At 41.4% G+C, this 127,579-nt stretch overlaps 11 protein-coding genes across 14 annotated transcripts; 9 read left to right on the forward strand and 2 right to left on the reverse strand.

Annotated features, from left to right (window-relative positions):
- The first annotated feature begins 2,056 nt into the window (after positions 1 to 2,056).
- Positions 2,057 to 17,527, forward strand: LOC139662107 (apolipoprotein B-100-like). Its single transcript, XM_071540704.1, has 27 exons — positions 2,057 to 2,111; positions 2,742 to 2,854; positions 2,993 to 3,138; positions 3,281 to 3,428; positions 3,618 to 3,770; positions 4,317 to 4,441; positions 4,560 to 4,645; positions 4,756 to 5,203; positions 5,309 to 5,423; positions 5,513 to 5,659; positions 5,745 to 5,956; positions 6,096 to 6,291; positions 6,405 to 6,584; positions 6,670 to 6,873; positions 7,023 to 7,190; positions 7,320 to 7,525; positions 7,619 to 7,801; positions 7,918 to 8,053; positions 8,166 to 8,365; positions 8,454 to 8,626; positions 8,774 to 8,931; positions 9,024 to 9,133; positions 9,221 to 9,594; positions 9,784 to 15,813; positions 15,915 to 16,026; positions 16,213 to 16,429; positions 16,526 to 17,527. Exons 1-27 carry the CDS (start codon positions 2,057 to 2,059, stop codon positions 17,525 to 17,527), a joined length of 11,397 nt encoding a protein of 3,798 aa, XP_071396805.1.
- Positions 17,528 to 24,977: 7,450 nt separating this feature from the next.
- On the forward strand, positions 24,978 to 41,245 carry LOC139662095 (apolipoprotein B-100-like). Its single transcript, XM_071540688.1, has 26 exons — positions 24,978 to 25,032; positions 25,625 to 25,669; positions 26,089 to 26,201; positions 26,302 to 26,447; positions 26,835 to 26,982; positions 27,616 to 27,768; positions 27,995 to 28,119; positions 28,346 to 28,431; positions 28,545 to 28,995; positions 29,108 to 29,225; positions 29,342 to 29,488; positions 29,629 to 29,840; positions 29,997 to 30,216; positions 30,587 to 30,760; positions 30,887 to 31,090; positions 31,212 to 31,379; positions 31,605 to 31,810; positions 32,568 to 32,738; positions 33,222 to 33,352; positions 33,486 to 33,687; positions 33,866 to 34,038; positions 34,153 to 34,328; positions 34,457 to 34,572; positions 34,797 to 35,167; positions 35,278 to 39,983; positions 40,127 to 41,245. Exons 1-26 carry the CDS (start codon positions 24,978 to 24,980, stop codon positions 41,243 to 41,245), a joined length of 9,936 nt encoding a protein of 3,311 aa, XP_071396789.1.
- Positions 41,246 to 42,675: 1,430 nt separating this feature from the next.
- Positions 42,676 to 47,667, reverse strand: LOC139662097 (rho-related GTP-binding protein RhoB). Of its 3 annotated transcripts, none has more exons than XM_071540691.1 (2): positions 47,656 to 47,667; positions 42,676 to 45,406 (listed from the first exon to the last, which is right to left on the reverse strand). In XM_071540691.1, exons 1-2 carry the CDS (start codon positions 47,665 to 47,667, stop codon positions 44,834 to 44,836), a joined length of 585 nt encoding a protein of 194 aa, XP_071396792.1. In that variant the 3' UTR covers positions 42,676 to 44,833. The 3 variants fall into 3 exon arrangements, with proteins under 3 accessions (XP_071396792.1, XP_071396793.1, XP_071396791.1); XM_071540692.1 differs by lacking the exon at positions 47,656 to 47,667 and having other exon boundaries at positions 42,676 to 45,235; positions 45,296 to 45,588; XM_071540690.1 differs by lacking the exon at positions 47,656 to 47,667 and having other exon boundaries at positions 42,676 to 45,585.
- pum2 (pumilio RNA-binding family member 2) lies at positions 46,068 to 68,159 on the forward strand. Its single transcript, XM_071540689.1, has 23 exons — positions 46,068 to 46,141; positions 48,061 to 48,424; positions 51,909 to 51,977; positions 53,068 to 53,173; positions 53,432 to 53,619; positions 53,722 to 53,894; positions 55,156 to 55,492; positions 55,592 to 55,685; positions 55,859 to 55,966; positions 56,134 to 56,279; positions 56,633 to 56,753; positions 58,219 to 58,359; positions 59,135 to 59,440; positions 59,947 to 60,174; positions 60,711 to 60,978; positions 61,294 to 61,423; positions 61,574 to 61,708; positions 61,834 to 61,971; positions 62,187 to 62,312; positions 62,627 to 62,698; positions 63,727 to 63,848; positions 64,459 to 64,651; positions 65,656 to 68,159. Exons 1-23 carry the CDS (start codon positions 46,128 to 46,130, stop codon positions 65,785 to 65,787), a joined length of 3,711 nt encoding a protein of 1,236 aa, XP_071396790.1. The 5' UTR covers positions 46,068 to 46,127; the 3' UTR covers positions 65,788 to 68,159.
- Positions 68,160 to 69,130: 971 nt separating this feature from the next.
- Positions 69,131 to 72,904, forward strand: LOC139662113 (syndecan-4-like). The gene is made up of 5 exons (XM_071540710.1): positions 69,131 to 69,266; positions 71,580 to 71,664; positions 71,793 to 71,914; positions 72,022 to 72,127; positions 72,216 to 72,904. Exons 1-5 carry the CDS (start codon positions 69,204 to 69,206, stop codon positions 72,359 to 72,361), a joined length of 522 nt encoding a protein of 173 aa, XP_071396811.1. The 5' UTR covers positions 69,131 to 69,203; the 3' UTR covers positions 72,362 to 72,904.
- A 286-nt stretch (positions 72,905 to 73,190) lies between these two features.
- laptm4a (lysosomal protein transmembrane 4 alpha) lies at positions 73,191 to 81,061 on the forward strand. The gene is made up of 7 exons (XM_071540695.1): positions 73,191 to 73,395; positions 75,228 to 75,348; positions 77,069 to 77,145; positions 78,025 to 78,147; positions 78,989 to 79,084; positions 79,399 to 79,497; positions 80,132 to 81,061. The coding sequence occupies exons 1-7, from the start codon at positions 73,267 to 73,269 to the stop codon at positions 80,204 to 80,206; spliced, it is 720 nt and encodes a 239-aa protein (XP_071396796.1). The 5' UTR covers positions 73,191 to 73,266; the 3' UTR covers positions 80,207 to 81,061.
- A 754-nt stretch (positions 81,062 to 81,815) lies between these two features.
- matn3a (matrilin 3a) lies at positions 81,816 to 87,107 on the forward strand. 2 transcript variants are annotated; one of them, XM_071540711.1, is made up of 5 exons: positions 81,816 to 81,975; positions 84,029 to 84,604; positions 85,989 to 86,114; positions 86,703 to 86,801; positions 87,052 to 87,107. In XM_071540711.1, exons 1-5 carry the CDS (start codon positions 81,816 to 81,818, stop codon positions 87,105 to 87,107), a joined length of 1,017 nt encoding a protein of 338 aa, XP_071396812.1. The 2 variants fall into 2 exon arrangements, with proteins under 2 accessions (XP_071396812.1, XP_071396813.1); XM_071540712.1 differs by lacking the exon at positions 85,989 to 86,114.
- Positions 87,108 to 91,992: 4,885 nt separating this feature from the next.
- Positions 91,993 to 93,969, forward strand: ttc32 (tetratricopeptide repeat domain 32). The gene is made up of 3 exons (XM_071540708.1): positions 91,993 to 92,138; positions 92,291 to 92,457; positions 92,900 to 93,969. Exons 1-3 carry the CDS (start codon positions 92,023 to 92,025, stop codon positions 93,025 to 93,027), a joined length of 411 nt encoding a protein of 136 aa, XP_071396809.1. The 5' UTR covers positions 91,993 to 92,022; the 3' UTR covers positions 93,028 to 93,969.
- Positions 93,970 to 94,422: 453 nt separating this feature from the next.
- On the forward strand, positions 94,423 to 100,095 carry zpax1 (zona pellucida protein AX 1). The gene is made up of 20 exons (XM_071540696.1): positions 94,423 to 94,498; positions 94,585 to 94,680; positions 94,763 to 94,887; positions 95,439 to 95,582; positions 95,659 to 95,742; positions 95,892 to 96,056; positions 96,140 to 96,236; positions 96,329 to 96,546; positions 96,629 to 96,785; positions 96,861 to 97,069; positions 97,197 to 97,314; positions 97,743 to 97,942; positions 98,029 to 98,143; positions 98,223 to 98,392; positions 98,469 to 98,560; positions 98,697 to 98,827; positions 98,946 to 99,135; positions 99,388 to 99,529; positions 99,644 to 99,758; positions 100,010 to 100,095. Exons 1-20 carry the CDS (start codon positions 94,423 to 94,425, stop codon positions 100,093 to 100,095), a joined length of 2,730 nt encoding a protein of 909 aa, XP_071396797.1.
- A 3,511-nt stretch (positions 100,096 to 103,606) lies between these two features.
- LOC139662106 (uncharacterized) lies at positions 103,607 to 111,398 on the reverse strand. Its single transcript, XM_071540703.1, has 21 exons — positions 111,358 to 111,398; positions 110,663 to 110,724; positions 110,475 to 110,561; positions 110,251 to 110,372; positions 110,000 to 110,143; positions 109,736 to 109,840; positions 109,475 to 109,645; positions 108,866 to 108,968; positions 108,547 to 108,767; positions 108,321 to 108,477; positions 108,036 to 108,244; positions 107,823 to 107,937; positions 107,310 to 107,509; positions 107,066 to 107,180; positions 106,803 to 106,972; positions 106,630 to 106,718; positions 106,257 to 106,387; positions 105,620 to 105,809; positions 105,262 to 105,403; positions 105,006 to 105,102; positions 103,607 to 103,686 (listed from the first exon to the last, which is right to left on the reverse strand). The coding sequence occupies exons 1-21, from the start codon at positions 111,396 to 111,398 to the stop codon at positions 103,607 to 103,609; spliced, it is 2,751 nt and encodes a 916-aa protein (XP_071396804.1).
- A 3,005-nt stretch (positions 111,399 to 114,403) lies between these two features.
- LOC139662111 (delayed-rectifier potassium channel regulatory subunit KCNS3-like) lies at positions 114,404 to 116,095 on the forward strand. Its single transcript, XM_071540707.1, has one exon. The coding sequence runs from the start codon at positions 114,404 to 114,406 to the stop codon at positions 115,904 to 115,906; it is 1,503 nt and encodes a 500-aa protein (XP_071396808.1). The 3' UTR covers positions 115,907 to 116,095.
- Positions 116,096 to 127,579: the final 11,484 nt, after the last annotated feature.

A 127,579-nucleotide genomic window follows, 5' to 3' on the forward strand; every position in this document is an offset into this window, starting at 1 on the left:
GATCTCTTAATTGTCTCTGAATGGCATTTTACAACAAACCCGCATACAGTAGATCACTCTCTGCTTTCATTGCCATCTAGTGGTGTAAACTGAGACATGCATCTCAAACTAGAAACTCTGAAAGAATGTGAACAAATGTCAAAGTTTCATATTCACTGTCACTAGAAGGCAGTCAAAAGAACACTAGTAACTCTAATCCAAGCTTAGGTTTTATCTGCCATGCCATTTATCTGACATTTGCCCTCTAAACCCATAAAATATCCTGAATAACTCACACTTGTTCAGAAGTTTACTATATGTGCTTATAACAAAACAAACACCTAGTCCACTTAGTTTTGATAGTGACAGCTTCCAGGTTAGTCAGAAATTGATGATTTTCCCGGGGGAGTTGAATCAGTCAGACGTCAGGGATTTGAATCCTATCTGCTGGTGAAAGTTGCAGCTTATCATGGGTATTTAAAGTCTGCTTTGCCAAACCCCGCCCAGCAAAAACTTATCAGGGGTTAATTTGTCACTGGCTATGATGTGATGACACCTAGACCTATCTTGAGAGTAAAGATAGTATGTGAATCCCATTGAAAGCATAATCGTTATACTGTACAGTATGTTCAGCAAATATAAACTTACAAAGGTCCATTGTGCACTTACCATGATTGCACTTCCCCAATACCTAGAACTGATAGCAACTCACATGATTATGAAATTATGTGTTACTGAAGAAGATAGAATTGTAAAAGTGGTAATGCATGGTAAGTTCAAAAGGCTTTTCTTCGATAGGAATGGGACCTTGGTTGATAAGTAACCAATAGATTATATAGCCTACAGTTCAGTCAAAAACTCAATTTGTCCATTTTGGTCGAAAAAAAACATTTGAAGTTCTTCATTCAATATCTCTTAAATATATGGGATCCAGGCCATTTTGTGCTAGCAATCGTTTTGTAAGAGCAGGACTCACTTTTTGTAGATGGTTGACAAAATTTTGGAACATTTATTTCTCAAACTGATTTTGGATTGCCTTTGGTGTGCATTTTCATCCAACGAAGATAGCAAGCAAAATCACACATACATAAAGGGCAGAGACTATAGTCCAATAGTCCTCTGAGTAGATGGTTGATAACAACCTATACAAGTTCAATGTAATTACACCTTATCAATGCCCAGAGGCAGAAGCCCCACAGTTTCTGGATTGCATCTTTGAATAATTATTGTGATTGATTGATTTTGCAAGATGGTTCTGAACTTTATCACACACCAGGTAAAATGGGGACTCTGTGGATTTTGGGAATCTAACTGTTTTGATGGAGTCTTGTTAATTTAATCAGTTTTTAAAGTTTTTGCAAGAAAATAATGTAGTTGTCGGTAGAGTCCCATGGACGCAGAGTTTCCACCTAGTCCCCATCACTGGGTTTTGGTCTTTGTTTTATACCATCAGCATTCAAAATACATTCACCATTGAACTGATTCATTGTAGCAGGCATAAAATTATGGAAAAAAAACAAAAAACAAAAAAATTTCTCTCCTCCCCTGTAATTCATCTTGTGTGCCAAAATCCAAATCAGATTGGTGCAATATTAGACAGTGATTAAAAAAAAAAGCAGGTCACTCAGAGCCTAAAGATAGAGAGCTTCTTTTTTTTTAAATTAGTCGCTGAAAGAGTATGCTCAAGCTAATAACCTTTTAAACTGGCATGATATTGGTGAGCACCGTCTTATGTCTGAATTGTTCTGCTATATCAAAAATAAAGCACCTGTACTTATTTCTTTCTGCACTTTCTGCATTTCCCTTCTGCACAACGCCATTTGAATGTGTGTATGTATTTCAACCCAAAAAGACTGATTCTGCAAGTTGGCAATGGAAAGCTTTATGAAACTAGTTGCCTTTGTCCCTCCACACATACGTATGGAGTGGACTTTGGAACTGGGACAGTACTGTCTGTAATTCCCACCTTCCCTTCATATTGAACACCTTGGGTATAAAAGGCCTGTGCTGGGGTTCAGACCTCAGTCTCGTCCGAGTACTCACCAAGCCCATAGGAGAGAGCTGCAGTGAACCCATCATGGGGGACTCAAAGCTCTGCCTTTTGCTGCTCCTGAGCACAGTTGCCTTGACTTGTAAGTACCCTTCTAACTCTTTCTTACAGTATTTGATTTGGGTTTTCATGCTTATATTAGTAATACTTGAACCAACCAATTTTCTAGAGATGAGGTCCAGAATGAGATTGATTTTAAGTAGCGTTTTAATACACTTTATCATCAACATCAAAATTTTTGTGGTTTTTAATAGAATTACAGATTATGTTTGAACACTTTGAACTGAAATCTCTTTTGGCATAACAGTTTGCTTGTGGCAGCAAACAAATTCTGAGTGAAGCTGTTTCACTCATTTAATTGGCTTATGTTTACTTTTCAGATGCCCATGGATCATGCCTGCGTAAGTTACACTATTTTGAAATATTGATGAAAAATGTATAACAAAAATGGAATTTATGTGCCAGTTATGCAACAATTGTTTAAGCAACTGACTGAGCAACTCATTTTTTTCTCAATTTTTGCACTAACAAAAACATAACTGCACACATTTGTGCATATGCACACTATATGATTTCTTATCTGTTTGTAGTTTTTTAACCATGGTTAAATAACTCTAGTATTGCACTTTGAACATATTTAACATTGGCGCATTTTCTCATAGTACTGAGAGTGTGCTGAACTCGTATTTGAAATGATTATCTTCTCTAACAGTGAATCACAGGTACAAAGCCTTCCACAAGTATGAATACCTGTATGAAGCCGAGTCCCTGAATTCCATCAATGGTGCTTCACATCTCAGGAATGGACCTAAGGCCTCTTGCAAGGTAGATTCCAATCTACTTTGACAGCTGTATTTCAGATCATTTCACTATTATTCTCCATTGTACAGCATCCATTTAATGAGCATGTGTTTGTTTCAATGCCATATCCAGCAGGGAAAAGCTAAAATTATCTTTTAACAGGTTGAAATTGAAGTACCTCAGACTTGCAGTTTCATCATCCGCACCACTGGCTGTAGCCTGAGTGAGGTGGTCGACATGGATGCAGATGGCAACCCTGTGGTCAGACCTGCACCCAGCTCTGATGCCTTTGCTGCTGAAATGGAGATGTAAGTAACACTGTGTGAATAATTTTTTTAATTAGCTTAACAATTTTCTAGTTAAAAAGAGATTCCCACTCATATAAACACATTATGAACTAAAACACATTTGATGTATGACTTCATAATAAAAGTCTCGCATTTTGTTTAGGTATCCTCTTAAGGTTGTGGTTGAGGGTGTGTACGATGTGAAACTGTACCCCGAGGGGGGGGAGACAGCATCTATCCTGAACATCAAAAGGGGTATAATCTCTGCTCTGGCCGTGCCTCTGCTGGAAGAAAACAAGAACAAGAACATGGTAAGTCACCCACACATTATAGCCAAAAACATACACTTTATTTGTTAGAGCTGTAAGCCTGTATATTTTCAAATTAAACACAGCACTGCGTCAAGCAATAGTTGTTTCCTCAAATAGAATGAAGACAAAGACAACACTTTTCAACATTATCAGTAATAATATCCAAATCTCTTTTCACACCCCTTTCAGCCCACCATCCACGGCATGTGCAAGACCCAATACTCTGTCAATGCTAGAGAGGACATTGCTACCGACATCAGCCTGACCAGGGATCTGTCCAGGTGCGACAAATTTGTCCCCATGAGAGACCACACCAGCCCCTTGGCCCTTATCTCTGGCATGGTAAGACATCCAAGTGCTATAGTTGGTCAAAACATCAAAATATCAAGACATGTTATCGTGACATTTTCATAAAAAATGTATTCACACTTTGCTACTCTTCATTGCTGATTGAGAAAACACAGTAATGATTCAACCTATACCCTGTTCATGACAGCTTTTACATTTGCTACATTTGTCACTCTAAATACCCGGTGTCAGGTAGTCTTTCCAGGGAAAAATCCTCAGTCGCACAGAAAGTGATGTGTTTTCTGTTACAATGAGCAGCTTATTTGGAATAAGTAGAGGATAAGAAATGGGTAATTAGCATGAGCAGTGATAGCTACCATGGCTAAACAGACAAATAAAGAGTGCTACCAACAGAAACACAAACTTCATCAACAGAAAATCCAAGGAAAAAAACATCACAGTGATTTCTGGGAAGTGCAGTCAGTGCAATGACAGCAATGACCGCTTATCACCAAAAATGTTGCCAAAAAAACAACAAGAATCTTGTGGATTACCACTTCCATTTCAAATAATCCAGAAAAATCTTCTGTCCTTTTTCAGCACTACCCTCTTGCCCAGCTGGTCAGGAGCTCTCAAACCTGCAACTACCAGTTTGACAATGCAAACAAGCACATGACCTCTGGGTCCTGCACTGAGAACCACATCCTGGTGCCCTTCTCTCACAAGTAAGTCAAACCTCATACTGCTCTCTAAAATTATACCTTGTTCCACTGAGTGCTTGTACTGATATGTCTTGCCCAGGAGTTCTGTAGTTTTTCTCAACCCTGTATTGTCTGCCCATAGGGGAGAATATGGAATTACCAATGTTGGCAAGCAAGAACTGACTCTGCTGGGAGTTTCTGCTCACAATGATAGAGTATTTGACTACAGTAAGCACCTCCTTTCATTTATCTTTTTATTTATGGTTTAATTTTTTTTTTTCAAATTGTTGCTGAAAGCTACGATTGCCTCATTCCAACTGTGCTTTTGTGTATCATAGGTGAGGCCGATGTCAAGGGTCTGCACATGGAGGCTGCTGAGGACAAAAGTGTTATCCAGGATAAGGATGCTGGTCTGGCTCTCCTGACAGAACTGGCCACTCTGCCCGAGACTGAGGGCGAAAGGAGGGCCCACCTCTTCCACAAGCTTGTTATGATGGTCCGTGGGATGAAGACTCAGACCTTGAGCAGTGTCATTCCCGAGGCCCTTGAAGTGTCCCGTGCCCTGACCTTCCAGGTTCTGGCCCAGTGTGGTACCCCTGAGTGCAGCAGCGCCATCATGCAGATCCTCAGGACCTTCGACAGCTCCTCACTTGAGGTTGATGCCACTGTGTTCGCTATGGGACTGGTGTCCAACCCCTCTCCCCTTCTGATTAATGACATGCTGGAAATGGCTCAGTACAAGCCAAGCAAGACCATCATGTATGCCCTGAGCAATGTTGTCAAGAAGTGAGTGAAGATATGTTATTAAAATACTGTGTGTTGAATAAATACCACATCAGAAATTTTACCATAGCCCTAATTTTCAATTGTATTGCTTTTTTTCCTTAATAGATTCTACAAAGCTGAAGACAAACTTACCCCTGAAATCTACGCTGTTGCTCGGTTCATGGGCTCCCAGCTGGGTGACTGCACTGGTGACAGTGACCATACTTTCATGACTCTGAGAGTGAGTGACCATCTCCATTCCTTCATGTCTTAATTTATTGAAAGACGGTAAATGAAAGATCAAAAGAATTAACTGGTCTCTCATTTTAGGTTATTGGAAACATGGGTGCAGCCATGGGAGCTGCCGGTCCTGCTCTGAGGGCCGCTGTGATCCAGTGTGTGAACCAGCCTGCTGCTTCCCTGGCTGTCCAGCAGGCTGCCATCCAGGTCTACAGGCTGACTCCAGTCCCTGAGGAGGCAAGTCAACTGTTTAACAGAATATTTTAAATATTATTTCTATGTTAATTTCATTCTTCATGAGGGATATATTTTTTGGTCACAGGACAGAGAGGTTCTAATGCAGGTCCTTCTGGACAGCGCTAGCCCCCTGCAGAAGCGTGTTGCTGCATATCTGGTACTGATGAAGGACCCTCAGCCAAGTGAACTGGCCCAGCTGGCTGCTGCCCTGCCCAGTGAGCAGGACCAACAGGCCAAGAGCTTTGTCATCTCCCACATTACCAACATCTTGTCCTCAACTGACCCCGAGACCCAAGAGTAAGTGAAACATCTTAATGACATTTGCTGCATTAGCTAATAAGATAAATGATAAGAAGACGTCTTTTTATTCATTTTATTTTATGCTCACCATCACTGGTTTAATCATAACCTCTTTGTCTGTCTTTCTTTCCTACAGGCTGAGGCAGAAGATTCTTGAAGCCCTGCAGGGTAATGAGATTGGAACCATCATGGACCCCATCAAGTTCTCTCGCAACTACAAGATGGGCTCCGTGGAGGGCAACATGATCTTTGAGGGTACCAGCTACCTGCCCAAGGAGGTCATGCTTGAAATGACCCTGAAGGCATTCGGCTATGACATTGACATGATGGAGGTACGTGAAAAAAAATAACTTTCTTTAAAGATGTAATAATGATGTTTTTGTTTAGTTGTCAAAAGTGATCTGTCTGCAGTTTACAATAAAAACAAGAATTCTTACATTTCCAGATTGGCATGGAGGGCAAAGGACTTGAGCCAACTGTTGAGGCCTTGTTTGGAGAGAACGGATTCTTCCCTGACACCGTCCTGAAGACCATGTATTTTGTCTCTGACAAGATGCCACATGAGGTCAATGAGGTCCTGAGGAACATGCTGCCTGCTCTCAGGAATGATAGAGGGAAAAGACAGGTAACCCAAAATTCACACTTTGACTTATCAAAATGCAAAATATGATCCTAATAATCATGATATCGTCTCAATCCCATGTCCTCAGACCACCCAGAACATCATGAGAGAAATTGGACGCAACCTCAACAAACTGGTGAGGGAACTGAAGGCCCAGGAGGCCCCTGAGGCCATGGTTTATTTGAGGCTGCTGGGAAATGAGCTGGGATACCTCAAGACCCGTGACATGGAGGAGATGGCCTACTCTGCTGCCATGATGGCTGACAACATGATGAAGATGCTCCCTATGGATGTATGTTCAAGTTACAAAGTGTCAAAGAATCATTCACAAAGTTGTTCACTGTCACCTGCTTTATCCATGTTTGCTAGTTTTCACTGAATGTTCTGTTTATCTATTGTATTATTGAACACTTGTAATATGTGTTACTATATTTCCAACAGCTGATGAAGGGTATGATGACTAAGGCTGACAACACAATCTTTGCCCACTACATCTTCATGGACAATGAATTCTTCCTGCCCACTGCCACCGGTGTGCCTCTGAGGATTGCCCTGTCTGGTACCTTCACCCCTGGGATCAAGGGTGGATTTAAGATTGCTCGAGACATGGTAAACCTTCATTTTTGAAATGATTTACATAAGTATGTTTAGCATTCAGATATACTGTAAGTTTACCATCTGGTACAGTATCTCTGTTGGGTTTACAGCTCAGTTCCCTCCCCCTATGTTTCTGCACAGAGCGAGGTTACCTTCATGCCCTCTGCTGGCATTGAGTTTGTGACTCAGGTTGGCTCCCACATCCCTGAATACATTAAGTCTGGACTGGAAATGCACACCAGCCTTTTCCACGAGAGTGGGCTGAGTGCCAAGGTCTCCATGGGAAGCGACAATGTCAAGCTGACCATCCCTGCTCCCAGGAACCCTACTAAACTCATCAGCATCACGTAAGCCTGAGTAGAACTTTTATGCAAATATTTGAGGGGCTGTTATACCTGTGATTGCAACATTCTTGATTTCTACGTTCATTTCAAATATAGAAACACCCTGGTGGCAGTGACTGGAGCTGAGGTAAAGACTATCCCCCCTATGGTGAACGACAAGGTTGATGTTAGTGAGTGCACTCCCTTCTTCGCTGGAATGAAGTACTGCACTGCCCTGCAGTACACCGATGCTTTCTCTTATGACACGACTCCCTACTTCCCCTTCACTGGAGACAGCAAGTAAGCGAGACCCTCTAATCCACAAACAAATATTAATGTTTTAAAGTAAATGAATTAAGATTGATTGATTCATTCATTCATTCATTCATTCATTTAATTCCTATTTACCTTAATAGGATTGCTGTGGAACTCCATCCTACTGGTGAAGTCACTGAATACACTGCCACCATTACCTATGAGCTCCTCAAGGAGGGAGATGGGGGCCGGCAGAAGGTTGACTCTGTGAAGATGATTCTGAGGGCAGAAGGTAATGTATGATTTGGTGAAATCTTATCCTCATCATCACCGGATCCATTTAGTGAAAGACTCAAGTTTAGTGGAGTCTTTCAATTTTACTGTTTTTTGGCTAACACCAGGTGCGGAGCCCACTGAAGCCAGAGCAGTCATGAAGTACAACAGGAGGAAGCATGTCATCACTACTGACATCCAGATCCCTGACTATGATGTGGAGGCTGGATTCAGACTGGGTGTTGTTAGCAACACCAAGGGCAAAGGAACTCACTCCATCTACCTTGACCTTGTAAACAAGAACATCCCTCAGCTCTCCCTGGTTGGCCGTGCCAAGTAAGAAATCAGTCATATCCTTATCAAATAACATAAATATCATCCTCATCATTAAAAATATGCTGACTCATTGGTCTATTTTTCAAAGTCTGAAGGCCATGAAGGAAGCTATGCTGCAAGTCCAACTTCTTGTCCCTATGATCAATGCTGATGCTACAGTCACAGCCAACCTGAAGCGTGATGAGGAATTGGAATTAGAGCTTGAGAGTGACATCAAGCTCCTGGGGGCCACCTCTGACCAGAAAATCACAATGAAATATGGTATTATGTTTTTCCAGTTACTCAATTTTTTCAGAACCTCACATAATCACTTCATAATCACTTAGAATTGCTTACTAGGTAGATGGGTGCATGTTTTTGCTTAGATTAACTTTTCAGGGTTCTATTCATCATTCTTTATTTTTATAGATGACAGCAAGATTGAGGTTGAGGTCAAGTCTGATATGAACTCTGAGATCCTCCTTCCATATTCTGACCTGGTTGACAAGTATGGCAATGATCTTCTTGACATGCGGGTGGGGGAGACTGACATGAAGGTCCGTCACATTCTCGTCAAGTCTGTGGAGGTATGAAACTTGGATTTCACAAATATCTTGACCAACAGAATTTTAGTTTCAAATATGAAGTCAGCATAAAACAAGTACTATTTGTTTCTCAGGCAATAAATAACTACATGGAGAAGTACACCACTGATATCCCTTACATTCAGAACTTCAGAGTGCCTGATATGCCTGAGATTTCTCTGCCAGAGAAACTGTTCCTGAATGGGTAAGATTAAAAAAACTCAAGGGTCATCATTTAATTATGTGCAAATTATTCCAAAAATTTATTTTCTCTTTTTCCATTTTTAAACAGTGAGGCAAAGGTAGTCTACCACTTCAACAACGAGCACTTCACCATTGCTATCCCTCTCCCTCTTGGAGGAAAGTCAACAGAGGAGCTAAACTTCCCACCTGCCTTAACCACACCCCACGTGTCTATGCCCCAGTTTGGACTGGAGATCGTCTCCATGGAGATTCCCATCCCAGAGCTTTTTATCCCTGAGAGCCTTTCTGTGTCTGTGCCACTCTTTGACAAAGCTGAGTTTTCAACTGTGGTGAAGAGCAACCTCTATGACTTGGAGGCCTCAATGGCTGCCGGCAAAGATGTTGTGGCGACACCAAGCTACTCAGCTATGTTTGATGTGAAAGGAACCTCCTCATTCGATATCCTCTCAATAAAGATGGAAGGTATTTAATAGTGAATATCAATAATGAATTCAGAATTTGTTGCATGATAGTTGCATGATAATTGCTGTTGTTTTTAATAATTGTGTATATCGCATAGCAGCAAATTTTGTTTTTTTTTTCTGTGTGCATTGTCTATGCAATTATGAATTATCATCAATTATCTTTTTCTTCCCTTTCTTCTTTTTTTAGGCTCTGGAATGTTGGCCAACACTGATTCTATCAAAGCCCAATTGAAAAGCTCTTTGGTACATAAATTCATTGAAGCCAGTATTACTGTCATTGAGGATGCCACTTTCACAGACAAATTCAATTTGAAATCAAGCAGCAAGATTGAAGCCACAAGTCCCTTCGGTCTCAATATTGCCCTAGAACACACTGGCATGGCTGGCATCAACACTGAAGAAATCTCTGCTGATAGCAACCTTGAGGGAACAGTCAAGGCTGGACCCATCTATGGCAACACAATTTCCACCCAATCTTTTATCATCTTCCCATTCAGGCCAGAGGCAAAGATTGATTCTATTCTGAAGATTGACTCTACAGTCGTTCAGGCCGAGAACACAATTGCAGCAACCTTTGCCAATGGTGAACTCTCTGTTGTGTCCAACACCAATGCTTTCGAAGACATCCTGACCCACACTGCTGAGCTTTCCTTCAAAGACCAGAAGCTGTCACTGAAATGTGATACGAATGCGTTTGCTCTTGGCATGAAGATCCGCAATCAGGCAGAGGCCTCTGCCGGTGCAGGTGAAGTCATCATGAGGATGGAGACCAACGCAGAACAATCTGAAAACCGTATCTACTGTCTGCTTTCTGCCTCCCTTGATGTCAATGGTCTGGCTGCGAGCAGTGATGCCACTGTGAAGCTCCTCGAGAATGAGGCTATTCACAAGGCTACTCTGACAATGAACAAGGACGGTTTGGCTACAAGTGGAACAACCACCCTCCAGAGCCCCCTGACCCTGGAAAACACCTTCAGTGCTGGACTTGATGCCTCAAAGGCTACTCTGTCCATCAACAACAAGGCTGCAATGTATGACATCAAGGTTGATAATGCCAACACCCTGGCCATGACTCTCTCTAGCTTTGACTTCAACTCAAAGACTGAAGCCAGTGTAAGTGAGCATGCCTCTTATACTCATGACATCACCATCGACCTGAAGCCCTACACTGCTTCTGCAAATGTCAATAACAACCTGAAAGTGCTGGCCACCAACTTCATTAATGAAGCTCAGCTGAAGGCAGAGCTCTACAAGATGGACCTGACTGGAAGCCTGAAAGCCATCTGTGGTGAGGAAGAGATCAAGCACACTTATGAGGTAAATTATGCTGACCTGACTGCCAATGCTAAGTGCAGCACCACTGGAAAACTGTTTGGAACTCACATGAGCCACAACACTGAGCTTGAAGTTGTTGGTCTTGCTGCCAGGATCACCAATGATGCCCGCTTCAACTCTCAGCCAATGCGCTTTGACCACACTATCCGTGCCAGCATCATTCCCTTTGACTTCAACCTTGATGCCATCTTTAATGCCGATGGTGACCTGATCATGTACGGAAAGCAGAGTGCCCAGCTCTATGGCAAGTTCCTCCTTAGGGCACAGCCCCTGGCATTTGCAACCTCGCATGAATACAGAGCCTCAGTGAGCCAGCAGATGGATAATGGTTTCTCCCTGGAGACCACTATTGACAACAAGATGGACACACTCCTTACTCCTCAGGAACAGAAAGCCACACTGATAATGAAATCGAAGGTGAACAACCATGCCCTGAACCAGGAAGTTAATGCCTACCACAATGCAGATAGGCTTGGAGTGGAGATGTCTAACACACTCCTTACTAGCCTTTTCAACACACCTTCTAGTGAAAACCAGGAGTTTGCTATCTCTGGCTTCCTGAAATATGATAAGAGCACAGAGAGCCACATGATTCAGTTGCCTTTCATTGAGAATTTCCCAGCTCTCCTGGAAGACATCAAGATCATTGTTGTGAGCATGGCAGAGGCACTGCAGAACTACATCAGCAATGAAGACATAATGGCTAAGTTAGAGGCTCTTCCTCAGCTTGTGAGTGACTTTGTTGCCCAACTGAACATTGAAGGCAAAGCAGTTCAGTTGAAGCAGTACCTGATTGCTTTCTTCCAGGAATATGCTATTTCCACTCAAGACTTGGAGGTTTCTCTGTTGAACCTAAAGGCTGCTGTTGAGAAACTCCTCACTGAAATTGCATCCCGTGTGGAGATCATTGTTTCTGCTACCAAGGAAATAATTGCAAGTGGTACCTTGTCTGAGAATGTAATCAAGAGAGTCAGCCAGGAGCTGAATGTTTTCCTCGAAGAGTACGACATCAAAGCTATTACCGTTGCTGTGATTGATGCCATTGAAAAGGTAATTAAGCAGATTGACCTGCAGAAACTAACTCAGACTAGCCTTTCCTTCCTTCAGGATATTGAAAATGCGTTTGGTGTCAAGGCAAAGTTGGAGACTGTTGTGAGCAAGCTGAAGGAGTTCATTGAGAGCTTTGACCTTACCAAGTTTGCTGAAGAACTGAAGAGCTACATTTCATCCCTCAACCTGGAAGCACATATTGAGGAGCTGATGGCACAGATTCCAACAAACCTCTTTGGCTCAACAGTTGAAACTCTCAAAGAGCTCATCGCCCGTTTTGACATCCTTGAAAAGTTCAACACATTCCATAGTAAAATGAGGGAGTTGATTGTCAAGTTTGAGCTTGATAAGAAGGTTGAGGCAATCTTGGAAAAGGTTGTGGAGCTGATCAAGCAGTTCAAAATTGATGAAACTATCCAGGTTATAGCTGACAACCTGAAGGCCACAGACATCTGTGCTAAAGTTATGCAAGTCATGGAAGAAGCCATCAACTATTTGAAGGCCACTGAAATGAAGCATGTGATTGAGCAACTGAATTTTTATCTTGACACCATTGTGCAAAAGCTCAAGTCTTTCAATTACAATGCTTTTGCCAATGAGGTAAACCAGTTGATTTCTGCTTATATTACTCATGTGAATGAGCTGATCAGGGCACTTGAACTACCCCAGAAACTTGAGGCAACAAGAGATTTTGTCAACTTTGTCTTATCCTCTGTTAGGGGCTTAATGGAGCAACTGAGGGAAATTAAGATTGCAGAAATGATCAAATCTATTAAGGATGCCATTGACCAGGCTGTGCTTAATGACCTTAAGGTGATCTCTATGCACCTGAAGCAAAAGATCAGTGAAATGGATGTCAAATCTGAGATAACCACTGTCCTGCACCTGATGAGTGAATACCATGCCAAGGCTATGAATATTGTCACTGATGTGTTCACTAAAGTGATTGAGATCATTCATAAGATGGCTGCTGAACAAAAGATTGTCAGCGAGGTTAAGCAAATTATTGAGGGGCTCATCACTGAACTGAAGAAAGCTGAGCTGAACATACCATCCTTCACTTTCCCTCTCACTGACCTTGTTGTGCCCTCCATGAAGCTCAGCATGGACAAACTTCATGAATTTAAACCCCCAACACAGCTGGACATCCCTGAGTTTACCATCTTGGGCTTCCACACTGTGCAAGCCACCATCATCTCTATTGATGACATTAAGCAGAGAATCATTGAGCTTATTGATTTCATTGTCAACTTTGAGATCAAGATGCTTGATGTAAATGCTTTGTTTGGAGACCTGACCATGAACTACCTTCCTGCTCTGCCAGAGATTTCCCTCCCTGAGATCACCCTTCCCGAGATCTCTTTCCCTGCTCTCCCTCATGTCCCAGCAGAGAAACTTGTTGAGACTCTCCAGATTCCTGAGATCAAGCTGCCAGTCATCCCTAGTGAGTTCATGATTCCAGGATTTGGCAAACTGTATGGTGAGATCAAAGTCAACTCCCCTATTTACACTATCAGAAATGCTGCTGAGGTGCAGAGCTCTCTTGATGGAGACAATACTCGTCAGCTGACAGCTTTCGTGACTTCCCAGGGAACATCTCTCAACTTCGAGATCCTCAATTTCAACCTGGATTCCACCGCTCGCATTGCTATCCCCAAGATGCATCGTGTGATTGCTGCCGAGAGCCTTAAGTTCACTCACGCTGCTCTTGCACTGGACCACCATGCTTCTGTGACCTTTTATGATCTCTCTGCCCAGGCCTCAGCCAAAACCACAGTGAAGGCCACCACTGCACCATACAATGCTGAGCTTGTGAATGAAGCCTTCTTAGCCACTAAGGGTGGTTTGTCTGCCACTATTGACACCACCTACAATCATGTGCTCAACTTCCCCATGATTGGCCTCACCAGTGAGACATCTCTCATCCAAAAAGCTGTGGCCCGCCAGGAAGGTACCACCATCACACTGACTGTTGGAAATGAGGGCACTACCAAGTTCAACTCTCATGACAGCACCCACAAGAGTGACCTACATTTCACCATCAACCCCAGTACAGCCAAGTTGACCTTCACTAGTGATACAGACACAGTCCTTCTGAAGATGAAACACACCCTCAGTGCTGAGTCTGTCATTCTCAGCTATTTCAGGTTTGATGCCCGTTCTGAATCAGAGGGCCCAGCAATCAAAAACAGCCTTGTAGTGGTATCTGGAAATGCCAACCTTCATGATATAAAGATTGAGCTGAAGGCAACCCATGACACAGATCTGGTTGGTACTGTCAGTGGAGTCCTGTCCAATGTAATCAATGTTGTTGTCTGTCCCACTGAGGTTGTGTTCAACTTCCAGAACAAGGGAAACACTAAGGTCAGTTTCCATGATGCTCTTACTGGAAAGGTGGATCTGCAGAATGATTACTCAGCGATCTTCAAGCCTGACATACAGCAGATCAACACTGTGGCTCTGGCCCGTCTCAATCAGTACAAACTGTTCTGTAACTTCACTATTGAAAACAACGAGAGGGAGGCTGGCATCTTTGCTGCTATAGATGGGGAGGCAAATCTTGACTTCCTGACTAGCCCCATCAGCATTCCTGAGATTGATCTGCCTTTTGTTGACTTCCGCACCCCAGCCATCAGTGATCTGAACTTATATGAACATACCGGGCTAAAGCATATCTTGACTACCACCGAGCAGACTATTGATGTAGATGCTAAGATTGTGTACCAGAAGAGCCAGATGACCCCCCTTGTTAATTTGATGGGTCTAATCCAGATTCCCTCAGCGGGTAACCTGATTACAGATCTGTCCTTCAAGTCTGCCATCATCAATCTGAATGTCAATGCTGGACTGCATGCTGAGGATGATCTTGTGTTCCGTCTGGGAGCAATCACAGCCTCTGTGTTTGAGAGCCTGAAAGCCAAACTCGATGGAACCACCAGTCTGACCACCAAGAGAGGAATCAAGTTGGCCAACTCCTTGTCCCTGGAAAATTGTCACATTGAAGGCACTCATGACAGCACCATCAGTGTGAGCACTGAGACTTTTGAAACCGCTGTCTCTGTGGCTACTGTTGCAAAGATTGCCCTGCCTGTACTCAACCTGGAAGCAAACCAGAATCTGGTTGCGGACACCAAGACCAAAGCAAATGCTGTGTCCACCTTGAAGCTAAAGGGTGATTTCAACATGCCCGAACTCAAGGCTGCCGGAAAGGCAGAGGCAGACCACAGCCTGAAGCTGGAGGGAACCTTTGAGTATGTTTCCATGGAGTCAACCACTAAGGCAAACATTGATGGCACAGTGCTTGAACACTATCTAGCTTTGGGAGTCCTGGACAATGAGGCTAATCTGTACCTGAATGGTGATGGCCTACGCTCCACATCCAAGGTAATTGCTGATGCCAAACTTACCCATGGTGCGACCAAAATCATTGGCATGGATGTGAATGAGAACCTGGCTGTTGAAGCCTCCCTGAGCCGTGTGTATGCAGTGCTGAAGTTTACTAGCAACAACGAGGCAAATGTGTTCACTTTCAACACCAAGGGAGAGCATGTTGCCCAGGCAACCATTGACCTTGCACCAACCTCTTCCTTGACTGCTGATATTGAGATTGATATGTCTCAGCCAAGTAGCCTGGGTGACCTTACCATCTTTGAGAAGACTGTTGTTGAAGTGACAGCCCCCAAGCAGAAAATCTCTGCCAATGCCAAGATTGTCACCCCAGTGTACATCACAAATCTGGCAGCTGAAGTGGAGGGTGATGCTCCAGTCTTCAAAGTCACCTTCAAATCCTCTGCTACCTCTGCCATTGCCTTCTTGGATTATGACCTGGACTGTGAGTTACCATATTTTCTTGTCAAGACAGTTTTACATTTTCAATGAGCAGTATAAATTGCTATTTTGAATTATTTACCTAAAAGCAATTTACTTCAACAGCTGCCATCACCACAAGCTTTGAGAATGCTGGCTTAAGCCTGACTGGCAAGGCTTTGTTGACCCATAGTGACCTGACCATGGACATTCAGCATACTTTTTCCCATGCTATGAGGTAACATTTGCAGTAATTTTTTCTCATTCACTCAGAATTTTAAATTGGCAATTTGACTATGTTGATTGCACATGAACACATTGATTTTTGTCCTTTTCCTATTCCAGGAAGGGAAATGTTCCATAATTATTCCTCATAAAATAGCTGTTTTTTGTATTGGTAGAATTACCTTCTTCTTTACTACAGAAAAGTGACAATTCCTGTTTGTCTATTCAGCGCTCCCCGTCTCACACTGAACATGGACATCACCAGCCCTGCTTTCACTGATGTGAACTTCCGTTATGCTGCCCGCAAAGATGGGATCAGTGCCTCCATCTCCATCCCATCCACTGGCTTCCTGGGTCTTCAGTTCCATGGCAGGGTTCCATCTCAGATGAATGTCAGGCTTTATGGTCGTTATGCTGTGAGTATCTCATATTGATATTTTGGTGCACAATTAATAATAGGTTATAATGATCAAATAGTTTTGGTCTCATTTTGTGTGTTTTTTACTAAACAGTTTGCCCCTGAGAAAGATGTTGACATCTTCACCATCAGAGCTTCTGCCAAGGATGGTGATAAAATGAATCTGAATGTTGTCTTCAACATGGAGACCCCTGACATCATGATCAGTGGACTACAGGAAAGGCTTCCTGCCATCACCTCTTCTCTGACCAGCTTTGCTGAGAAGTATCAGCTCTTCAGACATGCAGCGGAGCTGAAAAGTGCTACGATCAACTATATTGAGGAGGCCTACAACACCGTCAACAACCATGCCCCACATCTAAGCCAGCTCTCCATCCTCTTCAGGAACACAATTGTCCAGTACCAGAAGACTGTCCAGGTCTTCCTAGATGCTGCCATCAAGGTCCTGAGGGAGACCCAGTTCAAACTGCCTGGCTCTGATGAGATGACCACTGTCCCTGAGGTCCTCAAGAAGCTGACCAGCAGCATTGCTGCTATGCTAGAGAGGGTCATCCAGAGAATAGTTGTTAATGTTGAGTATGCTTTCAATGTCATGATTGACATGATCAGTAACATTCAGGTCACTATGCCCATTGGTGATGTCATGACTGGGGCCCAGATAATCGACCAGATTAAAAACACAGTGAAGACCATGCTTAACCATATTGTGGATCTTGTGATGCACCTGGAGAGCCTAGACATGATCCTGGAGAAGCTGGGTGAGTCCCTGAAGGCCATCGTTAACAAAGCTCAGGACTTTGTTGACAACACGCTTAAGTCTGACATCCTTGATGCCATTGCTATCTACATCAATGCTTTTTATGGCAACCTTGTAAGCCTGATGAAAACTATCACAGAGTATGCCAACACAGTTATGGACATGAAGTATGTGAATGGCGCCATTGATTACATTCTGGAGGTGGTCAGATCTGTGGTGAACCACTTCAACCACACAATATCTGATTTTCTGCAGCGGGATCCTGCTGACTTCAAGGCTTACGTGAAATCTGAGGGTAGAAGGCTTGAGATTAATCTTCCATTCTACCTCCACCAGTAAGGGCTAAAGGGCTGAAACTGGACTCTATGAAACACCACCATCTAAGAATAAAGTAGGGTGTTAAGCGATATTTAAAAAAAAAAAAAATGTTGGATGAACATGCATCAGTGGTGTTGAGTATAACAACCTGTATCGACCGAAGTGCTGAAACAGTCCCACTTTTCTACCTCTCTGCATGATATTAGTGTGAAATAAAGTCTATTTACTGAATTGCTTTGTCTATGAATCCTTTATTTTCTCCCAAAAGTTTTCAATAATAATTTATTAGACTATCGGAAGTTGCACGTGGGCAGCCGATTTTATCCAACTTGGGTATCTACAAGACCATGCCAATGCATGAATACTTTCTACAGTTAAACAGGTGCAAAGTTATACTTGATTAAACTTATACTGCATACTTATATACTATCATATCCCATTTTGTCAGTCACAAATGATTATGCAAACTTTCTCAATGGAATGCTTATATCAAGAAAACATTTTGCACAAGGATAGGCCTAATAAACATGCGATTGAACATGTGCAGTGTTTTGATATCTAGTCATAGCCTACCTGCCCTTTGTTCAATAGATGGCAGTACCTCCCACATACACTGTTGTTATGTTGAACAAGCAAAGGCCCTGCATCCAATTGAGCAGTAGGTACCTGCTTAGGGCCCTAAGCAATATTCTCCTCCATATTCAGTTTGGTTCCGATCTCTAGGATCTAATTTCAGTCACTGCCAAGGGACCTGCAATATAGGTGTTCCTAAAGTGTACATGGCTTCTTACCTTCACAGGAAATGAAAAGAAAAAAAATGCAATACGTCATAGCACCTGGGAACTATGGAAGCTGATGAGAGCTAAAAGCGCTCAGTCCTTTTTGTCTTTGCCAAAACCTCTTTGTTGCCATGGCAGCTAGCAGTCAGCCTATTTTCACTCTAAACTGTTTGGATGTTTTAATTCTGCTCTGCGCTATTGATGATCGATTGTTCTTTACACTTTTGTTTTTTAACATGTTTCAGCATGTTAAGTATGTTCAAGTGTGTTGTGGCACAGTGTTAAATACATTTAACCTGATTTTTAATTCATTTCGATTTTTTTCTTTTGTTTGATGTCATTGTTTCTTCACTAGCAAATAATAATAATAAAATTTAGAGAAACACAGATGCTATGACTGTGGCTATATATTTAGTTTATTAAAATGTTATAATAGCATCAAGTCTACTAAGGACACCAATGTAACATTTGCTGCAGCTGACTTTACTGATAATTCTGTCTAAAGAAAGTGTTGTTCACCCTGATCACATGTGAGGTGAAGCCAAACACCAGCGCAGATTTTATTGTGCCTGAAATTTTGTGACCACTTTGCAGGGAATCCAGAGTTGGTCAAATTCGCTCGGACATCAGGGGATATGACCCCAGTCCGTCAGTGATTCTACTTAGCACAGTGTTTTCTATGCTGCAGGGATAGACACAGTTTTTAGTTCCATCATGGGATCTGAAACCAGATTAATAGATTGAGCTAACACATTGAGCTACTTGTCCTATGACTCCATTTCCTTTGTAATGGCTATTTTGATTTATTTAAATTTCCTTGTCATTTTATGCACCTTCTTATATCATTTTCCATCATGTTGCGTTTTGTTGTCATTTATATTCTGTTATCTGTTGTGTCCTGGCTTGTCATCTTGATGTTTTTGTTTATTTCTTTTGTTTTAAGGTGAGATATTTTTTCTGTGACCCTTTGGATGTTTGTTTTTTTTGTTTTTATCTCACCTACATTTTCACAGTTCAATTCTTTCTTTATCATAGTTATTTAATCACTGTTTTAGAACTTCACTTCTTTGTTTATCACTCTGCAGCTAATCCCAATGCTTACCGCTACCTGCCAGCCAACCAACCAGTCAATTTTCGAGGCAATTGTATAATGGGCTATAGAAATGTGATATCCCATATATGTAGGAAATACTCTTATTAGTAAATTGGTAATACTTCATTGTTTATTGACATTTTAGGGTTTGGGTTCCGATTGCCCCTACCTCAAATAAACAGCAAAAACTACAAAACTATTATGTTGATACTAATGAAGTGATCCACCTTATTTCAGGATATTATAATCTGTTTCTAAATCATTCTTGCAACAAGTGATCCTGTGATGGAAACAAGTGAAATTATCTTACCCCATTGGCAGATTTTTCTTTTTACTAGTCTTACTTCTTACTGTCTTGCACCTATCACAAGTATCAGTGCTGACTTTGAACATTGCAAAGGTTTTTGTACAGACTAAAGGTTTTAGTAAATCTGGGCCTCAGTGAATATTATACTTTATTCTTACATGATAGTCACATCAGTGACATGCATTGTAGCACCTTATGAAACTATTACAACTGGTATTACCTGTTATTAGTTCCAGATTGGTTCCAGAAAGTATAACCTCTTGTGGTTTTTGCACTGTGTATTGATACAGCAATAACACCTGAGAGGGATTTTTTTTACTATGATTATATAACGGTGATGCAACAGATATGAGGTGAAATCAAATACCATTGGCATCTTGGGTGTTGTTGCACTATGATAACATGGTCATAATGACTATAATAGACACATGAGGTGCTTATATTATGCTTATGATGTTACATGGTGCCTACGTTAAGCAGGCCTGCTGGTCATGGAGTTTCTGGAATATCATATTTTGAGAGGTGTATTTAAGAAAGTCGGGAATTTGATGAATTCTCTGGTGAAGTCAGGAAATATAAGAGGGATTTTACAAACATTGCATTAGATGATATTCAGGAAAGGATTTAATTAGGATTTCATCTTTTTTATATATATGTTACCATGTATCACTTAACCCGATTCTTAATCCAAACATAACATAACTCAACAGAGAAAGCCAAAACAATGGTACAAAACCTACAAAATGCATTCACAACAAGTTATGGGAAATAAATTGAAATAGCCCTGATCCAGATAATCATAATGATATCATTGGCCGTGTGAGAGTGGTGAGTGGGAGAGTTGTTGGTTAATTTTGTGAAAAACAAACGCCTGTAAGCCTGTTAATGTTTACTCTTTTTTTAATTCAGTCTGTAATTTGGTCATGGAAATTTGAAAAGGGGTCATGGAGAAGTCATGAAAAAGTTTTGGAATTTCATCAGTGAAAAGGTGTGGGAATCCTGTAGGCAGGTCATTGGTACTGATCAACAATCTCATCAACCGTCACAGATATCTTATGGTAATTTTGTGCTAGATGGCAGTAAAGATCTTACTTGACTGCCCCTTTAAAGGGATAGTTCACCCAAAAATTAAAATTCATTATCTAGTCCTCATGCCAGTACAAAATTGGGTGAGTGTTTTTTCTTCATACAACTTACCAGGAGTTCTCCAGGCTCACTGCCGGAGATGCTTTCTTCCAGACAATTGCAGTAAATGGAGGCCATTTACTGCAATTGTTCTCCTGGTAAGTTGTATGAAGAAAAAACACTCATCCTCATCCTGGCATGAGGATGAGTAGATAATTAGAATTAAAATTTTTGGGTGAACTGTCCCTTTAAGTTTCCTGCCCTGGTCTCAACCTACAGATCTATCAGATGCTTCCTTGGACACTTATGTAGCTCAACCAACCATGTTCGAAAACAGGACACTGCATACTAACTGTTCTCACTGTCACCCTGAAGCCAGTCGTCGAACAACTTCTGTATACCTTACTCAAAAGTCTGTCTCATATCTCCAGTTTGTACCAAGTGCAGCGGCTAGGACTCTTACTGCAGCAACAAGATCACCCCAATGTTAGAACTGCTCTTAACTTTTTCTGATCCCTTTTAAAACAAGGATGGTCTAGCACCAAACTACACCACAGACCTCAAGCAGATTCCTAATGACTGTTCCCAAGTCTAGATTAAAAACAAGACACAATCTAGGCTTTGCCATCAGCTCTTAGACTTTGGAACGACCTGCATGTGGAGCTTAGGCAGGCTAAATCACTTTCTTCTTTTAAAGCACCTCACTTTTATAGACTTGCATTTATGTAATGTACTTTTATTAATTAGCTTACTTTGCTTATATTGTTTTTTGCTTTTACTGTTTTTACTGATTTTTTTTTTTTTTACTCCTATACTCCTGTTATGTTATTACCTGTGATCCAGAAATGTATACTTATCCATAAAAATCTTTCCCTGTTCATTCTCCATAAACCTGCTCCAAATTAAGATCAATGTAATCCAGCGCACACCGGGATTGTTCAAATTGACTTTTTTAGTTTAATTCATATAAAATATTGGGGCGAACAACGCGTTTCGCATTGTGGCTTCTTCAGGTTCGCTCTTCAGGTTCTGCTCCAAATTAATTTCAGCTATAAGCTTCAGACGAGTTCAGCTGGTTGACATCCACACTGGCAGCAGAAACCACAGGAAACTTTCTGAAGATACTGATTATTGTTCATCTTAGTTGTATGATCACATTTTGTTTATAATGCCACCTCGTGTCTCCTGTTGAACCATATTGATTTGGTGAGCTCTCATTTTTTTTCACAACACAAAGCAATCTGGCCAATCAAGCGATCCCCATGCTTGAAACAGAGCAGATGGTCTTGTCAGCTGCACAGAACGACCTTTGACCTGAGATGATAAGTCCGTGGGCCAGAGAGACAAATTAACCCCACAGGGCTTATTTGGGGTGGCAAAAATTAATTCAGATTTCCATTATAATACATATTTCTGTTTCATGTTGTGATATGATAGAATGCAAAGCAACTAGTCAAAGATTTAATAAGATGGTGCAAAATTTCTTGTTCATACCAACCAGATTACCTGTTCTATGGTTGTGCAAAACTTGAATTGGATTATTTACACGATTGCAACAATATTCATTTTTTAATATAAGTTGTTATTTTAACTGTGAAAATATTTATTGTGTTCATTGACTACAGTGATCTCTCTAATATGCTGTTTTTACTGCAAAATGTATTACATTTAGATTTTTTTTTTTTTCAAGATTGATTTCATTTGATTAAAATCTGGTCATGTGTTATTCAAAAGAAACTTGTATTTGTGGCCCTTTGCTCCAGGCCCAGTGACATATTTTCTATATAGTAATGTTGCTCAGTCCTCTCTTGTTACTCTTATGCAACTGTCTTCATGCTTCAACTGTCATGCTGTGTTCTTCTGCCTGATTAACTTATCTTCTCACTCTAGAACACAGATTACATTGACAGAGTTCACTTCTGCTGTAATCCTGATCAAAGAGTTTTCCATAGACTTTTCTTAGGAGGTGAAAGGTTAGCCAACAGTGTTCACATTGTGACTGTTTTCTCAGCTTCAGTAGACTTCAGGTCTAGAAGCTTCTGTATGAATGCTCACCCTGTATTATGGTACAAAGGATTATAACTTCAAATCTTGGGGGGAATATGCTTAAGGGGTATTAATTAATTTACAATTACTATACAGTAAATGTAACGCTATGGGTCAGTTTCACAGACATTTGAGTTCATGCCAAGAGTACTGTACTGTAGGCCTTAATCTGGAGCTAAATTATATCCTTTAATTGGCTTTCATGAAGTGTCAGAAGAAAGTTTCTTCAGAAGACGTACAATGACATAAATGTACTTTGTTCTGTTTCAGTGGAGTTAAATAAAGCCATGGACAATATTGGACACAATGTAAAAAAAAAAAAAAGATATAGAAGTCCTTAAAGATGAAGTACTTTTTAAAAATCATTTTATATAAGACAGTTTTTGCCTTAAAATGTCCTTATTTAAGTTATTCCTGATGCATATTCAATTTAATTAAATTGTTAGGGATATTTTTTTTTGTTTTAGTATGCCTATGACTGTTTCTAATTTGATAAACATCGAACAGCAATGTGGGACAGCATCTAGATCTGCTGATGTTGCTAAGAGACAGTAGTCAGTAGGTCCTTGTTGAACTGCACATGTCTGTGATGCCTGTGAAACCTTTATAGGCCAGCTATGAGCCCATCCTATAGGGAAAAATGTATTTTGTGATAAAGTATTATCTTGTGTGTGCAATATGCTATTGTGTGTGCACAATATATAAAATGTGCTTGCGCTGCATAAACAGTAATAAGTTAATATATAGGGCCATGGCCTTCTCTGAGATGTGATGTAGGAAAATTGTTGAGCAATACAAATCCTTTATAAAGTCTATAATAACCCTCGAGTCTCCATATTGGCAACGATATAGATCATTAACTATCAGCGTCCTTGTCAATTGTTTCTTACTAACAATTGTTAGTATTCAGAACAAGTGTTGTCAAAGTTTTTTTACCTTAACTAAAACTTTAGGTATCAAAAGCCTGATTCAGCTAAATATATCTTTTTTCAACAAATATTGGGATAATTTAACTAAATAACGATGAATGAGATTATGAATATATTTTATTGTTCTTTATGCCAAACCTATTCATTTTGTCACTGATAGTCATGATGTTTTCCAAGACTGTAAGCAATGACTTTTGTCATCTCAGTGCATGCTGTTGCTGAAAGATTTAGAGCTGTTGCCTGTATCATGACTGTCACAGAGAAACACTTCAACTTGTTACATTGTTTGCCAAGATACTCATAGCTGGCAGACATGTAACTAGCACTAAGCTAGTTTTTATTTGTTTCATAACAGGTGACTCAGGTTTTCTTTCTGCTTCCATATGATTCATATTGATCAACAGATATGGGGCAAAGGATTACTTAAGTATCAGTAAGAGGATTTCACATAATTATGGATCTTTAAAGGACTCTGTACTGTAACCTTTTAACTGGGTTTAATAAATAATTGTACATATTTCTCTTGTCTGGATAAGACAAAACTACAACAATCACATGACTTGAAGACAATATAGCCACAAAACTAAATCTTTGAGCCAGACCTAGATCAAAATTAGTAAAAAGTAAAATATACCCCAGTACTTTGCTGGCACAATTGAATTAGTTCATTTGTATACTGCCTGTTTAGCACGTCAGGCAGGCTCAGGCAAGCAATCAAAGCCAGTGATTCAGGACATATCAGTTATTAGTTATATGACCTATATCTGATTTCAGAATGTGTTGTTGAGATAAAAGCATCCATGTTATTATTTCATGGTAAACATTAATACATTTATTCCTGTGAAATGCAATTAAAAAAACTCCTCACATTCGTGTCAGGTTTCAAAAACACAACTGCAAGGCTCAATAAAGAGTTCAAACAAGAAGTCATTTAACGCAATCAGACAATCCCATCCCACCCAGTGCTGACAGACAAGTCTTTGCAGGGTATGTGAAATGGTTTTACCTTTGGCCTGCCACAAGGACTGCTCAGACTTTGGAACCAGGGCAACACATTTGCAACTCCCAGTGATCGCATACAGCAAGGTTGGAGAACTATAAAAGCCAAAAGGCAGGAGCACAAAAACTAGTCTTCACTGAAAGAGGGGGACTCTCCTATCCTAAAGGCTTCCAGAGCTTCTCCAAACCCACCATGGGGAGTACCAAGCTCTGCCTTCTGCTGCTGCTGGGCACCTACACGTTAGCCCGTAAGTACTGATAGAGACAAGCTGTTTATTTAATATTACCTAATAGAAGTTATATAGTGTAATCATCTAAGAGTTTCTTTCTGAAATGATAAATCTGTTTGGGGAAAAGAATGTTACCTGATATTTATTGTTCAGAATTTAAAAGACAGATGATTACATCTAAAATGATGCTATTTTGTATGTAACAGACTAATAATTAGAATAATATTAAATAGTGAGCTTTATCATTAGTCATTGTAGCTGTCATATTATTTGTCATATTTCTAATATGTGGGATCTCCTGTTTTGGAATGAAGATCTACAGTTGTTGACAAACACCAACTAACTAAACAAAATATGTTTCTGTCCATAGAACAGTACTTAGACAGTTCTCAGTTATATTATTGCTAGTATCATATTACTGATGAGCAAAACTCACAACACCTTATCTGAGCACAGAGATACACAGTTAGTCATGGTTGAATTATTCATGTTAATAACTATGATTGTATTTCATATAATATGTATTTGAATGATGCTCTTAGCAAAGACATTTAGATGAGGTTGTGGCTTTTTCAAATATGTGGCATTCTGCTTTTCCCATCCTTTACAGAGCAAGATGTGGGGAGTGCTGAGGAACAATCCCCAATGTGTTTTTGTAAGCTACAGCTTTATTGTAAACATTGTGATCTGTATAATTACTCTTTATAGCATTTAGGCGTGATTTAGCTTGAGAAACTGAAATCACAACAAAAGAATAATGAATATGAATATAAGATTATGCATTGGACAAGTGATTGAAAAGATTGATTTTTTTTTTCAAACTAACAGTAAAATCCATTGCCCAATTTACTTACTCAGAACTTCATTAGGAACTCGAAACCGCCCTTTGCACCCTTACTGATGAGCTCACCAGTCGGCCATTATGCTCCCTTAGTCATCGCAATCCATTCCCTGTATTTAAAGCTATATAGAGTGTGTGGTTTCTTATAGCCGTGAAGAAAGATTGTACAGTGTCAAACACTTACTGATCAAATGTTACAACACTCTAACTGATATTTCAAACTCTTTTTTTAGTGGCCAAACGGTTCAAGAACTTCAGGCGGTTTGTGTACGACTATGAAGCTGAGACCTTTAACGGAGTGAACGGAGCTTCCGATCTCAAGAGTGGTCCCAAAGTCTCCTGCAGGGTACGTCTCACAGCCCCGAGTGCTACTGCCAACACAAGTGTCCTGACCCTGAACAGAACAAGGGCAGTTCTAAGAAAACTCCTTTTCCTCTGTTGTACAGGTTGAAATCGATGTGCCCCAGACCTGTAGCTTCATCCTCCGCACCACAGAGTGCTCTCTGACTGAGATCTATGATGTGGATTCAGAGGGGAACCTCGCGTCTCGTCCTGCTGCCGGGGCTCAGGCTTTCAAAGTTGCTATGGCAAAGTAGGTCATTTTTGTCATTCTCCCAACTAAGATTCAGTAATCTTTTGTATTAGTTAGACCTAAAATTGAGGCCTACAGGATCAGAAAAGTTTAAAGTCACTAAAATGTTTTTATACAGTACATATATATATATATTTATTTAGCCAGACATTAAGAGAAACAAATTCCACTTTAGATCATGATCTTGCAAAAGGCAAAAAAATCTGTTGAGGGGGCAAGGTGTTGGAATTCAAAATTAAATAAAATAAAATAAACTCACAACAAGGAGGCAAAACTAGGACACATTTCATAGAAACAGATAGGGCAACAAACCACAGAACAACTGATGGTACAAGAGGAGAGGACAAGCTTAATGGCAGGTTGTAAATGATCTGTCCTCCCCAACAGGAACCCCTTGAAGATCGTGGTTGAAGGACAGACCGGCGTCAAACTCTTCCCTGAGGAGGACGAACCTACCAACATCCTGAACATCAAGAGAGGAATCGTCTCTGCCCTTATTGTGCCTGTAATGGAAGAGGACAGGAATAATGAAATGGTAAGAACTGCTCCACTGGTAGTTCATTTCCTTATTGATGTGTTGTCAACATGTACAGCAGCTATCAATCAATTCAGTCACCGAGGAGAGCTTGATTCTGTTTGTGGTGCAAAAACATACAAAGATAAACAAGTTGTGCAATGAATAGATAAGCTGCCCCGATCGCAGGTGATAACTACCACCCTGTAACATCATGTTCTCAGAATGCCAATCCTCAGTTGCAGGTCAAAGTCCTAGATAAGTTTATCTTGGTAATGGCATCACCTGCTCTCATAACGGGGGTAAACTCTCTAGCTCGATAAGTAATCTGATTCATGTTGATTTTTATTTGACAGAAAGCACGTTTAACAGATATGTTGTTGCAAGTTTTAGCGTTTGTTTTAACCTATTTAAGAAGCAGGCGGGTGGTGTTTACTGTATCAGATGTTTACTGCATCAGAACAACAGTAGTTGTCAAGTTTAGTAAAAATTCAAATACTCTCCTACAATTTCTAACTTTTCTAGTCCTATGTGACAGACCCCATCCATCTGGCACTGAAGTAGGGCAAACCAAACCACAATTTAACAAAGGTCTGATGTTTAAGAATGTATTTTTTCCTATCTCTCACTATCGATACCTCTCACCATTTTCAGGCCACCGTGCACGGAGTCTGTGCCACTGACTTCACTGTCAACTCCAGGGAGGACATCGCCACTGATGTGACTGTTACCCGGGATCTTTCCAAATGTGACAGCTTCAGCGCCCAGAGGGAACACACCAGCCCCCTGGCCCTCATCTCTGGCATGGTAAGAGCTGACTTCCACTTCTGAGCAACTTTTTTCGATATGCTGAGGACGACATTCTCTGTGGTTTGGGGAACTGGAAACCGAAAGCGTAAAGGTCAAAATGCTTTTACGACTTTGCTATTTTACTGCTATTTTACTACTTAACCACTGTCGTCAATTGATATATATGAATGGTAAAAGTTCTTTGTAATCTAACAAAACATGGATGTTGTCTCCCTGCCATCAGCACTACCCTCTGTCCAAGATGATCAGCAGCACCCAGACCTGCAACTACAGGTTTGACAACCAGAGGAAGCACATGACCACCGGAACCTGCACAGAGAAACACATCTTCCTGCCTTTATCTCGCCAGTAAGTTTGGACAGGACAAAGCAGCAATACAATAATAAAGGAGCACCTCATTCATCCAAATCTTTACACACTTCATTTCAGGATTTTGAACATTACATTCTCCTATATTTGCAAGCAGTTTTGACAAATGAGGATATTCTGTATTGAAAATAAAATTATTAAGTGTAATTCTTGCCTAATATTAGTCATGTGCTGACATTTTCTCTTCTTCTGTCATTGAAAACAGGAATGAGTATGGAATTTCTACTCTGGTGAAGCAGACTGTGACCTTTAGGGAGAGCAGCAAGATCAACGACAGAGTCTTTGACAACAGTGAGTGTTTACGTTTTAGAGTATATTGTAATATATGAAAATGTGCTCAGTATGTCAAATGTGTCAAAATAGCCTGCGTTGTCTTACTGGTTCTTTGTTGTGATTCTCTAAAGATGAGGCCAACCTCAAGTTCTTGCCCATGGAGGCTGCTGACGACAAGTCCCCCATCCAGACCAAGGACGCTGCCATTGCCACAATGAGTGAGCTGAGCACCCTGGCACAGACCACTCAGGGCCAGGAGCGTGCCAGCCTCTTCCAGAAGCTGGTGTCCGAGCTCCGCGGCCTGAAGGCTGACATCCTGAGACCCGCTGCCCTTGAGATGATGGACATGTCCAGCGCCCTGACCTCGCAAGCTCTGGCTCAGTGCGGCACCCCGGAATGCAGCAGCGCCATGCTGAGCATCCTCAGGACCTTCGACACCGCCGCCCTTGAGGTTGATGCCGCCATCTACGCCCTGGCACTGCTGCCTAACCCCTCCCGCCTCTTGGTCAAGGACATGCTGGCAATGGCTCAGTACAAGCAGAGCAAACCCATCATGTATGCCCTGAGCAACGTGGTCAGGAAGTAAGTGAAATTATGAGCTCAGCTTTCAAGAAAGTCTTACTCATTTCTGTGACAGTGAATGCTGGATTCTGTTGTACATTTTCTAATCACAAGTGTCTACCTTGGTTGCTAGGCTATACCAGGCTGAGGGCAGAGTGACCCCTGAGATCACCGCTGTGTCTGAGTTCATGGCTTCCATTCTGGGCGCAGACTGCGCTGGGGAGAAGGAGCTGACCTTCCTGGCCCTGAGGGTGGGTGACCAGTTGTCAAATCAGCTCTGATGCATCCATTATAATATCACATTTTATGGCTATTACTAGTTCTCTGTTTTCTCTGACTTCATGTTCTATTCCATCCAAAATTGCAGGTTGTTGGTAACATGGGAGATGCAATGGAGGCTGCAGATCCTGCTGTAAAGTCCACCCTGTTGAAGTGCATGAGACAGCCTACCACCACACTGTCTGTCCAGCTGGCTGCCATCCAGGCCTTCAGACGCATGACTGTAACTGATGAGGTAGATAACTTGCAGTTGCCCCTCAACAGAAACGCAGTACAAATAAGTCACTTACATGTACTGATTTTACAGATCAGGTTTTTACACAACCTCCGTCATCCCAGCATACAATGACAGTTCCTTTTTGTTTTCCTCTCCAGGTTCGCTCTAACCTCCAGAGGGTCAGTCAGTACAACAAGGGTGCCGTGCAGAAGCGCCTGGCAGCCTACCTGATACTGATGAGGAATCCCGAGGCCAGTGACATTGAGATAGTGAAGAAGTTGCTTAAACAGGAGCAGAACATGCAGGTCAAGGCCTTTGTGACCTCCCACATCCACAACATCATCTCTTCCACAGATGCAGAGACCCAGAAGTAAGAATGGAGCGCCTTTACATTGAGAGTGCCTAAAGACAAATAGAAACTTCTTCTTGCTTGCTTTGTATGGTGCCTCATTTCATCGAACCAACATTGCTGATTTAACAACCCGACTATTTGGATTTAGCTTCTAATTTTCATTTTCCTCCTCAGGCTGGGTAAGAAGATAATGGATGTCCTGCAGAACACTGACGTCGCCACTCACACTGACTATACCACAATGTCCCGCAACTACAAGCTGGGAATGGCACATGAAAGCATGCAGGCCAACGTTCAGGGCAACATCGTCTTTGACCCCACCAGCCAACTGCCCAGAGAGGTCTTGCTGGAAACCACCCTGAAAGCCTTTGGCTACAACATGGATATGTGGGAGGTATGTAAAACAACATTTGTTATAGTAATTGGTTATTATTGCTATGATTCCATCAGAACTGTGCTGGGTCAAATAGTAGTTACAAATAATATTTAAGTGTTGGCTTGGGGTACCAGATGAGTGGGGTTTTCCACCTCTAGAACATTTGGATAATAAAAGTATACTTATTGACTTGAGGTGCTTTCCTGTTATTGTGTAAACTTTCTGGCACATATTGTTTTATCCTATTTGGCAAAACACTCCCATCTGCCACTGAAGTAGCACAAAACTAAACATAAATAGCTTTTGCAAACACTATTTGGCCCAGGCCCAGATTGTATCACAGTAAACCCACACTATTCCTGAATCTAATTGTTTTATTGGCCTGTAGGTTGGTATGGAAGGAAAGGGCTTTGAGCCAACCATCGAGGCTCTGTTTGGAAAGAATGGGTTCTTCCCAGACACTGTGTCCAAGGCTCTGTACTGGGCCGGAGATAAGATGCCAACCAAGATCAATGAAGTTCTGGAGAAATGGACTGCTCCCCTGAGAACAGAAGGACAGAAGGTATAACTTGTGTATTGTACTTATTAATTCACCTATTTTTTTTCTGTTACACACTCTATGTTTGTGTAATTTTATCAATTTGTGCTGATACCACCACCACTGAACTCAAATGAACTCTTTCCTAAGGTGCCTGAAAACCTTGTGAGGGAAATTGTTCGCAACTTCAATAAGCTGGCAAAGGATCTACAGAGTCAGGAGTCCCCAGAGGCCATGGCCTACCTTAGGATCATGGGAGCTGAGCTTGGCTACATCAAGCCCAGCGATCTGAAGTTCATCATTGACAACGCAAAAATGTATGCAGAGATTTTGCTGATGATTATTCCTACCCAGGTACTGCCCTTCGCTCACTTCACCCACTCCACATAACACCTGCCCAGCAAATTATAAATCCTTTTCTTTCCCAGAGTGAGAGAACATTCAATTTAACCATGGCATTCATTCTTTTCATTAGGCCATGATGAAACTGATGTCCAGCACTGACAATGAGATCTTCGCCCATTACATCTTCATGGACAACAAATTTACCTTGCCAACAGCATCTGGCTTCCCTCTGAAGTTTGCTCTGTCTGGCATCTTTGCTCCTGGTGCAAAGGGAGGCATTCGCATGACACCAAACATGGTAAATATCCAACAATCCGAAAAATTATGATTGTGATGTTTTGAATGATTATGTTGTTGCTGTTTTTATGGTTTACATCTTTAAAGTGTGTTGATTTTTTTTCAAAACACCATTATAATGTATTATTATCAGTAGTAGTAATAGTTTTGTGTTGCATATTTTCTAAATGATTGTCATGACTCTGCAACCTATTTTGTTTCATTTGATCTATTTATTTCTTTACAGAAGGAGGTGTCCTTCATGCCCTCTGTGGGAGTTGAGTTTGTGACTCAGATGGGAGTCCATGTCCCTGAATTTGTCGTCTCCACTGTTGAGATGCACACCAACATGTACCACGAGAGCGCTCTCAATGCCAAGGTCACCATGGACCAGGACCAGGTCCAGCTATCCATCCCCGCCCCACAGGGCACTACCAAGCTCTTCAGAGTCAGGTACTAAATAACAGCAGCAGAGCATAAACTGCATGGATATATATTATATATAATATAGGGAATTGATATGTACATTATTTGACCTGCTAAATTTTGAATGTTTACTTTTTTTGTTAAAGAGCTTGACTTGTAGATGGCAAAGGTTTGGCTTAGATTTTCTTTTACTTTGTTAACCTGTTTGTAAGTCAGGCTTATTTTTTAATAGCTCAGCCAATATATTTCAGAAAGAAAATAATTTCTTCAATCCAATAAATCACTGTTAAAAAAGCCATTAATGGGGTGACAGTGTTTCAACAGGGGCGTGTAACGTGCTTGGTCGTGTCTTAGCTTACATTAGCTTTAGGTTGCTCCAAGATAGCATGACAGAGCCAGACGACGTCAGTATTGGGATTTCACCCATGTACCACTTTATTCACCTATACTTGTCAACCATACAATGCCTGGTCTCTACAGCACTATAATCTCTCAACATACATGTAGATTGATATAGTTTAACACGTACCAAACCATTACTGAAGAGACAAGCTACTCGTCGGGAGACAGACTGGGAGTAGTACTCAACCTGTTGCTGTAACTCAGTCTCAGAAACACAAGGAGCGCCACCCAGTGACTTAATCTGTTACTGCAACCAAATAATGTTCCAAAAGCATAGTAGGCATATTTGCGACTGTTACAGGCGCCATATTGCATTCACAAATGAGATTTTAAATACTGAAATATATTGAAAACTGATTTTGCTGTTCTCTCTTTGAAATAGCAATAAAGTGCTGATTGTGGGCGGTGGCCATGCTGCCGTGATCCCAGAGAATCATGGTTCTTCGAGCTGCAGCCCTCTCTTCCCTGGAGTCAAGTACTGCACCAAAACACGCTCCGCTAGTGCTGGCGATAACACTGCTGCTCCTTACTTCCCCCTCAATGGAGAGGCTATGTAAGTTATAGACTGCATGTGTATATTTGGTCAATGTACTATTATTGATGACATGACTACCATTCTTAAAATGACAAGGAAATGGCATTTTAATGGTGTCTTGCTGCTGTAATTTGAAATGTTTCCAGTTGAAACAGGATGTTGGGGCGGGACATAACACAGGGAGGGACAGTTCAAAAGTGGGCGGGTTGAGTCACAACAAACATCGGGACCACAACCATGATGTCTAAAGAAAAGGAAACGGGGTTGGGAAACACCCCAAAATGCACCGCCATGCCATGTTGCTACTTTCACTTTGAAAGTTATGAAGTTGCTAGTTTTATATGTTGGGAGGAGGGGTATTGTTCAAAAATCTGTGACCGTATTATTGGCTGTTAACTTTTTTGGCATTTATGGTTAAATAGGTATACATTCGGATAGGAGAATTAGCTAACAAGGTGAAAAAGTCATCAAAGTCTTTCAACTTTGTTCTTTATACCCTAGGTTTGCTGTAGACATCCTGCCCACTAAAGGGGTCACTGAGTATACTGCCACCATCGCCTACAAGCTCCTCAGCGAGGGCAAGGACGGCCGCCAGAAGGTTGATTCTCTGAAGATGACCTTAAGAGCTGAGGGTAAGAGCATCATCTTTGGAAAAAAAAAATATATCCACTAAGCCATTTCTGCAAGTTATATCCTTCTTGTTAATTTTGTATGGTTAAATACATAAGCTTTTAAGTCATACTTCTTCTCACTCTGTGGTTTTAGGTGCTGAGTCAACTGAGGCCACAGCCACCATGAAATACTACAGGAACAGGAATGTCTTCACCACCCAAATTCAGATCCCTGACTTTGATGTGGAGGCCGGAATCAGGGTGGGCATCACCGACAGCAGTGCCAAAGGCAAATCTATTACCCTCGAGATCTCCAACAAGAACATCCCTCAACTGTCTCTGATCGGCCGTGCCAAGTGAGTAAACCTAGTCTGTTGCCTCTATGAAACCTTTGTTCAAACACTGTCAAGTTAATAAATTGTATGACTAATATAAAACAATGTAACACTTCCCTTGTCTACATAAAATAGGCTTTATGCAGACTTTTTGAAATGAACAAAGTGTTTGACTACATCATGGTTTTGCTCATCACAGGCTTCAGGCCATGACTGATGGCATGCTGCAGGTTCAGCTGGTAGTCCCCTCACTCAAGACTGATGCTTCCGTCACGGCTACCATGAGCAATGCTGAGGGACTCACCATGGAGATCAAGAGTGATGTCAAGCTCCCAGAGACCTCCTCCATTCAGGCAGTCATCTTCAAATATGGTACGCCAGTGCAACATTTCTTTTTATGGAATTCAGAGACTAATGTTTGCAGGGATTTGTCCACATGCCGTTTCATGAATGTTGACAGGTAAAATTGTATGTTTTGTATTTCAGGTGAGGAACAGGCTGAGATTCAGCTGATGTCCAACATGAATTCTGATACCAAGATCCTCGTGCCTTACACTGAAGCCTTCCAGGCCTGGCTCAGTCAATTTGCAGAGGATGTCATGGACCAGAGGGTGGTCAACACTGACATGAAACTGCGTCACATCTTCACCAAGGCTCTTGAGGTGAACAAATATCATCATTATAAGCATTTTAGCAGACCCCTAAATTCTTCAACAAAACATCAACTCTTCTAGACCACTTACGTAATTTCTAGACAAAACCATGAAACATTTGATGTTTTTTGAAACAGGCCAGCAATATCTGGATGGACAAGATCACAACTGATGTTCCCTATGTTCACACTCTGAGGAACAGTATGGCAGAGGTGGCAATGCCCTCCATGCCTGACAACCTGTTCATGAACCTGTAAGTAAAGCTCACAATCAACAAGTTGTTCTGCTTCTTAAACTAGGAATGGAAAAGGGAGTACCCTTTTCCATGTACAGATATCATGAAAAATACACAGCTGCATTTCTATGAAATCATAAAATAAGCACAGCTCTCACTTTTTTTTTATTGCACATTGAGGGTTACTTTACAATTTAATATCTATGGATCTAACAAATGCTCTATTTTCATCCTTTCACCAGTGAAAGCACATTCAGATACCAGTTCAGCAAGGACCGTATGACCATCAGTATCCCTCTGCCTCTTGGAGGCAAGTCATCTGAGGAGCTGAGGATACCTCCCATGCTCACCACCCCACACATGTCTATGCCTCAGATGGGCCTGGAGCTTACCCCCAGGGAGATCCAGGTGCCCACCTTCACCATCCCCTCTGAATATGATCTCACCGTGCCACTCATGGGTATGGTGGAAGTGTCTGCTAAGGTCAACAGCAACTATTACAACTGGGAGGGAATGGCCTCTGCTGGCAACAGCACAGAGTCTCCTAGCTACCTGGCCAAGTTCAAAGTCGTGGCTGACAGTCCCATGGAGCTTCTCTCTTTCACATCTGAGGGTAACTTGATCTTTCTTAGTAGCTTTATTTGTCATGAATTTGTTCTTTAACAGAATGTAAATAAAATTATTCATATTTTACTGATTTCCCTTACCTGCCTTGTTTTAAAGGAGCTGCAGAGATTAGTGACACACCAGAGGAAACTCTGAAGTTCACCATTGATGGTTCCCTGAAGCACAAGCTCATGGACACAAGCTTTGGTGTTTTGGAAACCATTGCTATCTCAGACAAACTATTGTCAACTGGAAGCTACAAGATCCAGGCCTTCAGCCCTCTGGGTCTGCAGTCATCTCTGGATATCACCTCCCAGTGCTCCCTAGCCTCAGACATGCTCACTGGAGATGCCAACATGGACGCAAGTCTGTCTGTTGGATCCATGCCTGCCAGCACCACCTATTCCCAGTCTTTTACTGTTGAGCCCATGAAGAAAGAAGCAAGAATCGAGTCCACACTGAGGGTGAACTCTGCAATCCTGAGGGTTGTGAACAAGGCCAAGGCAACATATGCAAATGAGCAACTTCTGATTGAGTCTAACACCAACATGAACAATGACCCTATCAAGCACACCACCAAATTTAGCATTGGCTACAAAGACGCAGAGCTTACAATCCATTCTGACTCTGTGACCAAGGCTGATGAGAGGATGCTTCGTAGTCAGGTAGACATCACTGCCTCTACAGCACAGACCAGCATCAGGATAGAGAATCAGGCTGATGATACAGAGAATCGTGCTTACTCTTTGCTCTCTGGGTCCATGAACCCCTCTGGCATGGAGATCAATGCTGATGCCTCCATTAACATCTTTGCAAGCCGTGCCTCTCACAAGGCAACCCTGACCCTGAACATGAACGGCCTGACCAGCAGCTGTACCACAACTGCACAGAGCAGCCCAATGACCTTTGAGAATGTTTTCCATGGTGGAGTTGACACCACTGGTGCCACTATGTCTATCACCACTAAGGGAGCCATTAAGGAGAACACAGCTGAGCTCAATGTTGAGGGGAAGATTAGAAGCTCAGAGGTCTATCTCAACAGCATGTTCAAGGGCAACCTCTTTGATGCCAGCACCAGGAATAGGGTGAACCTCAGAGTGAATGAAGATGGCTTGACTTTCTCCAACAACCTGGTTGGATCTCTTAACGAGATGAAGACTGATAGCACACACTCCCTAATGCTTACTCTCAGATCCCTTGCCCTCCGCTCCAAGACTGACAATGTCCTTAATAATAAGAACTCATACAAGCATGACATCACACTTGACATGGAACTTTTCACTGCCTCAGTCATTGTGAAAAATGACCTGAAGATCATGGCTGTCAACTTTGTGAATGAAGCCCAGTTCAAGGCAGAGCCCTACAACATGGAGCTGACTGGGACAATGACAGGAGTCTTGTCAGAGGAAGAGCTCAAGCACACCTATGAAATCAAATTTGTTGACATGATCCTCTCTGCGAAGTGTAACACCAATGGTAAACTCCTGGGATCTCACATGACACATACCACTGACATCGAGGTTGCTGGTCTCAGCATGAAGTTCAACAATGTTGCTAACTTCAACTCACCATCTCTTCGTCTGGACAGCACTGTCAAGACTGTTGCTGAACCCTTCACTCTGACCATTGATGCCATTTTCAACTCAAATGGTGCAATGTATCTGTATGGACAACAGAGTGGTGAACTGTACAGCAAATTCCTTCTGAAGGCAGAGCCAATGGTTTTCATGCAGTCATTTGAGTACAGAGCCTCAACCACTCATGAACTGGAAAATGGAGCCTCCATCAAGACCAATATGGACAACAAGTTCAACAGTCTGATGAGTCTTGAAGAGCAGAGTGTCACAATGAAGATGGAATCCAAACTAAACAACCACGCTCTTGATCAGGAAATGACTGCCTACAACAATGCAGAGAGAATGGGAATGGAACTCAAGGGAGCTGTCTCCACCACCCTCTTCAACAAAGCCAGTGAGAACCACGACTACTCCATCTCTGGATTTGTCAAATATGACAAGAACAGTGACAGCCACTTCATCCAGATCCCATTCACTGAGCATCTCCCTGCAGTCATTGAAGAGGTGAAGACTACCATCATGAGGCTGATGGACCACAGCATTGAGATGCTGAAGAATATTGATACCAACTATGAAATCAGTGCCAAGGTTCATGAGAAAGTATCAGAACTGAAAGAGGTCATTGATACATTTGACTTCAAGCTGTTTGTCCAAGACCTGAAAAACTTTATCAGCTCAATGGAAAATCACTTCACCAACCTTATAGCCAAGTTCCCCTCTGAGGAAATCATTAATGTGCTGAAATCAGTCAAGGACACTGTCATGGCATGGATTAAGAAACACAACATTGCCAACAAGATCAATGCAATTTATGCCAAAATAGAAGAAATCCTGTCCAACTATGAGGTTGAAAAGATTATTGAGACTATCATGGATGAGGCTGTTAAAATTATGAAGCAGTACCAGGTCAGGGAAAAGATTCAGTCTGCATTTGCTGCTCTCAAGTCAATTGACATCCAGCCTCTGCTGAACAGAATCATGGTACCTGTGAAAGAGTTTGTGAATCAACTGTATGGCTTTGACTTCAAGCAACTGATTGATGACATGAGTGTCTATTTCATTAGAATGGTACAGAAAATCAAATCATTTGATTATGACACATTCACCATGGAGTTGAAAGAGAAGGTCGCAGAAATGAGCAAGATTCCCTGTTTTGGAAAACTCTATGGAGAGTTCAGAGTTATCTCACCTGACTACAGCCTCAGGACGACAGCTGAGCTGCAGAACACCACAACTGCACCAGTCACACCAGAGTTCACAATGAACCTCAACTCACAGGCCACATCTACTTTTGACGCCCTTGCCTACACTCTGGATGCCAGCGCTCATTTTGCTGTGCCCAAGATGAGTCGTCTGTCTGTCTCTGAGAACATCAAGGCTGTGCACACAGCTTTTACACTTGACCACCAGGGTACAATGACTTTCTATGGACTGTCAGCTCAGGCTTCTGCTAAAACTACTGCCAAGGCCACAACTGAGATCTACGAAGCAGAGCTTGTCAATGATGCATTCTTTGCCATGGAAAATGGAGTTTCTGCCACTGCAGAGACTGCCTATAAACATGAAGTCAACATGCCATCCTTCGACATCTTCAGTGAAGCATCCATCAACCAAAAGGCTGTTGTCCTGTTTGAAGATGGCACTGCTCGTCTGACCATCAATAATCTGGGCAACGGAAAATATGCAATTCAGGACTACTCGGACGAGGCAACTCACAAGAGTGACATGGAGGTTGTCATGGATCTCCACACTGTCAAAGTGACTTTCTCTGGAGCCACAAGCTGCAGCCACTTCAAAATGAATCAAACTGTTGATGCTGAAATCTGCATTTTCAGCCATGTTATTATTGATGCCAAGGCTGAGACAAAAACACCCTTCATGAGGAACAGCGTTGCAGAGCTCAAAGTCCAGGCTAAGGTTGAAGACCTGAAGATTGATTTCACTGCCTCTCATAATGCAGAGCTGGTTGGACAAGTTGAGGGAACACTCTCAAACTCAGTCCTTGCTTTGGTCACACCAAATGAGTTTATGTTTGATGCCAAGAACAAGGGAAACGCCAAGGCTGCCCTTCCATTCAAGCTGTCTGGAAAGGTGGATCTCCAGAATGACATTGCTCTTACCCTGAACTCTGAGGTACAGCAAGCTAGCTGGACTGGTCTGGCTAGATTCAACCAGTACAAATACTCCCATTACTTCACCATGGATAATGGTGAGAGGGAAATTCACATCTTTGCCCAGATTAATGGAGAAGCCAATCTTGATGTGCTGAAAGAGCCTATCACCATTCCTGAAATGACTGTGCCATTCTTTGGTGTGACAATACCAAAACTGGAAGGCTACTCTCTGTGGGAAGATGCTCGCCTGAGCAAGTTCCTAACCACCACTCAGCAGACCTTTGACATGGATGCCAAGCTGAAGTACATGAAGAACCCTGATATGATCACCATTGACATTGATATGGAACCAATCATTAATGTCATAAATACAAATGTCAGGATTGTGCACAAGAACATGCTTGTTGGCAAGGATAAGGCTGTTGCCATCCTCACTACATCTTATGACAAAGCAAAGGCAGAGTATGAAAAATACAGCATTGAGATGCCCAAAACCGTTACTGTGCCTGCATACAAAGTTCCAGTGATGAATGTTGAAGTGTCTTCCTTCACCATCCCCCTGCCTGACTTCAGTCTCATCACAATGCCTGCTCTGCATGTTCCATCTGCCCTTAGGAAGCTGACTTTTCCAAAAATCACTCTGCCCAAAATGCAGAAGAGCATCATGATCCCTGTCATGGGTGATCTGACCTACGAGTTCTCCATGAAAACAGCTATGATCACACTCAAAACTGACGCTAGTATCATCAACCAGGGTGACATCATCATCAGACTTGATGCTTCCTCATCCTCTGAGTTTGAGGTTCTGACCGGTAAGATTGAGGGCACCACCACCATGAACAGAGTCAATGGAATGAAAATGGCCTCTGTCCTGTCTGTAAAACATATGATGGTAGAGGGAAGCCATGACAGCACCATCAGCATCAGTAACGGCATTGTGGATACTTCCATCACCAATTCAGCAAAGGTCAATCTGCCTGTCCTGATGATGGAAATCAACCAGGAGATATTTGGAAATCCACAGGAAGGCCTCATTCTTTCTGTTTCCTCTCCATCTGTGGGACTCCTTGGACTTCAGGTGCAGACTAATCGCCCAGCCCAAGTGAAAGGAAGACTCTATGGTCGATACCCGGTAAGAGACAGAGTCTATACTTAATTTATTTGCTTACTATATTAGTGATGTTTGTGATTTCAATTAAGCTGATGATGTCCATATCAATGCTGCTATGATTATTTACTTATTTATATATTGTTCCTTTTTTTACTTTTCCACAGTCTGAGCCCACAAAAGATGTTGATATCTTGGCTGTGAAGATGTCTGTGGTGAACTTTGATAAGCTGAGCCTTCAGACAACCTGGAATATGGAGATGCCCTACGTGATGATGCTGAGAACGAAGAAGATGGTTCCTGCAGTCAAGAAAATGGTGTCTACTCCCATTGTCGTGACATACATGGGAATGAGTAAACTTGCTGAAACTCTTGAGGGTTCCTTTGAACAGGCGACAGAGCAGGGTCAAATCATGTTCAAGAGGGCTGCTGACAACTTGGCAACATTAAACCTTCCTGAAATTACCACAAGAGTCACAGACAACACCATTATGATCCTCAAAGAGTACCAAAAGAACATTGAAATTCTTCTTGATGCTGCTATTAAATTCCTGAGAGAGACCAAGTTCCAGATCCCCGGATATGAAGAGAAGCTGTCTGGACTTGAAGTGTACCAGAAATTTAGTGCCTTTGTTGCCGATGTATCTGAGGAGGCTATCCAGAAGATTCCAGAGTTCTTTGCTTCCAAGTTTGAAGCAATGCTTGATCATTTCAAAGCCATTAAATTCACTCTCCCTGGCTCTAGCTACATTGTCAGCGGACAAGAAATTCTAGATGATTTGTTGGTAGCACTGAAGAAAATCCAGGGCCAAGTGATTGTCATTGTGAAGAAACTGGGAGATATCCAGCTGGAAGACATCATTGAGAAGTTGTCTGAATTCATGCATTTTACCATTGACAAAAGTGAGAAACTTCTCCAGACCCTAAAATCTCAGAATGTAGAGAAGCTCTCCACTTGGGTAAATGATGTATACACTGACGCCATGAACTCCCGTGTCCTGAATGATATTGGCAATCAGGTTAGAGATGCTCGCAGAATTGTTGTGGCGTACATAAATGTTGTGAGAGACAAGCTCCAGGCAATGTTTGCTGATATGTCTCTTGAGCAGCTTCATGCTGACATCCAGTCCTGGATTGACTCCTTGGTCAAATACCTGAATGCTTTCCACAACAATGTCATTGAGCTCCTTAAGGAGAAAAGCAAAAATGTTGAGCCTTTTGTGAGAGTAAGTGACAGACAGATGGATGTTGATATTCCTTTTCCATTCATTGCCAACTTCAACTAAATGACTGTATAGTCAACCAGGATATGCTGTCCAAGAACACGTTTGGAAAGACTGTTGTTGTACCTGTCGTGTAACCAGCAAGACAATAATAAGCCTAAATTATTCTTTAACAACATACAAAAATGTATGCCAACAGAAGACAAGCCTGTACCCATGATGCTTGTCTCCCTACATTATTTTTTAAATTACTAATTTTGTTTATTTCACAGTAGACTGCAATTTGTTCTGATCCTACTGTGCTCCCCTTGTGTCTTGTACTATTTAAAAAACAATATGAAGACTTCAATAAAGACAATTTGTACTGCATACAACATCTCTGTGCATTGTCTATATGGAATTTAAAGCAAATGTTCAAAAACTTAACAGCTGACGTCTTGGCAGGTTAATAGAAGTTGACTGCAAATGAAGGTAGTTTTTTTATATGCCGTTATTACACACTGGTAATAGAAATAATTTAATATTCCTTCAGACGGTTTTATGGGGTATAAATTGGTGTTTTCCTGGCATGAAGCATTACAGCTTGAGTCAAAGAGGCTTCCACAAAGCTCAAAAGGATATTTTTGCCAATTTATTCATTAGAAACTATCCATTGAATGAAGTGACAATGTGGTATAATTTTATACATCCAGTGTACCCACCCACTTAGTAATATGGTATCCTCCGGTCTAAATATAGAAGAAACACATAGCTTCTGTGACACACATACTCCCTTATCCCAAATGAGAATAAGTATGGATATTGAATCATTGTAGTTTTGACAGTTATTGTTAACAATGATAAAAAGCCAAGCCCTAAAAAACTATTCGCCCTTTGGAATCCAATTAGTTAACCATTGCATGCAATAAAAGTGCAAGTGAATTAATTAACAGAGATTGTCACTCAATTGGATGATTGAAGTTCATATGAGTTCTTTGTCAATTAATATACAACTTCATTTTCAAGAGTATTTTTAAACTAATGGCAACTGTAACAGAGTACATTGACTATTCCTCTTAGGTGTGAAAAAAGGTTAAAGAATGGAAGAGTAGAGATGGAGACATACATTGATTCATTTATTGACTGTTCCAGAACAAACTATTTATTGGCTGTTCCCTTACATTCTGTATTGTTTTTCCACTTGTTCTTTCCATTTGTTTCTATTTAAGAAGTCAAACCTAGAATGTGTGGTGTTATTACATTAATGTGGTCATAATTTAATATGCAAAGATACATTTTTAGACATGTTTCACTAATTTTCAGTATTGTTGTGTAGGTGAGGTTTTTTTTTACTCACTCCACAATGCCATCTATTGTTTTATCGTCTGCTATTGAGAAGAAACAAAATGAAAATTACATTCAAATTGAAAAAAGTGTGACTCAACCTTGTAAAATGTTATATTGTCCTCTGTAAAAATGGAGTCGCTCTAAACAAAGTCCAAGGCATTCTACTGTTGACAGAAAATCTAAAAGCCTTTATTTAGGACATAGCAAGATTAAAAGAGAAAAATTATATTATCTGATACGATAATCAAACATTAGAAATTAGAGGGGGCGGTGGGGGAGCCTGGGGTGGAACATTAACCTGTCTAGTACAATGCATTCCTGTCCTGTAAGTCAGCAAAAAGCCCAGCAACAGAGAAAAAAGGAAGAATGTGACTTTTACACCATCGTAACTCTGGCTGGATTTACACAGGCATGAAAGATCCTGTGGTTGTTTAATCAACCATAGAGCTACAGCTATAGTTATTAAAACATTAGATGTTTCACAAAAAGACAAAATTCAAGTATTTGTTACTGAAACTTCACCCTTAACAGAATAACCTTAACACCCTTATACATTGTGAATCCACCATGGTTTTTACATTGTAAAAAGGATCCCCAGTTGCCTTGCAATTCTCCACAATTGATGTTCATAGCTGTCATTTGAACAAGCACTCCCACCACTATAAGAGAACAGTTACGCAACACTTCGGTATGGACACACAGCGAACCTGAGCTGAACTCATTCAACATGTGTGAAATATTAAGTGAAATAAGTTGATCTCTGTTGCTTATGTTCACATTAACGTATTAGTAACTTGACAATATGCAATTACTTCCATCAAAATTTTGAATGGCCTTTAGATGACTTTAGGGTGTGTGTATGATTGGCTCATAAAGCTGTGGTGTAGCCCACTGAGTTCTTCACTTGTCTTTTCATGAATCCTTTCACAACTTGTTTCACTGAGCAATACTGAATCACTCACATACTAATCCTTCTCTTGACAATATCGCCCACATAACTGTACATGGAGCTGTAGCTAAATTAAAAAAAACTCAACCAAGTCTTCCCAGTCTTTCGACAGCCAGGACATTTCGCTACAGGATGGGCTAGAATTGTCATCACTTTACAGATTGCAGAAACCTGGTGCATTCAGTGCCTCAAGTGTTTTTGTTCAGGTGAGCTGTGATGAAAAGCAGTCCTCTTGTCCTCATGCTTGCTCAGCTCATGCTGCCTTGTTTTTTCAGGCTTCTGAGCTTATTTCCTCCTATTGTGCTGTAACACTTGTTCTAGGACACTTTGTCCCTATATAACCTCCCTCTTTTCCCAAAACCAAGCCTTTCACTCTGGTCACCACCAAGCATGAAAATTGGGTTAGAAGCATAATGTTACTCAGCAACCTATAAACACTCATTTCTCGTCATTTAATATTGTACTACATATAACTGTAATATTATATATCCCTGACAATTTGTAAACCTCAATTGGACAGGATGGTTATCCCTTTTCAACACTGGTAGATGTATAGTCTCTTGGACCTGTGTTAGAACTCAGCCTGTTACATAACATTAACAACCAATATCCAGGCATTTACTACTGTGGAATCAAAAAAGTATCTAAAACACTCCTTTTGGACATGGTCACAATTTACAAACTTGAGTCATATGGGCTCACATAGGCCATGAATGTAAGTTAGGTCTTTATTCAAAAAGCATAAAACAGCAGAAGCATAATACACCATGGATGTTGTTGCTTTGACTCTGCCATACTTTGTGAGTATTAGGTTGGGTGCTAATGTGTCCAGCTGCAGAGCAATTCCCCAAACTTGTAATAGCCATTTTACAATACAAAGTGGACATAAATAACGAGTGCAAATTTGACTGCCAACAATCAGCTTGGCAGAAATGTGTGAGGCAGTATGCAGACACTTCAAAGCAAATAAAATAAAAAAGACAACACTGTTGTGCAATTGAAACCTTGGCTCGAAAGCTGGCCTTTAGCCTCAGTTCATCACCATGAAGCCATGACCACGTTAGGGGAGACAGCGTCCACTGAAGTTAGGTGGTGGCTTGTTGTCTGTCCTTTTTGCCCCTGCCCCAGTCATACAACTAGGATCATGTGGCCTATGGAGGACATGCTGTCACCAGTACATTTAGACACCCGGATACCAGCTGATTATCAGGTGTTTTAGAGCAAACTTCTTTTCAGTCATTAGTTTTGGTTCAACCAAGGTCATCTGATTGCAGGAAGAATCCAAACTACGGTCACTGCCCATGCATGTTCAGACACCAGGTCCCAGCGGGGAAAACCTCTCGGCTGCACGTCGGAGCTCTCCGGACAGCGTCCATTCACGACAGGACACAGCAGTTGGCACAGTTACTAGTTGGTTTTTGTCGTTTTTGTAAGGCTGCCCGTGTTGCAGTCTCGAACACTTCCCATATCCCATCCTTGGTTTTAGCGGAGCACTCCAAATAGTCATATGCGCCAATGCGCATGGCCATGGCTCGCCCGTCCTCCGTCTTCACCGGCTCCTGTTTCAGTCTGGACAGCTCGTTCTTGATGTTCTCGTCGTTGCGCAAGTCTTTTTTGTTGGCGACTAAAATAATGGGTACGTTCGGACAAAAGTGTTTGACTTCTGGTACCCACTTTTCGGGGATGTTTTCGAGGGAGTCGGGGCTGTCCACGGAGAAGCACATCAGAATGACGTCGGTGTCCGGATAGGACAGGGGCCGCAGCCGGTCGTAGTCCTCCTGGCCCGCCGTGTCCCACAGAGCCAGCTGGACCTGCTTGGTGTCCACCTCTATGTCCGCCACATAGGTCTCAAACACAGTTGGCACATACACCTCGGGAAACTCGTCTTTGCTGAACACGATCAGCAGGCATGTTTTCCCACACGCGCCGTCCCCCACCACGACAAGTTTCTTCCGTATATCTGCCATTTGTTGCTTCTTCTCTGCCTATTGTTGAAATGTAACATCCGAAATGAAAATGTATCCAGTTCCGTTGCTTTTATAGCCTGCGAGGAAAAGAGACTGGGCTGAGTTTTTCCCGTAGCCAGAGCCCGTCTCCCAACTACAGATCCTTTACCAGTAACAACGGCGCTTTCTTTATAAAGCGCAGGAGTGCTTTCCTAAATATAGCAATCCAATCGGAAATAGGGAGGTGAGATCACAGTTTGTAAAGGAAGAGGTGATTGGATCTCATGGTTTTCCCTGATGTAGAGGAGGGTCATGTACCACTAGGACCCACCCGACCCAGGATCAGCTAAAATCCACCAAGTATAACTGCATGATGGGCACTGGTCTAGGCTATGCTACATTTTTTGTAATTCCCCTTTAAAATGACTCGTATTATGAGCGCAGTTGCTATTGAAACATTGTTCCAAACGTCAAACAAAACAAACAAAAAAAGCTACACGCCTTTGCCGCTCTAGTCATTGAGTTCATTGTCTTGGCCACGATATGTAATTAGTATCTAGGCTAATAAAGATTCATTCAAACAGCCTAGATGCCGATTTAATTCTACAGCAGCAGTAGCAGCATGGCTTTTGGACGGGCTCTTCGTGAAACGTGTTAATTTACAACATCCTTGGTAAACCGTACAGCAAATTAAATAAATGCTGACATAGACTTACACTTTTACATGGTATACAAAAGGTACGTTGAAATATCAAATTTTGGTTGACATTGTTCTACGCAGGTCTACGTAGTTTACGCTATATACAGGGAGGGGGCACTAGCGTAGGCAAACTCTTAGCTTTGACTACACGTTCAAGCCTTGCTAAATCACCGCTCTCCACGGAAACAAAACAATATAGATTTTGGCTTGACGGTGTGCAACAAGCATAGACCCTCTCTCGACACGACAACGCGTGAGTATCTCTATTTATTTGACCAAATCGAATATAACCGCTATGCACAGCGACTGTTTTAAACGTGATTGCCGTGGTGTGTGAGTATTTCCCCTTTTGTTTAGCGGTTTAGGCCCCTCTGTTTGGAACTTGAAGGGGGGCCATGTTGTTTAGCCAGTGAGTGTTTGGCTGATATTTTAGCTCACACAACACCAAGTTAGCAACTAGCGTTTGCTAACCCTAACGTTAGCTGTTTTAGTTTATTTGGCTTGTTAGATATAAGCGAGGCGGTATTACGAGCCACGAAAACAAGCGCCTGTCTTTCCCACCTAACAACAGAGCTAATCAATTTACTATAGCGTTAACTCAATGGTCACTCTAGTAGATTAGGTATATCTAACGTTAACGTAGCTGTCTAATAATAAACAGAACAACAGGCCTGCTGCCGTTAGCTGGTTAGCCAAGAGGTAAGGCTAATGCTATCACTCTAGGTAACCAACGTTAGCTAACGCTAAACATGTCCGATTTGAGCTAGCGTGAAGAGCAATATGAATTAACCTAAGAGTATACTAGGTAATGGAGATAGGACCGACTAACAAACAATCGTCTGAAGTCAATGTTAAATGTTCAGTTAAAGGTAGGAGTCTGCTGATTAGCTAAATGCGGACCTGCTGGCTAGGTTAGCTAACGCGTCAATGTTGGCTAGCAAGCTTGCTAAAAGGCTAGCCAACAGGGCACGTCGGTTTGCTGGAACAGTCAGCAACGTAAATGTTCACCTAATTTTACAAAGACAACTACAGTTCCCAATTACCCCTTTTCGTTGGGTAGTTGACGTCAAGTACCTCACTAATGTTACATGTTAATCCTCCGTAACGTTACATCAATGTTAGCGTTGTTAGCTTATTACATTACATGATCACCAGCTAACACTAGGCAACCGATAGCGTTAGCACACTCGGTATCATTACAAGCCATCAACATCATTGTCAGCCACTTGTTTTGTCTTCTTGCTTTGCTCAGTCGCAGATCACTAGGTCTGCGATTGCCAAAATTATTCTTCCCAATTAACCCCAACATCATTGAGCTAGCAATGAAATGTTGGACATTCGGGGAAACATCAATTACAATTCAACGAACATAAAAGAACCACGATACGGAGTTACTGTCCCGGGGATTAGTCATATCCCAGCGAGGACATTTACATCAATGAGTAGTTTTCTAGCCTCCTGGTTGCAGCCTTCCCTGCCAGTGACTTCGTAAGCTATCTTCGTTTGTTTATATAAGGCTAATAGAGCAGTCAGCGACGAAGGCCACATGTACCACAGCTTTCATTAGTTTCAAGTCAATCAGGATACAATAATGTTTTCGTGAGTAATCATCTGTGGGTCCTAGATCGGCGTCAGGCGGCATTGAGGAAAAAAGTAACTTAAACCAGGTAGTCGTAAGTGCTTTTGTCACACTACCATCCTGGTAGACAATCAGGCACTTGTAATCAGCCAAAGTCAATTATCTATGTTATGATGATGCACCATACTGGTGGAAATTTACATAGGGAATATAGGAAAATAGGAATATGTGCCCTAATGTGATTGCATTTTCTTCTGTCATCAGGTCTAAATACTCAAATATATTTTAGGCTTTATAGTAGGTTACTCTAAATGCCACCTTCTATAATTTATTGTGCAAATCTAATCATTTTCCACTCGCTACCATATTCTTATTTAGGCTTTCCCGTGGAATGAGCGTTCCATGCAGCATCCTAGGTATGAATGACGTGGCCTGGCAGGAGACAAGAGGTGGGATGCTGCATGCAAATGGTGCTCCTGAGACTGGGGGTGTCAGAGTTCATGGCGGAGGGCCCCTAGCCACAGTCGGGGGAGGTGGACAGGGTCCTGGAGGGCCACATCTACAGGGCATGGACAGAGGTGCTAACCCTACCCCAGGTACCCCGCAGCCTCCGCTGAGTGGCCGATCCCAGGATGACGCCACGGTTGGATACTTCTTTCAGAGGCAGCCTGGGGAGCAGCTCGGAGGTTGTGCGCCCAGCAAGCATCGCTGGCCAACTGGAGATGGCAATCATGTTGATCAGGTACAAGTGTTCTGTCAAAGCCCTAACAACGGAGGCCAGTCATTGCAGGGTAACTCAATTTGGTGCAGGCTACATGGAGAGATTGCCAATGCATTTTTATGCATGCCTTTTGTCCAATGGGGTTTTGGGTTTCATAAGAATTTTCTAAACCCATAGAGGAGCATGTAATCCTTCAACTGAAGTTAAAATGTGAAAAACACCAAGATTAGAGTTACAAGGTTTTCACGTGACAACAGCGATGGGTGGAACACAATGTAAGTGTAGAATGGAAGAACACAATTGTGCTGTTTTGTTTTGCACAATGTCAGTAGAATAGTACTCATGCCTTTCAGAATTGGACACTCCTTCCCTTTGCCCTCTTCCCATTAGTGGAATAACCACGAAAGCTCCAAGTAGAGGTTAGATTAATTTACATTGGAAAAGTGGTGAATTTGGATGTGAAATTGTCTTTCAGTCATATCATGTGTTTCACACAGAGCTTTTTCCTTATTATCGACTTAACAACTTAATGTGTGTAATTAATGTGCATTAATAGACCATATCCAAATAGTAAAAGGCATCCTGGTTCAGTTTTTCTTTCAAATTTATACTCATCCTCTGTTACCACGATATTCAGGTATGAATTGACACTCCAGGAGGCAGAGCGTAGGCACCAAATGGGACCATGGTCAAAGCACTGTCAATTTCTGTCGAGATACTCAGAGCATCGCCCTCTTGAAGCATTCAGAATGCTGACAAAGAGCTGAACTAGAGTGTTTCAATATTCACAATGCTAAAGCAGTTTTAAGCTCACCAGCAAAGCTTGCTAACAAGTTAGCCACCACCGCAAACAGTGAAAATTTCTTTCCTCTGAGCACAACTTGCCCCAACCTTTTTGCTCACGCACTAGCCATTAGGTTTAGTAACATAAAAGTGGAGCTGAGTGGTTAATTAAGGAACTGTCATGCTTGGTGTACATGACCCATTGGCATTTTAGTAGCCTTCACATATCTGACTGACTGCTGTATTTGTTTATGTTGTTGTTTTGTAGTAGTGGGCACAGGGGGTATTTTGGTTTGGGGTCTGGCTTCAAATCCTGGTGCTGCCCCATTTCCAATTGCAAAGCTGCTTGTAGCTCACAAACACTTCTTTGATGTGTATATTATGCCATCACTTGTTTTTAACATTGGTTTTAAAATTTTCAGAGGGTGCGGTAAGAATAGAGGGTTCTTTTTGTATTTTCTTTTTTTCTAATGGGATGACCACTGCATAATAAATGTAGACGAAACACTGGGCTGAGCTTGCTATGAAGATACCACCAACACCACAACAGTGAATGTACCTGACTGTCTCTCAGACCAGTTTCTTCTAGCTTTTTGTTTGTATCAACGTTTGATTGCATTGCAACTAAACAAATTAATATCTTGTGACGGCCACTATTACATAAGCAATTACGAGCCGTACACATTTAAAAAAAAAAAAAAAAAAAAAAAAAAAACCTTTGATAGAAAAGGCTTGGATACAAATTGTGGGAACTACCAAAATGATAGCTTCTTTCCGGTGGTGTACACTAGCCAAAGACCATAACTATCTGCAGCTAAAAAAAATTCATTGTGCAATGTTAGCTAGTAGGTTAACTAGCAAGCTAAGCGGTAAATGCTTTTGGGAGTTCAAATGAGTGCTTGTCACTGAAATGTTAGCTTTGTATGGAAATTTCCCCGCTATGTATTTGGAACATTCCAGACTAGGAAGTTGTGCCTTATTGTATCGAACAGATGCTGGGAAGTGTAATGCCCTAAACGTAAATATGCTTAATCATAAGTTTTAGCGATTGAATTCAATTGAAATTGGGCCAATGAGTAAATATCACTTTGGCCTATTACATATTTCAGATTGGGAACCGTACGGTTCATAGTTTGCTTGTATCAAGTAATCTACAATGTACGGAATAGACGGGAGTCAACCAGAGCCGGGCGAGGATGACGTTGACTTCGTCTCCCTATTTAATCTCATTTTCCATGTTCCATTGTTCATATCTGTCATATGAATGGAAATTCGTTGCAGTGCAGTTAGTTTTATAACGGACATGGGATATGTAAATTTTTATGTTCTCAGTAGCATTCAGGGTAATCATGAGACTATTGGGGGGGGAATGGAGAACAGTCAATATTGAGTTGAACTAACGAGCCCCGTTCAAAGGAGCGTTTCTTTTTAACAAATCTTCAGATTGGATTTAAAAATGTTCACATTTCCTGGTTTGGGGCCAACCTTCTAATCATTCGCGTGGCGATACACCTGGCACCATTGTGATTTGCTCAATCCATTGATTGCAACAAGGTCCTTCCTCAGTTCCTTAGTTGGGTCCCCCTGCCCCACGCATGTCTGAGACCTTTGTTCAACCAGGCTGCATGTATACAGTGGGATTAGGTGTGGGGTTATCACTCAGCCTGATGAAAAGAGACGCTGTCTTGGGAAGTGTGTTTGAAGAGGTGGCGAGGGCAGGGAGCTTTTGTAGTTATAGGCATTAGTCATCCCAAAGGAGTGGGATGGCTGATACCTGATACCAGCCGATGAACATGGAACAGGTTATGGGACATTGCTTATTTACACTAGTCTCTTAAGAAAGTGAACATAATCCAGCATAATAGTATCATTGACTTTGTGTAATTTCAGTGAGTGTTTTTAGATGTTATGTTTATATTTTATGTGGTCTAAATTAGTTGCAGCTGTGCAACTGTACACTGCAAATAAGTAATATAATATAAAGGGAGAATACCATGCAAAAGTTAGAATAAGTATGAACATCTTTGTCTCATAGCTAAATGTCAGAGCAGCAAGATTCTAATCTGTTATGTTTTTGTGACCTTTTCACATCCATATGAAGTTTAGCATTATTAGTCACAAACCAGAAAAGGCACAGTTACTCCTACAAAATCATTCTGGATACTGTAACTGTCATATCTCTATGTTGGTAAAATTTATTCTTGACAGAGCTGTACTTCACTGATAGGATATCTTATCAGGAATAAGAGTAACACATTTCAAAACTGAATTTGGTGTGTTGTACTCCATTCAAGGTCTATGTTACTTGACAAACTAAGGTAAAACTGTTTTTTGAGATGCTGATCCTAGATTTGGTTAATGTGTTGTTGCTAACAGAACAATGTTGCTTTAATAATTGTGAACATATCCTGAAAGCATCAACTTAAATGCATAGATTCTGTTTGAATGTGGATAACCTTTTTGTATAAAGTGGTTGCACTGTGCTATATTACTAAGCAGTTCCACGATGAATGCCTCTGTGTAGTAAAAACACTTTGGTAGCATATTAGTAGAGCGTGTGAAGAGCAGGGCCAGTGTAATGTGCACTGTCTCCACATTATGGCCTTGCACTCAGTGCTTTTAGCTTTCTGCTTACGGTCTTGTGATTTTACTTAGATAGTGTTAAACCAAAATCAGCATGTGAAATGGTGTAGCTCAAACCTTTTCCTCCCTTTTGTCTCAGGTCCGTGCTGTGGATGAAATGAACTATGACTTTCAAGCTCTTGCTTTGGAGTCCAGGGGCATGGGAGAGGTAAGGTGTTGGTCCTTGCATCATAACCAGGTGTCTGTGTACTATGTGGATGCAAAATGCAAGGGCAGTAAAACTCTTGCATGCATACATTACAGTAAATGTGGGGAAATGGTGAATGTGCATTTATTTGTAAATGTGCACATATACTGTAGAGTTTGTAAATGTACTAATTTCCCATGGTAACGTATACAAGACAGCGCCCATTTTTTAAATGCCACCCACGGACAACATAGTTCTGGATTGTTGTTGGTTGAAGAAATACAAATCTTTTCAGGATTTTTACAGTTTTCCTACCTTCATTCCCACCTGACAGTTGCAGCCAGACCTTTTCCCATACTAGCACAGAGCTAAACCAAAATGACATGCAGTGAGGAGAACGGTTTGGCTAACCAAGACTACACTGCAGTTTAGAACCTCATAAACAAACCTCAAGCTTACAAACCAACCACTGTATACCAAGTTTTCAATAAGCCATGGCTGTTTATGGCAGCGTATTTCAAAGGGCCAACCACTTCTCTCCCTAGCTATATCCAGGGGTCCCACACTCCTGGAAAACCTGGAAAAAGTCATGGAATTTTAAAGTGGTATTTTTCAGGCCTGGAGAAGTTGATAAAAGGGAGAAAAGTTTGAAATTTGATATGTGAAGTTAATAATGTTTTTTTTCATGAACACTGTCAAATGTCACAAAGCTGTGGCTAGAGGTCTGACTGTTTTTTGTTGACAGGTAAAATAATATTATAATCCTTTATTTTAAAGTGAAAAACAAACAAATGCTTAAAGCTAGTGTAGTTGATGGTTACCTTTTTTGTAATTCAGTCATTAAAATTTTGTCATGGAAATTTGAAAAGGGGTCATAGAAAAGTTTTGGTATTTCATTAGTGAAAATGTGTGGGATCCCTGTATATCCATTTGAAAATAATCTGAATGAAGCATAATTGATCATTTTTGCGCTATCTGATGTGGTAGAGTCAAACTTTGATATGTAGGCTTTTACACATTATTTAATGTTAACATTTGCATGTTAGTGATGTTATTGTTTATACAAAATGAAGTCATCTTAGATGCTTAGAAAAATGTCTTTTCCTTACAGCTTCTGCCAGCAAAAAAGCTCTGGGATTCTGATGAGTTGGCCAAGGATGGAAGGAAAGGGATGCTTCTTGGGGAGGAGTGGAGGGACAACGCATGGGGAACATCTCGTGAGTGGCTCCTCATTTGTTTGCGTCTTCATTTAGCTTGTTTTTCTTCAAGATACTAAATTCATTGTGAGGTCTGAATGTTGGGAATTGGGTTCTGTCAGTACATCATTCATCAGCGCAATTATGTGATCAGAGTTAGCACTATGCCTTTCCCACTGTTTTATAGTCTCGTCTTTTATCTAGCTGGGTTTTGCATATCTGTATATACACAAACTGGACTATTACAACATTTATCCTCTCAAACTGTTTTCCATTCAGATCATTCAGTATCCCAGCCAATCATGGTGCAGCGGCGACCCGGCCAGAGTTTCCACGGGAACGGCGATGCCAACTCGGTGCTCTCACCTCGCTCAGAAGGCGGAGGCCTGGGGGTGAGCATGGTGGAGTACGTCCTGAGCTCCTCACCTGGTGACAAGATGGATGGCCGCTACAGGAATGGTGGCTACGTAAGTCAAGCTTCTCTCTCTTGAAATCACAGAATCGCGTGCTACGTTCCCACATTCACAGCGGTGGCACATAGTCTTACTTTATCTTTTCTGTGATTACAGGGTGGAGGAGACGCTGACCCAGACGGGAGAGAGAAGAGCGAGGGCCAAGAGAAGGCATCCCCCTTTGAGGAGGACAAGAACCCAGAGATGAAGGTGGGAGAGGAGAGCGACGCTTCTAAAGCCAATGGAAGAGGCCTGCTCAATGGCATGGACAGAGACTGCAAAGACTTCAAGTAAGTTTTTCTTTTTAGTTTCCTCACGCTGACATTGACTGAGGTCCACGAGTATTTGGACAGCAACACATTGTTTGTTTTTTTGGCTCAATGCTCTTAGTACTTTGGATGTGAAATAATATAGTGACTGTGAGATTTAAGTGGATGAAGCTGTAATTTGAGGGTTATTTAATATCATGAATCATCCACAGTCCTCATTTTTCATGTTCCTCCCATTTTAGAATGACCGTAGCTATTTGAACGGATTATGATAACGATGTCCCCATGATGTTATGGCAGATTTTAGCATTGCTTTGCATTCTTTGTATTAAAAAAAATGGTGTTGAAGAAATACGTATGTTTGAATAGTCGGTGAACACTAGGCAGTCAATATTCTAATCGCACTGAATTATTCATCAAAATGCCCTCAGGTGCAGGACTACAGTGCTGTGGCGGACACAAATGATGCCCTCTCTGTGCCATGGATGCATTGTCATTGTCACAATACTGTGGCACAGCCTGGCATCACTGATTAGTGTTTTCCACCCACATTAACCTGGAAATGTACCGATTTGTCATAGGAAATATGCTTATTTACAAGTAGTTGTTTGTAGTATGCAGTCTAAATTTCTTTATGCAGAGTGACTTCTAGAAGTGTTTTCAATGGGGAAATTAGTCATGATTAATCATTCTTGTCTATCTTAAATATGTGTAGCAGGATTATGGCAATTTGAGGCTGACTAAAATTTGAGGTATTGAACCATTTAGCCAGCCACATGCTCCGTACTGTCAGAGTAATTTAGAGCCAAGTGGAATCGCAGCTGAATCTTCCCCTTGATATATACTGAGCTGCAAAGAGTCTGGCAATACGATGCAGTCTGGTCATTTATGTGAGTTGCAGACGTCTATAGGTCATTGTACAGGAAAAACTTTGAAATTATTACTTTATGACTGGATGAGGCAAAAATGCCTTTTGGGCACCCTGAATAGGACTGTAGTTCTTGAACTGTTTGTCAGGCTGAACTTGGAAGGCATTTACAGCCCAATTGGACAGTCTGCACTTGACTCTTTTATAGTTATTATTTAATTTAAATTAAGAGCATGGGCCAAAACATTAAACATGGTGTCAGTATCTAAATGTTAGTAGTGAAGTGAATTTAGACGCATCGTGTAAAGCTTTATCTGAATAGGGTCTCGGCTCGTGCCAGGCCCTGTATCTGACTGATGAAGTTCTGTGCTAAACGTGATCACTGATGTTTTGATAACTTCTTCGCTCATCCAGCCCAACCCCCGGAAGTCGCCAAGCTTCCCCCACCGAGGCTGTGGAGAGGATGGGTCCCAGTCAGACCGGTTTGGAGATGATGGGCCAGCACCAACACCAGCACCAGCACCAGCACCAGCACCAGCACCAGCTCCACCCCCACGCCCTCCAGCAGCAGAACCCAGCCCAGAACAAGGCCCCGACTGAGGACTTCCAGAACCAGGAGGCCCAGAACATGGGGGGTATGGAGCAGCAAGCCGGCGTGGAGTCCCTCCAGTTTGACTACGCTGGGAACCAGATTCAGGTGGACTCCTCTGGGACCCCAATGGGATTGTTCGACTACAACTCCCAGCAGCAGGTCCGTTGAACTACAAACATTATCTAATAAGAGATTTAATGAGGTGTGACTATGCCTAACTCAATTTTGCCTAACTATTTTTTTTGTTGTTTTTACCAGTTGTTCCAGAGATCCAATCACCTGACTGTTCAACAGTTGACTGCGGCTCAGCAACAGCAGTATGCCCTGGCTGCAGCCCAGCAGCAGCATCTTGGTAAGCCAGCCTGTTTGTCTGTGTTTGCTAGGTGTGTAGATGTCTTGTAATATAGTTAAACTGCTTTGTGGGGCTCAAGTTAGGTCGCATGCTATGTGAATTTACTGTTGCATAGCCATTTCAATGCGATTTCATATGGAAATATTAATTACATTGTTCCTCATATTACCCAGCTGGCCTAGCTCCTGCATTTGTGCCAAACCCTTACATCATTAACGCTGCCCCCCCTGGAGCCGATCCCTACACTGCCGCCGGGCTGGCAGCAGCAGCCACGCTTGCAGGTTGGCACATGGCACATTTTCCTTCCTTGTGCTCTGTTCAGTTTGATCCCTGATTGGGATGCAACAATATTTTCGATACACGGTGCAATTGTGTCAAATTCAAGCAAAAACTTCCTACATATATCAGTTGTATGAAATATGTGCCATGCCTAAATGTCTTTCCTCAGGCCCTACAGTGGTTCCACCACAGTACTACGGTGTTCCCTGGGGCGTGTACCCGGCCAACCTCTTCCAGCAACAGGCCGCAGCTTCTGCCAATCACTCGGCTAATCAGCAGGCATCCAATCAGGGACCAGGGCCAGGCCAACCACAGGTAGGAATTATAATGCTCGCTGAGCAGTGTATGTATTCAACTGGCTTTGTCTTCCAGATTGTCTTGTACTTAAAATACTGTTCCTTTTTTCATGAATTTGAAATGTACCATGTCTAGATTGGATAAAAAAAATTTGTGCTTTGGGATAATCTGTCTGATTGTAAGGATTTAAACAGCAATTTAGGGAAGATTAGCGGCAACCACTTCCGTATGTGATGTGTTAACAGAAGAGATCTGACTCTGGATTTTTGAAAATGTAATGGCTGTCATTCTTGTCCTGCAAATGTATTCAACGTGTAATGCTGTAGCGTGGCAGCCTGTGGGTGTGATAATATCCTTGCCTCCTCATCCAGGTGATGCGCACAGGAAACAACCAGCGTCCTCTCACACCTGGGCAGGGCCAACAGAGCCAGCAGGAGTCTTTAGCTGCAGCAGCTGCTGCAAACCCCGCCTTGGCCTACGCTGGAATGTCAGGTCAGTAGACAACTCTACTGGTTATCTCCATAATACCATTTACCCAAAGATAGTAATACCTGACCAAGTATGCCAAGTAGTTTCACAACACCACACCAAAGAATATTGAAAACTATTTGTTGATCAGCATTTCACATTTGGATCAGTCTTCACCACCTGATGTTCTCTAATCAGGGTTCCTAGGTTGCATGGAACAGCATGTGAAGAGATCAGCCTAGACTCACAGAGCATATTTTATCTACTCTGTAGTAGGGCTGCACGATTCTGGATAAAATGAGAATCTCGATTTTCTTGCTTAGAATTGAGATCACGATCCTCTCACGATTTTTAAGCAAAACTATTTTTAATATAATTTTTTACTGCACTCTTTTGCTTGATACAGACAGAAACAAAAAAATGATAATGCCTGTAATGGGACTGTCACATCAACTTTGCGGGTCAAATAGGCTTCAGACAGTACACACACAATGTAATTAGGCTATAGACTAAATTCCAATGAAATTTAAACTTCTCCAATCTCCAGCTGGTTTATTCTGCCATACATTTAATTCTGTGCACACAGCAGCACAGCATTAAGTATAGCCTTAGTTACAGGAGTCTTTGGGAAATTACCTGGCTTCCTGAATCTTTTTTTTATCGGGTAAAAAAAAAAAAGTTTCGGGTCGTTGTTTTATGTGTATGAAAATGGGTCGGGCGGGTTCGGATGTGTCGGATTGGGTGGTCGCAGGTTGAAAAAAACCTGACCGGCGCATCACTAATGTAAACAGTAACCTGATAACTCCTAATCTGCTGCCCTACAAATGTTAACGGTAGGTAGCATCATTACCTTGTGGTATTTAAGTAACGTTAGTGGAATTAGTTTAATTGATAACCGTGTGGCAATGCATTGGGCCTGTCAAAGATATGAGCTTGTTTTTTAACAGACAAAACAGCTTAATTCAAACGCTTGATGAATCCAACACTTATAAAAACAATGAACTTACATCTCTCTTCTTCTTTTATTTAGAACACAACCTTTGAACAAGTGTTCTCCCATGTGTGTCTACTGTTTTACATTTTGTCTCTCTCTGGAGTTGTTTTCCTTTCTGCCCGCTCTGCATGTGCGCATTTCGTCACATGGTGAAACGGTGTTGTCACTTGTTAGGAGCGCTTGGTTTGATGCAACAGATGTCCCTGATGAACATGCGACAGAATCGTTGTCATTTAGAAATGAGATCGCATAGAGGTATGAATCGAGATCGCGATTTTAATACGATTAATTGTGCAGCCCTACTCTGTAGCCAGCCATAATAGACTAACTTGGTTTACGGTCATTATCCAGTTTCTCATAATTATCACACATCACAAGTTGCTGTTGTTTCTTGTGTGAGGACACCAGAAAACATCTCTCTTGTTGGCAGGTGCCAACAAGAGATATAATAATCAGATTGCCGTCTCCACTTGCCTTTCTTCCATATCTCCTCAGGTTATCAGGTGTTGGCCCCTGCAGCGTACTACGACCAGACTGGAGCCCTGGTGATGGGCCCCGGGGCCCGAACCGGCCTGGGTGGGCCTGTCCGCCTGGTCCAGACCCCACTCCTCATCAACCCTGCAGCAGCACAGGCTGGTGAGTACTTTTTCACCTCCCACTGTAGATGTTTCAATATGTGGATGGAGAGGCTATAGAAATATCTGGTTTATCTAAAAGCTATCACATTTAGAAAAAAAAAATGAAATGAGCAGTAAGTATTTTGACCAGATGGTGCTTTTAGTAGTAACCCATGAGATCCTCGTATTTTATTGTTGTTTTTTTGGCAATATCTTTGGTGCTAAGTAATTATTGCTGTGGTGTTTTTGCACTGCAGTTCCCAGAGATCACCTGGCAATTAAACAGTGTTGCCACAACTGTGACATCTTTTTCTTGCTGCTCATGATAATTACCAAGTTCTTCTATTTATTCCAAACAAACCATTGCTGCTGCTGCATGAAACGTAGAACACGTCACCCATGTATTGGGTATAGGTTGAATAACTATGGTGTTATATTAATCGGCAATAAAAAGTAGCAGAATAAACATTTATTTGTATGAAGATGTTACAAATTATTACTTGAAACTCAATTTTGATTTCCAGTGTCATCTTACTTGGAAGTGATTATACCCTAGAGTCAGTGGTGCGTTATGTCAAAGTGCAAGACCATTATGGTGGGTCTTCCAGGCTCATACTAAACCTTAATGTCACCCTACTTTTTAATGTTTTGACTCATTATGTTCTGACTTAATCGGTACCGCTCTGGGCTGTATTGACCCTGTTCAGCTACAGCAATGCCTCTTTGTCCATCTGACCACCTCACCTCTCCTTTCTCCCCCTCGCCCTCCACCTCTCTCTCTCCCCTTCCATCAGCAGCTGCGGTGTCGGCGTCCGGCTCCGGTAACAGCATGTCCGGTCCCCCGGCCAACGGGTTGTACCGCTCCATGCCCCAGCCCCAACCCCAGCCTCAGCAGCAGCAGCCTCCCCCACCCAGCAGCGGCCTGCCCTCCAGCTCCTTCTACGGCTCGGGGTCGGTCCCCGCTACCTCCCAGAGCAGCTCCCTGTTCTCCCACACCTCTGCCCCCCAGCCGCCGCCCAGCTCCTCCCTGGGCTTCAGCAGCACCGGAGGCTCCCTCGGCGTGGGACTGGGCTCTGCTCTCGGAGGCTTCGGCTCTTCTGGTTAGTGGCTAAGCACCAGGCTGCATTAGAGTTAAAGACTTAAACTTCTTTCACCTCTCTCTCTCTCTCAGGAGCATCTTTTTTTGTTCAAAGTCTTTTTATTTTATTTTTTTCCAAGTGGTATACAAATGACAAGACAATTTTACAATATATTCACCCTCCCCTCCCTCAGTCATTCTCCAACAGAGCCCCACCCCTATTGCACCATTGCTTCATCTTTAGTCAATAGTAAAACGTTAAGTTAACAATTTACAATATATACTAGATGTACACTGAGAGAATATATCAGGACATATATAAATCGGAACTCAGGCGAAAATAAATAAAATAAAATTCTCTGAGGAGCATCTTAACATTTTGTCTTCAGTTGCTTTCAATTTGAAATTGTTGGGTAACGTTCTGTCTTTTCGGGCTTTGGCTGGCTGTGTTTCAGGGATGTGTTTTCAGGATTACTTGTTTGTTGCTTGTCGTTTTCTCACCCTTTTTCTCTGTCCTTTTCATTGCAGTGTCCAGCTCCACCAGTAGCAGTGTATCTCGCAGAGACTCCCTGTTGGCAAGTTCTGACCTGTACAAACGCGGCGGCAGCAGTTTGACCCCCATCGGCCAGCCCTTTTACAACAGCCTGGGTTACTCCTCCTCACCCAGCCCCATTGGCCTAACACCGGGCCACTCCCCGCTCACCCCCCCACCCTCTCTGCCCTCCTCTCATGGATCCTCTTCCAGCCTTCACCTAGGTAAGCCTAATATTCATGGGAATGGTCAATGATTTCTGTTGGAACTGTGGTTTAAAAAGGACGTGAAACACCCAAATTTTCATATTTCACAACCGTATTTAGCAACATTATACAAAGGGAAATGCTTGTGTGTTTCACAATATGAAACAGAGCGATTTATGATTCAATTTTTTGTTTAAATTAAAGAGATTTGTGAATGTCTAACATCATTTGGTAAGGGCATTGTTGCATTATTTTGACCCTTATTTTATAATTGGCAAAATGGCAGTCTACGAAACAATAACTATCATAGAACCAACTGTACTGATAACATCATTTGGGTAGTGTGTGGCATAGCTGCACCCACTGTTAAAAACATGAATTAATTTAATATTTTTCTTCCAAACTGAGTATTATACATCTGTTGGGAGTGTAAGATCACATGGTCGCTCACTATGCTGTCCCACAAACAAAAACCTTTTGCAGTTAGATTTTACATGGAGCTCATCCACCACCACCACAGCGTCCAGTCATTATCTTCCCTCCTGTAATCCCAGGTGGCCTGACGAACGGCAGCGGGCGCTACATCTCCGCGGCCCCCGGAGCTGAGGCCAAGTACCGCAGCACCGGCGGGACGTCCAGCCTGTTCAACTCCAGCAGCCAGCTGTTCCCTCCGTCTCGACCGCGCTACAGCCGCTCTGACGTCATGCCGTCCGGACGCAGCCGTCTACTGGAAGACTTCAGGAACAACCGCTTCCCCAACCTCCAACTGCGTGACCTGCCAGGACACATGGTGGAGTTCTCTCAGGACCAGCACGGATCCAGGTGGCTGGGATACACATAACAAACTGTTTATACACGCGTATACACTCGCTCTTGCTGTATTTACACCAGTAGAAACATGACATTTTACTTGACACAGAAAGCGCTCGCCAAAAGCGGGGTTTTCTGTGTAAACAAGCTGAATCTGGCTTAACATGCAGCTTTAGTCTGCCACACAAAATATGTCTCTTTTCAGCTTGAGCTCTCATAAATGCAACACTTTTACACGAGTAAATAGGGTAGGTCTGTCTCGGTGTACTGGGATCTTTTAATGTGAATTGTTTGTTCATTCTTCATCTCAACTCTTTCTTCTGCTAGGTTTATCCAGCAGAAGCTGGAGCGGGCCACTCCTGCTGAGAGGCAGATGGTGTTTGGAGAGATTCTGCAGGCGGCATACCAGCTGATGACTGATGTGTTTGGGAACTATGTCATCCAAAAGTTCTTTGAGGTTGGGATCAGAGTTCATAAAAGATGTAATTTGAATAATAGCAGCATGAGATTAGCTAGTATACTGCCTCTATTTTATATAGCTCACAAAGGGCGTGAAAGTGAATGCATTACATTGTGTTGAATTGGGTTTCTGCGTTTTGTCATGCAGTTTGGGAGTGCGGATCAGAAGCTGGCTTTGGCAACACGTATCCGTGGGCACGTCCTCCCCCTGGCTCTGCAGATGTATGGCTGCCGAGTCATCCAGAAAGCCCTGGAGTCCATCTCCTCTGACCAGCAGGTAATTGTAAGTGAGACTTCTTTTTAACGTTTTTGCTCCCTTTTTTTTTCTTTTTCAGTCCAGCCACCCTTAAACTCAATCTGTTACAGCGCAAATTTACCTCTACCCCCCCCCAAATCTTTCCATTTCAGAGCGACATTGTCCGTGAGCTGGATGGCCATGTGTTGAAGTGTGTGAAGGACCAGAATGGGAACCATGTGGTGCAGAAGTGTATCGAGTGTGTCCAGCCTCAGGCCCTACAGTTCATTATCGATGCCTTCCAGGGCCAGGTGGGTTCACTGTTGGAAGCAATATGCTCAGCTACCTATCATTACTCATATAATTTACATTTTTTGTTGGTGGAGATGGAAACTTAATCACCACTCACGCTGCTGTCAGTTTCAAAATAGACCAACCTCACTACCTCTTGTTGAGTACTGCATATTCAGTATTTATGCTGCTACTTGTATATTGATTTGCTGTTGCTCTTCCCCTCTTCTCCCAGGTGTTTGTGCTTTCTACCCACCCATATGGATGCAGAGTGATCCAAAGGATTTTGGAGCACTGCACCCAGGAGCAGACTCTGCCGATCCTGGAGGAGCTGCATCAGCACTCTGAACAGCTTGGCCAGGTAAGCATATCTGGCCTCGCATCTGGTCTCATTTCTAGGCCCAAACCCATTCCAGATGTATCATGTTTGCTAGATGTGATTGATCATTGGTGAGTTGTGTGCTTGTCTTGTTGATGTGCACGTCTCCTCCTTGTTTGAGCATTTCATATTTTTCTAGCGTGTCATTGTTTGCTGTGTAGTTTGTGGTCTGCTAGATGCAATGTGTAAGGATAATGGTAAGGATGAATGTAAATATGCTGTTAGTTGTCATTTACATCTGACCTGTGATATGAATATTTAAACATCCACCCTGCCCCCCCACTTATTCCATCTAGAAATATCAAGGCGTATCATTGGAGATGACACCCAAAACATATTATACAGTGTCCAGCGATGCACTGTTCAAGGTCAGAGCAATTTGCCTCCCTCTCGCGGATGTCCCCGTGTTACCTTCCTTCTTCCCTTTTTTATCTTTTTCTTCTATAAAGAGTCTGATTTAACATGTAGATAGATCTCCTACTCTCCAACTCCCCACTTCTACAGGCCTCCTAACCCGCTGAGCAAGCCTCCTCTTCCTCCTTCCCCCGTCGCCGCCTCCTTCCTTCTGCCTTTTCTCCCCCTCTTGCTTTGCCTTAATCAGGCTATTTCCCCACAGAGGATTCACAAGGCACTTGCTTCTCTGCTCTCTGATAATCCCTCTCTTAGGCCTACAGCGTCTCCTGATCAATCTGTTTTGCTCCTTTCATCCACCGGGTTTCACTTAAATTGCTTGATAGAAGCTCCCCAAGAGCAATTTGATACACTTTGGACAACCACAATGTACATAGTGGTCAAAACACCTTTTAGCTTGACTTTGAGTACTTGAGACCTAAAGTCAAGCCCCAGAACAAAATTAGTTTTGTTCAAATGTTTTCAATAAAGCAGATTGACAGGAAATGGTTTCCAAGGCAAATTAAAATATTGAGATCAGAACATTACTTACCCAGCAAATTCCTGCTATAACAAAATCAGTTCAGAGTGTTATTTGTTGCCTGGTCAGGTGAGTTTTTGTCTCCATCTTGCCACACTGCTTCAAGTGTAAGTTCTTCACTAAAATCACACCCATAACTGTCTATCACCCATTCTGAAGGGGCAAAGATGCTGTTGGTTGTGTTGTCTGGTCAACAATACTCCAAACCAGCAGCATCTATTTTGTCTGACCTTCCGCAGTGATGACGTAATGGTATTTGGTGTAAGACTATAAATGGGGGTGTCACTCATTCGTCTATCTGTCATCGTAGAAATGCATGATTATCTCACATCAATTAGGACCAATGGGGAAAAGTAGTGCATGAGCATCCATGAGAATAAAGGGTGTCACGTTGATTCTCTCCGATTTTAATGACTATCGACACGGCTATCTACCCTAATCGCACACCTCCACTGCCTCCTGCAGGATCAGTACGGCAACTACGTCATTCAGCATGTGCTGGAGCACGGCAGACCAGAGGATAAGAGCAAGATAGTGGCAGAGGTTCGCGGAAAGGTTCTTGTCCTGAGCCAGCACAAATTTGCAAGGTAAGCCAAGTTCTGTCTTATTGGCAGGAATGGAAATTTAACCTGATACTGGCAGATAGAACTAAGAAATATTTCCTACACCATGGGGCCTTTTTATTCAATGACTCCAGGAGTATGTTAATTATCAAAGCATCACCTAACCTAGTCCTTAGGCTAGGACTAGGTTAGGTTTCATCAGTAACCAAAATGCTGTCCTTGCTTTGCACACACCATTTTGTCTGAATTTGCTGATGCTATGAAAACACATGCACAGCTAAGCCAATACGGAAAATGGTAATCAAATGCTGAGTCAGCCTCGTCTTTAACTGACGACTTGATACAGATCTAAATTGACAAACTGTTGAGAATATTAAGTTGCTTTTAGTATTATGGGTAAGAGTAGAACAACATTTTATTTTAAGCTAGTTATCCATTGCATACATAACATGCCATATTGTGAACACTTCTATCCAACACACCTTACATTACCATGAGTGCTACACAGGCTCCACTGGGCTAACCATGATACCAATGCATTATGAACAAACATAAAGCAGCTACTCTGATTGGCCAGTGCTGTAAGTCAATGAGCTTGTATGTGTAATAGTAGCCTCTCTGTCTCTTTCCTCAGTAACGTGGTTGAGAAGTGTGTGATCCACTCTTCGCGTGCGGAGAGAGCCCTGCTGATAGATGAAGTATGCTGCCAGAAAGACGGCCCCCACAGCGCCCTCTACACCATGATGAAGGACCAGTACGCCAACTATGTTGTCCAGAGGATGATTGACATGGCAGAACCGGCTCAGCGCAAGATCATCATGCACAAGGTTAGTAAACTAGTAAATGTATGTGTGTATGTAGATAAAGAGAGAAGGGGGCTTGTGCACAGTTGGCAAAAGTGTTACAAAACATTAGTCCTTCAGGCATTCAGTTACTGGGACTACATGATAAATGTGAGTCAGAAATTTAGATTTGTTTCTCCTTGAAATGTACCGTGTGTGTGGAGTAAGGAGTATTGGAATACAAACCCTAGAAATAATCTTGTTTGGCTATAAATAGAATGTGGCATAAAATGAGGCATTTCAGTTGTCGACTTAAGTGCCACATGACAGCTCTTGCGTCTTTTAAAAGACCTTATTATCATACCAAAAGGCTTTGGAGATGTCATCCCTTCAATTTGAGGAATATTAGAAATATTAGAGCAGAGGTATTCCAGACATGTTAAGTCAGAAATTTCCTAAATCCTCTGAAATAAGAATTTTACATTGTTAATGTAGATCTACCTAATGTAGATGTACCAGAAGATATTTTATAGCTTGTTTCACACACGTTCTTTGTATCAGATGTTTGTTTCAGTGTTTTTTTGGCCACTTTTACACTACCGGGCATTTAAGGTTTGCCAGGCTCAGCTGTGACACTACTTGTAGTTTAGCCACTATAGCCCTGCAGATACATTCTCTGTAGGTGAATAAATATAAGAATAAGAAAATTAGTTTTGTTTGAATTTAGCTATGAATGAGCTTGACTTGGACCTGTAGTGCCAAGTGAAGCCAAAGTACTTTTACATATTATTATTTTTTTAATCCCTTTTTTTATAGCTTTTTCTGAGCAGAAAAACATGGCAAACATGCCAAGAGGGAATTATGAAGTCCCGGAATTGACGTCAATTCTGCGACATCTTTATTAATTGTGTTTGTGTTTTCCCCCTCATCTTTTATGATTTGTGTTGGACTCAGTGAAATGTTTATTTTTGTGTTAACAGAAATGACTTTGAACTTGCTGACCTTTGCCCTCTCTGCCTTTTTTTTTTTATTTATTTTATTTTTTTTAGATCCGGCCTCACATTGCCACCTTACGCAAGTACACCTACGGGAAGCACATTCTGGCCAAGCTAGAAAAGTACTACATGAAGAGCGGCTCTGACCTGGGTCCCATCGGCGGCCCCACGAACGGCCTCATGTAGTCGCGCTGACGTCCTGGGACCCCTGTACAAGTGAGAGAGGGAGTAGGAGCCCCCCCCCCAACCCCCCTGTTCTGTAAGAGACGCTCCTTAGCCATAGGGGTTAACCTTTGACACCCTCTGTTGTCCCATTTTTGGGGAATTACCAAAAAAAAAAACCGACATAATTCAACTTCACCTAAGAATGCTGTGACGTCTGACCCCCTGCCACTCTGCCCCTCCTGGTGCAGAGCCCCGACGCGGCTCCAGGGGGCGCACAGCCGGCAGGCCGTCTCCTGGGTAAAGCACAAGCCCGTTGTTTATGATGTAATTGATGTATCTGACTGGTTTTCATATTATCTTGTACATTTAGTTTTTTACCTTGTAAATTCTCTGTAGAAAAAAAAAAACAATTATACACATTTGCTGAAATTTACAATTCTTACAATTACACCAGCAAGTGACTTTATAAGGCTAAACTGAGTGAATCCTTTTGAGAAATTTTCCATTTGTTTTTGTAACCAGACTTATTATGTCAGCTGTTCTAATTAAATGCCAGGCAATTTGACTATTTCTACATGATCCCCATGCACGGTAAAGTGTTGCCCATGCCAAAGCAGCTGATGGATTGGTTTTCAAATAGCACTACATAGTATGGATGGATACAAACCCCTCCGTCCACAGATGATTACTATGTGTCTCGTGCCAATGAGTTGGTCACCCATAGGTCTTCGAGACCGGTTTGCGCGCTTGGCTTTGGAGAGCTGTGCTGTAGTTTGGGGTAGTGTCATCCAATGGCGGCTTTCTCTTGCCTCTTATGTTGCCTCCTTTTCTTAGCTGAGTGGGGGCGCCTCTCCCCTGTTGACTAGCAGCTAGTAGTCTGCCTGATTTAACTATTAGATGAACAGTGTCGGTACTAAGCAGTGCAGATTGACAAACTCATGCTGTTGCATCCACTGAGCCCCAACTCAGCCGTCTTACTCTTCTTCTTCATCCAATGATTTGCTCGGGGTTTACGCCAGATAAAAGCTACCATGAACATAACTTATAGTAGCAGAGCATGAGGTTTGGTTGTATAGTGGGTGTGTAACCTGGTGTAATCTTAACATGATATGACCGTAGTGGGGGCTTTTTGCGGGATAGCGGGTGGGAGCGGGGTATGCATTGGCATGCTGTGACAGGTTTTAATACTTGGAATGATTTTTCTTTATCATGTTTTGTGCAACATCTTATCTGTCTTGTAGTTTGAGATGAACACTGCCCTAGAAACGGTATCTTTATGTACTGAATATCATCTCTTGCATAGAAGTAGTTTAGCAATGTATAGCATCTTTATGTATGAGTAAATTGTTGCTTTTGGGTCGGGGGCTTGCAGCAACGATGGGACCCCCACCGCCTGAAGTTCAGAGGAGGCAAAGTTGTCATGAAGTGGTGCTTATCCCAGCTTTGTACATCTGAATAGAATGGAATAGAGTTGGCGGGATAAGTGGGAGAAAGGGATGTTGCAAGAACCTCTTGTGGTTCTGTTTTTTATTTTTATTTTTTTTATTTTTTTTATTTAGGTTGGGTATGCAAGTGCGTTGGTGGAGGCCGGTGGGGCCATCAAAAGCTATACAATTCACCTGTAATGCTAGTAGTGATGGCTTTTTTGCTTCATATGAATAATTGTAGAATACATGTAGTATATGTGCAGTTAATAAGTGTAAGTTTATTAGTTTAATTGAAATGTCTAGTTGTGGTGTTTGACAGGCCTTGCTAAATTTGTAGTGATGCTTTTATTTCGTCTGTACAGTTGTACATTTGTAAACGTTGATGCTGTAAATGGGATGTCTTTTACACTTTTGGGGGGAAAAAGGCAAAAAATGTGCATTTTGATGTGTGTATATTCATCACTCCTTTCCCCTTGAATATAATGTATACAGTTTTATTTGATCAAGCGTTATTTTAAACAAAAAAAAAAAATCTTTTTATGGCTTCACAATCTGGCATGGTTTTTGTTTTTAATCTGTTATGGGAAAGGCCAGCCTCTATTTGTACTGGAGCTGTAACATCCTCTGTTGATAGTCTTTCTGATGTGTGACAGTTTAAAAAAAAAACCCACCACCGATGCTCTGTACTTAAAATGAGGCTGCGTTTAGTCCTCTCTGCTACCATGGAAACTTCACAGGATATGACAAGAATTATTTTTGTACAGAAGAGTGCTGTATTTTGGAACAGCTACTACCTTGTAAGCAAAAGCAATGTAAGATATTGTCAATTATATAAATATGAACATATGAGTTTTGTCACACTGTCAAAGTCATGTACATTTTCAGGTGGCCTTATGTACATTTCCAGATGTTAGATGAAGAAAAAGAACTCATTTTTGGAAGCAGAATTGTGACTATGTATGATTAAACTGTTCTTCTAACATTTGACCCGTGTTCTGTGCTTTCTTTCAGACCTTTAGTCTGTTCACGGAAAGATAGTAAAGTGAAATGAAAATTCAAGTGTCAACAACTGAAACTAAACTAATTCTGTAATAAGTCTCTAAAACGAAGAGCAGTAAGTCAGTTAAATTCTTTTCAATTTTTGTCCTCTCTACTGAAACTAGAAATCAAAGCAGCTTGCATTAACTATCAGTACATCAATAGTAATTTTCTATGTAGAGAAAATGGATTCTATAAAAACATTTCAAATCCTTTAAAAACGAAATAAAACTAAAAACAGTACATTACTTCTGAAATCTAACAAACTATCTTAAACGTTCAATTGAAATTAAAATAATTTAATTTTATGGTGGGATTTGGAGAAACCAAGTGTACCTTTGCTCCCTGGCTTTTGGGGGAGAGTCTGTTTTCACAAATATTGATTAGATTGTCCTAGACCACAGGAATTATTAAAATGTGTTCCCCTTTGAGACTATTTGGACTGAATATGAAAAATGACTTGTTTATTGAAGGCAAACTAATCAAACTATACTTTAACCCTAGTTTTCAAGAATATTTACTCTTGCACTACATTTGCACATTTGCACTTCAATCAAGCATTGTGCTAGGCTCGGTTTTCCTCTAGTACTATGATGACTACATCCCTGCATGTAAGCTTTCATTTTCATGTAGCTCAATTTTGCCTACATGTTTTTATAATTTATGGAATGGAGTTTCCATCTTTAGACCTGTGACTAATATGAATACATTGTATCAAACAAAAGCAACTTAGGGCACTTAGAGGATAGGGGCAAAAAGCAGGAATCAGTGCTTTCTTGAAAAAACAGATTCTTGTATTGGTGCATGTTTGCCGACTGGAGGTCATAGTTCACCCATATATTTTTTTTTTTATATTTATCGCGGCACCTTGTCAGGTGGGCGGGGCTTCGGGGGGCGAGGCTCAATCAAAATACCTGCGGAAATTCTGCGAGGAGGAAGCGGCCACAATAACTCTCCTAACTCAACTAAAATATGAGGAAATTTTGGATAACTATTTTATTATTCATGGACTCAGTATCTCCAATACGTATGTCGGTAAGTCAGCACCTGATCTTCTAATGGTCAAGAAAAACTGATTAGTGTAGTTGTTAGTGTAGGTTTTACAGCCATTTCCGAAGACGTAGACGTCACGTCAGGCTCGGCTCACCTTATGCACTTTGTAATGTTCACTCTGAGTGTGTATGTGTGTGGGGTGGGGAGGGGTGTCCTGTGTAAATTATATCTGTGCCATGAGTTAGCCTAGATTGTCCAATTTAGGCTAAGTTACTCCTACATCTGTTTTCATGATGTGATGTCCTTAATAGCCCCATTTGAACGGACAGAAATGCTGTTTGCAATTTGTTTTTGTTGACTTTATTTTTTATTTAAGCTGTATGATTACATTACTTCACAATAGTTTGACTTGTACATGGAACATAACTCAAAATACATCTCATATATACATACACCACTTCTGTCTTGGCACAGATTTCTAGACTGAATATTGTTAACCAAATCCAGTGGGTCTCAGCAGAGGGCATCATACACGATTCATGGATTTGGCCTTTAACTTCGTCTTGGTGAAATCATCTGAAGGCTAGTCTATGTCAATGTTTTTTAGAACACAAATAAGTGAGCAATAAGTAGGCATATTTCGATCAGCCCCAGAGTGAGTGATATTCAATACACACTCGTGGCTAGGTTTTAGATATGTTATCATTGGATAGGGTACAGCCGCCTGGCAATAGGTCGACCCCTCCTTTGCCTCCAGAGCAGCCTGAGTTCAACACGGCATGGAGTCCAGCCTACAGGGTCTCTGGATCAGTCCACTGGTTCATCAGTCCAGTGGTTCTCAAACGTTTTGGCTTGTGACCCCCACAGCTGACGTGACGCCTTAATGACCCCTTATTGCAGAAGAAAACAGATTGTATGGTGCATTTTGACACCAGATTTTTTATTTTCCCTTTCCAGGCTATTTGACTTGTTTGACTATTGGAAAAAAGACTAGAGGCTGTGAATATTCCTTATGTCACGAACAAGAGGTATCCACCGAGATTAGAAACTCAGTAGTAAATTTGTCAATTAAATTTTTTTCTAGGAGTAGTAGTGCCTAACAGTATTTCCAGGAGCACACAATAAGTAATGCAAAGCTACAGCTGCCCAGCACATGATGAATGCAGCATAATAGCCTACTGTCCCTCGATACAGGAAAAACCTCAAGCCAATATTATTTTCTGGCAGCACTGTCACGACTGTTCAGAGTTGGAAGACACACAGAGCGTTTAGGGCTGGTGGTCAGCTGTGATTGATGGCATCAGCTGTCCTTTTTCTGGAGGATGTAAGTTCAATTCAAAACAACCCCGGACAAAGGTTTTTATTCCCTCTAATTTTACTGCCTCTAATTTCTCTAATCTTCATTCCCTCTAGAACCAACATTTTATTTATTTATTTTCCAAACCTATCCTTTTCTACCAATTGCTTACTCTGACCCAAATAAAGTTAGTGAGCCACTATGTTAAAAAAGCTAACTGATGTAGGTACTTCCAGTCACAATATAGTAAAAAATCTGCCAGCATGTCAAACTGGTTTGTGGTTCTTTCACTCAGGCCATTTTGTATCTACAACTGAATTATAGGGCATTCATAACTGGTAGACCGGTGAACTTTCAACATGTTAATTTTAATGCTTCATTTTTAATCGCATATTGAGTGGCTGCATGCAGACCGCATCACCTCCAAACATGTGACTGTAAATGTAATATTATTATATATATGAAATGTGAATCATTCAAGGACTATATTGGCTCTTTTAATACACTTTTAACTTTATGTTTTGCTCCTGCAGACCCATTCAAACACTGAAACTGTTACGTGAATATCTCGCATAAGAAAAGCGCTTGCCACATGTATTATACCCTGGAATTTAAAGTCTTTTTTTCCTTATTGCTAACACAAGATCCTGTGTTCTGTTACCTTTACTCCCTTAACAAATGGGTGGAGTGATATTAACATTAGTCAGGCCAATATCATTGTCTACACAGGGCATTTTATTGGTGGGTAACAATTTGATTGCTTGCCTCATCATGAGTCTGTCAGCCATATTGTGCTCTTAGGGTTGTATAAAGCCCTCTGTTAGTGGCATAATGGTGACTTCAGTAGGACTTTGTACCTCTTGAGTCATGATTCATTCAGTTGATTCATTGCTCTATTTTAGGAAAATACTACTGTGAGCTTCCTTCACCCCTTGTGTGTTTTCATGTGGGACCACTTAGGTCAGACAATGGGGCAGGAAATAGCTCTGTGTGCTGTTGCTCTCCTGTGGCCCTCAACTTAAAATAATCTCATGCAACTTTTGTCCCCCTGCAATCAGTTTTCTATACCTCCAGAAGACCTGGATGGATCGGGATATGACCTGGACAGTTCTGGCTCTGGTTCAGGAGACTGGTCAGAGCAAGGTAATGGCTGCCATGCTCAGTGACTATAAAGTGGTCTGGATGTTTGAAAGAGTCCACGTTTCATAGTATCTATTATTTGTCTCATTATTTCTAAAACTACACACTATATGCTTCATCTTCTCTATAAGACAGCAGCTCTTCAGCAAGATTCACCGCTGTCACACCAAAAAAGATCAAGGATGGCTACAACACCAATGATAAGAGAGTTATTGCAGCAGAATCGGGAGGTGGAACCAGGAATAATTTCCATGTACGACATATGACTTTGTTTTGGGAGTCTTACTATATCTCCACTTTATAATAAGGGTGGCAGTGTAGAAAATCAGGTTATGCAAGTGTCCCTGCTTGTGTCTTTAGGATGATTCAGAGCTGATCTTTGACATTCCACCTTGGACAGCAGATGACATCAGTGGCGATTTGGCAAAAAGCAGGAGCTTTTTAGAGAACAAAGAAATCCTTGCAGGTACTGTGCAGTGTTTGATATTGAAACTGAGAAAGGGATACAGTTTGCAGTTGTATTCTAACCAAATATTTTATATCTGTATTTACAGGTATTATTGCCGGAGGAGTAACAGGACTGACATTGGCTACTGCAGTGGTCGCAATTATAATCTATAAATGGCAGATGAAAGATGTTGGAGGATACACTCAGGGTGCACTATATCAGAAACCTAAGAGCAAGGAATTTATTGCTTAACTATCCCCACTTTTGAAACTGTCAGGCCAGATATTTCCTTTCTAAGGTGTTGTTGCTAAGCCAATTTCTGTAACGGTGGAATGGGGACAATGTGAATTTATTCTTTCCTCTTAAATATTTTGTGATATGTAGTGTGCCAATATTCTCATAATTTATGCAAAAACATTGCTATATTGGATGTATCTATTGTTTATTGATTATGTAGAGAAATGGAATTGTGTATATTTGTAGGATATTTTATTGTCTGTATATTGTACAGAGATTTGAGGTCACTCATCTATATGTACCTAACATATTGGACCCAATGTGATAAGAAGTGGAACTTCAGTGTTAGTGTGACGTGTGTTATTGAATTATGGGCATCTCTTTCTATTTATGTTTAATGAATATAGATGATCTGGAGGACCCTTGAATAACAGCCTTTGATTCTCATCATGTTTCTACAATGTAAAGCAGCTCATCTCTGTCTATGTGTGCAATGAAGTGATATTAACAAATTTTTTAGAAAAATTCTGAATTGTAAATAAACTAATGGTGAACTTCACAAGCAAGTTCTTTACCTGTCAAGCTCTTTATTTAAAGGGCAGTACTAGAAACACGCTACACTGCCTGTATTGAAGTGATTCAGTTCTGTTCCTCTGTAGGTAGGAATTTCATCAACCTAGTTGGACGCTTCCAATCTACGTTAAAGCTTATTGGCTGTGCCTTGCGATTCCTGCATGACCATTGGTTTTATATTCTGTCTGTCAAAATAGTTAACACGAGAAGTGTCCGCCTACTCCTCTCTGTTAACGCGTTTGTTTTTATCTACGGTGTCGCGCAGGTTCTCGGGGAAGTAGTGTGGGCGTTCCGTTTGAGGTGGCTGTTGATGGTGAGAAGATTTTCCTCCTCGGCTAGCTCTCCCGATGTTTCTCCCTACATTAGAGGACGACATGCATCATTTTAAGCCTAGTCGAGACAGACTGTACACCACGAGATGTTGTGGATGTTGCCATGTGAGGACGGGGACCATCATCCTTGGAACATGGTATATGGTACGTAAAATGGTTGATCAAGTTAGCAAGCTAACGTTAGCTCACTAAATGTGCCAACGACTTAAGTTCGGCTAGGTGCTTAAGTTAGATACGAGTAGCAAGTTACTTAACTTTAACTACCTAGACAACGTTTACGACTTGTGTGAGAATGTATCTCGGTCGTTGACAATATTTGCACATTTAGTTAGGCGACAATATGACGGTTTTAAGGGGGACCTGGCCAGCTGCTGCCTATATAGCTAACGGAGCGTTAGCGTTAGCCGTGTTAGCTGGTTATCACTTGGAACTGTTGACTAGCTACGTTCATGAATTTAAATTGCCAGTGTCAGTACAGCTTGATCCGTCCTGAAAATGGTTAGTTAAGTTGTTTACGAGTCTCTACAACGTGTCTAGTAGCACCTGGATGGGTTGAAAGATTCATTAAATTTCATCTGACGCTTGCCCCATATCGCACGCTAACGTTAGTTAGCCGATACTTGGCTAGCAGTCCAGCTAACGCTAGTCAAATCATGACAAGTTTAGCTAACGCTAACGTTAGTGAGGAATCTGCAGTGCTCGCCAGTAGTTCACCACAGGACTGAGAGATGAATTCCTTCCCTTTTGTGGTTTAACGTTAGCTAACATTTGTAGCTGTGTCTCATAGGCCTGTCTAGGTGACTGTTACCCTTCGTTGTCCTTAGTGCACATTTTGCCCCTGCATCACTGCTACAGTTGAATTAATCCTTTCTCGTTATCCCACATTACATAACAAACGTTGCTGGTTTCAGTCATGCATTTTGAAATCCCTCTCTGATTCAATCCTTACCAGCTGGCTGATACTTGATGCACACTGACTATGTGAGCCATGTTCTTCTATTTACAAATATGTGTGATTGCTTTTCACAGTGACTAGTATCATGATTGACATCTTTCCACCATGTTTACACTTGTCATTTAAAGCTAATACAGCAATCAATTGTACAACTACATAGGGACCAGGGCAGAAAATGAACACCGGCTTGTACAATTTGGACTGATAAAGTCTGATAAATGTGTGTATTGTACCAGCCATTATAGCAGGCAACTGACCATTGATTGGGAATCCTATTCTGTTGTTACAAAAAGAAAAAGCTGGTTGGTAAAATGGTGAAAAGGGCCAGCAAATTTTAGATGTCCCAGTCCCTGTGGCCAGTGGATAAAAGTTACTTTCCTGACTTGTGTACAATCAATGTAATTGCACTCAAGAAATATTGCAGAAGGATTTCACCAAACAATCTGTTTTAGAATTTACTCCCACCAGAACTTTTTCTCCTGCACCTCCCTACTCCATGTCCCTGTTGCAACTGTGAGGGTGGGGGTGGACGGCCCACTCTCCTTTTTTTCAACAAATAAAATTCTTTGGTCCACTAGGAAGCATGCACATGGATATGAAACGTCTTCACTATATTCTTGGCTACTTTGTTTACTGTCACCCACTGATAGAAGATTATACATGAAAAATCAAACATTACCCCTATGACAGAAATACGAAATTAATCAGGAAATAATGGGAATGATTTATTAATTCTGTTCAACACCAAGATATGGACTTGAATGCTATCCCTGAGTGAACAATGTCTTCTAGACTGTGTTAGAATATTCTGCAGTTGAATCCACCCTACAGGGCAGCTGGAGTTAGGTGCAGTAGTTAGTTGGTAGATTAGTGGATGGGATGTTGACCTGGTTGTGGAACCTGGCACTAACAATCAGTCTGTTTAATTGAGGTCTAATCTTTCCTTTATAGTTTTGCCTGTCCAAAGGTTGCCCTTCTTGCTTAAAATGCTTCATCCTTTTTTCCTTCTCCCTCTCCCCAGGTAGTCAACCTGTTGATGGGCATCCTGCTGACTGTGGCTGTGACCCACCCGGAGAACGTGCCCACTATCGACCTGCAGTATGAGGTCATCGACCATTACTTTGCCTCAGACAGGATGTCTGGTAAGCAGTAACACTTGTTTGGCAGTGTGGCACATGGCATGGGTTGGCATACATTTTTTGCTGTTGCCACAATATCCCATTAAATGCTATTACCACAGAATCAATCAAAATCTGCTAAATAGCTAGGACTAAAAGTCAGTCAACTTGCACTGAAATATTTAATCCAAATCTTCACACATTTGTACACAACCACAAACTGACTGCATTCTGCCATGGGGGGCCTTTCCCCCATGAGCTGCTGTTATGCTGAGGTTGAAGATGTGATGCGTGCTCCGCAGGGAGAGGGGCTTCCCTCTGACTGTGCAAAATAAAACTGCTCATGAGGGCAAAACAACTCTGCTGTGCTGCGTACATGTTGTAGTCTAAAAATGTTGGTAATCACGATAGTGCAGTAATAGAAATTGGCTGCGGTGTCACCAATGTTGGAGCTTTTACTGCAGTATATAGTGAAGTCTGTCTGCCCCATCTGTGTGTCATTTACAGTCATTTTCTCATATGATGCTGCACTCTTAAGAGCCAGACTGACTGTCACTGATGACCAAATGCCTTATTCCTCCTTTTTATTGCTTGAAGCATTTCAGCTCAGCTATATCCTATGTCGTCGTATTCACCTGTACCACTTAAAAGCAGTGTTGGCTTAACTCAGAACCAGGAGCTGGGCAGTGCTCCGAGTGCCTTTCTTTCTAGCGAGCTGCTGTTTTGTTGGCCGACTCTGTGAAGGCCTCTTCATTTTTCTGAAACAGTGACTCAGCGGGAGAGGAGAGGAAAAGACTGTGGTGGGCTGACCTTCCCACAGCAGGCCCATGCCAACACACAGGGCAGTGGGTGTTGTCTACAGCCCACACACACAATGTTGGCATTCACAGACTGGTTGGGCTGTCATTACTCCTGACAATTAGTGCAGCTTCACCAGGCCGGAGTCATTTTCCTCTGTGATCAGGGCCAGGTCAGACAAAACGTGTGGTCAGAAAAAATGTTTAAGGGATCAAGTTGTTTGTTTTCTATTAACGAAGGTAATTAACTAAAATGAAGACTAAAAGTAGCCTATAATCATCATCAAATCATATAAAAACTATGTAAATATGGGAATTTCTTTTAACACTGGATACTGTGTCCAAAATAGCCATTTCAGACACATTGTCTGGCCCTAGGATACAGTTTCAATCTCAGTGAACTAACGATGAGCTACAGATGACATCTGTAACTATATTCCTCTGACAGTGTCATACAGTGATTTAGAACAGCTTCCTGCTTGAACTAGAGAATAACAAAGGAATTTCCCTAGACCACATTGCTCCACCAGCTTGCTCATAAGCAGATCTCTCCAGCGCAACAGGCAGAACAGTTAGAGGAAGTGAGAGAGAGAGGGGGGAAGAGAGGGAGAGAGAGATAAAAATGAAGTGAATGTGAAAGGCAGGCCTTTTAATTATCCCAGCCTGAGTTTCAGTGTGTTTTTACAGACGCTGAGTGGCTGATAGGGAGAAGCTAAACAGCTCCCCAGAGCCGGCCTTTAAAGAGAGTCAGCAGGCAAGAGGGAAGCCCTGGAGACTCTCCAGTTACACTATATGCAATCAGTGCTGCCTTTAGAGCACAGGCCAATACCCATGTTTCTGCACTCACTATAACATAGGTTTAATTCAAGATTTGAGTTGTGTTAAAATTGTAATTAATCTTTGCCTGGGTTTGGTCCGTTTATTTATTCTCACTTTTTCTTATACAGAGAATGCCTGTGTTGGATTTGCCATCTCTCTGCTGATGCTCACTATCAGTGCCATGATGGTGTATGGAGCCATTACTGTAAGTGTGTGTGTGTGTGTGTGTGTGCGCACGTGGCAAACAGATGACATTTTCAAGCCCCTTGACAGCATATACTGTATTTACAGTGCTGTCATGGTTTGTTATGCAAACATGCGGTCCCAAAATGTATATGCATGTCAAACATTGCCTTTAAGTTGTGTAATAATAGCACCAGACTAAACTCTACAGGTAGGCAAGAAGTAAAACAGGAAATATCCAAGCACCCTCCTCTGTTTTTACTGTATAACCGCAGTACATTTTAGCTGCATGTTGAAAGGATTTGCTGCTTCCAAGAATCAATGAGTGTGGCACACACTGCGATGTCCTCATGCCTGTCATCTTTACCTCACAGGCCTGCCTGATGGCACCAAGACTGACAGGTTTGATAGCCTTTTGATGTGGACCTGCGATAAGCTGCTAGTTTGGATGACTGCACAGTTAAAGCATGACACCTAACTGCAGGCTTGGCATACGGTGAATGTCGGCAGTCTGCAAGAGTTATGCTTTAGCTGTGCAAGTACATGCTCCCCAGACAACTGTAGTAGTTTCCCTGTTCTCAATGTAGTGTGGCGGTGCACCGCCGCTGTTGCCGTAGTATCCCACTGAAATACCCCGTAATGTTGTACCGCTGATCATGATATAGAAATGGATATCCAGTACTTTGCTATATAGTGTAGGTATCTTGAGATTGAATTAATTTTTGTCAAGGCCATACAGAATACACTGAGCTTTTGCTAGAATACGATGATCAGAGTGCCTGTAGAATCCCTTGTGAAGTGACACAGATAAGGGTTGAGTTACACAATAGGATCTGAGCCCATCTGATGGAGTCGGTCGGTAATATGTTTTTCTTTCTCCCTCTTACCCTTTTTTCCTCAGCATCGTGACGGCTGGCTCATCCCGTTCTTCTGCTACCAGCTGTTTGACTTTGCTTTGAGCTGCCTGGTGGCCATCAGCTCTCTCACCTACCTGCCCAGGATCAAGGACTACCTGGACCAGCTGGTCAGTCCAACACCCACAAACATGAACGTGCCCCATGCCAGTGTCTTGCACCACAGCAACCGGTGTAGTGCAGACGTCAAACAGTTACTTTTCTCAAAGCTACTTCACAGAAACATAATTTTAGCTGAGAATCCTGACAACACTTGGAGCCTGTGGAGCATCTGGCAAAAATTATCCTCAGTTGTTGTTAACAGAAGATATTTGCAACGCTAGGCCATATCTCTATATCATATATCTCCGCTTTCCACACCACACATGAAGATGTTTCCATTTCAGTAAGTAGGGAAAGAAAGAATGAGCCAGCTTGCTGCTTTCTCCTCTCTGCCAGAGCATATCATTAAATGCTCCGTGTATATTAAACATGCATAGTACCACAGTATATACTGACATTATAGAACAAGGATGATTAAGAGCTTACATTCTGTAGCTCATGTTGGGCCTTGACCTCCTTGTAGACGGGAGCAAAGCTTAGAGAGAATTTCCCTAGGGCTCAATAAAAGTATTACATGAAGTGCAAAGGGACTGTGCAAGTCATAGTGGACTGTACATATAATATACAGTATATAATGTGTATGTAGTTGCACTGAATAGGATGAGATGCACAAAATCAGTTGAGCATTGCAGGACATGGACATGGTTCCTGAGGCTGAGAAGTGTCAGTGTGCTAAGACTTGGATTGCGGAAATAACAGCTGGGTATTAATAATTACCCAACTATAATGCTGTATTCTATTACCATTTGCTGTTGCAACAGCCCAAATTGCCTAGGGGGATCATTAGGTTTTATCATATCTTATTGATAGTGTGGTAGTAAACAGTAATTTCATTCTCCTCCTCCTCAGCCGGATTTCCCCTACAAAGATAACCTCCTGTCTCTGGACTCCAGCTGCCTGCTGCTCTTTGTCCTGGTCTTCTTTGCCTTCCTCATCATCCTCAAGGTGAAATTGTTTATAATCATGCAAAATTGATTCTGTCAAGCATGATCCCAAATGATCGTGTTGGCTCAAATAATGTCCTTCCAGAGCAAAACTCTTCAATCTTAAGGGTTAGGCCATATGGTGGATGTGGTGTATTTTTGATAATGTAAATATTTTAAAGTAAGGGTTTATTCCAACTCAAATGGCACTTGAAGAAAAATGCACGACTCCAATGTTCCCACAGGTTTTTCCTCTGTTCAGATGTGTTAAGCTTTAATATATTGTACTTAAAAACAGAAGGAAAGTTCAACTACTAATCTTGTTTCTCCTTGCAGGCTTACCTGATCAACTGTGTGTGGAACTGCTACAAGTACATCAACAACAGGAACATGCCAGAGATCGCGGTCTACCCTGCCTTCGAGGCCCCTCCCCAGGTATGCAAACTACCCGAAGCCCTCTGTTTGCCCATGCGCTTTATGGGTAGGATCTACTGTCACATGGTGAAAACACATTCCCCTGGGGACTGTGAACTCTCAGGCGTTGCAACATGTAATACTTCAGTATAGCCAGCAGGTGGTGTGCCTTTCACACACTTGAGTCTTGAGCAGAGTCATTGCATGAAGTACCTGTTTGCTGGGGTTTACCACGTCAGGAAAATTCAGATAATGTCGGTTACATTTTCAGCTACTAAAAATTGACTTTGAAATACTTTCACATGATTGTAAAGTTTCTCAGACTTTTTATATTGTCATATATGCAAACTCCACCTATCTAATACTATAAGCACTTTAAAACAGAGACTAAGACGGAGTTATTTTATGCATTTTGGCCCAAGTCTGTATTAGCTTTCTCATAGATGACACACAGAGAGGAAAGGCTAAGCAGGGTATGCATTTGTCCAATATTCATACATTCCCATTTCAGTCATGTCATTTGAGATTGACCAAATCTGAATACCTTATTTGTATTTTTATCAGCCTGGCATGATTTTGGCTATGTGTACTTTGACATATTTAGCTGTATTTTGTCAGCAGACAGTAAAATAATGTTTTGTTTTCTCTCCTCTAGTACATCCTGCCCACCTATGAGATGGCAATGAAGATGCCAGAGAAGGAACCCCCTCCCCCTTACATGCCTGCTTAAGCACCCACCCCCATTGCCAAAACACACACACACACACACACACCATCATATGCACTCCTACACTCCCCCACTAACCCTCTGCCAACACCCCTTCCTCGCTGTGTATGTGTATGGCCACTCCAAACTTCTTGTTTGACCCTATCCAATGCATTTCAATAGAGCCCCGGAGCATCCTAACCAAACCGCACATCCTGTAGGTATGAGAGGAGAAAGGCAGGAAAGATTGAGTTCTCTTTAAATGAATGATTGAGATGTTTAAATGGCAATGACACCTACCAGCCGACCCCCCCACCTAGCCTTTTTTATGTCTTAGTAAAAGGGATACTTGTGAAAATTTAATTGCTTGAAAATGCTATCATCAATCCAGCACCATCCTATCTTTAGATTGATATATGAAGTGTAAAAGGAAAAAAAAAATCTCTTATGACAATCCACTTATTATAACTCTTATTGTTGAATTGTGTTTTTTTTTTTCCCTAATTATAAAGATCTAGATTTTATTCCATCTAAGTCTTGGATGGAGATGTTTGTAGCACTTTTTGTCTGTTCTGTTATTTATTTAGCATCGCTGTGGGTCAGTACATCACCCTGCCATGTTCATCCTTCTCCGCTTCCCTCTGTGATACTGCCTTGTGTTAGCAAAGCTAGTGAATAGTTTTCCAGCTGAGACCTGACAGTGAAGGAGAGAGAAAACAGAGGGCTGCTGTCTCACCTGGGATCTGGAGCAAAACGGCTAGTCTTGTGAACATTTAGTAGTTGCATGCTAATTTCCCCCCCTTTCTTTATTGTTAATAACATATTTTGATCCTAGTGTAAAGACATTTGGCTTCAATAAACAGTTCAAAACATTTGTATCCATCATTTGACTCCTGTCTTTTTTATGTCTTGGTGAAGTCATTTCAATAGAGAACCTATGGGTTGAGTGCTGGTTTTCTGTTGGCGCATTAATATCTTAATTGAATTATGTGGTCAAAGGTGCTTTTATCGGTTATTTTACAACGGACAGAAACGTGACAGCCAATCAGAACTGAGGACGGGAACTATCTACTTAAAGTTCAATATATCAAATGGCTCTAGGCCTGTTACGGGTTACGGCTGCCAAAATGTTCACAAATATGCCTATTTTATTGAGACGGCATCATGAGCATAATGCATAATTAATTATTTAAATATTACATTGATTAAATATGTATTATAATTGAATATCTTTTATTAGAAATGTATAACGCATCTTAACTTATAAAATCACTCTTTTGGGCTATTGCTAAAATAGGCTATTTAGGGACATGTAGCCTACGTGCCAGGTTTCTTGAAGGCTATCAATTGTAGGCTACCTGTCATGCGCATACTGTCTTACTAACCCATAATTACAATGGCAATTTAGATATAGACTAGGCAGTCCCCTCCGAATTGACCAGAGTGGGAGAGATTATTTGAGTTACCATCCTATAGCATGGCAGAGGGATGTCTATGTCCCACACTGGGATTGGACAGAGGGTTTGACGTGTGTGGGTGAGCGCTCCTCAAATACAGCTCCCGGGCCCCTGCTGAGCACAGGACCTGCAGACCGAGAGGAGGCACCGGGCGGACAGCAGAGGACACTGCAGCCATGAAGTCTTTATTCTGGAGCCTCTTCTACTGCGCTTCACTGCTGCTGTCTGATGTACTGGCCACATACCACCTCAGTGGAGTGGACCCTGTATCTGCTCAGAGCTTTGCGCAAACCAGAAATATTGCCCGACCACCGCACAGGACGCTGAATCCAGCAAGTAAGTTTTACTGAAGGCTTCTTACAACCCTCTATTCATAGTTTTGACTTAGACTTTAACTGTTAGTATGTCTTTTTCATGATCTAGCCACATAAAAAACGTTCTGAATGTTATTGTTACCAGGATAATATTGTTCACATTTAAGCAAATACAATTTGTCATGTAATGCTTAGAGATTAGCCATACCAAATTTTATTTTGAACTTTTGATTATTCCTAGTTAAAAAACAATGCAATCTTAGAAGCTAGACCTAGTCTACACATTTAATGGAACTCAGGAAGAAGCATTAGTAGGAATAGGTATTTCATCTTTCAATAATTTTGGCTAACCAGCAAATATAACAACAGGACTTCACACTTTTCCCAAACACAACATGCATGAAATCTACAGTTGACTCAGCGTTTCACAAGCCCTGTGTAATCTCTCAGCTTGTTTGAAACGACCCAGGCTGCTGAAAATACACTCATGCTTCAACTAATCATTTATCCCTGCTCTTAAAAAAGCAGAGGTCATTTTCATATCATCTTGTACTACACAGACAACTTACTAAGTATACACAAAGACAACTTACACACTCTCCCATTGCCCTACTTTCAACCTACTAATGTGCTCTATCGCTTCTCCTTTCTGGTGGCCCATAGTTCACGGCAGTGATTACAGGTATAGAGGGTATCACTACCACCACCAGCCACCACGGATCCCTCCACCGGTAGTGTATCGACCTATTCCTCTATCTCCGCCAGTGACTTACCACAGACCCTCAGTCCCCATGCCCCCTTATCACCACCGATTCAAAGGGCCAGTGCCACCACAAATGTACCACCACCACCACCACCACCACATATACAAAGGCCTTACTCCACCAGTAGCCCACCACCAAAGGGTCAAAGGTCCGTTCCCTGTGGGGGGGCATTACAAATTGAAAGGTCCGTGCCCTACGGTGCCAACAACACCTGTGGTGTACCTTCCCACCGTCCCTCCAACTCTGCCAGCCACAACAGAGGTATACCGGCCCACCACTCCACCAACTCTACCAGTGACTACAATGCCACCAGTGACGCCCACCCTGCCAGTGGTGGTGACCACTGTGCCCCCGGTGGAGACCACCGTGACGCTACCGGTCAGTACCCAAAGCGGCATCATCACCACCGTCAGTCCTGTGGAGACAGGTAGAATATTCCTAGTCAGGTTTGCTTTGCAACCCAATCAATGCACCTCAATGCTTTGCAGGTCAGCTCTTCATGTTTTAATATGACAAATGATAGAAATGTGCAAGTTGCACTTATGTACAGGTCACTTTGATTTAGGTGATGAAATTGAGTTTGTGACTATGACACATTCGAGGGGGATGAGATAGAAGAAAACTTCTCTGAGATTGATTAACAACAGGATGTGCAGCTGCATTGTTGGGTGTCCCAGAGAAATAAGACAGGGCTAAAACTGTCCTTTAGTGTTTTTTTCTTTATTGAGACATTAGAAAAGTTGAGAGGGACACAGAAGAGAAGGATCTGGTGGGATTTGACCCTAAACTACAGTGGGTATATGTGATTTGACAGGCAGGGCTCTTCAAACACCTGCACCATCTTTGAGTGTAACCTTTTCAGCTCAACTTTTTCAACTCACTTTTTCAATGAGTTGGGACCAAACATCCTTTTCATTCAGAGAAATGAGACAAAAGGATAAGACCTGTGAGAAGTCTCTGGTGGACTTTTGATCATTGAAAGGATACAGTATGTCTTCTAGTATGTTCCTCTAGTATGGCATACTATATCATTTTACCAGAAGCTAACCTCTTGGTTTCATGTCTGTCATTTTACCATTGCAGGGATGCACAACTTATGGTCCTGTGTGCCAACACTTTCCTTTTATTACCCTAGGAACCAGCATTGTGCATCCCGAACTGTTTGAATGCTCCTCTTGATTTTTAACTGAACCACTCTCCCTGTGAAAGATGTCATTCAGCCAGCAAACATGAATGTGGTTTGTGAATAATGAACTGGGTTTGTAGCATGAAAAGGACTGAAGTGCTGCAATGCCTTTGGTTGATCACCAGAAACAGACTCTCAGTGCAGGAGCCGTCCGCTGGACCTGGTATTCATCATCGACAGCTCTCGCAGCGTGCGTCCCGGCGAGTTCGAGAAGGTCAAGATCTTCCTGGCCGACATGGTCGACACGCTGGACGTGGGACCGGACGCCACCAGAGTGGCTGTCGTCAACTACGCCAGCACGGTCAAGATCGAGTTCCTGCTCAAAGACCACCTCAACAAACCCGACATGAAGCAGGCCATCACCCGCATCGAGCCCCTGGCCGCCGGCACCATGACCGGCCTGGCCATCAAGACGGCCATGAACGAAGCCTTCACCGAGCAGTCCGGCGCCCGGCCGCGCTCCAGGAACATCTCCAAGGTGGCCATCATCGTGACGGACGGGAGACCTCAAGACCAGGTGGAGGAGGTGTCTGCCACGGCCCGGGCCTCCGGCATCGAGATCTACGCCGTCGGGGTGGACCGCGCCGACATGCGCTCCCTGCAGCTGATGGCCAGCATCCCCCTGGACGACCACGTGTTCTACGTGGAGACCTACGGCGTTATCGAAAAGCTCACCTCCAAGTTCCGGGAGACCCTGTGCGGTAGGACAGAGAGGCGCCGGCGAGACCTTTCCTCCCATTAACCCTGGTTCTAGTTCCTCAGTAAGGGACACCTACAGTCTGCAGGGGGTGAAGTGGCACGCCATTGATCATTTGAGTTGCTATAGGTGAATATAGAATAATTATGGGGCCAAATGTAAACTGTTTAGTTAGTAAATCTTAAGGATAAATACAAATGCAGATACTCCAAACACTCCAACCCCCACATGGACTGCAGATGTCGGCACTAGAACTGGCTTGTAGTTGCTAAGTCAAACCCAGTGTAAAGTATTGGGGCCATTCGGTCCTAAACTTTCAGCTTCTGTTTTTTTTTCAGCACAAAAGTATAGACCTTTTTCATTAAGTGATCATTAGATAATAGATCATAATAATAAGTGGTTTGTTTTGCAATCAAAGCATCATTACAGAGACTGCTTTGAATTTATCTATTTATTTGAAACTATAAAACAATTAAAATGATTAACTGTACAGTAGAACCTCACTAGTTCAAACTACTCAGGAATAGAAGGCGTCCAGACTAGTGAAATATTTTGATGAAATACACTTGAAATGGGTATAGTTCATATTCATAATATATTCAAAATATAAAATGTTTGCTTGCAGATTAATTCAAAAATGTCCTATCAGTCTTGCAGATGAGATATGTTTAATTGCATTTTTCACAGATTATATTTTTAAGTGAATTACTTTTTGCATGACTACATTTTTATAAATATATACAGTATATTGCCTGTAGAGTTATTGGTCTTTTCAGATTTCAGTGGTCTGAACAGTTGAGGTTCTACTGGGACTTTCAAATGACGTTTTTCCATGTTACTGTCTGATGTTTGTTTTGTCCCACTGGTTTTCCTGAAATGATTTGCTCATGTAACATTGTTACTGTTGTACTTTAGGGCTCTGTGATTTTACCTGTGTTGTCCAACACACAGTGAACCTAATCAGTATGCAAATGACCTCGGCTGAGATGTGGTGAAGGTGTATGAACAGACCTGAAGTGACATGCTGTCACCATGGCAATAACATCTGAGTACAAACACCTTTCAATAACTTGCAAATATTGCCTTTGGAACTTAGTCAAAAATGATTATAGCAAAGTGTTAGATAAAAATAAGTTATTTTACTGTTTGCCTTTATCAAAATAGTTCTATCTAGTTTTTTCTATCTACCTGCCCACCATGGAAAGAGAGAATAACAAATAATCATCAAGTTTATTAGCTTATTGTTGCAAGTGTAGGGGAAGCTTTGTTTTGCATATCAATTAGAGCAACACCTTACTTAACCCAAGACACCCAGCTATATGCCAGCCTATGAAACTGCATGCTGCCACCCTGACACAGCCCCATCCCTTAATCCTGATTTATTCCAGGTTTGGACCCCTGTGCCATGGGACACGAATGCGACCACATATGTGTCAACAGCAACGCCTCCTATTACTGCAAGTGCCGGAACGGTTATATCTTGAACACGGACAAGAAAACATGTTCCCTAAAACGTAAGAACACAAGGGTTACTGTCATTCTGCTTTTGATTTATGGCCCTCTGCAGCAAATATGACTCTTTGATATGATATTAATCTTGGTCAAGGGTTGATTTATGCTTATAAAAACAATTTGTATTAAGTATTTGTCTTTTAAGCAAGGCATCAGTAGCAATGCTTCACAGCATCACAACCAACTGCCACATAATCCCTTTCACTGTTGGTTTTTCCATTTGTTGGGCAACTAGCAACGTTACTGCAACATTGTCATAGCAATGTGTTACTGTCATAGCCATGCAAATGGCACCTACCTCACTATGTGCTTCACCTACAGAGAGCACAAGTGAGACAGTAAGATTTGGATGGTATGTGTTGAATGCTGGTGATAAAGATTGTGTGTTTGTGGAGCCGGTTAATTCATATTGTAGAATATCTTCAATCTGCACAGACAAGAATGTGTTTGCATTTGTTTCAGTCATCAGTTATGATTTGTTGGTGAAGAGCAGCCTAGTTGGGAAATGTCGGGTGGGTGGTATTCTGTGTGCTTTTGGCTTTGTACATGATCTGTTACACTGATGTGAAATTTGCTCTGTGCTGGCGAAGAGGTGAAGGTGGAGGTGGTGGTGGATCCCTGTAAATGCGAGGCCAGACTGGCGTTCCAGAAGCAGACGCAGACGGCCATCCAGCAGCTCACAGCCAGACATATCCTTTCTGTGTGTTGTTTCAGATGGAAAACTAAACGCTGCACTATATACATACATTCTCTGTAGTACTGCACACTCAGATGGCAGTTGATTATTTCTATATGCTAGTATGGTTATGGGAATACAATGTCACAAACTGCAGTTTGGTGAAGCACAACTGTAACAGAGCCTCATCACAACCATTTCTCATTCTCATTTCATCATTGTTTAATTGTTCCAATGTGTTGAAATGCCTTGACTGATCCCACTAGCCGATGTGACGGGCAGAGTGGAGCAGCTGGAGAACATGGTGGGCCGGGTTTAAAGGCGGACACAGTGGTAAGTATTGACAGTGTCTTTCTGGGACGATGGGTAGTAAAAGCCTCCCACCCACCACACAGTTTGACCTCTGTTTATTTACCTTCCGCAGAGCCGGCCGGCTCATAAGCTTCCTGTCAGCGTCACAGACACGGACCACTGCAACACAGACATGTCCTTCCTCCCACCTCTCCCCCTCATACCTATGGATCTCAACCACAGGTCAAGCGGAGCCATGAGACACAAAAGCCCATATACTGACACTTTATGAAAAATACCCAAGGAGTGGATTGCTGACAGTTACAATACCTACATTTAGTGTGAGATTTTGGGGATGTATGACCGTTGAAACTGCTGTAAGAAATATTTACAATATTTCCTCTAAATACCTACATGAGAATAGTTTGATAATGTATAGTAACCAAATAAAATGAATATTGTTTCTATTGTTTTTGCTGTGAGAGTCTGTGGATCAATGTATTATTAATCTGTCCTGTTTGGACAAAAAAATTATATAGCAGTAGTTCTCTGTATAAGAAAATGTGTAAAGAAAAAATAAATGTGACATGAAAATGTCTAAAATGGTTTTACGTTATAACAAACTTTAGTTTTTGTGAATTTATGCTCTAGTATATATAAACAGTGAAGTGGTATCTGCATTAGATATCTTTGCAAATTACTAAATTGTTATTTTTTGTATTATTTTCACCTTATATTCTTTCCATGTAAGCTGTTGCAATCAAATTGTATTTGTTCTTTATCATATAAGCTCTTAAATAGAGATGTTATACAAAGTTTGAATTGTGTGACAAGGAAGATAAACCTCGACCTCCTGTGTGTCTGTGAATGTTATGACATGTATAATGTTTTTTAAGATTTATAAATGTAAACAAACGGGTAAATTGGACAATAAAGAAACCACAGAGGAGTTTGTTGTGGACAGGTTTGTCTTCATGAGCCCACTGGGTCAGCATGAGCTCCTGACTGGAGAGTAATAATGACAATATTATGTGTAACATCCCACTTTTTTGACACAATCTTAAAACATTCGAAGCTCTATCTGTAATATAAGCAGTATGGGGTTCCTTGTTGAAATGCTTAAATGTTGAAAAGCCACTAGTGTCTTTGTTTTCATTCAATTATTGGATTCAAGATATTTTTTCATCCTAACATTTTTTGTCTGAGTTTTACAAAAACTGACAACCTGAAAGCTTAATATGACTTATCCTTTACATATCCTTTACATATGTTTGCAGACAATGGAGCGCAACATACCTGTATTTTGAGTTATACTTAAATTATGAATATTCAAATTTGAGTCAAATTCTCCAAAACATTTATAAATACAGAAATTCACAAATTCCAGATTGTATCTTTATGGAACATTGTGCTTAAATGCATAGGTGCAATCGCCCTCAATGAAGATATATAGTGTTAGTAGTTTACTGTGAGGGATTAGGGAGAATTGACATATCACTCCAAAATATGTATGTGGAGATACAAAAGAGGCATTATATCAGTCCCTTGTATAACTGAATTCCTATGTCTCTATTTCTACGTCAATATAGAAAGGTAAATATCCTGGTGGAGCTCTGATATTTCTATTAACAATGTGTGAAAATTCCCTCTGTCTTTACGGAAACAGGTCAGTGAAAGATCTCTTCCTTCGACATCTTCATTCGGAAATACATCTTATTCAATCACTAAGGAGACGAAGATGACTGCTGACATCGCTGGCTTGACTGACCAGCACTGCATGTGTAACTGATTCATTTGAGTACTAAATGATTTAAAGCACCCAGAACCTCTAGTGGTTGTCATCCTGTCTTTTTCACACCTTCAGCTTTGCCAGAAACACAACAGAGAGAAGTCATCACGCTCCTGGCTTGTTTGTCCGAAGCAGCGCTGACAACAGAGCTGCTCTGTCTGCTCTGTCTGTGTGAGGCAGTGAGTCAACACTCCAACGTTTACCTCCAGTCTGGTTTGGATCCTCTCCCTTCCTTTTTTACCAGCCAGCTGTTTTATGTTTGTTTGCCATTTCAGCGGCTTTCATGGTTACCACACACACAGGCGGTCAGAGAGGTGGGCCCTGCCAATGTATCGATGTGAAGAAGATGAATGGGACTGGCACGCCTCTGCTACTTTCATATTAAAAGTTAAAATGAAGGGAGGGAGAGGTGGAGGAGGAAAAGACTATTAAAGATCCCGGTGTGTGCTTTGATAAGGTTTGAAGATAAAATATTATGTTTATCGCCTTATTAAAAAGAATGTTAGGATGTTTTATTACATGGATAATGAATGGTGTTTTTATGAGGTCATGTTGGGGAAATCTGTTTTTTTCCATGTGACCTCATATTGAGCATTCCAACAATTCCCATAAGCTGTGGGAATTTACAGTGAGAAGTGGATGAGGATGTTTAAAGAAAATAATGCTTTAAGTGTATTTGGTCCTGCTTAAAGGGGGATACCACTGAATCTGCTGCTTTTAAATATGTTTTCCATAGCTGTAGGTCAGACAGGCCTGTTGCTAATGGTGATTCACTATTGTTTCCTGCAGACAGAAACAAGAGAGGAGACTTTGTTCCCTCTAATCTGTGATGTCACACAGCTTCATTAAAATGAATCAGAGAAGCTTGTTTTATTCTACCTGTTTGCTGTCTGCAGGTTTCAGAAAGCCAAATTGAAGACTTTTTAAGAGCTTATTAATACCACCTGGAGTTGGGTTTAAGACCAGTTAAAGAAAATAAAGAAACAAAGCCTGCAAAAACACACTATTTCCAATAACTTATAGTGCAAAAAATATAGATATAATGCATATTGTACTACTAACCGTGTTCTGTATTAATGTAGGAGTGGACATGCAGCGCAAAGAAACCAGTTATTGCACGGTGAAAAAAATACCTCTAATAACTGCATTTAAGATATTTCAATACTTTTTAAGGCCTTAATTTTTAGATATTTTATTTATGAATTTTTCAGACCTTTCAAGAATCTATGGACACCCTGGTTTGTATATAGTTTTGTCTTCTCAAACTGATGCAATGTGTATTTGTGAATTTGTCGTGTTTTGTTAAGAAATAAATGTCCAATTTTGTAAAGAAAAAAGGGTACACTTCTTTACAAACACAAAATAAAAAATCTGTTTCCCATATATGTGAATTCTCTTTTAAATAAGTCTTTTTGTGTATTTTCAAGTGTGTGATATATTCGCTTAAGATAAGGAGTTTGTACTGAAAAATTGAACAAGCTGACATTAGCTGAAGCTGTACTGTAATGATTAGTGTAATGCTGCGGTGCTGCGGGTCTGTCACTGTATGAAGGCTTATGATGGATGTGTGGCCTGGTTCTGCCAGACCAGAGTGGACTTTGATACTTTGTGTTAATTCTCTCAGCAAACAGCAATATTTGGGGCGCTGGAGGAAGCGCCAGCTCCAGGGAGGCCGAACACAAGCATCTCTGCCTCAGGTGCACAGGTCATCTCTGCCAAAATAAACGCTTTCACCTTTCCCAAAAGGTTAGAGTTGGATTGGAGTTTAATAAACAGGCTCAAATGAGCTTTTGAATAAAGACATTAGGTAAAACTGATCTTGGATGACTAACACAATGCTGTGGAACCGGTTCATTTTGTGAGATCTGGACATTTGAGCCTTGAGATGTAATGGATGCTGAAATGTTTGTATTTCTAACTCCTGCCTCTTTGCAATTAAAATCATTTTATCCCAGATAGTTTTTGGATGCTTTTGGGTGCAGTAAATCCTTGTGATGTAACGACCCGCACAGGCACCTAACCTACATTTCCACAGTGCGTCACTGTGTAAGGTTGCATGTTATTCCTGTTGTCCCAGCAGTAGCCTACATCCTCTTCCACTGGGTCAAACTGTTCCCCCTTTGATCTGCTCACAGCCTGACCACACAGTCCGGAGATAAATGGGCCGCAAAGGAAGCGGCTACTGAATGACCTGTAGCTCCTTGAGGCGCCATTTTTCACCAAGACAGTTGACTTCTTCACCTGGGAGATCGTGCAAGAATTTCTCACCAGTTTGCTTATGGGTTGCTCTCCTTGTTGTGTATTTGCTGCCGCATTGTCCTGAGACTGCCGAGACAGATGTTTGAGTCTGTGCAGGTCACAGAAACTCCTTTCAAATGGAAAACATCTCCATCGTATTTATCAGGATAATATTCCAGAGAGCCATATCAAAACTGTTGAGGAAATGCCGAGATTTTTCACTATATTATGATTTGAATTTATTTTAATTGCTCCTGCACTATTTGTACTCATGACTTCAAAACATGTTGATGTATAATCTACTCTTTGTTGTTTTAAGTAATAAGCCTGGGTCAAATCTGCCACCTGCTGTTACAAAAAATATGCAACATTTACCATAGATATCAGAAACTCCTATTCAACCAGTTTTAATGAGTATTTACATTTAACCCATGGTCTGGATTTTAAGTCTTCAGAAATGATTGTGGGTGACTTAACATGGAAATAACCAGGGGTGTAGTGGAGGGTAAACCCACTTCAACTCAGTTTACCCAGTTTTATTTGCAGAATAGTTTACCCACTTTTTTAGTCTTACACAAATATTTATCACCTAAATTCATAGTATCATAGTAGGTAGTATCAAAGTTATGCAAGTTATATGAGGACAGGGTATTTAATAGAAAAATACATAAAGTAATGCTTTACCTAAAATATAAATGATTTTTGTTTATATTGGTGATTGTTTGCCTCATGATGATCACTGATTGGAAGTTATAGTTGCACCAGCTTTCATTTACCAATACATCACTGTTAATATGTCAAAATTCAACCTTCAAGGCACGTGCCCGCCTGAGAAGCACGTGATTGGACGCCCTCTCGTTCGGCGTCACTTCCGTAGCTGAAGACACAAACAAACAAACCATTACAAAATCAACTCATGGAAGACGATAATTCGCAAATACTTGAACATGCTCACTATGAGTTTAAAAAGCAGAATTTCAAACAGGCAGAGGAGCTGTACACAAAGTTTATCTCTTCCTGCTTGCAGACCAGGTACTAGCTGTCTTGTTTTACGGGTGAAACTAGCTAGCTACAGTCCTAAGTTAACCCTTGTTTTCATTAGCTAACTAGCTCTCCTAGGTGTGATTTCCATTCATCGTTACTCAGATGAACCAGGGTTTTTAATTACTGTGTCATATTCACAGGGGGTGTGAAGCTAGCAACCTGGCGACTGCTCTCAACAACCGCGGACAGATAAAGTACCTCCGGGTGGATTTTCATGAAGCAGTAGAGGATTACAGCTCGGCAATAGAGACCGACAGTCAGTTTGAAATACCGTTCTACAACAGAGGACTCGTTCACTATAGATTAGGTAAGGAAAGGCACGTTTTGTGTTATGACTTCACGGTATCTGCGGTTTTGTCAACGTCAAGTTAGCCTTCCGGTCAAGACTTTAAAAATAAAACCGTATTTGACTGCGTTGCAACGTTGTTTTTTTTCAGTAGACAGTTCCAAAATGAAAGTGAATAATATATTTGAGGGGGAATCTGTACTAAATTAATTTGCAGTTGTCCAAAGTCCAAATTTTAACCAAAAACATTTTTAGGTCCTAGCTGTGGAGCCAACTTCCTGTGTTCTTTTCCAAGACACTAGATGGAGCCGTGTATTCACTCATTTAAATGCTGGCACTGCTCGTGCTCATGATGTCTATGAAACAGGACTGCTGACTCTTTCTTTTGCCAAGCCAGTAGGAGAGTTAGATAAAAGCATGAATTTATAACCATTATATATTCACATTTTACCTTATCTTGCAGGTTTTTTCGAAGATGCTAAGAGCGACTTCCAGCAGGCATTAAAGCTCAATCCAGATTTTGAAGATGCCAAAGTGAGCCTACAGCAGACCCTTCTGGACCAGCAGCACAAGATCAATAGGGGTTACTGACAACTGCACAAACTAGCGAGAACATGTTTCATATATCCTCTTATGTGGTGATTAAGCAAAAGATACACTGAGGCACATGTGGCATACTGTATGTCTCTATTGTAATAGTTGTACTGCAGTCTTTGTGATTAATATTGATTCCAGATGGCCACAATTGGTGCAAAGATAAACAGGAGTAACTTTATTATTTAATTTCACTTGTATTTAAACACGCTTTTTTTAAGAGACACCTGAGCAAGAGAGCAGCATCCTGACAAACATAAAAGTTACAGAGAAACAACATACAACAATGTGCACAAGCAAAATCACATGATGGCTAAATGCAAAATCAGATGTTCATAGTTTGAGCAAACAAACGGCAGCAGTCCTGCCGCATCCCACAGGATCAAGGGCCAAGCTAATATAGATCTTGGGTAAGTAAAGCACTGACAGCTCCTTATCCCAAGTGCCTCACGACCCTTCCAGTTAAAAAAAAAAATGAATGGCCTCATAAATGAAAGTGTATCAATGAATAAGTCTGAGTGGACAGCACAGACTAATCCGCCCAAGCACACGAGGTACAATGATGAGCTTGGGTTTTACAGTCAGTAATAAATGTCACTGCACCATGATACAGTGTCTAAACTATGCAGACATTTGGAGGAGGCTTGTGAATGTAAAACAACTATAATCAAACACCAGCCGACAGTAGCAGTGAGCAATCTGTTGGCTGCAAAAGAAAAACATGTTTTGTCTCAGTTTCAGTTTAAATCTTTTCACAAGGTGATCTGTGACATAAAGGGAAGGCAGTCATCCATTATAATTCCTTGGCACTAATAAGATGTAACTGTCTCAATCAGTTTGCCTTTGAAGGTAATAACTGGTGGAACACTGGGCTATTTTTTGAGTTTGGAAACAATTATATTTTTAATGACTATGTATATATCTTGTACCATGAGTGAACAATAAATTATTTTGATTCAATTCTTGATGAAAGTCTTTTTATTCTATTCTCCGTGTTCAAGGTTTTCAACTCCTCAAGTCACGAAACTAACTCTGAACAGCAAACGGCAGCACAGAGGCACATATTAAGCTCATCCACAGCAAACAAGGCTTGTTGATTACTGATGCTTGTCACCTGTGCATTATGGATAACTATTATATAAAACAGCTGTTGGTGGCTCAGGAAAGCAATCAGACCCTTTGGTTGAGAGCTGCTTTTGTGGGGGGGGCTCCCTGGGGTTTTAGTACCAAGTTTTCTGGTAGTGTTTGAATTCCTGTAGATTTTGTTGGGCTGCTTTGAGTCTGCATGATGGGGAGACTTCAGACTGTGTAGGTTCAACGATTTGATTTTTCTAAGCTGTTGCTAGCCTGTTATGACTGAAATGCATCTAAATTCACTGTCTTTATTTTAGTATGATATGGATTGTGATTGCTGCAGTAGTCGACTTGGGTCAAGCGAGGCCAAATACTAAGCTGAGTTCACAGTCAAGTAAGGACTTAAGTTGTGGTAAAACTCATTACATGTCACTCCAAGTCAGTTTACGTCCCACCTGATCAGCCTTTTTCCTCAAACAGGCAGTGGTTTAAGGTCAGACTGTGTGGGCAACCTAATGAGGCTGACGTTGGACAAGGCTCTAGCTGTGGGGAACCAGCTTGAAGTCGAGGCTATCAGTGAGTGTCTTCCCTAATGATAAACGGATTGTCTTCTCTTATTGGAAGAACCAATCCCTGTAATGTTTGCCTCTTTGCCCAGATGGCACAGAACACATGGTGTTAACACCCAGCTTGGCTGCTCAGTGTGGATACAGCATGGAGTCTGACCCGTGGGGCAACACCAGAATCTATGCATCCCTCATGGGCTGCTATGTCGACAACAAAGTATGTTAAACTAAAGTTATTAAGGAGTCATTTTCTGTATGGCAGAAACAGTCTTTATTGTAATTGTCATGTTTTGTTTCATTGCTCCATATTTTCCGTAATGAGCACACCTCTCAGCAGACTGAATTTAGTCTTTATCAGACTGAAATTAGGTATTTATCACTGCATTTTTATGCAGTCAGAAATCTTCAATGTCAAGTCTGTAACATTTTTATGTGCTTCCCTTAAGGTAAACACTTTAATTTACACCAGAGCTATAGCCACAAATGCTGCCTAATTAGTAATTTACAGAAGCTTGCCCTTATTTTAAGCAACTTTATCCAGAGAGGTGAAATGTACCCTCTGGGCATGCATATATTTTATAGCATGTAATTTCTCCAGTTTACTTTTTCACCTATTAAAACCACTAAATTAAGTGGGGGGGTGTTTTGTCCACCTAGAAGTGTTCTAATGTACAAAATGGCACTCAAAGTTATGAATTTAAGTCACACCAAGAGGTTTGTGCTTTGAACCAGTAAAGTTTCCTGACCCAAGTTATTTTTCGTCCATAGGATGATAGGACGTTTAATGTTGGCTTGAGACTCCGAATGTACAGCCAGAGTCCATCAGATGTGGTTACTCATGAAGTGACGAAAACATGCAACTACTCTCCGTGGGCCTCGCAGGAGATTGTTTGTGAAAGGAACTACATGGAAGTAGGTCACTTAACAACAATGATGGCGTTAAATGTGTAGTCTGTAAAGGCCTGTGTTTAGTAAACTGTCTGTTTAGGTGTCAAACTACATAGCCAAGCCTGATGCAGCAGCTGGAACAAAAGGACAAGATCTGGATGACTCCAAGAGTGCCATTCCTGGTGTACGTTCAACAGTTCTAATTTTAAAGTCTTGCACAAATGTCTCAAATGATATTTTCACTTGCACCATTTGGCTTCCCCAACTAATTGTTCACTTGGAATGCCAATGAGATAAAAGACATCAAGTTTTTTTTTGTCCCCTTCACCACAGGCCACTGATGAGGCACATGGCATCTGGAAGATGACATTTTACACTCCTGAACCAATGGCGATGACGCTGAGTGAGGCCCAACAAGCTGGCTATGGTGCCATGGCTACACATAATCGTCTGGTTATGCGAAGCCCATACAACACGGCAGAAACTTACTCTGAGGGGGTAAGCAACACATTAACACCCCCCCCCCCCTTCTCTCAATGTTTCCTTTCTTTAAGGACACTGTAAACAAAATATTTCTTTAGGTGGCTGGCATCCCCATGGAGGTTTTCAAAGTGAGTACTTACTACAAGGCACCACATGGCTTGGTGGTCGTGAACTCGGCAGCTGCTTGTCCTACAGGTGAGTCTTCCAAAAGTCATTTTTAGGGTGGTGGCATCATACAGTATATTGAAGTTGGGTGTAGATTGAGCCAACAATCATTTTATCAATAGGTGGTGTGATGTTCACCGAGGATGTGATCTCCTGGCATATACCGCGCCATATAACACCCCTGATAGACGGTAGGATCAAAAATCTAGAAATGCACATGGGCATCAACGGACAGAGGCTGGATGAAAGTCAGATGGCTGCCAAGAGATACAGACTATCTTCTACAGAGTTTCACATCATCATTGAGATCCCAGTTGGATCACCAGATGGCTACTATAAGGTTGGTCTGTAGATGATTGGACATGCAGCAGAGTAGGTCAGTTGATTTGCATGTTTTATTGAAACACCATGAATTATTGCAGAGCCATGCCCCAGATTACCAGTACCACATCACCTACACTGTGGAACCAATGCTAGAGTTGCTGTGGAGGGCAGAAGACACCCAGGCTGATACCAGATACAAGGTCCTGTTCCCCATCACCACCCCTCTGATGCCCCGGCCTCCACAAGTCACTGACAGTGAGTCCAAATCTTGTCGTAGATGAGACCAGAAGCTTAAAAAGGGTTCAAACCTGCCACTTTGCTGTTCCTCAGACACCATCCCAGAGGACCGGGTGTTCAATGTTCACTTGGGGCCATTTCTCCATGATGTGGAGTTAATGAACATCACCTTCTCTACTGGGGTCCTGTCTGTTGCCGAGTGCAATGCCAGAGGCTTCACGGTCCAGGAGCACACGTTCTCCAATGGCACAAAGAGCTTCTCTCTGCAAGTGCCTTTCTCTGACGACGTTGTCCTGAAACACGTATGTGGACTGTAGGCTCGATTACATAAGTGTGGGGACAGTTCACCCTATCCCAACCTGTTTACTCTGAGGTATGGGGATTTCTCTTGGCCCCAGTGGAGCATGACTGAGCTTTTCTGATCCACAGAATCCTGAACCTTTGGTTACGGTCTACTTCCTGCCCCTGACCTACGGGCTTCTCATTCTGCCTGAACAAACTCCATTCCCCCACCCAGTGGAGCTAGAGGCATCTCTGCAGGATGTTGGTGAGCTCATCTGGGTTTGTTTGCTTTTTAGCAGGGATGGGATTTCAAGATGTTGACTCTTAGGTTGTTTTTTTTTTTTGGACAAAATATCCTTGTGTTCATAGTTTATTACTTGTCCTGCTTTGTGTTCCTGATCACATCCCTGGTTTGATATATGTTCTAACAATGTTTCCTCTTTTCTTTCAGTAGTGGTGGGCCACATAATAAATTGGCTGCTTTTGTAGAATATAATTAAGACCAATTATGGTCTTGGGGCCACTGTCAGAAGTATTAGTGCTTTGACCTGCACTAGAAACACAACTGGGTAGGAGGTGAAGTCAAAACCAAGACGACCTTCAGCTACTGCAACTGGGAAATGTATAAGGGGAACATTACTGCATACAATCGGCTGGGAATGTGTGATCAGCACTTTTTGCTCTTGCTTTTAGTTCTCCCCAGCATCACTGGCACCTGTGACCAGAACTTGTTTTACATCAATGTGAAATACGGGAGTCAAGGCCACAACTTCCAGACCATGGTTGGTGCTCGCGAGCTAAATCCTGAGCTGGCTGAAGTCTACAAGTTCAGAGAAAATGGCTCTCACTTCAGCCTTACATTGGCATACACTTCCCCTGACACAGTGTTTGAGGTAGGTCAGTTGGTGCAGTAGAAGAAATTTTGCGACCTGACCTTAACAGCATTGGACATGAATCTTTAATTTTTTTTTTTTTGCAGCTGGTTGAGTCCGATTCAGTCAGAGCCAGAATCGATTTACTTCTGTGGGATGCGAACAACAATTGGAAGCTCAGTGATTTGTACTTGGCCTGCAACTTCCCTCTCACCACAACTAGTAAGACTCCAAACTCATAGCATTTCTGCTGCTTGGATGTAGGAAGTTTTGTTGACCCAATTACTTTTCTTTCCCCCAGAGTGTTACTCCAATGGAACTATGACCGCTATGGCTGTGAAGGTGGAATCTGTCCCCAATCTAACCCCTGGTTGGCTCACACTGAAAGATGAGTCCTGCAAACCAGTTTTCAGCGACTCTCGCTTTGCATACTTCTCTTTCAGTGTTGATTCCTGTGGGACCACAAGAACAGTAAGTTTGAATTTCCCCTTTGACTAAAAACTATTCAAGTGCCTTAACAAATTGATTCTCTATGCATCTCTTGCAGTTCTTTGACAACTACTTGCTGTATGAGAATGAGATTGCCCTATTCCATAATTCAGCCCAAGCCTACACATCACCAGCTGATCCTGACTACAGGTATGAAGATGCCCATCTACTCCTTTCCTCCATCCTGATGCATCAGCTGTTCAGGGATGATAGTCACACCTTTTGATTTCTAATGGAGTTGAGTTTTCTCAATGCCTGTTCATCTTTAATCACATTTCTCCTATAGGCACAAAGTTTCCTGTTACTATTTGGTCAATGACACAGAGACAATGGCATTCCACTATAGACCAAGGAGCTTCGAACCCACAGCAGAGACTGGGTCAGGACAGCTGATGGTGCAAATGAGACTAGCTGAGGGTAAGGCTGACAATTAACTTTTGAAATGTAATGTATGTAGAGGATGTATGAGGAATGTTGTCTTTGTACCTTCTGTCACTGACCAAATACTTTTCCTCAATGACCTTTTTCTCCCCAGACTTATCATACGAGTTCTTCTACCAAGCGGAAGATTACCCAGTAGTGAAATACTTGAGGCAGCCTCTGTATTTTGAGGTGGAGCTGATGCACTCCACTGACCCCCAGTTGGAGCTAATTTTGGACAACTGCTGGGCTACACTTAATGAAGACAGGACCTCTCTGCCTAGTTGGGACATCATTGTGGATAGGTAATGTGTAAAACCTTCTGGCAAAAAGACTTAGAACATTCTTAACCTTTTTGGTAGGATGCCAGCAGAAATCGCTCCCAGGTTTCTGTTGGGACACAACTCCCTCCATTTCTCTCCCTGTTATGTCAGTTTGTTTAAACAACTCTTTTCTGCACAGCACCCTTTCAAAACTAAAGTGACAGCACTTAACAAAAGTACTACTTCTCCTGCTTTTGTGATTACATGCCTGTAACCAAACTTAACCCTGTACAGCTGCGAGAACCTTGATGACAGCTATGTGACCGTCTTCCAGCCTGTTGTGAGCGATGCCAGGGTTACGGTCCCTTCCCACTTCAAACGCTTCTCTATGAAGATGTTCACCTTCACTAAGGAGGAAGAGGTTCTGAAAGACCAGGTAGAATGCACATCCAGATCGGGCTTGTGCTTGGCCATCAGCTGTATTAACAGAACAAGGGACAGTTGAATCAGGTCCTGTCTATTAAATCCATTCTGTCGTCTCTGTTCACAGATCTATGTTCACTGTGACGCTGTGATCTGTGAGACCAACAACCACACAGATGGCATCTGCAGCGGCCAGTGTGCGAGCAGAACTAGGCCTGAGAGGATGAACGGAGTGAAAAGGGGTAAGGACACAAACTGGCTGCACAAGCATGGTGCACAACTGGTCACTCAACAGCTCAAACATGGTGTATACCACGATGCCCTGAAACACTGACCATGTAGTGAAGCTGTACAGTCTAAAGCACCACAGTCTATGTATGTACAGAGAAGCCTTGTAACTTATGTCTCAGCACAAAATCAACATTATGTTCTTGTACTTGGTGATTTCTGGATGCAAGTGTGCAGTGACCTAATACTAGACTTGTGGTTCCAGGGCGAAGAAGTGCAAACTCCACCCATCATCAAAAGGAGATCTCCTCTGGGCCTATTCTTCTGTTAAACCCTCAATCAAGCCTCTGAATAAACATAAAATGTTTCTCTTAATTGTGGTGTGTGGGTTTTTTTTTTTTTTTTTTTTTTTTTTTTTTTTTTTCCTTCTGAAATCAAAGGCCCATCTGAAACTTCCACATGAAAGGCTAGTTGGAGCTTAAATATGTCCTTGTATTTTGCACAAAGTGCTTTGCATACCATAGGACAGGTTCTAGGTTATAGCTAGTGACTTAACATTGAACTTCCACATACTTGGTAACAGTGTCTGCAAGAGATGTCAGTGACTAGCATTCAGTTCCTTTTCTGGAGCGCAGATTCCCAGATGATTAACAATGGGTGGCTTTTGTATACAGAATGGAAATGCACTTGCAGCTGCAAAAAGCCATTTTGTAAATTGTTTGGTTTGAGGATTAATGTTGCCATGAAATGCATTCCTTGACTGGCTAGAGCTTCAAAAGCTAGTACTTTGCACTTGGTTGCTGTGGAAAAGCCCTTGGTCAATTTGCATTTCACTCCAAATTTCAAACATCTGATTTGTAGGTTTTTGCATATTTCAAAGGTCTAACTGAAATTCAGAAACCTAGTTTGCAAAAGTAATCATCTCTCCTAGTTTCCCTTGGGGCTAAATTGCCTTAATGTTACATGCTTATACTTTCTCTCTAGTGTTATAGCTTGACAATCTGTGCTTTCACATTGTGTGTGTGTGTGTGTGTGTGTGTATGTATATATATATATATATATATATATATATATATATATATATATATTAAAAAGAGAACCTTAACTCATGACATCAATTCATGAAATTACATCTACACTGTGCTCAGTTGAGATGGACTCAACCCTAGACCTTGAGTTTTGGATTTGATGTAATACAGTGGCCTAGTGTCAGATGGCAAGAAATTAAACTTTTGAAAGGAGAACCTAACCATCTACAACCTGTAGAGTAAGTTAATAGAACTTGATATAAAATGCTGAGGTAATTTAACCCAAACCATATGGTTTTGATTAATTTCTGTAATTCTCACTGATTAGAATACAGCAGGTAGATTTCAGACAATTCCAGTATTTTAAAATACATTATAGTAGTGTTACTGTTTTGTAATTGCTACCTTGTTGGCTATTTGGATTTTTTTTTCTCCAAGGTTAGTGTTTTTACTTTAAGCATCAAAGTATTTTACTTAGGTACAGTTGAGGTACTTTAATGAGTATAATTATTTTAATTAACTACTTTGACCACACTTGAATTGGCAATATCACACAAATCAAATAATTAGTTACTTTGGCACAAAAGATGATACAAATTTTTTCAACCAGCTTTTATAGGAAGCCATCAGAGCAAACAAAGCTGGACCACTGACCCCTTCAGCTTGGTAATCCATTAGTTAATGCATCAAAGACCCAATGTTTCTTAACACTGAAAGACAAGGATATATTGAATAAGTATTTTTAATTAATTTAATAGCAAATACTTGAAATACTTGAGCAGTGCATTATATCAGGGTATTACTGCCATTACAAGGGCCATTTCATTGATCTTAATACCCAGCTTTTGGTGCCACAGATTCTCTGTGACAGTCTTGGTTATGTTGCTTGGAACAGGTTATATTACACAGGAACAGTCAAGTTCCAAATTGCTTATCTTCACACATTGAAAAGAGTAAATTACAAAGAAAAATAAAATATAACAGAAATAAGTGTGCAGGTGAGGTGAGAAGCCCAAGCAGGGCTTATGTAGACCTCGTCTGTTTAAACAGTAAAACAAATTGAGACAATGTAACTACAGAAAACTTCCCAATACAGTAGCAAAGATTCAATGTGAGAGAGATTGGACAGAATAGGAAGATGGTCTTATGTAAGGAGTGACAACATATTTAAGTTTACTTTTAAATATTGTCAGTGATGTAGATGGTGATGCCAAATGAGAATATAAATTAAACAAGTGGGCCCTTCCAAATTTTATTGAGTACTGCCCGTGGGTGGTGTGATAAATAGGTAAGAGGAGAACGCTTGACAGTCTGGTTGGGTAGCTATGAATTTATGAGTTAGTGGTAAACAAATTAATAAAACACTTGGGTAAATAGCAATCCTCATTCTTCACTCTATGAAGCAATGAATGTCTTTGAAGAAGAACATCAATACCATAAACTGTTAGTATTCCAAGTTTCTGAAAAAGAGGAGAGGAAGGTTCTAATAAAGTGGAGATTTATCTGCAGTGGAATTACTTGCACACGGCTAGGACAAGCGTTTGCCCAAACAATATCATATAAATATGGATGAATTGGATGAATTGGAGTGTAGTACAAAGTGAAAACACAGTTTAGAATCATTTGATCTCTTATCTTCCTAATAATACTGACTGTTTTGGAAATCTTTTTTAAAGACAATGTCAGCACGTTACTTCTAACACAGTTTTTCATCAACAAACACCTACAAATTTGACTGAGACTTGAGTGATCGCGGTTCCATTGATGGAAATTTTAACACTGTTCCAGAACTTATTGTTAGTAGAGAATATTATAATTTTGATTTAATATTTAAAGATAATTTATTAAGTTGGAACCAAGCAGACCCTGAATTGATGTATTTACAAGGTTATCAAAGTGTGTGCAATAGAAATAGGTTCATCTGCAAATAAAGGGGAACAATTGACTTAGCAACAGCAACCACATCATTTATATAAATTGAGAATAAGGCCCCAGAATGGAGCCCTGGGGAACCCCAAATCTGATAGACTTGATATCTAGCCCTTTGTACACATATATTGTCTACAGTTAACATTATCAGAAGTAATATCATAACCATTTGTGTAGTTTTGAGAGTGGAATTCTATTGCTAACTGTATCAGACCGTATCATAAAAAAAAAAAGCAAATTCATCCTTGTCCAGAGGAGTAGATACTTTTGAAGAAGGGCCATAGATAAAGAATTATTACAGATTCCATAATCATGTTCATAAAGTATGTCGTTGATCTCAAGGTGTTTTCATTCCTTCATAGATTTCTATACAATTTGAGAAACCTGAAAAGACAGAGCAGCCTATCATTTCTGAATGAGCTACCACCAGCAGCTTTAAAAAGTGGGATGACCTTAGCCAATTTCAGGACTTATGGGATGACACTAGTAGTCATGGAAACATACAAATATGACCGTACAAACAACTGACATTTTAACTTCGACAATGGAGACAGGAATGTTGCCATGTCCAGCAGCAGTGTCCTTTGATCAATGATCTCACACTTTGGTATCAGCATAGTTAAAGAGTTCATGGGAGTAGAATTGCTTCCAAATTGCCAAGACAGAGGTCATCCACTGTGCGTGCTTTAGTTTGTCACGCTCTTTTGAGCATTATTCCTCTGATGCCATGATAGTCAAGACTATAGCTCAGAGGTGTTATGAGGAATTTATGGTAAATGCAGGGCTAAGGGAATAAACTTTGTAAAGCAAGACTTCATCTTCCAAATTTCACTTGGGGTGGCAGAGAGTATATTTAAAAAAAACAAACAAACACACCACAACGTCTTTTAAAACCAACTTTATCTTTATTTGGAAGGCATTATAAATATGGGTCCTGAAGACACGTGTCTGAAACTGTGCACATCTGAAACGTCTCGTCTTTGACCTGTGGAGAAGAAATGAGGTCAATCAATATTTTAGTCTCTTTCAAAAGCAATGCAAGGTTTGCCACCAGATAATGTTGCACAGCCTGAGGTGTACAGACAAAGACAAAGTGCTACTGACTATTAAGTCTCAACTAACAAGGATTAAGTTTAAGCATTTTCCTACACATCTTTTTCTTCATCTTTTTGCAACACCACTTATTGAAATAGTTTGTAGTAGAAAGACAGTTTGTTTACAGTCTTACATAACATGACTGAACAAAATGGATTGATAATCTCATATTGCAAATGAAAAGTAATGATTATTGTAAAGACATTTAATGAGGTATGTGGATGTGTGCTTGAGCAGTTGTGTGGGTCAATCTTTATTATAATAAAGTATTTTAATAACTCATTTTACTCATCTAGAGGAGATTTGATGAAGGAACAAGTCTCAGTAGTTGATTATTTTGAATAGCATAGTGTTATGTAGACTATTTTATGTAGCATTCTGTACCGTTCATTTAAGGTTTTACTAGCATTTCTTTCCCCAACTACAGCTTTCATGATGAAGCTATGTATTGTCTTGATGTATCAAATTGTGTAGGTGAGAGGTTATTTATTGCATGCACTGATTGTTGTAGTGATGGTAATTCATTAAGGTTTTGTTTAGTAATGTGACTACATTATAACCTGCTACCCTAACGTTTAGACATGGCAATTGAAATTAGCCAAGAAGTTAAAATCATCATCATTAAAGCTGGATAGTTTGTCTTGAGTGATAGTTTTGAATGAGTCAACACTGCTGTGAAAAGGCATAACGTACCAATAGAAGCAGTCCCTAATAATCAATACATCAAGATGGCATAAATGCCATCAGTTGGCCTATGAAGGTCACTACCACAGCCATTTCACACATGGGCAGTTCTACAAGGACCTCATGAAAATCCCACAGTCACTTAACAGCAGATTTAGATGTAGAGGCTGATCCTGCTGGAGGCATAAAAACCAACAATGGTCAGGCTTTTGCCTCTAGACTCCGGAATAGCCTGGCTGAAGGAAAACTTTAAAAAATTCATCATACATTTTCATTTGATAGTTATATTACACTCGTTATAGTACACTCGTTGAATTGCACTTTTATTTTGTATGCTATATTACTATGTAATGTTGATTTTAAACTCTTTAAACTTGAAGTTTATAAATCCATTTTGTAAATACATTTCACCGTTATTTTAAAATGTACTACATCAGCTGTCTTTAGTAAGGTTTGATTTGTTAGCTTCCTTGGAAACCTTTTCAGGAGTGTTTGACAAATAATGTCAGTCATGTAGCTCCATACCTTTTAGCCCATTTTCCTGGTTTGAACACTGCCGACTACATTGTCCACCCATTGGCCTAGTGACGTCACAGATCACCACATCACAGTGGACAAAGAGCTAGAAGAGTTGATCAGAAAAGACTTGATTATTTTGGCTCTTTGATCAAAATTAATGTATGGCTTATTCGTGTATTTAGCTTATTCATCTGTGAACTCATGCTTAGTTCAGAGTAAAGATTGAGGAGGAAAGACTGTGTTCTCCCTTTGATGAAATTACCTGACGACTCAAGTTTTCTTGGTCCATGGCAAAGGCAAACATCTGGACCTCAAAGCGCTTGAAGTGAGAGGGGTGCTGCACTCTGGCATCAGGCCAAACAGGATGGAACAGCACTTGATATGGGTCCACTGGGTTTGCACAGCTGCAGGAGAAAAGGACGCAACATAAAAAGATGCCAGTCTCCATTCCCCCCCCCGCCATCCCATTTTTTGTACACAAAGATTTCCCAAGTTTGCAGAATTAAACCTAAGTTACTTCCCATATTTCAGTAATATTAAAATGTTTATAGATCAGTTTGAGTGTATTGTGTATATGGAAAAAGTTCCAACTTCCCAGCTGGCAAAGAGGAGAAAGTTACCCATTAATGATGAGATTCCATCTGGGTTGGGATGTCCTGTCTTCAGTCAGTGTTGCCCAGCAGTTCTCCAACTCCAGCGTTACTTTGGGATTGGTAGACCTCATCAGCTCCACCTCAAAATATAGAGGCTGTCTGAGGTACTTGGCTATGGGGTAGTCCTCAACTCTGTGGAACTGGCTATAGGACGCATCTGAGAGAGAAGAGTGTTCACCAGGATTTGCGTTTAGTCAACCAAAAATCATTTTGAATTTTGTTTGACAGCAAACAAAAAAAAAAAATGATGTGAGATGTAGAGACTGAATGTGGAACAATGGTAAAAAAGATGTATGCATGCTGGGGATTTCCTGGTGATAAGGACACACTTTATGTTCAATTTTTGGTACAAAAACCTTAGTATGTGGGTCAAAATATACATCAGTCTCCCTATCCATAAGTCATGGAGCATGTTCAGATTTTACATCCTTGACATGACAGAATTGAGTCTTGGTTCTCCAGTTTCTGGCTTTGGGAGAAAGTCGTTCATAATATTTATTAATATTGGACTATTCCAAATCTTAGGTATGAGCTTTTAAGTTGATTTTGAGGAACCAGAATCGAAGTGAGATGACAAGGGATCCTCAACTTCCAAGACCCATACCTGAAGCAAGTCTCATTGCGATTTGCAGATCGCCTTTCGCAGCTTCAGCGTAAGGCTCGTTATTACGCGGTCTGATGAGGAAGGCCACAGCGTGTGCAGTGTTGACATCATAGTAACAAGAAACCTTTAACCTATAGAGGATAGGAGACAATGACATTGACTGGTATTGGTTTGACCAAGAATTTTGAAATGATAGTTGCTCTTATGATGCCTATCCATTTAGCTGTAGCAAACTCATCTTCCCCTCACATTTGTGACAAACCAGAGAATGATCCATTCCTTTACCTAGTTTTGACACTATAAAAAATATAATATAAATATACTTGTGAACTTCTTTAATTAAAAAACGGAACCAATTCTTTCAGAAACTCACTCATATTCAGCCTCTTCCGCATCCTTTTTCACTTCAAGTTCGTCCGGCAGGGAGATTTCATTTTCATACAGCATGACATTGGACAAAAACTGGGAAGAGGGAGGCACATTTACTTTCTCAATCAATCAGTGCCAACAATCTGCATCAAGAGACGGAGGTCGGCAGCATTCTACCTTCCTGGTGGTTCCACAGGAGCTGCCGGTGAAGAGGAAGAAAGCGAAGCGGTCGTCACTGAAGGAGGGACCACAGGAAGGGTCTTTGAGGGTCAGCTGACTGGGGTTCAGACTGGGAACCGACTCCATCTTCACTGCCAGTGCAGTCATGGTGCCATTAGGGAAACATTCTGGGGGCGGGGATATGAAGGTCAAGCATTAGTGTGAGGAGTTACACGTCCGGACTGTGAAAAAAACAAAACAGAATAATTTTTGAAGCAGACCAGCGAGCGTTGAGAGGAAACTGCAAGCCACTGAGAAGTCTTGGATATTTGTGTTGGTTTTCGGGTTCCTCAGGGCCACATCGAGCCGGCTCCTGATGGATGACGACTCAACAGCCTGCCAAGTTTCACACAAAATAGTAGTCAGCAAAAGGTTGTGTGTGCACATTAGGTAGAGGATCATGTCAGTTCATCTCAGCACCAATGTCGGCAAGATAAATCCCTGCAAAGCGACTCTGACCATTACCTCGAACGCAGCATCGGGGGCTGAAAATGGCACTGTGAAACTGAAGTGGGTTCCGTTCTCAGCGAAGCCGTACTGCTGAGCCAGTGCCGGGGTCAACATTTGTTTTCCCACGATGGTCTGAAAGTTGAAGCCTTGGGTCCCGTATCTCACTGTGATGTAGAAGCTGTCGTAGTCACAGCTAGCGGAGACAGAGGGAGGCACTGTACAGGAAAAATACAAGTCAAAAAAAGTCTTTGAACAGAAACACAGCCTTTGGTCTCCAGGTCAGGTCTAGATAAAGGTGACAGGGAATTTGCCATCAGACTGCCTCCCTTAGGACAACACTAGTAACTACAACACTATCAACTTGCATTTAAACTGTTCAAGTCTAACGTATTAACATGCTTGAGGTATTAGTAAGATATTGAAATGGATATTTTTCTTGTGCCTGTTTTTGTAGTCTTAGTTGTGAAAATGCTATATGACTTATTCATTGTAGTAAGGTTATAAGTTTCTATATGTAAGGAGACAGACCTATGTCTACTAATGCAGCATCCAGATAGGCAGTGTGAGCAAATGGAGCGAACTCTGGTAAGACAAGCAAGCCAAAGGTCAGGTGTAGAGAGTAGACTGTCATCCTCATTTCTTTCTGTTGGGAAATATGAAGGAGGTGATTAGAAGCTTTTAGTGGGACCAAAGTTTAAACACATGACCTGCATTTCCCCCCCCCCCAAGCATGAAGCTTACCATTTGCAGGACAACAGCGTCCGTGAAGGGCACTTGGAGCGTGAAGGCCTTCGAGCCGTTGCGGGAGTCGTGCTCCTGAACATTAAAGCCTCTGGCGTTGCAGTCCGCCACGGACAAAACCCCGGCGGAGGTGCTGATGTTCACCAGCGCCACGTCGGAGCCCAAGGGCCCAAGCAGCACCTTGAACATCCGCTCTTCAGGAACAGTGTCTGCGGGGCGAGGAGAGGGAATGAAGGCAGAGTGCAATTCCTCAAATCACCAAAGTACCAAGATAATGAGACTCACTGTCAATAACTTGCGGGGGCCGAGACATGAGCGGCGTCGTGATGGGGAAGAGGACTTTGTATCGGGTCTCCTCATGAGCATCGTCTTCAGTCCACAGCAGCTCAAGCATTGGCTCAATAGTGTAAGAGGTGAGGTACTGATCATCCTTGACGTGGCTCTGCAAAGGCAAACCTTTTCTGATTAAATGAAACCTTTTGAAGTGTTCCCGCTAAAATGTAACACTGACCTTGAAGTAGCCGCCTGCCGCCCCAACTGGAATTCCAACAACGATGTGTATGTCATTGACAGATATGGAGTATTGCCTGGCAGCCATCTCAGCAGCATCTAGTCTCTGGCCGTTGACGCCCATGTGCACCTCCAACAGTTTGAACTGGTTGGAGGAGATCAGCGGGTCAATGTGCCTGGGCAGGAACCAGCTGATCATATTGGGAGAGAAGGAAACGCTGCCTGTACACAAACACCACACGCATGCAGATTAGAGAGGGAAAGACCATACAGCGTTTTCAAAGTTTTCATACGACCCAATTCTGAAATCGTCTCGCTACCCGTCTGTGTCGGGCAAGCAGCCGCTGCGTCGATTTGAGTCGCCAACCACTTCTTTTCAAAGATCGTAGAGGTTTTAAGCACCGTCATAGGCACTCCTGCTACCTGAGGGGTGAGGTTGCAGAGTAACATTACATTTAAATGCATTACATTCTGTACTCCCAATTCCAAAAACTGTTACCATTCACAATATTGATACTGTTGGGGGGGGGGGGGGGGGAGCCATTTGACTATTCAGAACCATGTTTTAAAAAAAAAAAACAAGGGGGAAAAGGCATTTAGAAGGCAAATGTACAGACATTTGTACACATCTTTATGGCTGTGGGTGATGAATTATTCAAATCAGTAAACTGGAATTTTTTTTATTTAACTGCTCAGTGGGTTTTAGAAACAAAAGTAATCAAAAAACTAGGAGCAATCTGATCACATTATTGGATCCAAGTATTCCAGTAGGTTATGCTACAGATTGCAAGTGTAAGCAAGAATTCAGCAATCGAACGGGGCGCTTGAGAGTAACCTGGCTCAAGCCTGCCAAGGGTGCAAGAAATCAGATCACAGCAGTTTGAAATTTAGTAGGGTCAACAGGAAGTGGAGGAAATCAAACCACTTACATCCTGAGTGTATGTTTCAGGTGCAGTCTTGGGACATCGCAGAACCAGCCTTGTAGGAGTGTTTGCTACTCCGTAACCTTGTCTTTGGGCCTGATCCACCTTCATGACCCTCTCCTCAGGAGTGAAGAACACAACCGTTGTGATTCTGAATCCTGTGTCACTGGGTTGTTTCTGTAAGGCAAACAGCAAACCAACTCATTCGTACAATAAAGTCTTTCCATAATATTAGAAGGCCAAAACATACAGATAAGTCCGCGTAACCTCTGAATTAGCAGATCGTCGAGGATCACTAAACTTCGTGTTTGTCCCGGGGATGGGATGTTCTGGCAGGGCGTAATCATCTGGAATTGCCCTTCTCACAGACACCTGGAAATGAGGCCATTCCACCATTAAGTGGCAATCAATCTCTACTGCTCCCCTCCACAGTGACATCAAATGTACCAGCCTTGATGTTCATAGGGGCAAAAGAATCACTTATCATATAGACTGAACATGACCCCGGTGAATCCTGCTGCATTCACTTGCCTCCATATAGTTGCGGTCGCAGAGGATTTCTCTGGAGACCCAGGCAGCGTACTGGCAGCTTTCAGCCACCTGGTACAGCTCGTCCTCTACCATGCGGTTCCCATGCAGTCGAAGATTCAAGACTGTTGTGAAGGCTTTATCTTCCTACAACCACAAGGGAGAAGACGTATGATCTGAAACTCAAACAATACCACACTTTCCAGCTAATATTTGATGCTGCTCTACAAATGATATGCAACCACTTTCCTTACCACATTTCGAGTAAAACAATTTTGAATGGAGGCAAAAATCATTGCATTCCCCAGTGGGTCCATCTTCATGCTGAATCCACATTGAGAGGCCACGCTTGGTGTAAGGGGGATGACAGAGTTATCTGAGGGCAAAGAGAACAGTTAAAGACAGATAGAGGTCAAAGTGAGGCAAAGTTAAATTTTTTGTAAAAGTAACTCAGACTAATTCAGAAACTTTAACTTACTGACAAAAGCAGCAACTTCGAGAAGATTCCCCCCAAGTGGACCAGCATTTACACGCATTACATTCCCCAGGCATTTTGAGCTGATATCTAGGATTAGGCATTTTGTATTGGTAAATAGCCTACAGCACAAGTCAATACAGTCATCAAGTTAAGGGAAAATGACAATAGGCAAAGTGAAGAGTGCTTACTAATAGAGGGCTTCTTCTTTTGTGCCTCTGTGTTTACAAGTGCTATCAGGAGAATGAGCCACCTGCAAGAGATGTGATCATGTTTCATAGCAGCACGTAACCAAACCTGAAACTCTAGCAATGGATAAAAATAAAACTACAAACCCTGATCCAAAAAAATGGCCCATGGCATAAGAGGTGGGTAACTGATAGCCTTTGAGTCCCTGTTTTTGGAGGAGTTCTTAAAGTTTGTAGTGGACACAAACTGCAGCCTCTGGGCAGGGAGGGGATTTCCTGCTCAGCAAGTACATCCAAACACAGGTGTGCTCTATTAGCGCCTAATGGGGCTAATTGGGTTAAGGAGTGTATGTTTTGTAATCTGGCCTGGATTGAGTCCCAGTGAGAATCATGCACTGCCAGAAAGTTATATTGCACACCGGTTGACCTGAGTTTGAATATTTGGATCCATCATTTTATTATAATTTTGACAAATGGTGAAAAGGTGGAAAACAAAGAAGGGCTCCCAAATTGGCTAAAATACTAAGCAAAATAATGAAACCACTTGTAATGCAGAAAGTAAGGAAATTTATTCAAGCTTAACATCACAAAAAAAACTGCGCCAGAAAGCTGTGGAGCACTTGGCAACACCTTTCAAGTCAGTGTACTCTTCCTCAGGTCAGCTTTTGGCGATGTTAAGCTTGAATAAATGTTCTTACTTTCTGCGTTTGTGGTTTCCCTGTGGTTTCCCTCCTCCCATTATCATTTTGTCATCATCACAGTCTACAGTTCCTCTACAAAAATAAATCAAAGTGTACCTAGTTCCATATTACAAATACTCCTTTAAGAAATATATCAAAACTAATTCCAAAACATTGGTTGAAAGAAATGTGTTTAAATAAAATTTTAATGTTCATGAAGTACAAAACTGTCCCTATTGTTTCATCGAAAGCTAGCCTATAAAGTATGAGACAAGGAAGCAAAAAAAAAAAGTTTTTTTGGTGCCTCTGCTCATTATACAACATATTGTTTAGCCCGAGGCACCTAGCAGAACAATCAAGGGATTGAATAAAATATCAATTGAACATGAGTCACTGTCTGCCCTTCTAGTTTCATGGGTTCACACAGTCTTGTGGGATATTTGTCCTGAAATTTCCCCATCAGTGGTGGCAACGCAAAAGTGTGAGCTTTTAAGTTATCAGGATCCAGAGCCATGCTTTCTCCAAAGGAAACATCTCACTCCCACCAGATATTCTGTTACTTTCAGTGTATTATAGAGCTTTTTAGAACGCCATAAGCACGTTTTTTATGAGCTTGGCGGAAAGGAACCACAAGGTTTCTTTATCATAAGCTTTTGTAAAATGTAAAATAAGCCTCATATTGTAAAATGTATCAAATGATGAAATGCATCGTCCATTAAAAGCTGTATAAAATCTCTATTTAAAACTCAGTGTAGAATAAAAACAAACAAAACAATATAAAGGACGGCTCTTTAGTTATGGTAATTTTTTCTTGGCATATTTTGAATGCTTTCCTGCCCCACAGTTTTGTACAAGATGTGCCACTTCATATTACCCACAGGAATACAAAAGGATGGTGGATAAAGAGAACAAACTAAACCACACTTGCAACTAGTAACAGAAAGCAAAGTGGGCCTGGAAATGTGAAATGAAGCTCTGGAGAGTGAGACCGGTCTGCTGAGTTTGAGAATACAAGAAATAAAATATCCAAAATAAGTCACACACAGTATCAAAGTTCTTGCTCTTAATGCAGTTTCATAATTCAATGTAGAGCAATGGTAGTAAAAATGTCTACTGGTATTCTGATGGATAACATTTTGAGAGGTCATCTGCATAATATTTTAAAATGTATAGTTCAGTTGCATCATTTGTCAAATAAGATATTAATGCTATCTCTGCAAGGTGACTCTGGACACTGTTTTAAAGAGATTCACTGAGTTTAAGAGCATACGGTGAAATAAGTTCCTTCTAACATTTCCAACTAATTATTACAGAGCTAGTCCATGAGACCCCGCCAGAGTTTTGGTGCTTTTCAGCAAGAAAAAAGGGATGTTTGTTTAGCCAGGTTTAGATGGGAAAAGCTCTCAGCTGAAGGATGCAGAGGTGAGAAGGAAGGTCAGCCTGCCATGTTCACCTCCTAACATTGCCGATTTCAAACCAGTCGGATCCATAATGACAAGCTGTTATTTTGCACTCACGACATTTTCTAGATCTGCTCTATCTCCTAGAGGGGAGATTTGTATTTGGCTCTCGCTGCCGCTGGGTTTGCCAGTGTGCCTGCCAGCAGTGTTTTTTCATAGTCGATTGCAATGTCAGCTGTGATTTTACACTTTCCACAGTGAGTGTACACACAATTATTCCAGCTGTCCTGGTAGTTTCAAAACACAAATACCGCCCTCAGAAGTAACTGTCAGAAATGCACTTTCTCAATAATTAAATAAGCAATTCAAATGAATGAAGGGGAAATGCCCTTACTGAAAAGAGCTAGACTCCTATAATAGCCTACATTGCAGAAGGTTATTGCAAGTATCACAACTAAACTATACAATCCTTTGGGAATATTGTAGGAATATTATAAAAATATAATGGGAGATCGAAAATAGCGCACCACAGACACACTACAAGTCCCTATAGTAATGTTATAGGGATATTATAGTGATACCATAGGCGATAGAAGCAAATACGACAAAGTAGCATAAGGTCACTATAAAGTCACTAGTTAGCACCACAGACACACGGTAAGCCCTTAAAGTAATATTAGAATTCTTTTTCGCAAGGTTTTTTTCACTGCCCATCTGTGCCTCTTTGTATAAAACAGTTTCGCGACCCCCTCTCTCTCTCCCTCCCATCTCCTCCCCTTATTTCTAGCCCCTCCCTGCTCCACGGTAGTGGGGGGAAAAAAACTACCGACGTGCCCGCGGTCCCGGTTACAGCTCTTGTCCCGCTGATGAAGGCGCGTCCGTGAAGCCGCACCGCACCGCAGTCCGTCCACTATCACCACAGGAGCTGATGAAAAAGACAAGTGCTGTCGGACCATTTTTATTTCTAGAATTATTTAGAAGAATGTGAGAACTACACCACTCTGATAAAAGTTATTTTAATGGAAAGAAACGCTACAAGTCCAGGTAGGTTGTAACTTTTACTCCCTTTGCTGTCAGTTTTAGCGAGATAAAGCAAACAGGGCCAGGTAAAATAAGATAAGAGCACAGTTTCATGCAACAGTCTATGCAGTCTGCATTTAAACCAGCATGTTATTTTAAATTCTAAAGAGAATAGCCTCATGTTGGGAACTAGTCCTTTGCTTTAGTAATTGCTAATAATAATATGTGGGTTCAGTTTCAACTTGTTGCCTCTCATTTCCTCTGAGTTACACAGCCCGCGCTGTAATTTGATTCTCCTGGTGATAATCCTGTACTTCAGCCCTTCAAGAAGTGACAGTGCCTCAAGGCTTCTTCACTCACTCCAGCACAAACCATTTCCTGTTAATGCTGTATTGATTTTTTTTTTTTTTCAGAAGACTAATGTATTGTACAAACAATGCAGTCAAATGCATCTTGATAGACATCCCCATAAAAATACCACTCACGATCTCAATTCTAGCTTTTCTCAGTGCTTGTCGGACATATTTTCCTGTGATAAACAAATCCTTGAAACCTCTTTCCTGTAAAAGCCTTCCAGGATTCACGCTAACTTTCAGTTTTCATTATAATCCCTCTGCCCATGTACCTGACGGATGATCAGCACCATGGGGTACGGGCAAATCCTGCACCGGCGTGGGACTGAGGAGGACCAGGTCCACCTCAATGTGGGAGGGGTACGACACCAAGTGGATCCGGACACGCTGCTCCGCTTCCCCCACACACGGCTGGCTCGTCTGCTGTGCTGCCAGAGCGAGGCGGCCATCCTGGAGCTGTGCGACGACTACAGCCCGGCCGAAAAGGAGTACTACTTCGACAGGAATCCCCGGGTCTTCCTGTGCGTGCTCAACTTCTACCGCACGGGACGCATCCACATGATGGAGGAACTGTGTGTCTTCTCCTTCAGCCAGGAGATTGAGTACTGGGGCATCCAGGAGCTGCACCTGAGCTCCTGCTGCAGCGACTGGTTCCAGGAGAGGAAGGAGTACATCGAGGACAGAGACTGGGACATCCGGAGCGACGACCAGCAGCAGCCGAGCTTTGACTCTTCCTTTGAGGAGCTCTCCGCCCTCGATAAAAACCTGGCCAAGTTCAAAGGCGCCTGGTGTGCGGAGGTGAGGAGCTATGTTTGGCTGCGGCTGGAGGATCCGGGTCACTCGCGAGCTTCGAAGATCATCGCCGTGGCTTCTCTCAGCGTGGTGCTGACCTCCATCGTCGCCATGTGCGTCCACAGCATGCCCGAGTTTCAGCGTGTGGACGACAACGACAAGCCCATCGAGGACCCAGTCCTTGCCATCCTGGAGGTGATCTGCATCATCTGCTTCTCTGCTGAGTTCATCATCCGGCTCATTGTAGCACCCTCCCCCAGGAAGTTCCTAGGGAACCCCTTAAACATCATTGACGTCGCCTCCATCTTGCCTTTTTACGCCACTTTAGCGTTTGAGACAGGGGATGAGGAGGGCGCAGAGGAGAACGAGGACCTGGAGAATGTGGGGAAAGTGGTGCAGGTGCTGCGTCTGATGAGGGTTTTCCGTATCCTCAAACTGGCTCGTCACTCCATCGGGCTGCGAGCGCTGGGCGCCACAGTCCGCCACAGCTACCACGAGGTGGGACTGCTACTTCTCTTCCTCTCTGTGGGAATCTCCATATTTTCTGCACTCATCTACTTTGCTGAGAAGGAAGAGGAGGACACAGAGTTGGGGACCATCCCCATAGGCTGGTGGTGGGCCACCATCACCATGACTACGGTAGGCTACGGCGACACCTGCCCGGTGACGCTGGGAGGGAAGATAGTGGCCACCCTGTGCATCGTCTGTGGCCTGTTAGTGGTGGCCCTGCCCATCACCATCATATTCAATAAGTTTTCTAAGTACTATCAAAGAAACAAAGCCATAGAGGTTCAGTGTCTCAGTCAGGCTGAAAGACAAGACCCAGACCTCCCTTACTACAGCATTAGAGACCTATACACCCACAGCGTGTACCCTTTCATAGGAGGTATCGCCTTCAGGAACAGTGAGAGCAGCGGCGGGGATGAAACAGATGCCTCCAGTCTCCAGGACATGGAGGAAGTGTACGATAATGACGCTCTTGAAAATGGGGCAGCAAAATGAGATTGCTGCCACCTCGCTGGGAGTCGCTCCTTTACAAGCGCAGTCCACCGCAAACCGCTCAGTGTCTCTCAGGGCAAAGCGCTCCATCACTGACCCTGCCTCCCGTACTGTCTTCCTCCCGCAAGTCAGCACAGAAAAATCGTGGCCATGGAATTTTTCTACAAGGGAATAGCTTGTAAAATATATCACTAAAACCAGGGGATTCAGAGGGAATTACTTGAGCCTTGCTCAGAGGTTTGAGAGCCCATTTTCTGCTTGAGAAAATTGCAATGATGCATGTAGGAGGCCATAATGTTAATGTTTTTCAAGGTAATGTTCTGTATTGATTTGTCTGCTTGCTGAAAGTTCAGACTGAGAGTTCAGCAAATGCAAAGGTGTAGGGTGACAACATATTGTATGATAAATAAAAATGGTAAATTTAGATTTCTAAGTTGACTGATGTTGCATACTCTGCATGAACAAAGACAATTGCTTTTTGGAAAAGAGAAATATAATTTGTTATGTAGAACATGCAATTGTTTTGATGCTGCCGAAGAGAGGAAAAAACCCTTTTTGACCACACATCTCTTTTAAAACACTGTGTAAAGCACTGATATGACAGGTTTTGGTTAAGATATTGTTTTGGACAGTCATGTTGGCATGCTGGCTGACTCTTGGGGGGTAAGTCATGTGGACAAGAAATAAAATCTGACTCACTGAATCAGAAGAAATATGCCTCTGAGTTGTATGGCTCATTCATTCAGATTAGGTTTCATGCTGAGGTTCATTACACTCATTTATCTACATATGTCCAAAAGCATGAGGCAGATAATGTGCAGGATTCCACAAAAGAAGTGTTTGAACAGGGGCCACTGTGATTCATAATTACACGATTCCATCACTTCCTTTCTAAAAATGACCCTAAAATCTAAATATCAATCTTTTCTTCAGTGATAAAATGCACAAACAATGCAGAGGCCAAAACAGTCAAGGAAGACATATTCAATCTGGACGCTTGTTGTCTTCTCATCCTGAAAATTATTGATTTGCTGTCCTGTGTGATCATCTCTGGTTGGATGAGCTGCTGTCTTGGTAGAGAGAGAGATGTAGGAAATCTTTCCAAATCTCCGCAGGGACTCGAAGGTGTTCATGTAGTTGACCACAGCCATGTTCCCTCAGAGCTATGAACTCTGTAATGGTACCTGAGCAATTCATCTAGGTCAAAAGCAAATTGAAAAAACATCTAACTACAGTTTTGGTGCTCATTGTATAATTTCAAAAATAAATGGGCAAATGAGAAAATAACATTTTAGAGATACATGGTTCTCACCTGGCAGCAGCAAAATTGATTCTGCGAAGACAAACTGCTGGAGTCACAAAGTCTAAACTGAATAGATAAGCCCATTACTCCTTGATTATTCTTTAATGCTGGCAAACGAGTTTCGATTACTGGGCGTCCTGTGTCAGATGTGCATCACATAGGAGATTACCATATTGCTTAGTCTACGTTTTGTGTTTCTGCTCTTGTCAGCTGTCACAAAATGTAATGACAACCACAGAGCATTGATACAGACATGTATTGATTATCTTTATCTAGGGCAGTTGATAATACACAGGCGTGTAGATAACAACATACATGACAGTGACAGTACTGATAACAATATACATCTTCACACGCGTGGCATAGTTCATATACAGTAAGTGTAATAAGGTTGTGAGGATAAACTGGATATTCATTGTATTGAGTATTCATTGAATACACAGAGTACAGGGAGATGTATTACTTAAAGTATTGGTGGATTAGCAACAGTAAAGGGTAAGAGTTTAAACCTATTACTGCAACAGCTATTACTACTGCTGCAAATACTACTTCTACTACTACTATTACTACTACTACTATCATTACTACAACTACTACTGCTGCTGCTACTACTACTACTACTGTTGTTACTGCTGCTGATACTACTACTACTACTACTACTACTACTACTACTACTGCTACTGTTGTTCCTACTGCTGATACTACTACTACTACTACTGCTGCAAGTACTACTACTACTACTACTACTACTGCAAGTACTAGTACTACTACTACCACTACTACTACTACTACTACTACGGCAAGTACTAGTACTACTACTACCACTACTACTACTACTACTACTACTACTACTACTACTACTACTACTACTACTACTGCAAGTACTAGTACTACTACTACCACTACTACTACTACTACTACTACTACTACTACTACTGCAAGTACTACTAATACTACTGCTGCTGCAAGTAGGCCTACTACTGCTACTAATACTATTACTACTACTATGACTACTACTGCAGCTAGTAATAATGATAATAGTGATAATAATAATAATAATAATAATAATAATAATAATAATAATAATAATAATAATGGTAGAATTAACAATATAATTTCAAGAAGTGGGAGGTTGTGAAAGGCTATATGGGGTAAAGGCAAGAAAAGTTTTATTGGAGCAAAGCAACATAAATCGATTGCCACTCAGCTGAAATGAGTTTAAACACTGTTGGGCAAATCAGTAATCTTTATTCTGTTTTTGTGAACTCTGATATCATTCATAGTCTTAAGGAATCCATCTCTAGAACGGAAGATGACAATCCAGCACCCTTGGCAATCCTTTAAAATAGATAGTGATGTTTATGCGTTCCTCATCATTACTCCCAGCTCCCTGGCTTTGGGCACGGGTTCTCTTGAAGGAAGTGGATTTCAATATTCTGTCACAATACTGCAAGCAATAATGCGTTCCTTTATTTAATTTATGTCAGCCTGTGTCTCCTATAAATTTGTCATAATTTCCCGGCAGCAGGTGCTTCTGACTTTCAAAAAGTTTCTTATTCATTATATGAGGATTTAGTGCTCATTTAAGATGTTTTGATTGTTACAGTTGGGTTTATGATTTGCATTATTATATTTATGGCCTGTTTTATTTACACATAGCCATATTGTTGTTTCTGAAAGTGTGATTAGGCGTGTGTGTTGTTGTTTTTTTTAATGAATGAACTGTGTCATTATTCAGAAGCACCTGAACATGTTTTCATAACACAACAACTTAGGTGTTCAAAAAAGAGGTTCAAAAAAAAAAAAAAAAGTTAATTCATTTTTCATTCTATTTTCATTTTCAGCCATATTTTTTTTTAGCCTTTTGCACCTCAATCTATTTTTCTTGGCTTTTGAGCGAAGCTTTTGTTGAGGCTTTATTTGAAAAGTTTCTTTACAAAATGGAAAAAAAAATTTGAAATACACCTACTCTCTACTCTCGCTACTACGACAAAAAAATAATTTTTAAGGATAGGTGGTAACTCATTGGTTGACAAAATGACACTTTTACATACTGGACTCAATTCTTAAGAGATATTGAACAATAGACCACAGGTAATGATTAAAAAAAACGAATATGCAGCATTTTGAAACATGAATATGTATCTATTACCCCTTTGTGCTTGTGTGACTTCCTCTGGGAAATGGGTTGGCTTGTATGGATCTCTGCAGTGCCAAGGACACACAGACACTGTGTCATGCTGAATCAGATAATGACTTCCTCTGCTTGAATCAGGATATGGATGGCACTGTTTAGGGTATTGTAAATGTATAATGAAATATGACAAATGTAAATGTATAAAAAAAGGACCTATAGAGCATGACAGCTCTGTTTACAAATGCCAGTGTAGCAGAAATGACTTGTGTTGCTGATTTTTTTGTATTTATTCTGTATGAGAGTTGACTTGTTTTTCTCAGCCATGTTTCGAATTTCACATGAAGTCTTAATCCACGGCTGGCTGGATGTGGCGGTGCATTAAATTGCGAGGATAAAAGGTGTCATGATCGAACTTCTGTCCAAAACACCGTGGTCAGTTTCATGAGGGGAAATAAAAAAGAAAATCGATAGAATTTTAATTCCGCTTTTTTCCCCATTGTGATTTATATTTCTGATCAGCAGCCAACAGTTTGGCTCTGACAGTTGTTTTTAGCTCTCGGTGTTTTCAGCAGAGTATGGGACATGTAAAACAAAAAGGCATGCCTGTCTTTTCTGTTACAGAAAAAAAAAATTAATCCTTCCTGTAAAAAAAAAAAAATCTGACATTTGCTTTTAGATAAGAACATAAATTTATACATCACATAGGGCCTCGGGGTCTGTAAAGGCATTTGTCCCCCTACCTCACTTGGATTGCAATAGGAAAAGGTCACTGCAGTGATGAATGGGCAAAAGGCAAAGGGTGGGCGGGGGGGGGGGGGGGGGTTATGTTTGGTTTTTTGGTTGTATGAAATCCCACTGTTCCCTAAAACACACCAGCTTTGACTGCTAGACTTCAATTAGACCAGCACCAAGTCTAATGCTGTCTCTGTTCATCATTACTGCTCTCTAAGAGAAATGAATAGTGGTGACTGTCTGATGACTATATACAAATGTGTATGCTTGCCTATATGTAGACGTCTTCCAAGACAGATAGCGGTATGTGCTTTAACATCTGGAGAGATAATGGCCCGACTCTAAAAAAAAAAGCACTCAGCCTTTTTAACGTTTACGCCTTTTTAAAACCTTAATGAGCTGGAAAGTGATTCTGTGGCGCACGTCTGAAATCAGAAGAGGAGAGGTGTTTTTGTTTTGCTGAGGTGAAAGACAGAGTGTAGGCCGGGGGAAACCGTTTCAGTATTGCCATTAGCTGCTGGATTTAAGCTAATTTGTAATGTTTTGATCCAAGTCATTACACGGTATTGCCACCCGCAGAGCACTGCCAGATCTACAACATAATCAGCCAAACATTCTTTCATGCACTTTAACTCAGCGATTTACCAGCAGCTACATGGGTTTCTGAAGGGGTCAGACATCACAAAGAAAGCACTTCAATTATATTTGTATGCTGCCTTTTCCTCATGCAGGTTTATTGCACTGGGATTGGATGGGCATCGGTATTGTATGCATCCATCATCATTTATCACAGTCATCGTTTATCACATTTAGCACAGACACTGGTTGATTTTTTTGCCTGTGCAACACACAAATCTGTCCTAATTCAGTCAGAGGAATAGCCTGAGACTATAAGAGTAAACTTGGTTCCTAATACTGAGTCACACTGCTTTTGCACAACCTTTGTCTCAAGGCATAAAATAATTCCTTCTTTAACCTGTCTACTCCTCTTCATCTACATCTCCCATTTGGGACATAACTGGATTTAACAGGTAAAAACAATAAGGGATGACAGCTTTCACCTGGATTCACCTGGTCCTGATATTTTTTACACTATTCCAGGGAAACATCCTATACTTGGTGCCGCACTCTAAGTCACCTAAAGCCAACCTCACCTTCACCTCACCTTAGACACTGCAGTGTGACTGATCGAATTATGAACAAGAGAAGATTGGGGCTTTTTCAATTAGCCTCTTTGGCCATATCCATTGTCCTCTATTACAGTCATGCCCAAGAAACCCTCACCAATTATCAAAGTGGAGATTAGCAGGCAATCCGGGGTCCCATGTGGGCCCGGCAATCCCTCTCACAGAGGGGTTCGGGCCTTCGGCAGCAGGACTTCAGTCTGCGCTCAACACTCCTCCAGTTCACCACTCGCAGCATCCCCTCCATAGGGACTTGGCGGTATTTGCTTTCGCAGACTGATCCAATACTTGGTCGTTTGACCAGGTTACGTGAGGTTACAGCACAAACAGTGCAAGGTTGTTGTTTTCACCGCAGTGCTTAAAACCTCCATAACAGCCTTGAAAGCGGTGAGGCGACAAAGCAAGGCTCATCGTATTAACAAAAGCAACTAAAACTTGGGTAAATTCGCACTCTGGCGGCTCCAAGTGGCAGCAGAGAGAAGTGTTCGAATTTTTGAGAGTTTGAAGGACTTCATTACCCAGAAATCATACACTGTAACTGAGTGCTGTGCACTCCTTTGACCTGAATTTATTTTGGTGGCTGGTAGGTGTGCAGAGGGTGGGAAAAAAATCTCTAACACAGCAGGTAAACCATTGTTGGTGAGTCCAGCTTTCTTTGGATGGAGCGCCCACTTGCTGCTGTTTAGGAGAAGGTTTTGTATTTCACTCTTAAATTTCGATTCACCTCCTCCTGCGCAACAGTGATCGCACCCGACATTAAAATTAACTGGGCAATAGTGCTAATCTTCAATCTACCGTCTCAGTGTTGGTAGGATGCTCTTCTCTTTTGCACTCCCACTTTGTTATTTCGGTTGATAAGACTGGTGTATTTTTACATTAAAAAAATCTTGACTAGCGCAGCTTTAAGGGCCTCAGGCGTTTTCAGACCATTTAACTTTTTTTATTTCCATTTTCTTCTACAGCAGGTACGGAAAGCAGACGTGAGATGTTAGAAGAGATTGGGTTTCAGTCATAACTCTCATACTGCAAGCAATGGCTCACAAGCATAGTATGAATTTACACTTCATTAATCTGTTTCAGAACAGCATCCATAGTCAACGTGAACGGCAGAGAAATGAGCTTACAGAGGGGCTGGGTTGTGCCGGGTAAGGCTAAAGTGGATAGAATGAAAAATGTCTAGTGCAGGGCTGCGGCTCTTAGCTCAGATGATGAACTGACACACTCGCTATCCATGGAGAGTTGGAATGGAGAGAGTAAGGCTTTAATGGAGGCAGTAAAAGAGGGCAGGGGAACTCTGAGCCTTGCTAATGAATCAGATGAAGGGAAGATGAAAGAAAGGGAGGAAAGAGAGGGACTGGACAGAAGAGGGTGGGCCAGTGGAACACATGCGAGGACAATAACACTACATCCTCTACAAAGCGCTATTCTGGGTTGTTTACACATGGATTCTCCAAGGGTCGAACTTGCTGGTGGAAACTATAATGTATTTTCTGCCGGAAAATTGTCAAAATGAAATAAAATTGTTGCTTTAAATAGGTCAAAATTTTATAAAACCTGTCAATGAAATAAATTCCCAGATAATGTTATAGCATTACATTATTACCTTAACTAGCAATTATTACTTCATAAGGGATGTAACATATTTTTGACTGATGATGTAATAATGATATTGACTAATAATGTCATACCTCAAGTTGTTGTATGCTTCTTATGCTTATGAGTTAACACATTATTAGTCAATATTATTATGACATCATCAGTTAAAAATGTGTTACACCTTTTATGAATAAACACTGGTTAATGTAATGTGATGCTATTACATTATCCAGGAATGTATGAAATTAACAGTTTTTTACATTTTTTAACATCATCAGCTGCTACATTTTGTCTGTGTATCTTTCAGATCTCATTTACCTAAATTCAAAATACAAAACCATTCTGCTCAATTTTAAACAAATCATACAAACATCAACAAACCCTTTACAATTTCAAAATCATTTACAACTCATGTTTAGCCATCTCACACCATCAGTCTTTGTATCATGACTTCAATTAATTATGTCACCAGTAAAAACAAAAAGTAAATCCAACTGAAATGTATTGGAATTCCCACAGTTTGCACTTTTCTGCTGATTAACACAACCAGACATACAGTATATCTACCTAAAGACTGCATCGCTGTGATTAGATGTATTATTTAGTGCCTATAATGATACATGCTTTACTTACCTAAGATCTATGCATCAATAAAACCCACAGGCAGCCGAGCCGGTAAAATACTGCAACAAGGATTTTTTACCATGACTGCAATTTTTACAACCATCTAATGTCAAGTGCCTATGAGTTACACACAGTACAATGTGAATGCCGTGTAATTGTGTGCACTCAGCCTTTCAGAGCACCAATAAACGGCCGTGATTAAAAATCAATGAAAAGCTACAGGATTCTTTAATTCTATTTTTTCCATAGTTTAATTAGTTTTATGCAACATGATTTAATCTGTTGCTAATTCATATTTGATTTATTGGGGTCTGGCGCAGTTTTTCTGTATTTTCCTGCAGTATCTCCATTGAACAACCAATAGTTATTAGGGAGAGTTTTTGGCAGGCTTAATAATGAAGTGCCTGTGATTAAACAAATGGGTAACATCCAGCTCATAAAGTTAATATGGATGATGTTGCATATTATGACCACTGCCCTTTATGTACAGTAAAGTGCTTTAAAAATGGAAAAGAAAAGACCAATTAAAAGAGACAAATCCACTTTTGAATATGAGTGGTCTCACTCTATCTATCTATCTATCTATCTATCTATCTGTCCGACTGTCTGCATCAATCTTGCAATATTTGTCAGATAACAAAATGTGCAAAGTCTCTATAGTAGAAGAAACATTGTGCCAATGCTGCTGTCACTGAGTGATTAATGTGGCATTGCAGTGCATCTCTATAAAGGCAATCCATAAGTCACACAGTAGCCCTGTGGAAGTGAATGGACCTGAAAACTTTAATGGTGACAAACTATCAGGCACAACTGACCCCCCCGCATATAGTAATAAAAGTGAATGGAGCAATTCTATCTCCATCACCTTCGACAGCACCAAAAATCCTTTTCCATATCAAAGTTTGGGGCACCTTGGCCTCCGCCACACCGGCCCCGCTGCCTGCAGTGTCATCTCTCATTTATCAGCCGTCCCGCATCGGCTGCTGGGCTCTTGTTTGCTGACTGTTATGACACAGCAAGCTCTCAAGATGCCTTTGTCCAGGTCAGGTTTCAGAGTGTCACTATCCGTTACAAGCAGCCTGCTTTTTGTTGTCGATTTAACATTAAAATGGAAATTGACTTTGGTGCGCTGTGAGACCGAAAGCACTTAACAAAGCCCTGAAGACATTATTCATTGAGTAATTGGCTGCTGCATTGCCAAGCATTATTGTGCCCCAGTGATTACTTTGATTACCCTGAGATAACCTTGTGGATCATTGACTTATAGACCAGCGTGATTAATGCCACAGCAGATATATGCAGAGGTGAAAGTAACTAATTACAATTTGCCTAGATCTTTTGAATTATGCAATTTTTTTTGCACTTTCAAAAGTAAGAATGTTAATTTGAGTCATTTTTAAAGTACTTGCAGCTACTTTCATTTGAGTTTGCTTATCTTTAAACGTAAGAGAATTGAAAACAACAAAAACTGTAATTTAAAGTAAAACAGTCATTCTGGGCTCCTTCCATTCTGGACTGATAGTATTCATTAAATTATTTTCAGGGACCTTGCCAAAATGGCTCTTTTTTAATTATTTCAATTTGAAAGCAAATAACTTCTTTGCTGTTGTCAGTGGGCTTTTGGTAGTAATTTCATAAACTTGTTCTTATTTCTCATCTAATTTCATACTTTAAGTTTCATCTAATCTAATACTTGAGTCTTGGAGTAAAATACTTCACTACTGTTTCCACTTTGCTTGTGTGTAACAACCATTTTATTGCTACTTATTATCATTCTTTCAAATTAATCATCCATTTAATTATCGAGGAACCTTAGGCTACAAAGATGGTGAGTGGTGTTTTCCCAAAGGGCAGTGCAGTGCAGTAATTTTATCTATATTTATGACATTAATAATATATTATATGACATATATTTTCCCAATCACTGCTACCCACACAAAATCTATGTAGCTGAAGAAAATATGTGGGATTGTTATTTCGTAGTCAAGATGGGGAAGTTATTTGAGTTGTCAGTTCAATTTAGGTAAAAAGCCAAAGAGCTGAGCAAGAGTTTCTCAGTGTAATGGAGAGTGACAGTGTATTACCTGAGGAGGTAAACAGACAAAGAGGAAACTCTTGGACAGAGCAATTGTATTGTGGAATGACACACACAAAGACATAGTGCAAATGTAACTGCCAGGCACAGGCCAGACTGCAATAACGACTTTCTGTGCAATCATTAAGAGACAATAACACCAGTCTGATTTATACAGTTCCAAAGGCACCAGAGAAAATGTTCCTAGTGATCTAATGGACAATAAAGTGCAACTAAAAGAGGTTTTATGTGGTGCCATCTTCATTCCGAGAAATAAAAGTGACAGAACAAACAAATGAACATTGACCAAAAGGAGAATTTGGGTCTATTAATACAGTACATGGCTGCACTCAAAATACTGTTATTAAAGGCAAACACCTCTCAGTTTATGAATGTGTTATTCCTTCAGTACAGTCAGTGTTCGTAAATATGAACACCTTGACTCAAAGTTGTAACTAATTAATTTATTCTAAATTGATTAGTGTTCCCCTTGAAATTCATATGATGTAGAAAATACAGGTGTTTACTTTCCCAAGGTGAAAAAAGTCTGTTCATTTTTTCAGTCTGCAGGCCTGAGCTAGGATCATGTTGTCCTGTCAAAGAACCGTATCATGTTTTGTGCAATCAGACCCCTCAAGTCCAAATGTCGGTCCAGTCACAACAAAGACGTGGGTTGAAATAGGAAGCCTCAAGAGAAACAGGAAGATTGCTTAGGAAAATGGAAACTCTATCGACTTGTTGGACAAGAACCCTATAGAGATTCAGCTAAGTAACAACCAGTTTCCTCCACTGCTGGAGGAGAAATTCACTCATTGACTGTGTTTATATGGACTTGAGTATCCCGGTTATGAGGCTTATCCCGGTTTTGATCATATTCGGGATATGGCGTTTACATGGAACACAGAGAAATCTGGTTATTCATATCCCCATATACATGATAAATAGTATCCCGGTTACTGATTACTGCATGCTATTTGCCAGGCGCCTGTGATGTTTACAACACAAACCGGCAATTTTGAAATCGTTAATCTGATATTCCTCTGTAACTGTTAACCTTAAATTGACTGTTTTGTTTTGATGTTTGGCCACGTAGTAATGTTTCTTTAGTATTTTCTACCGTAACCTGACTTGCTCCACTGTAGTCTGTACTACAGACTTGAATAGGTCGGCATTTTGATGCTTTCTCCCATCTAAACTGCCAAGTATATTTAATTCTTTCATCACTGAAAGACAAAACTCTGTTTCCTCATCGCTCCAGAAGTGAGACGCTCTCGTTGCATCTGCCATTGTTTGTGTTTTTCTGTTACGTCACTTGGCTGAAGCCGCGCCTGCGCAGGTAGTCGGCAGCGGTCAGAAACATGCAACAGTAGTTCTTTCGGAGTACTCCAGCTAGCATAATCGGGTTTCTCAAAACCGGGATAAGGGCTTATCCAGGTTTCTGAAATCGGGATATGATGTTTACATGCGCAAACACAAAAACGGGATACTTCAAAAACCTGATCATAACCGGGATACTCAAGTCCATGTAAACGCAGTCATTGGTTAGTTCAGTGGGCGGAGCCAAAGAACCACAGCTTTTCAGGCTACGCAACGTTAGACTGAAGCCCACTGAAGGGCTTGCTACTAACTGACAAAATGGCAATCTACCCAAAAAACTGCAGTCTAGCCAATTTAAGTTGTCTGGGTTAGCTAGTTAGCCTAGCTGACCTTCCAAGTTCAAACAAGCCTTGGTAAGCTACTTAGCTAGCTGCTGACCTCCCAAAATCATGTTGTTGTTTTTTTATTGTATTTTATTTTATTTGTCATTTTGACCAGAGTTCCATCTTTGACATTCAAGTTTAGTCCAGTTTAGCTAACTAGCTAAAAATGTGGTTTAACTGAACTAATGAGAATATTTCTGCCTCCGCAGCAGCTGTGCCTCCAAGAAATGTTTGTAGCCTATAACTTAAACTCCAATCTGCAGTTACCCACAGTGGCCATTTTGAATTTACATCAGGATGGTTAACTTTACCTGGAAGATTGGTAT

The sequence above is a fragment of the Centroberyx affinis genome, unplaced genomic scaffold (genome assembly GCF_046629955.1).
Source record: "Centroberyx affinis isolate AG114_WGS23_722 - 3 ecotype Tasmania unplaced genomic scaffold, CSIRO-AGI_Caff_v1 ptg003709l_1, whole genome shotgun sequence".
Taxonomy (NCBI): Eukaryota; Metazoa; Chordata; class Actinopteri; order Beryciformes; family Berycidae; genus Centroberyx; species Centroberyx affinis.

What these genes read in the sequence shown, in the direction of transcription:
- LOC139662107 (XM_071540704.1), top strand. Translation starts at nt 2,057, where the DNA reads ATGGGGGACTCAAAGCTCTGCCTTTTGCTGCTCCTGAGCACAGTTGCC. An exon ending in GAGCACAGTTGCCTTGACTT is followed by an intron (nt 2,112 to 2,741) that starts GTAAGTACCCTT and finishes CTTCTCTAACAG; the next exon opens with TGAATCACAGGTACAAAGCC. An exon ending in TGAAGATGCTCCCTATGGAT is followed by an intron (nt 6,874 to 7,022) that starts GTATGTTCAAGT and finishes TATTTCCAACAG; the next exon opens with CTGATGAAGGGTATGATGAC.
- LOC139662095 (XM_071540688.1), top strand. Translation starts at nt 24,978, where the DNA reads ATGGGGAGTACCAAGCTCTGCCTTCTGCTGCTGCTGGGCACCTACACG. An exon ending in TGACCTTCCTGGCCCTGAGG is followed by an intron (nt 29,226 to 29,341) that starts GTGGGTGACCAG and finishes CCAAAATTGCAG; the next exon opens with GTTGTTGGTAACATGGGAGA. An exon ending in TCTCTGATCGGCCGTGCCAA is followed by an intron (nt 33,688 to 33,865) that starts GTGAGTAAACCT and finishes TGCTCATCACAG; the next exon opens with GCTTCAGGCCATGACTGATG.
- LOC139662097 (XM_071540690.1), bottom strand. Translation starts at nt 45,424, where the DNA reads ATGGCAGATATACGGAAGAAACTTGTCGTGGTGGGGGACGGCGCGTGT.
- pum2 (XM_071540689.1), top strand. An exon ending in AGCAGCAGCCACGCTTGCAG is followed by an intron (nt 55,967 to 56,133) that starts GTTGGCACATGG and finishes GTCTTTCCTCAG; the next exon opens with GCCCTACAGTGGTTCCACCA. An exon ending in GGCCTACGCTGGAATGTCAG is followed by an intron (nt 56,754 to 58,218) that starts GTCAGTAGACAA and finishes ATATCTCCTCAG; the next exon opens with GTTATCAGGTGTTGGCCCCT.
- LOC139662113 (XM_071540710.1), top strand. Translation starts at nt 69,204, where the DNA reads ATGAGGAAATTTTGGATAACTATTTTATTATTCATGGACTCAGTATCT. An exon ending in TATCTCCAATACGTATGTCG is followed by an intron (nt 69,267 to 71,579) that starts GTAAGTCAGCAC and finishes CCCTGCAATCAG; the next exon opens with TTTTCTATACCTCCAGAAGA. An exon ending in GAACCAGGAATAATTTCCAT is followed by an intron (nt 71,915 to 72,021) that starts GTACGACATATG and finishes TTGTGTCTTTAG; the next exon opens with GATGATTCAGAGCTGATCTT.
- laptm4a (XM_071540695.1), top strand. Translation starts at nt 73,267, where the DNA reads ATGTTTCTCCCTACATTAGAGGACGACATGCATCATTTTAAGCCTAGT. An exon ending in TCCTTGGAACATGGTATATG is followed by an intron (nt 73,396 to 75,227) that starts GTACGTAAAATG and finishes CCCTCTCCCCAG; the next exon opens with GTAGTCAACCTGTTGATGGG. An exon ending in AGGACTACCTGGACCAGCTG is followed by an intron (nt 78,148 to 78,988) that starts GTCAGTCCAACA and finishes CCTCCTCCTCAG; the next exon opens with CCGGATTTCCCCTACAAAGA.
- matn3a (XM_071540711.1), top strand. Translation starts at nt 81,816, where the DNA reads ATGAAGTCTTTATTCTGGAGCCTCTTCTACTGCGCTTCACTGCTGCTG. An exon ending in CAGGACGCTGAATCCAGCAA is followed by an intron (nt 81,976 to 84,028) that starts GTAAGTTTTACT and finishes GTTGATCACCAG; the next exon opens with AAACAGACTCTCAGTGCAGG. An exon ending in GAAAACATGTTCCCTAAAAC is followed by an intron (nt 86,115 to 86,702) that starts GTAAGAACACAA and finishes GTGCTGGCGAAG; the next exon opens with AGGTGAAGGTGGAGGTGGTG.
- ttc32 (XM_071540708.1), top strand. Translation starts at nt 92,023, where the DNA reads ATGGAAGACGATAATTCGCAAATACTTGAACATGCTCACTATGAGTTT. An exon ending in TCTTCCTGCTTGCAGACCAG is followed by an intron (nt 92,139 to 92,290) that starts GTACTAGCTGTC and finishes TCATATTCACAG; the next exon opens with GGGGTGTGAAGCTAGCAACC. An exon ending in ACTCGTTCACTATAGATTAG is followed by an intron (nt 92,458 to 92,899) that starts GTAAGGAAAGGC and finishes CTTATCTTGCAG; the next exon opens with GTTTTTTCGAAGATGCTAAG.
- zpax1 (XM_071540696.1), top strand. Translation starts at nt 94,423, where the DNA reads ATGATATGGATTGTGATTGCTGCAGTAGTCGACTTGGGTCAAGCGAGG. An exon ending in TGGGACATCATTGTGGATAG is followed by an intron (nt 99,136 to 99,387) that starts GTAATGTGTAAA and finishes AACCCTGTACAG; the next exon opens with CTGCGAGAACCTTGATGACA. An exon ending in AAGAGGTTCTGAAAGACCAG is followed by an intron (nt 99,530 to 99,643) that starts GTAGAATGCACA and finishes CTCTGTTCACAG; the next exon opens with ATCTATGTTCACTGTGACGC.
- LOC139662106 (XM_071540703.1), bottom strand. Translation starts at nt 111,398, where the DNA reads ATGGGAGGAGGGAAACCACAGGGAAACCACAAACGCAGAAA. An exon ending in GCGACCGCAACTATATGGAG is followed by an intron (nt 109,841 to 109,999) that starts GCAAGTGAATGC and finishes CCTCATTTCCAG; the next exon opens with GTGTCTGTGAGAAGGGCAAT. An exon ending in TGCTTGCCCGACACAGACGG is followed by an intron (nt 108,768 to 108,865) that starts GTAGCGAGACGA and finishes GTTTGTGTACAG; the next exon opens with GCAGCGTTTCCTTCTCTCCC.
- LOC139662111 (XM_071540707.1), top strand. Translation starts at nt 114,404, where the DNA reads ATGGGGTACGGGCAAATCCTGCACCGGCGTGGGACTGAGGAGGACCAG.